Source organism: Dipodomys ordii, unplaced genomic scaffold (genome assembly GCF_000151885.1).
Source record: "Dipodomys ordii isolate 6190 unplaced genomic scaffold, Dord_2.0 Scaffold1000000727, whole genome shotgun sequence".
NCBI lineage: Eukaryota > Metazoa > Chordata > Mammalia > Rodentia > Heteromyidae > Dipodomys > Dipodomys ordii.
The window spans coordinates 187,593-327,512 of NW_012284344.1; the positions used below are offsets into that span (position 1 = coordinate 187,593).

Below are 139,920 nucleotides of genomic sequence, written 5' to 3' on the forward strand. Positions count from 1 at the left end.
TCAAGTAAATTTTAAGAACTTTTATTTTTAGTTTTTCATATCTCCTTTCTATCCCTCCATTCCTCTCATTCTAACCTTTTCTTCTCTCAATATAACTTCTTTTAATTTACATAATTATTGTGTTTCACTTTTTAAATTTAAATTTTTGTTTTTCCATTTTTTTCCTTTTTAAAAAAAATCTCTCTCCTATCATTCTGTCCAATCCATTTCCCTCTCTGAGATTAGGACTTGGTAAAACTCACTCTCTTTTTACATTTCCCCATTCCTCTAATCCTATTTTTTCACATATTCTCCCTAAAACTAATAATTTCTGGTTTGCCAAATTCTTCTTTGCTGTTCTTAGCTACTTAATTCATAGTTGTTTGATGTTGAATAGATTTTGTCTGTTGAACTAGAATGTATCTGCAGCCATGTTGACTGTGCAACTACAGGACTTTGGTTGATGCTTGCCTTAAAATAATGTTCTAGCACAAAATTGGTGTTACTTTCATACCAAATGGGCAGAACAAGCTGGAAAAACAGAAGAAAAATGGCAATTCAATGTATCTCTACACCCACTCATGACAATCAGGTGAGAACAGTGAATGAATAATCCAGAGGAAAGTTCAAAGAAAGTTTCACGAACAATACTGGTAAACATGGTCAATTAAAAGACTGAAAACCTGAAAAGGACTCAGTTTGAGCATGATAGGGAGAGAGAGGAGGGAAACCCATGATTAATACAGGAATCTCGACAGTGTGAGGAGGTTACTAAAAGATTGATACAGGAATTGTATGAACAGGTTGAGAAGAGAAAAAGTGCAATTGTGCTGGTAGCTTTAGTGTGGTCTTGTTTGTAAACATTTGGGTAAATGCCCAAAAGTGGGACTACTGGGTCATAGGGGAGCTCTATGTGGAGTCTTTTGAGGAACCTCCATACTACTTTCCAAAATGTTTGAATAAGTTTATACTCCCATCAACAATGAAGTAAGGTTCCCTTCTGTCCACATCACCTCCAGCATCTGTTGTTATTAGAATTCTTGATTTTTGCCATTCTAACAGGGGTGAGGTAGTATCTCAATGTTATTTTGATTTGCATTTCATTTATGACAAGGGAGGCTGAGCATTTCTTCATGTGTCCATTGTCCATCCTTCATTCTTCATCAGAGAAGTTTCTCTTTAAGTCATTAGCCCACTTATTCATTGGGCAGTTGTTTCTTTGAGCATTTCTTGTTGGGGGATTTGATTTTTCGAGTTCCAAGTATATTTTAGATATGAGACCCTTGTCCATTGTATGGCTAGTGAAGATCTAAACAACTGCATAGATCAACTAGATTTAACAGTCATCTACCGAATGTTCACCCAGCAGCAAAATACACATTTTTGTGAGCAGCACATGGAACATTTTACAAAATAGACCCCATTGTAGGCCACAAAGCAAACTTTTCCGAATTCAAAAACATTGAAATTATACCTTGCATTCTCTCTGACCACAAAGGAATAAAATTAGAACTCAACACCAAAACCCACCAAAGAAAGTCTGGTAACACATGGAGGCTGAACAACACACTGCTGAATCACGAGTGGGTCCAGGAAGAGATTAGAAAGGAAATTCAAATGTTCATGCTGTTCAACAAAAATGAGCTCTGAGTTCCTACATCAACAAATTGGAGAGATCTGAAATCAACAATTTAATGAGACATCTTAACCGCCTTGAAAAAGAGCAGCAAGAGAAACCCCAATCCAGTAGATGGAAAGAAATAATTAAAATTAAATCAGAATTAAATGTATTAGAATCCAAAAAATGATAGAAAGCATCAATAAAACAAAGAGTTGGTTTTTCGAAAAAATTAACAAAATTGACAGGCCCTTAGCAAATCTTATCATAAAAAGGAGAGAACACACCTAAATAAATAAACTCAGAGAGGAGAATGGAAACAACACCACGGAAACAACCAAGATTCAGAACATTTTAAGGAATACTTCTCAAAACTTTATGCTAGTAAGTTTGAGAACTTGGTAGAACTGTACCTTTTCTTAGCAAATATTGACATGCCAAAACTAAACCAAGATGCGTTAAACCATCTTAACAGGACCATATCAAGCATTGAAATAGAAACAGCAATAAGAGACCTCCCAGCTAAGAAAAGTCCAGTACCAGATGGTTTTAAAACGGAATTCTACAAGGCCTTCAGAGCAGAGCTCACACCAATAGTCCTTCAACTCTTCAATGAAATTGTAAGAGAAAGTTCACTACCAAACACATTCTATGAAGCCATCATAACCCTCATCCCCAAACCAGGCAGGGACTCATCAAAGAAAGAGAACTATAGATCCATTTATTTGATGAACATTGATGCAAAACTTCTCAACAAAATTTTGGCCAATCGACTTCAACAATTTATCCAAAAAATCATACACCATGATCAAACAGGATTCATTTCAGGGATGACAAGCTGGTTCAATATACGCAAATCAATTAATATTATTCATCACATCAACAGGAGCAAGATTAAGAACCACATGGTTATCTCAATAGATGCAGAAATAGCATTCGACAAGATCCAACACCCCTTTATGATGAAGGTTTTGGAAAAATTAGGAATCCATGGAACATTCCTCAATACAATAAAGGCTTTATATGACAAACCTAGAGCCAGAATTATACTTAATGGAGAAAAATTAAGCCATTTCTTCTTAACTCAGGAACAATACAAGGATATCCATACTCTCCACTTCTCTTCAACCTTGCATTAGAATGCCTAGCAACAGCAATAAGACATGATGCAGACATAAATGGGATCCAAGTAGGGAAAAAAGACCTCTTTGCAGATGACATGATCTTGTACTTAAAGCATCGCATAGACTCCACTCCCAAATTACTCAAGCTAATTCAAAATTTTGGCAATGTAGCAGGGTATAAAATTAACCCTCAAAAATCAATGACTTTTCTGTATGCCAACAATGAGAAAAGTGGGGCTGAAATTAGGAATGCAACTCCATTTGTAATAGCCCCACAAAAAATAAAATACCCAGCATTATTCTTAATGGGGAAAACCTCAAGCCATTTCCTCTTAACTCAGAAATCAAACAAGGATGTCCACTCTCTCCACATCTCTTCAATCTAATATTAGAATGCCTAGCTTCAGCAATAAAACAAGATGGAAACATAAAAGAGATCCCAAGAGGGAAAGAAGTAAAACTCTCCCTCTTTGCAGATGACATGATCTTGTATGTAATGAATCTCACCGATTCCATTCTCAAATTACTCGAGCTGATTCAAAACTTTGGCAAAGTAACAGTGTATAAAATTTACACTCAAAAATCAATGGCTTTTCTGTATGTTAACCATGAAAAAAGCGTGGCTGAAATCAGGAAAGAAACTCCATTCATAATAGCTCCACAAATAATAAAATACCTAGAAATTAACGTAAACAAAGAACTGAAGGATCTCTATGATGAAAACTTTACAAACTTGTAGAAGGAAATCAACATAGAACTTAGAAAGTGTAAAAACCTCCTATGCTCCTAGATTGGCAGAAGCAATATCGTGAAAATGGCAATATTTCCCAAGGCTATCTTCCAATTCAACAGGATTCCTATCAATATTCCAACCTAATTTCTCAAGGAAATAGAAAAAACAATCCAAAAATTCATACGGAACAATAAAAGACCCCGAATAGCAAAAACGATCCTGAATAGAAAGAACAGTGTTGTAAGAATATCAATAACAAATTTGAAACTCTACTACAAATCCATAGTAATCAAAACAGCTTGGTCCAGGCACAAGAAAAGACCTCAGGACCAATCGAATAGAATTGAAAACCCAAAAGTGATCCGACAGACCTATAGGCATCTAATCTTTAATGAGGGAGCCATAAAAATAGAATGGAAGAAAGCCAGCCTCTTTTGTAAATGGTGCCAGCAAAATTGGTTAATCACTTGTAGAAAATTAAAGCTAGATTCTTATATGTCACCCTTTACCAGAATCAACTCCAAATGGATCAAAGACCTCGGTATCAAAGCAAACAATGAAAACAAACATTATGGAATAGGTGGAACCCTAGGTTTCCTTGTCGCAGGCCAAAATTTTCTTAATAGAGTTCCAGAAACACAACAAAACAATGAAAGGTTGGACAAATGGGATTGCATGAAATTGCAGAGCTTCTGCTTGGAAAGGACTTAGCTAGCAAGATCAATAGAAGGCCCACAGTTTGGGAGAAGATCTTCATTAGCCATACAACGGACAAGGGTCTCATATCTAAAATATACTTATAACTCAAAATATTAAATCCTCCAACAACAAATCCTCAAAGAATCAACTGCCCAATTAAAAAGTGGACTAAAATCTTTAAGAGAGAACTTCTCTGAAGAAGAAAGAAGGATGGCCAGTAGACACATGAAGAATTGTTCACCTCCTTAGCCATAAAAGATATGCAAATCAAAAGAACATTGAGATACCACCTCACCCCAGTTAGAATGGCTATAATCAAGAACTCTAATAACAAAAGATGCTGGAGGGGATGTGGACAGAAGGGAACCTTACTGCATTGTTGGTGCGAGTGTAAACTTGTGCAACCACTTTGGAAAGCAGTAGGGAGGGTCTACAACAGACTCCACATAGAGCTTCCCCATTACCCAGCAATCCCACTTTTGGGCATTCACCCAAATGATCACAAACAAGTCCACACTAAAGCACCCAGCACAACTATGTTTATTTCAGCATTGTTTACCATAGCTAAGATGTGGAACCAACCTTGATGTTCCTCAGTAGATGAATGGAGCAAGAAAATGTGGTACACATACCACATTTCTTTTCTCTGTCAAAAAGAAGGATATTGCCCCATTTGCTAGGAAATGGAAAGTCTTGGAAAAAATTATTTTAAGTGAAGTAAGCCAGGACCAAAGAAACACTGGTTCCAAGCTTCCCCTATTTGCAATAACTAGTATTTTTCTGAGACAAGCAGAAACAGATCAGTTGTTATTAGATGAAATGAACCCCAAGATAAGGATTCAAATGTTTTTTTTTTGTTTCTTGCGGTTCCTAACATATTCATAAGATTATTTCTTTGTTACTTTGTATGTCCCTCCCTCACAATATAACACTTTTTTCTCTGTATTTGATACTGGTATACTTAGTGGAGGGGAAGGGAAAAAGCAAATTGTTTAAATAGGGATCCAGGTGGACCCATGGCAACAATGAGATGTACAAGTCTTTATGTCAAAAAAACTTTACAATTTTGGCAGTGGGTGAGGGGTGTACTGGGTTGGGGTGGATGGGAAGGGATGGTAAAGGGAAATAAAGGAGGATGCAAAAATGCTTGATCAGAAATGTACTCATTACCTTGCCCATGTAATTGTAAACCCTCTGTACGATATTTTTACCATGAAAAAGAAACTAAAAATATAAAAAGAATCTCATGAACTTTCCTCCCTGGGCTGGCTTTGAACTGCAATCCTCAGATCTCAGTCTCATGAGTAGTTAGGATAAATGTGTGAGCCACCTGCACCCAGCTTCCTCATTTATTTTATTTTTTATTTTTTATTGTGAAAATACTTTACAGAGGTGTTACAATTACATGGGCAAGATAATGAGTATATTCCTTATCAAGCATTGTAGCCTCCTCCTTTTTTTCCCCTTCTCATGCCTTCCCATCCTCTCCCCGCCCCCCACAAATTTCCCCGCCCCCCCCCGCACCAAAGTTGTAGTTTGTTTTCGACATGACGACTTGTACATCTCATTGTTGCAATGGGTCCACCTGTATCCCTATTTAAACGATTTGTTTCCTATGGTATTTCTAGCTGATTTCTCTACTCCTTGTAGTTCCTAGCAACTACAAAGTAGGGCTAGTTGTACCTTATTCATTACAGTAGTACTTGGGTATAAATGACTGCTGAATGCAGGAAGGAGATGCGTCTAATATAAAATACACTGCTGTCTTGGTATTTAAAAAACTAACAAACAGCTGAGAGTAGTTCACATCTGTAATCCTAGCAACTCAGAATGATGACATCTGATAATTATGCTGATTTCTGATTAAAGCTCTTTTGGTGTTTTTTATTATAGGTTTTATTTATTTTCCTATTTTACTGTTTCTTATGTGATTACTGAAAAACTGAATGACTTCCATGGCTTCTATTCCTGGATGACTTTGGAGGTGCTCTAGAAACTTCATCACAGGCCAGACTTGTTCTACTCAGTTGAGTAGCCAGCCACAAACCTATAAGTGACAATACTTAAAGTAAGCAAAATTACATGAAATCAAAAATTCAGACAGTCAGTTTACCTAGCCATATTTTAAATAAAAATAGAATTCAAGTTTCAGTTAATGTTAGTAAAGTTTTAATATATTAATTCTATCTGTGTCCTCTGTCACACTGCCACAGCAGAATGTAAAACATATGGGATATCATGTGGCTCCCAAGGCCTGGACATACTTACTCTGTTCCTTTACAGAAAATGTTTGTCTATGTTCCCTAGTGAACATCATTTATTATGCAGAGCTACCCTCTTTTCCATATATAGTTATTCACCCTCTTCTTTTCTCTCTCCTTCTCTCTTCTCTCATACAATCCTTTCCTTTTCTTGTGTTAAGGATCAAAAGTCATGCATGCTAAGCTGCTAAGGTGAATCCCAGCCCTGTGTATGATATTGTGTTTGATGACGGGGTAGATTTTCGGGGCTTGAATTTTGGTCCTGGACACTGTCTGTGAACTTTTGTGCTCAACACTAGTTCTCTGCCACTTGAGCCATTGCCCCACTTCTGTCTTTTTGGTGGTTAATTAGAGATAAAGTCTCATTGGCTTTCCTTCTTGGGCTGAATTAGAACCAGGATCTCATCAGCTTATGATTACAGGAATGAGACATTGGCATCTACCTTACATTTTTTAAATTTTTCAGTTAGAACCTATATCCAAATGACATATATCTTCTTTAAATGTAAAAGAGAACAAGTGTGGGAACCCTTCAGAGAAGTAAACAACTTAAAACTGTATAGATTTAAATATCTCAGTATCATCACAAAATTAATAGGTATTGCTTTTTTTTTTTTTTGGCGGTCGTGGGGCTTGAACTCTGGACCTGGGCGTTGTCCCTCAGTTCTTCCGCTCTAGGCGAGCGCTCTACCACTTGAGCTACAGTGCCACTTCCGGTTTTCTGGTGGTTTATTGGAGATAGGAGTCTCACAGTCTCTCCTGCCCGGGATGGCTTTGAACCTCGATCCTCAGATCTCAGCCTCCTGAGTTGCTAGGATTACAGGCGTGAGCCACCAGCGCCCGGCGAGTATTTCTATTACTAACATATTATAAGGTGAATTTTCAGGACTAACACTAACAAAGTATTTGGAGAAATGATATTGCTTTATTTTTAGGAATCCAAGTCATATACTTTATTCTATATCTTAGCTTGAGAAAATCTGATTCATTGTATAGAATAATTCCTATGAATTTCTGAGGTACATAAAAATAATGACAGACCTGGTTCAGTCATTGATTTTAGAGTTCTAAAACCATATTTACAAGAAACTTTGTATTTTAAGCCATACAGTATAGCGATTTTGTCTAAAGCATGCTTTATCGACACGTATCACTAGAAAAATTTTCTTAAAAAGATAGTGAATGTGGAAAATCAGTCTATACTCAAATCTTGTCAAATTAAGAATAGATTTGAATAGTGATGTACATGGCTAAGCAATAACTTGAAATAATTATCACTATCTATCTTGACAGGTATGATTAGTAGCTTCTTCGATTTCTTGTTATAATATTTATACTTAAGTAATGCTACAACAGTGTTAGAATCTTGGCAATTTTGAAATGGGCTACTTCAAGGACAGATAAGAAAAACAATCTCAAGCCAGGCGCTAGTGGCTCTTGGCTGTAATTCTAACTCCTCTGGAGGCTGAGATCTGAGGATTGCAGTTAAAAGCTATCTCAAGCAGGAAAGTTCATGAAACTCTTATCTACAATAAACCTCTAAGAAAACTGGAAGTAGTGCAATGGCTTAAGTGGTAGAGCGCTAGCCTTGAGCTGAAAAGCTCAAGTCAGACCCAGAATCCCGAGTCCCACAACCGACAAAAAAAAAAAAAGTTCCTCACTGGACAGATGGATGAGAATTGAGTACATTTTCTCGATGAAGTATATTTAGGCCGAGTTTTTCTAAATTTTGTCTTACCTCATACGTTAAGTGATTTTTTGCAATGAACTGAAGGTTCTTAAGTGACTTTTTTTCTATGAATAATTGAGTTTGTAATAAAGTAATTTTGTAAAAGATTGTCTATTTTCCACTATTCCTTTTTATCGTTTAAATCTTCCTCTTTGTTCTGCACCACCTTCCACTTCCACAGGTTTCCAGAGTGTTTCACAAGAAGACTGTACACCTTATTCTGGGGTCCACCAGTGCCTCCCATGTCATTAGGTAAGGCTATGAACCACTCTTTAACAAATATCTGGGGATTTTCTTTAACTTTAATCCTAATGAATTAAAAATAGAAGGAGTTAGAAAATTTCTAAGTCAGTGACTGCACTTGTGGTTTGCTGTGTACAAAAATTCCATGAAAGCAGTAGTAGCAAGTGTTAAATTGGAGTATCTAGGAGAAACTATTTACCTATAAGCTCCCCTAACCTCCAAAACACTGACAGAGCAAGTATTTTTCATTGTACACAGGTTTCTTTTTCAGTGTTCTTACCGTTGATTAATACATTCTGTTCCTTTTGCACTTGTAGCCAAAATCAACCTTGTCTTTGTTATTTTTTTTTGATTGTGAAAATGCCATACAGAGGTGTTGCATTTACATGGGCAAGGTAATGACTATATTTCTTATCAGACATTTTTGCCTCCTCCTTTGTTTCCCGTCCCATCACCCCCCCACCCCCGCCAAAGTTGTAAAGTTCGTTTATCGACGTAATGTCTTGTACATCTCATTGTTGCAATGGGTCCACCTGTATCCCTATTTAAACCATCCCTTCCCCTCCACAAACCTTGTCTTTGTTATTATTTTTTTCAGATATATATATATATATATATATATATATTTGTTTTTTGTTTTTATTGTGAAAATACCCTACAGAGGGGTTACAATTACATGGGCAAGATAACCAGCATCAAGCATTGTTGCCTCCTCGTTTTTTCCCTTCCCATCACTTCCCATACTCCTCCCCTCCCCCCCGATCCTCCCCTTACCCCCTACCAATGTTGATAAGTTCGTTAATCGACATAACAACTTGTACATCTCATTGTTGCAATGGGTCCACCTGTTATTCTTATCTCAAAGAAATAAGTCAAACAGAGCACCGGAGCATGGTGTTCAAATAGGTAACTGAGGTATTTTTGCTGTGTCTCCCCATGAAGAATAGTAGAAAGGCAAAAAAGCATGAATGAGAGATTGAGAGTGGAAGACTGTATTGACTTTGCCACAAGATTATTTGCATAATGAAGTCATCTGTATATGAGGGCAGATTTCTCTTTCATGATCATGTCTTAAAGATTCTACCTCTTTTTTCTTTTCTTTTTTCTTATTTTTGCTAGATATATGGCTAGAACTCAGGGCCTGGATCCTGTACCTGAGGTCTTTTGCTCAAAGCTAGTGCTCTACTACTTATATTCACAGCCCCACTTCTGAGAATGCCTGGGCACAGATGGCTCACACTTGCAGTCCATGAGACACTTATCTCCAACTAAACACAGAAAAATCTGGAAGTGGCATTGAGATTCAAGTGGTGGACCACTAACTTTGAATAAAAGCAGCTCAGAACCAAGTACCAGAAAAAAAAAGAAGAGAATACTAGTCAGATACCTTGAAGGAAAGTATAGGAATCTCTAGAAATAAATCAAGGATTTCCAATAGCAGTGATGATTAGTCTATGATCTACTATATTAGATATGATTTCTCTGTCTTAATACTGAATCTCTCTGATATCCTAGTCCCTTTTCCCAAAATAAAAAAATGAAAACAAATGGCTTTGATTTTAAACCTATAAGAGTCTCATACACCTACTGATATATTTGAATGACCAAAAAAATAATTTTGGCGGTGGGGGTGTGGTACAAGTGAGAATTCTCAATTTTTGCCTCAGGAACATTTTCTTTTCAGATTACAGATTTGATGATCGAGAAAAATGTTTAAAGTAATTGTGTTGTATCTTAGACATTATTATAGAATTAAGAATATCTCTTTTAATCTCACTCTAACTGTGTATACGATGGAAAAATAGTTTATTCCAATGTATTGGAATACTTCAGATTTTTTTTGATTCTCCTAATCTGATAGTCATACTCTGAAAACAAATCCTTAAGGTGTTGAAAACTGATAAGCTTTCTTTCTGCCATAGGACAAGGAGGAGACAGAACTTGCATCACTTTATATAGCTGTGGAGGGGAAGGGATTGTCCTACAGAATCACCTTTGAAAGCTTGGTGGTGAAACTTTTGACATAAACATTCTCATCAGGGACATCAATTCAACCAAAATGAGTTGCCATGGTCTGAAATCTCCCCTCCAGTTGCTCTGTTCCCATCTTGCAAGTTACATTCCAAACTAGAGATATCCACCATGCTAGGCAGACTGCTTAGGTTTTTTTTGAAAGTCTAAGAGTCAATGAAGGTATCTTACGGGACTTAAAAAAGAAAAATATTTTAAATTCCCATGTGCATATCCCATTAGGAAGTTGAGGTGATACCCAGAAGCTCTCAGAACTGTATTCCTGTCACTTAGATTTTCTTGTGTGTGCCAGTCCTCTTTTTGTTTGTTTTGATTTGTTTTCATATTAGGCTAGAACTACCACTTGCCATAGCTCTACTTTCATCTTTGTTGGTTATTAGTTAGAGCTTAGGGAAATCAAGTTCCTTCCTGCCCAGTCTTATTAGCCACAATTCTCAGATCTTAGCTTCTTTAGGATTATAAGAATGAGCCACTGGTGCCCAGCTATGTTACTATTATTTAAATCATGTAATCTTCTAAGGGTTCTCCCATCATTTTTTGTAAAAATATGCCTCACCAAAATAAATAGTGAAAGGACAAAATAAAAGTTATTGTGATTCTCCGAAATAAACAAAAATATATAATATTCTGTATTTAAGTGATAAAGTATAATTTTTGGAGTTGTTGTTGAAAGACTGTATATATTTAGTAGCATTTTGGAAAGAAATGAATCAATTATTCAGAGATAGACCATGAAGCAAAATATATTTTATGAGCAGTATTAATGTGTACAACAGTTTTTATGTCAGTAATATAACACACTTCATGTAGAATCGAATTACAGGTGCTAAGATCTGCTATGCATATGGTCATTGCTTAATTCTAAAATGGTCAGTTTTCCTGAGCCTTTTCAGTTTTTCCTCAGTAGCAGTCACATTGAACCATAAACTCATACAGGAGTCACCTGTAGCCATTTTACTCTTAAGAAACAATTTCTTATTTATTTTCCTAATTTGTTTATTTAAGATCCAACACTGGGACTCAAATTTAATATCTGACTGTTTTCAGCTCACTAAGTTCTACCACCTGAGCCATGCCTTCAACACTAATTTCTGATTTTAAAGATACAGAAAATATAATATTGATAAGTGTTCTCTGATTTTCTTCGCCCAGAAACCCACATATAATTATGTTTGATTTAATAGTCTCTCAATATACTTATATGCTGTCTTTTTGGTTTTGTTTTTGTATACTGGGCTTCAAATCAGTACCTTTCACTCTTACAGAAACTAGGCATTTATGGTTCATGCCTATAATATTGGCTGCCTCAGAGACTGAGGTTGACCATCAAGTTTCTAATCCAGCCCAGGCAAGAAAGTCTGTGAGACTCTTATCTCTAATTATTCCCGTAAATGAGTAGGAAAGTGGAGCTGTGAAAAATAGTAGAGCACAAGCCTTCAGCGCAAAGGTAGAATGAGAAGTAAGGTCCTGAGGTCAAGTAGCACACAAAAAGTTAATTTCCTTTCCTGTGAAGACTTAGGGTCTGTGTTGGAGGGGTGAATGATGCAGGCTCTGGCCTCAGGATTATCTGAGGCCTGTATTTGTGTATGTGCAAAGCTCTTGGCATGCAGGGCTAGAGAAGTTACATGTTCTCTCTCCCTATCTCAAAGCACATGTCACAGATTCCTGGGAGCTGACGACGTAGCTCTTCTGCTTACTTAAGCATAGACGAACATCTAGTCAAGCATTATCCTGAGTACTGGGAAGTAGTTTGAACTTGCTCTAAAATAGTTTAGATAAAAATATACAAAGATATTGTCTCATAGTTTAAGCAAAATTGTATCTGTTGAAATTCTTTGTGGGAAAGTCTTCTGACTAAATCTTGGCAAAGATAATGCTTGCTTGTCTTTAAATACCCACTAGCAATAAAGCACAGCATGCAGTGGCAATTGCTGTTTGTACTCTGCATGCCCTGTGTCCTGGTGATTTCGTGAACTTTACCCAGGGACCCCAACCCCTTATACGTTGACACTTTCCCTTCAGCACTTTAATAAGTTAAAATGATAAACATTGTATTAATTAATGGTTACCATTAATATAGCACTGATAAATTACACTTATTGGTGATATTCCTTTACTTTCCTAAAGTTACTTATATACTAATATCATCATATGAGGAAATAATTCCTGTTTAACAAGTTTTTAATGGCAGTTAAGCATCAGAAATGTATCCAAAGAGATTTGATTGGAAATAGGCATTTTCAAGTTATTCATATACATATATAATAGTTGAATAAGCTTGGCATGTACGAAGTAGGCTAAAGAAACCCACAAGAATAGGTCCACACAGACTTGGGGAATAATAAAATATTAGCAAAGAGGTGATTCTGGAAAATAAAAACTTCGGAAGAATAGAAAACAAGAAAAATGTATAGCTATTTTTAACGACCTTGAAATATATATGTTGTTAAGGTAAGTGGGTATATATATGTTTATATGTATATATATATATATATATATGTTGTTAATTAGTATGAGTAATAGGGATTAAAAAAATTTTGTGTTGTCAGAATTAAGTTATAAGATGTATAGAGAAAAACAAATTTATTGTCAAAATTGGTTGCTTTGCTTTCTAGTTCAAATTGCGTGTACAGACAGATTAGCTGGAATGCAGATGACAAAATAATGTCTCTTGGCAATGAAGATGGGCATGTTTGTTACCTTTAGAAAATAAAAAAAACTTATGAAATGGTAGCCTTTCTATACAACACCTTAAAAACATCATAAAGGCATTATTACTGTTATCATTATTGTTATTATTATTAGTATTATCATTATTATTTTCCATGGGGCTTGAACTCTAGGCCGGGATGCTGTCGCTGCACTCTTCTGTTCAAGGCAAACACTCTACCAGTTGAGGCACAGTGCCGCTTCTGGTTTTCTGATGGTTAATTGGAGATAAGAATCTCATGGACTTAACTGCTGGGGCTGGCTCTGAACCATGACCTTCAGATCTCAGTCTCTTGAGGGGCTGGGATTATAGCGCTGAGCCACCAGTGCTAGCCTAAAATTATTTTTTAAAGAAACTATAATTACACTTTTTAAAATCACAATCTGCCAATTGCTATCTATAATGTTTGTTGGGGAGACTGATGGCCTCAGGTTCCAACAATACAGTTGTTTCTGGGCTCAATCTAAAACCTGTATTTCATGCTGTGTTCAGCCACTTGCAATTCTGAGATTTGGTTTTTAGTTCTTTTAACCATTATTTTTTCTCCGTTTTTCAAATAGAACATTTGTTTAACTTTAAATTCAAGTATTCCAAAATGGTTAATGTAGAAAATAGTCGCTAGTCACCAGTGGCTCTGTTTTTTAATCCTAGCTGAAGGGGAGCCTGAAATTTGTAGATCTTGATTTAAGCCTGCAGAAAAAAATCTGAGACACACTTATCTCTGATTAAACAATCAAAATCCAGAAGAGGAAATGTGACTCAAGGGGTAGAGTAACAACATTGAGGAAAGACACTACAAATGACTGAGAGGTCTAGTTCAAACTCTATTACTCACTTGTGGCACACACACACACACACACACAAACACACACACACTCGCCCTTACAGAAACACACAAAATACATTTCTCTTATAATCTCATCCTTTAGTAGTAATCAATGCTATAAACTCAGCACCCATTTTCTCCAAATTTTTCAGGTATTAATCTAAATATATATATATGATAATACATAATTTTGCATTTCTGTGTAGTAATGTAAGAGAATAATCAGCTTCATTTGATGGAATAGCACAGGAACTGTTTTGTTCTTAACTTGTCCTCAATATTGAGGGTTCCTCCATGTGCATTCAAAAACCTAAAATCTAAGGAGACATAAAATTCTGTCTTTTTTCTGGAAGTTATGGACATGTTCTTCATCCCCTGATGTCATCAGATGTGAGCTCTAGAAGCCATTTTGCTTATTCAAAACCTTAAATGTAAGTCTGGATTTTAAACTTAAACAAGAAGAAATATAGTGATAACTATAACCCCTTTGTAAATCACCTTCACAATTAAATTTTTTAAAGATTCCAGAGCTGGAATTTCAATAAAAATCTGATGACTGTGAAAGCTAAGAGGATAAACATTGTACTTCTTGGCTATTCAATATGGATGCAGAGAACTTTTTTTTCATCTACAAAGAGATATAAATCAGTCTTTCAGTATGGTGATAACACTGTGTAATTTACACACCATTACCAGGTACAGATGCCTCAAATCACATGGATACATAAACTTTGTTTCTTTTTTTAAATATTCTCATAAAAAGAAATTCAATGATAAAACATTTTACATATTTCATTCTTTCTTTTTTCTTTTTTGTCAGTCTTGGGGCTTCAACTCAGGGCCTGGGCACTGTCCCTCAGCTTCATTAACTCGAAGCTAGCGCTCTACCACATGAGCCCCAGAACCATTTCCAGCTTTTGCTGATTATGTGGTACTGAGGAATAGAATCCAGGGCTTCATACATGTTAAGCATGCACTCTACCACTAATCCACAATCTTAGCGCTCATTCTGGGAGTGAGCTGGCCAGGATTCATGTGAACAGTTGTCTTTGTTTTTGTATTGCCTTGGTTTTAACTTTGTTTTTGTGCCATTAGAAGAGCTTAAACTTATGAACTCATGCTCTAACTTGGCTTTTTCACAGAAGGCTGGCATTCACGCTTTGGTGATTAATTGGAGATTAAGTGTCTAACGGGCTTTTCTGCCCCAAATGGTTTGAAATGTTGATCTTCAGATTTCAGTCTCCTGAGTAGCTAGGATTATGGCATGAACCACATATACTGACACAAAGCACTTGTCTTAACTTCAACTCAGAAATGTTGGTTGATTGCAGAAATTATTGTTTTTGTTTGGGGAGTTATGTTTTATTGTTGGTTCTTTTTTTTACATAACCTCTTACTCTGTTCCTTAGGCTGGCATCAAACTATAGATCTTCCTGTTTTCATAATTCTGCATGCTTTGATAACGAGCATGTACTATTAGGCCTGGCACAGAAACAAATGTTGTCTTAGCTATTTTTTTTCATTTTTTCGTTTGTCGTGGGTCTTGAATTGTGAACTTCCCCTGAGTTCTTCAGCTCAAGGAAAGCCTTTTACCAATTGACCCACAGCGCTACTTTCAGAAACATTTTTAATAATAAATTGGTAAATCAGAAACCTCAACTTTCTCAAAAATAAAAATGACATGCCAAACTATGGCTGCCATGTAGAAGTTCTAGATGTCAAAGCCAGATTGTTTTTAGCAGATTAGGAAGTAGCATCTGTGGTGGATGTGTGGCTTGGTGTTGAATTTTAATTGAGATTTGTGCACAAATCTGGGCACCATGAAGAAATGCTGAATTCTCTGAAACCTTTTGTATTGAAAGATAACACTTGTTATTGGGAGATAACAAGGATCTGAGTGGTGCACATTCATAATCCTTGATACTCAGGATGCTGAAATATGAGTATTGGGGTTCATATTCAGCCTGGGTAGGAAAATTGGAGAGACTCTTTCTTCCAGGTAACTAGTGAAAAGCTAGAAGTGAAGCTGTGTCTCAAGCCGTAGAGAACCAGCCATAAGGGAGAGTTAAGGGTCAGCAACCACGCCCTGAGTTAAAGTCCCAGTCCTAGCACCAAAAAGGTGGGGGGACAAAGCAAGGGACATGGTAATTTTCCCAGGAACTCAAAAACAAGAGAATATTATTGGGTTATTAGACCTCTAGTTGTCTTTCGATATAATAGCACACATTAGTTGTACAACAGGGAGGTTTTGACCTTTCCAGAGGAGGATACAAATGGATCACAATATCACATCCTGCATCCCCTCCTTTTCTTCCTACGCAGTTTTATCTCCATTAATCCAGTAGAAGCCAGATTTGGAGGGTGAGCACAAGTGGTAGATTGCCAGCCTCGGAAAAAATTAAAATTTATTACCCAGTCCCTGAATTGAAGCCCTAGTACAATCACTGCCCCCCCAATGGAAACATGCTATGGGAATGCCTGCCCATCTTGTAGCATATTGAAGTGTACAAGAAATAGTGATGTCTGGCACTTAGCTCCCCACAATGTGAAATAAGAAAATAAAGGGCTAGAGTTGTTTTGAATAGCATTTTATCCTCTGAGAATAACAGAGTAACTACACCTTGTCAATGGATATTCTGTCGCCTAGTATAAGATGCATGTGTGGGATAATATCTGCAAATAGCCTCTGTGCAACTCCTGAATACATCAAGGTTGAGTGCTCTGTGTAGCAAGGCCCCCATTGAATCTAGTTTGCATCTACTTAGGAATAGATAAACTATGTATGTACAAATGGCTGATGTCCAGGCAAGATCATTCCAGGCCTCCTCAAGGGTACTCAAAACATGGAGCCCCTAAAATGTGTGCTGAATACCCTTTCTCTTGTTTTAATAGGTAAGCAGAACAATGCAAGAAATGTTCACGCAGGGCCCCAGAAAGGGAGGCAGGTCTATAGAAAAACACTGCCTATCATCCAGAGGTTGATTCCTAAGTGTCATTCTTCACTGAAAAGATCCAGGGATATTTTGGGAAATGACAGGATCAGGGATAGTTTGTTAAATCAGAAAGGAAAGACATCATCAAAGAGCCAAGCAGAACTAAGGATACCGAAGCTAGCTGGAAGGGGCTGCTGCTACTGATGGATCTGGTACTATTTGGAGTTGAAAATAAGATATAGAAAAAACTTATTTCTGACTGCAGAACACTGATAGCTAACCTGAATACAGGCATAAATAGCAGGAGATAATTGGAATATAATGAAAAACAACCAGAATCCAGACTTGGTGGCTCAATCTAGTAAAACCAATTACTCAGGCGTCTGAGAACAGAGGATTGTGATTTGAAACTAACCCAGGCAGCAAAAACTGAGATATTTGTTCTCTCCTTGGTTATTGGTCTTGAACTCTGGGCCTTGGCACTGTTCCTAGACACATTTTCCCAATGTGCACTGTACCTTTGAGCCACAGCTTCACTCCAATGTTTCTAGTGGTTAATTGGAAATAAGAATCTCATGGATTTCCTCCCCATGCTGGCATTGAAGCACAATCCTCAGATCTTAGCCTCCTGGGTATCTATGGCTACAGGAGTGAGCCACCAGTACAAGGCATTGTAACAATATTGTATATGTATGTATATTACATATTATAATATGTATTAAATTTTATATTTATGTAGTATATGTTATAAGTTATTATCATATGGTATATGATATATAATATAGTGTATAGGAAATATATCATATTATGTATTATGAGAAATATATTGTGCATACTATATATGGACTATATAGTGTACACTTGTATAAAATGCATAATTATATAATATAAAATATATATGATTTATAATAGATGATATATTGTATATAAAAATAATGTATATTATATGAACTATATACAATATACTATACATAGTATACACCATATATAATACATAACATAAATTGTATAATCATATTATATAATGCCTATTATATCATATATTACTCATATGATATATTGTACAAGTTATATATTATGTAACATGTAATATATTATATGTAATACATAATGACATAATATGCACTGTTATATGATATTCAATATATAACAGTGTACATAAAATTTTATAGTATGTATATATAGTATATGCAATGTATATATAATATTGTATATTACAGTGCATATATAGTATATAGTATATACACTATAGTATATATTGTATAATGCAGTACATAATATATATTATATAATAATATATTATATATTAATATGTGTTATACATATATAGATTTTGTGTGTGTGTGTGTGTTCGTGCATGCGAGTGTGTGTGTGGGTACTCTAGTATGGTGCTTCTTTGAATGCATAGAACCAAAATTAGATAAAGGGAAAAGTCTATAGTCGAGCATGCCACATGTAAAAGTAAATATTAATAAACACAATAAAATTTTGTCTCAAAAATAAACTGAACAGATGAAGCCAGTCATAAAAATGACATATTACTTTATAATTCTTTTTACATGAAAGTCAAGAAAAGGTGAGATTAATTGTAGTGATGGTTGATCAATCATACAACCTGTGACTCAGCATGGAGTTGAATTTTACTACAGAAAGACACGAGATCTTTTAGGGGGTCAAGAAAAACCTTTATACAATGTGGTGGCTGTGGATAAGTGTGAATTCATGAGAATATTGAAATGCTATATATCTATAGCATTAAGTCATAATTTACTAACGTGATTTAAAACTAGGCAAATGATAGGAACTTTAAAAGAACAATTAAGTTATTAAAAATAGTAAATAATTCAGATAGGAGTCCATGTCTATACTGACAAGTATGTGAATATTTAATAAATATAAAATGCTGTTCTTTCTCATGATAGAATGCTAACTGATCAATATAAATTGAATGAGAGAATTTAGTGTAGATGCCCCTTGCACATAATCTAATAGATATGTTGTACATCCCAGAGCACTCAAACCTCACACAGTACATAGTGATGTCTGAAATTGAATTTATGGGAAATATGTACAAGTCCTTTTTTACAAGTCATAAGAGTTATTTGTGTGTGTATGCCTTATTTGTGTGTGTATGCCAATCCTGGGGCTTGATCTGAGGGCTTAGGCATTGACCCTGAGCTCCTTTTTCTCAAACTTAGTGCTGTACTAATGGAGCCATAGAACAACTTCGGCTATTCTTGAATAATTTTTGCAGATAAGAGTCACAGATTTCCATTCCCAGGCTGGCTTCAAAACAGGAATCCTCAGACCTCAGCCTTCCCAGTAGCTAGGATTATAAGTATGAGCCACCATTGCCAGCTTTCTCATTAAAATTATTAGAGGAGAAACATCAGTACACACTGAAACAATGAATCCAAATATTTCAGAATCTATTCAGGAATACTTTTTCAGAGGTAACCTACAACAACTTCTTTTGAGTTTTTATTAGCATATATAGAGACATTTTCATGCAGACATAAAATGTACTCAAATCACAAATATTCATTTTTTCTATCCCTTCTTAAGGCAATTTTAGTAAATTTTACTTGGTTTTATTTTTTTTGCAGGTCCTGGATCTTGAAATCAGTGTCTGGGAACTATGCCTATGCTTCTTTTGCTCAAGGCTAGCTTGCGACCAAGTAAGCCACAGCTCCACTTCCTTTTTTAGTGGTAGTGTACTGTAGGTAAGACTCTCGCGGACATTTCCTGCTCTAATTGCCTTGAAATAGGATCCTCAAATCTCAGCCTCCTACTTAACAAGAATTACACTTGTCAGCCAATTTTTCCAGCTTCATTTTTTGTCAGTCCTGAGGCTTGAGCTATGGGCCTGGGCATTGTCTCTGATCTCTTCAGCCCAAGGCCAGTGCTCTACCGCTTGAGCCACTGTGCCACTTCCAGTTTTCTGGTGGTTAAATGGAGAGAAATGTCTTATGGACTTTCCTGCCTTGACTGGCTTTGAATCATGATTCTTAGATCTCAGCATACTGAGTAGCTAAGTTTACAAGCTTTGGCCACCAAACCCTGTCTCATTGTTCATGTGCATATAAAGTACTTTGACCTATATTTAGCCTGTCTACTTGGCCTTCCCCTCTCTCTGCTACCCCCTGATAGCCATATAATAGTTTTCTTAATCAAATGGTTAAAATAAACCAATCAAAGGGAGAAATAAAAAGGTTGCTCTGACATGAGCACACTATCACTTCAAGTTAAAAATGGATAAACAGCAAATTAGGCAAAACATCTAGGAGATTCAAATTGAGGGATATTGAACAAAGTAAGTCCTCATCTTCATGTTTCAAGTCAAATTAATAGGAAAGCAGAAACTGCTGTAGGCAGTTCTAGGCAACCAGTGAGCCTGAATAGCCAGCTGAGTATGTGATACTGTAGTTTGAAGGAGATATGGATAGTAGTAATGTATTGCTTTTTAAAGTCTCTGACTTCAGTTGTTGTGCTGTGATGATGTTGAGAATGTCTTTGTTCATAAGATGTATGTTATGTCTTCAAGGGTATTGACACTGTAATGGCTTTGACTAAAACTTCATTGGGAAATCCTAGCTACTCAGAGGGTGAGATCTGAGGATCATGGTTCAATTGTCTCCATTTAACCACCAAAAAATCTACAAGAAGAGCTGTGGTTCAGGTGGTAAAGCATAACTTTGAGAGGGGAAAAAGAAAACAGAGACAGATTCAAGACCTGAGTTCAATTTAAAAAAAAAATGATTGGGGAAGAAGGCAAAAGGATGTCAAAACCAAGAGTGAAATATGTTATCAGAGTTTGGAGATTACCATCTAGGATGCCTTTAACCAAGAATGCCTCTTTTAGATGTCTTTTTCTTGTGATTTTTGTTTGTAGGCAAAAAGTATTGAATACAGAATAAAAATATGTCTCTCTGAACCTAAAACAATGTTCAAAAAGAAGGAAAAGCCTACCTTGTGAATGCCTATAAAGCGGTAGTCACTTGAGGGGATTGAAGGGAGCATAAATTAGTGCCCGCAGAGAATAGGGTGTCAGACCAGAAGAGCAAAGAAGCAGCACAGGAACCATTGTCACTCTTTGTCCTCACTTCTGTGATTATGTGCAGAATCATGTGTCCACTCACTAAGTCTATGGATTTTGTCATGGTTAGGAAACGAAGCTAAGTCTTTACTCAGTCTTCTCAATCTCCCCTGTCTGATTTCACAACTTCTTAACTTAGCTCGTGTCTTCCATGCTTTTTGGAAATCATATTAATTTTTCTTAAAGCTTTATTTCCCTAAAATAAATATTCAGCGTGTTAAAGGAGATTTGGTGGATCATTGAAATGGAAATAGTGAAGTTCTGTTAAAACAACAAAAGAGTTGGGAAGAGTAAGACCATGGGAAAAGGTGCAATAAAGATAGTGTCTACATAATCTTTTCATGGGAGTAGTCTTAGCTGTGTGACATCTTCAGCCTATCTATATGAAACCACTGTTCCTTATAAATGGCATCCTTGGGAACTACCACTCCACAAGGAACTGACAAGTGTCACTGCTTTTTTTGTTTTGCCTTTTCTTTTCTTTTTCTTCTTTTATTGTGAAAATGCCATACAGAAGAGTTACAATTACATGGGCAAGTAATGAATACATTTCTTATCAAGCATTGTTGCCTTCTCCTTCGTTTCAACTTCCCATCCTTTCCCCTCTCCCTGCCTTCCAATCTCACTCCCCCAACGGCCAAAGTTGTAAAGTTTGTTTTTTGACATAATGTTTTGTACATCTCACTGTCTTATACAAAGCACATTCCTGTCTTTTGGTCTTCTTAGAGAGGAAAAAATTATGTGTGATTTTTATTGTTTTACATTCAGTTAAGCTGGGGTATAAAAGGTCTCAGGTTTCTCACAGAAGAGGACATGACTACTTTTCCATGATTAATTCCATTTCAAGAGGAAAAACTGTGATTGGGTAAAATCGCACTCATATATTTAAACTAACTATCTGGTGCTATTGATTACTGAAATGAATGAATAAATATTTCAGACAATACAAAAAGAGAATCCTATAAATTATTTATACTTAATCTAAAAGAAAGGACGTGGGTTTTGGGGGTAGGTCCTTGGGTCGGAAGTTGGCCTTGCCTTTCCAAGAAAGTTCTGTGCCTTTTGGAATCAAACCTCTGGCCCTATGTTGAAGTGGGAAAATTGAAGTGGCAAAAAGACATGGTTTGCAGGCATCTCTGATCCTCTATTCTAAATTGTGACTTTTGGACACATAGCTTGGGTAAGTAAAGCTTTATAGATATATTTTAGCCTTATCAAAATGCTTCTGTATCACCAAATGACTTTACGGTATACTTCTCCCTTTTGATCATCAGATTACTTTTTTTGGGGGTGTGGGGTTGGGGGCTAGTCTGGGGGCTTGAAATCTGGGCCTAGGCACTATCCTTCAGTTCCTCAGCTAAAGGTTCATGTTCTACCCCTTGAGCCACAGTGCCACTTCCAGTTTTCTGGTGGTTAATTGTAGATAAGAGCTTCATGGTCTTTCCTGCCCAGGCTGGTTCTGAACTAAGGTCCTCAGATCTGAGCCTCCTGTGTAGCTTAGATTATAGGCATGAGCCAGTGCTGCCTGGCTCAGACTGCTTTTAAGTTTGTACCTTTAGAATTGTGACTCTATATCACATGTAATTAACATTCTCTATTAGAAAAGTCATTTTTGTATAATTATATTTACAATTGGCACATGGTGATCCAAATATTAAGCACCATGTCCAAGTAGTAAGTACCTGAGGAAACAAAGTTTAGTTTCTCTGATACAATGTTGGAGACACATATGGTTTAAAAATTTCCTTAATGAAATAGGTAAGAGACAATTTTCCAATGTCTGCTTGGTATGGTAAACATGATTTCTTAGGCATGGCAACACTTTTCACTTTTCAAAACACATGTATTTTATATAGTCCTTACCCCTACCCTAATTCCCTACTATGATTTATCATCCCTGTCCAATACTTCGGGATGTAGTCCTCTTTTCTATCATTCTAAATCTCATCTCTATCATTATATGTTTATCAGAATTTGTATTTTGACCTAATTTTGTGGACATAAGTCCACTTCTCCCACTTTTTACCCCCTCTGACAGATTTTATAGGTAGAAAAAGTTTTTTTTCCTTACTGAAAATATGTCTAATCAGATGCCGGTAGCTCACACCTATAATCCTAGCTACTCAGGAGACTGAGATATACGGATCACAATTCAAAACCAGCAGGAAAGTCCATGAAAGTCTCATATCCAAATAACCACCAGAAAACTGAAAGTGGCTATGTGGCTTAAGTGGTAGAGAGTTAGCCCTGAGCTGATGTGCTCATGGTCAGTCCCAGTCTGTGTTCAAGTCCCATGACCGACTGGAAAGAAAAAGAAAATATGCCTAACAGGACATTTAAAATATTGTCTGGAAGCTTTTTATTTATGGATGTATGGAGAATATTTGCTTTTTTAAATTTCCAAGGCAATATTTAATGACCAGTATTTTAGTATTGGGCATATTTACTATTTTAATTTTTTTTCAGTCAGGAGGCCTGAACTCTCAGCCTGGGCACTATCCCTGAGCTCTTTAGCTCAAAGCTAATGCTCTACCACTTGAGCCACAGCTCCACTTCTGACATTTTCTGCATATGTGGTGCTGAGGAATTGAACACAGGGCTTCATGCCTGCAAGCCAAGAACTCTACCATTGAGCTACCTTCTCAGCCCACTATTTTAATTTTTATAGGCTGGAGGGTTGTTTATTTTGTTTTGATTTTGCTCATAATTGTGTATGAAGTCAGGGTCCCATACTTACCTTGCTTACTTAGCTGGTAGTCTACCACTTTAATCATAGCTAAAGCCTTGCTGTGCTTTGTTTGTTGAAGATGAAGTTGTACACATTTCTGCCTGGGTTGGCTTTGAACCACCGTTCTCCAGATCTCAGCCTTCTAAATCACTAGGATAATAGGCCTTAGCCAGCAGTGCACATATGAATTTTGTTTTCAAAACTGTGGCATGTAAGTCAGATATGGGTAGCTCACATATATATTCCTAGCTGTTGATGAGGCTGAGATATGAAGCCAGCCCGAAGAAGGAAATTTTTTGACACTCTCATCAACATACTACTCAGAGAAGACCCGAAGGGGAGCTGTGTCTCAAGTGATAGAGTGCTAGCCTTGAGTTCAACAAGCTCAGGGACAGTACCCACTCCCTAATTTCAGACCCCAGGCCCATCCAGGGGCAGGAGAAGGGAAGAAGGATGCCACATACTAAAATGTGATTCTTACAGTAAATTGTAAACTCTTCTTCACAACCTCTCATACCTAGTCTTCCCCCTTCTCCTTTTTATAGGCCACACTACTACAGTTTTCTTGTGTCTTAAAGAGGCATAGACACATGCAATATTATGTACCTTTTCTTTTACATTTAATTAAATTTAGAACTTTAAATGACTTCTATAAATTATGAAATAGATTTACATTATTTACCTTATGAAAATTAATTGATATTTTTGAAAAGCATAGAATACAATCTTTTTGTCATGGGTCCCAGTGTATACTAAGGAACATTATTTGCTGGAAAATAATTTGGTTGCTTGTTTGTTGCATCGTTTAAACATATATTGAATTTGGTGGCTTTCACCATTTTTCTACCAAACAATTAACAAACTATAAACTATGTTTTCTCATTGGATTTTGTTTTGGTCTTTTGGGCGGTTTTGGCTTTTGGGGTGCTAATAAGTCAATACTAGGGCTTGACCTCGGCCTGAAGCTCTTGCTTAGAATTTTTTACTCAAGGATTACTTTGTACCATTTGAATAGCATTTCCACTGCTAGCTTTTTGCTAGTTCATTGAAGATGACAATCTTGAGGACTTATATTCATGGGTTGGCATCCAACTTAAATTCTCAGATCTCAGCCTCCTAAGCAGCTAAAATTACAAGAGTTAGCTGAACCCTGGCTATATTCAGCTACTGTGGAAATACAATTATTTCTGTTGGAGTCAGCAAGGGCACATTATTCTGAAGCAATTGTGTATGATTATGTATTTGAAATATATAGTGAAATACAGTTATGTAAGTGTATATATATATTTATTCGTCAATTTAAATGTGTAGAGGTGAATGAAGATGCATGTGTTGATCTTGAGGAAAGATTTCACCTAGGGCTCTTCACAGACAGGGTTAACGAGTACAGAATGCTTGAGGCTAAAATTTAGGAAAATATAAAAGCATCCCAACCATATGTTTCCCTCCCTAATGCATGCATATCCTGCAGTGTTATAATGGTTATATTAGTGTGTGTGAGCAAGTGCTGGGGCGTGGATGCTGCCCCTTAGGTATGTTACTCAAGGCTAGTACTCTGCCATTTATACCAACTTTCTGCCTTTTACTGGTTATTTGTGGAGATAGCAGTCTCATGGACTTCTTTACACAAGCTGGCTTTGAACTGGGATCCTCAGATCTCAGTCTTCTGAGTAGCTAAGTTTACAGAGCTGAGCCACCAGTGCCAAGTTTTTCATCATTACTTTTACAACATACATACTTATACACATCTCTCTCATCAAAAGCACTCACTTTTCACTCTAACTGACAATGTGTGAGGAAAGATGGTTAAGCAGATAAGTAAGAAAATGTGCTTATAGTCCCATTAAGTTCATTCTGGTAGGTTTTTACCCTTCAGGGAGGGAATACATATTTCCTCTTTCACTCTGCCTTTTTCTAGAAGTCAGTTATATGTTTCTGATACATCTTTCAAAGATATCACAAACACTAGATAATATGTTAATATATGTGAAATTATTTTGGGGGCAGGGGTCTTGTGTGTCTGGAGCTTCAGAGGAAAGGGGTTGTTAAGCTGGGCTGCAGGCACAGAGTTTATGTTTTCTGTCTGCTGGTTGCAGATAGGAAGGTTTCCTTCCTGGGAAGGTTTGAACCCATATCCTCTGATCTCAGCTTTTGCATAGCTAGGATTACCAGCCAGAGGCACCAAAGCCTACCTCAGGTTAGAAGGCTTGTTTTTCATTCTTTCCTTTTTGTTTCCTGAAAGGTCAAATAGGTGGCCTCCTTGTGTGTCATAATAAAGTGTTTTGTATTATGCCTCTTTGCTTCTGGCTTTTCTGAAATTCATGTTGTTAGTGCTTAGTGAACAAAATTGTTCTGAGGCCAGTAGCATTTTCCTTCTGAGATGTGAGGTAGTTTACTTCAATCACTTATCACTTTGGTAAAGCAAGCAGGATTTTTCTGTTAAATCCTACTTCATGAGAGAGCATTATGATTAGAAGGTATGTTCACACTTCAGTATAGTCCCTATTTTATAAATTTAGGTTACAATATTGGATGGAAGAATGATTACTGTTGGATTAGTTTGATAATTATTCTCTAGGTTTTACTCCTTAAGGATCATTAACTCAAAAAGGGATTAAAGACATTCAGACAATAGTAGAAGGTGACTACTACTAATTTGATGTATGTGGGCAGATGATCAGAATTCTCATGATTACTAAAAAGATTTCTTCCAATTTTCGGTGGTAGACTGCTATGCTATCTGTGAGGAGACGGTGATGCTGGAGCTTTGAAAAGTGGCTATGAAGCAGGATTTGTGAAGAGAGCATTTGGTAGGGATACCGTTTCCAGGGCTCATGAACTAGAATCCCCAGGCATGAGGACTCAGAGTCACATATTGTTTGTTCCCTATTCTGGAACTTGAATTGAGAGCCTGGGAACTGTCCCTGACTATTTTTTTGCTCAAGGCTAGTTCTATACTACTTGAACCACAACTCCACTTCAAGATTTTGGGTTTTGAATTATAGATCGATTCTCATGGAATTTCCTGTTTGGTCTGGCTTCAAATCTGATCCTCAGATATCAACCTCCTGAGTAGGTGGGATTCCAGGTGTGAGCCACCATAACTTGGCTAGCATCACATTTTTAAAGTGTTCTCTAGGTTTTTCTGATATGGGTGGCTACCATTTGTACACTTTGGCTGAAGTGGGTCACATCACAATTAGAATAAAATCAATTTTTTCTCCTTGTAAGCTGCAGAATACAATATCTATCTAATTTATTCCTGTCTTCCTCTCTATTCTGTTTCTTCCATATTGTACCATTTCTTTCTTGCTTCGTGAGCTTCAGAATGTTAGTGTTATTTACCTTTTTTGAAGCAAGTCAGGTCCTTTGCCTTCATTGGCATTTTACTTGCTGTTCTCACTGCCTGGAGAACCTGCTCCTCAATAATTGCAATGATGGTGGCCCTGCTCTCAGATAAAATGTCTCCTCCTCAGGGATGTCTCCTCATCCCCACTGTGAAGTTGTTCCCACCACATCACCAACCTTATGCCTCTGATTTATACAAATTATCGTAGTGATTTCTGTTTTTTCTTCTCCAGTGTGAAAGCTGCATGAAGGCAGCTGCACTCACTTCTGTCTCTCTAAAGACAACAGTAGTCCCTGGTCTTTAGATCACAGGAGCCTTGTGTGGAGTTGAGCCTGCTTCAGTTCTGATAATCTTAGAATCCAATCAGGACAGCTAATCAAGCTGTAGTCTGATAGCCAGATCACATTTCCTCTCATTCTTTTTGCCTCTCTGGTTAGCTGAGTCCACTATATGGCAAGATTAGTGCCTGACCCCTATTTACTCTCATGGCAAAGGTGGCTGTGACATCATAGAAGTTTATGGCCTGGGCTGGAAGTTTGGATTAGTGGCAGACTGCTTGCCTACCATGCATAAAACCTGAGGTTCAGTTCTTCCGTAGCACACAAACAGAAAAATCCCAAACGATCACTGTGGCTCAAGAGGTAGAGAGGTAGCCTTGAGAAAAGAAAGCATAAGGACAGTGCACACACACTGATTTCAAGTCCCAAGTCTGGCAAAATATAAGAAGTAATATATGACAATTTTTTAAAGCACCCACACCTATACCCCCACCTGAGGCACCCAAGACAGTGGGATTCCACACCCAGGAATCCTACTTACTCAGGATGCTGAAATGTGAGGATCAAGTTGAAGCCAGTACAATAGCTCAACAACCAATCACTCACTCCCTGATATGTTCAGACTCAGTGTAGGTGCTTTCATTCTTTCTCTATATCTTTTCTTCCTTCCTTCCTTCCTTCCTTCCTTCCTTCCTTCCTTCCTTCCTTTCTTTCTTTCTTTCTTTCTTTCTTTCTTTCTTTCTTTCTTTCTTTCTTTCTTTTTTCCTTTCTTTCTTTCCTTCCTCCCTCCCATCCCTCCCTCCCTCTTTCCCTTCCCTCCTTCCCTCTCTGCTTCATTCCTTTCTTCCTTCCTTCCTTCTTACTTTCTTTCTTTCTTTTCTCCTTTCTTCCTTTCTTTCGCTCTATTTCTCTCTCTTTCCCTCTCTCTCATTCTTTCTTTCATTTTGTCAGTCATGAGCCTGACTTCGGAACTCTGGGTCTGGGCACTCTGGGTCTGGGCACTGTCTCTCTGCTCTTCAGCTGAAGGATAGTACTCCACCATTTGAGCCACAGCAGCACTTCTGGCTTTTTTCTGCTTATGTGGTGCTGAGAAATCAAACTCAGGGCCTCATGCATGTACCACAATCACTCTACCCCTAAGCCACCTTCCCACCCCTCATTTTGTTTTATAAATTAAGAAAATTAAAAACATGTTTTCATTGATTTCTCATTCAAATTATTGAAACATACTATATGTTATTTAAGCTGTTTTAAAAATGTTTTTCTTGTAAAAATACCGTACAGAAGGGTTACAGTTACATGAGTAAGGATTCCTAACGAGCATTGTCACCTCCTCCTTTCTTTTTTCCCCTACCATCCCTTCCCTCCCCACCTCACCAAATTCTCCCACCCACCATCTACCAATGTTGTAAAGTTAGATTTCAACATACTGTCTTGTACATCCCATTGTTACAAAAGGTTAAACTGTATCCTTATATAAGCATTAAGTTATTTCCTTTCCCCTCCTCAAATAAAAAATATGCATACAAGATGCAGGTCACCAGAAACAAATACAGTGAAAACAGGTGTAATACTGTGTTGGAAGAACATACCAAAGAAACAAAAAAATGAATAGAACATTATAAATACATTAAAAACAATAGCAAGAAAAAAAATTAGTGTTCCTGTCTTGGAGTTCATTTCGCTTATCGTCATCTTATAAGGTCATATGTACTTAGCTTTTGATCTTTTCTGCTTGCCTTAAACATATATTATTTATTGCTAAAAAGGGAGGCCTGGTGTACTTCACTTAATATATTTTTTTATTTTTTAATTTAGTTTTATTGTGAAAATACTGTACAGAGGGGTTACAATTACGTGGGCAAGATAATGAGTCCATATCTTGTCAACCATTGTAGCCTCCTCCTTTGTTTCCCCTTCCCATCCCTTCCCAGCCTCCCCCCATCACTCCCCACAATCCTCCCCCCCACACCAAAGTTGTAAAGTTCATTTTCGACATGACAACGTGTACTTCTCATTGTTGCAACGGGTCCACCAGTATCCTTATTTAAACGACTTGTTTTTCCCCTTCCCTTCCACAAATTATACCGACATCAAATACAGTGAAAGCAGGGGTTATACTGTGGGGGAGTGACATACAAAGCAACAAAGAAATAATCTTATAAATGCATTAGAAACAAATGCATGAAAGAAAAAAAACATTTAAATACATATATTAGGCTTCATTTTTCCTAACATCACCTTATCTGATCATTCCTGCTTGATGCAGACATATACTAGGTATTGCAAATAAGGGAAATCATGGGACCAATGTTTCTTTTGGCTTGGCTTACTTCTCTTAATATAATTTTTTCCAAGTCCTTCCATTTCCTAACAAATGGGACAATGTCATTCTTTCTGATTGAGGCATAGAATTCCATTGTGTATATATACCACATTTTCTTGATCCATTCATCTACTGAGGGGCATCTGGGTTGGTTCAATTTCTTAGCTATAGGAAATAATGCTGCAATAAACATAGTTGTGCTGGTAGCTTTAGCGTTGTCTTATTTGTAAACATTTGGGTAAATGCCCAAAAGTGGGATTGCTGGGTCATAGGGGAACTCTAGGTGGAGTCTTTTGAGAACCTCCATACTAGTTTCCAAAGTGGTTGTACAAATTTATACTCCCACCAACAATGGAGTAGGTTTTCCTTCTGTCCACATCCCCTCAAGTATCTGTTATTAAAGTTCTTGATTTTTCTCATTCTAACTGGGGTGAGGTGGTATCTTAATGTTGTTTTGATTTGCATTTCTTTAATGGCTAGGGAGGTTGAGCATTTCTTCATGTGTCTATTGGCCATCCTCCTTTCTTCTTCAGAGAAGTTTCTCTTTAAGTCTTTAGCCCACTTATTTATTGGGCAGTTGTTTCTTTGAGGATTTGTTGTTGGGGGATTTAATTTTTTGAGGTCCAAGTATATTTTAGATATGAGACCGTTGTCCATTGCATGGCTAGTGAAGATATTCTCCCAATTCCTGGGCTTTCTATTGATCTTGCTAGCTATGTCCTTTGCCATGCAGAAGCTCTGAAACTTCATGCAATCCCATTTGTCTAAACTTTCTTTGATTTTTATGTTTCTGGGTCTTTATTAAGAAAATTTTGGCCTGTGCCAAGAAGACCTAGAGTTTGTCCTATTCCATCCTGCAAGGATTTCAGAGTGTCTGCTTTGACAGCGAGGTCTTTGGTCCATTTGGAATTGATTCTGGTGCAGGGTGAACTATATGGATCTAGCTTTAGTTTTCTACAAGTAGTTCACCATTTTGCCAGCACAACTTACTGAAAAGGCTGTCTTTTTCCATTCTATTTTTCTTAGCTACCTTATCGAAAATTAGTTGGTGATAGGTCTGTAGGTTCATTTCTTGGATTTCAATTCTATTCCATTGGTCCTGAGGTCTGTTCTTGTGCCAGTACCAAGCTGTTTTGATTACTATGGCTTCATAGCAGTGTTTGAAAATTGGTATTGATATTACTCCAGCAGTGTTTTTTCTGTTGAGGGTCGTTTTTGCTATTCAGGGTCTTTTATTGTTCCATATGAATGTTTGGATTGCCTCTTCTATTTCCTTGATGAATGAGGTTGGAATTTTGATAGGTATCACATTGAATTTGTAGATAGCCTTGGGAATATTACCATATTCACGGTGTTGATCTTTCCATTCCAGGAGCATGGGAGATTTTGCCACTCTGTTTTGATTTCCTTCATCGAGTTTTTAAAGTTATCATCATAGAGGTCCTTCATTCCTTTGGTTACGTTAATTCCTAGTCATTTTATTTTTTGTGGGGCTACCACGAATGGAGTTGCTTTCCTAAATTCAGCCACACTTTTCTCATTGTTGGCATATAGAATAACCATTGATTTCTGGGGCTTAATTTTCTACCCTGCTACTTTGCTAAACATTTGAATCACCTAGAGAAATTTGGGAGTGGTGTCCATGTGATTCTTTAAATACAAGATCATGTCATCTGCTAAAAGGCAGAGTTTTACTTCTTCTTTCCATATTTGGGTCCTCTTTATGTTTGCATCTTGTCTTATTGCTCTAGGTAGGCATTCTAATACTAGATTGAAGAGACGTGGAGAGAATGGACATCCTTGTCTTGTTCCTGAGTTAAGAGGAAATGGCTTTAGTTTTTCACCATTACTATAATTCTGGCTGTAGGTTTGTCATATACAGACTTTATTGTATTGAGGAATATTCCAAGGATTCCTAATTTTTCCAGAACCTTCATCACAAAGGGGTTTTGGATCTTTTCAAATGCTTTTTCTGCATCCATTGAGATAATCATGTGTTCCTTATCATTTCTCCTATTGATGTGATGAATTATATTAATTGATTTGCATATATTGAATTAGCTTTGCATCCCTGAAATGAAACCTGTTTTATCGTGGTGTATGATTTTTTGGATGAATTGTTGAAATAGACTGGCCAAAATTTTGTTGAGAAGTTTAGCATCAATGTTCATCAAAGCAATGGGTCTATTGTTCTCTTTCTTTGATGAGTCCTTTCCTGGTTTTGGGATGAGGGTTAGGATGGCTTCATTGAATGTGTTCGGTAGTGAAATTTCTTTTTCAATTTTATTGAAGATTTGGAGGAACATTGGTGTGTTGGTGCTTTGAAGGTCTTGTAGAATTCTGCTGTAAAGCCATCTGGTCCTCAACTTTTCTTAGATGGGAGGTCTTTTATTGCTGTTTCTATTTTCAGCTTGATATGGGCCTGTTAAGATGGTTGGACTCATCTTGGTTTAGTTTTGGCAGGTCAATATTTGCTAGGAATTGGTCCATTTCTGCCAAGTTCTCAAACTTATTAGCATAAAGTTTTGAGGAGTATTCCCTTATAATGTTCTGAACCTTGGTTGTTTCCGTGGTGATGTTTCCATTTTCATCTCTGAGTTTATTTATTTGGGTGTGTTCTCTTCTTTTTCTGATAAGATTTGCTAATGGTCTGTCAATTTTGTTAATTTTTTCGAAGAACCTACTCTTTGTTTTTTTTATTCTTTCCATAGTTTTTTGGATTCTAATTCATTTAATTCTGATTTAATTTTAATTATTTCTTTCCGTCTATTGCATTGAGGTTTATCTTGCTGCTCTTCTTCAAGGAGGTTCAGATGTCTCATTATATTGTTGGTTTCAGTTCTCTCCAATTTGTTAATGTAGGAAGTCAGAGCTATAAACTTGCCCCTGAGTACTGCCTTTGCTGTGTCCCAGAGGAGCTGGTAATTTGTGTGCTCATTTTTGTTGAATATAATGAACAGTTTAATTTCCCTTCTAATCCCTTCCATGACCAACTTGTGACTCAGCAGGGCGTTGTTCAGCCTCCATGTGTTATACGACTTTCTTTCGTGGTTTTTTTTTGTTGTTGAGTTCTGATTTTATTCACTTGTGGTCTGAGAGTATGCAAGGTATAACTTCAATGTTTCTGAATTTGGGCAAGTTTGCTTTGTGGCCTAAAACGTGGTCTACTTTAGAAAATTTTCCATGTGCTGCTGAGAAACACGTGTTTTCTGATGCTGCTGGTTGAAATATTTGATAGATGTCTGTTAAATCTAGTTGAACTATGTAGTTGTTTAGATCTGCGGTTTCTCTCTTGAGTTTTTTGCCAAGTTTATCTGTCTAGTGGGGAAAATGGTGTGCTAATATCCCATACAATTAGTCTCTGGATCTATGTGGGATTTGAGGGAAAGTAGTGTTTCTTGGATAAATTTGAGTTCTCCGTTGTTTGGCGAATAGATATTTAGAATTTTAATATCCTCCTGAAGGAGAGATCCCTTTATTAGTATGTAGCGACCTTCTTTATCTCTTCTCACGAATTTGAATTTGAAGTCTATTTTATCTGATATTAGAATTGCAACTCCCGCCTGTTTATGGGGACCGTTTGCTTGGTACATTTTTTTCCACCCTTTCACAATGAAAATGTGTGTGTTTTTATGGGCAAAATGTGACTCCTGAAGGCAGCAGATAGAAGGATGTTGCTTTTTAATCCAACTAGACAGTCTATGTCACTTAATTGGAGAGTTAAGTCCATTAATTTTGAGAAATAGGACTGAGAGGTATTTGGGAGTTCCTGCCATTTAATCCACCTTCTTTGGGGCTGAGCCACTGCCTTCTTCTTATAGTCCTTGGATTCTCAGTTTGGGTGAGGTTCTTGGCCTCTGTTGTGGTCTTGTTTGTTTTCTATGTGCAGCACATCTTCAAGAATTTTTGTAGGGCTGGTTTGGTGCAAATATATTGTTTAAATTTTTCTTTGTTATGGAAGGTTTGTATTTTATTTTCAGTTAGGAAGGAGAGTTTAGCTGGGTACAGTATTCTTGGTTGATAGTTGTTTGTCTTTAGGGCATGGCATACATCATTCCAGGCTCTTCTTGCTTTGATTGTCTATGCTGAGCAATCTGAGGTGATTCTAATTGGTTTTTCCTTATAGGTGATTGATCTTTACTCCCTGACAGCTTTAACGATCTTTTCTTTGGTCTGAATTGATCCTGTGTGGATTATAATGTGACGGTGGGATGTCCTATTCTGGTCTGGTCTATTTGGAGTTCTCAAAGCCTCTTGTATCTGAATAGGCCTATCTTTTTGCATGATTGGGAAGTTCTCTGCTCGGATCCTGTTAAATCAATTTCCTAACCATTAACTTCTGTTTCTAGGTGCTCCTCTACACACATTATCCTTTGATTAGGCCTTCTGATGGTGTCTTCCAAGTTTTGAATAGATCTATCATATTTCTTGGACTTATCTTGGATGGTTGTATGTTCTTTCTGTAATATCTAGGCTGTCTTCAATACCGAGATTTGATCTTCTGCATGGTCTAACCTGCTGTCAAGAGTTTCGACTTTCTTTTTTATTTCTTTTCCTTCTAATTGGTCAGCTTTCATGGCTTCAAATTCTTTGTTGCAGCTTTGTTTCACATCTTGAATGTACTTCTTTACTTCCTTAATTTGGTTTTCAGTGTTTATTCTCAAATCACTTAGTTGATTGGTTATGGTCTCCCCGACCTCATTCAGCTCTTTGTTAATGGATTCCAACAATGCCTTTAGTGATCTTTGTGCATTCTCAATCTGCTCTCTCAATTCCTGTATTACTCTTTGCTTAGCTTCTCACGTTCACGCCATTCCTGTAGTTCTCTTTAAGTGTTCTCAGCCGGCTCACGCCATTCCTCTCTTTCTCTTTGAGTGTTCTCAACCTGATCAAGCAATTCCTGTATTAGTTTTTGAGTAGCTTCCTCACACTCATGATATTCCATTCCTGTATTAGTTTTTGAGTAGCTTCCTCACACTCATGATATTCCTGTATTAACCTTTGGTTTAACCTTTGGTTTGCCTCCTTTCTCTCCTTATCACAGCCATATAGAGTCCTTTGTTCATTTACCATGTTTACCAGCAGTGTTTGTAGAACTATTTGGGAACTCTAAATCTGGATTGCATTATCTGTTCTGTCCCCTGATTATTATGAGTGGGAGTTAAGATACCCAGAGTTGTCTTTTTTCTTGTGTTTTTCAGGCTTACTCTGCCCATTTTCCATGAAAGTAACACCAGTTTGGTGCTAGAACACTATCTTAAGACAAGCATCACCCAAAATTCGTAGTTGCACTGTCCAAATGCTGTAGATACAATCTAGTTCAACAGATATATCTCTTCAACATCAAACAACTATATATTAATGCGTGATGAACCACAAAGAAGAATTTGGCAATCCAGAAATTATTAGGTTTAGGGAGATATGTGGGTAAAAATAGGAATCGAGGGATGTGGGAAGGCACAGGGAGAATTAACTAAATCAAAATCTCAAAGCGGGAATAGGTTGGATAGTATGAAAATAGAGAGAGATAAAAAAAGAAGAAAGAGAAAGAGAAAAAAGAGAACGAAAAAATAGAAAAGCAAAATTTAAAAATTAAAAAGTGCAATGCTTAAAAATTATGCAAACATAAAAACGAAATATTCAGAGAAGAATGAGGATATAATTAGAGAAGTGGAGGGATATAAAGGAGACATGAAAAACTTAAAAATAAAAATAATTAAAATATTATATAGGTATAAAGAGTTAGTACTGCTATTAAAGAATGTAAGTCTAAGAGGTTTTGAATTGATTAATATATTTCTTGATTAATTGTGTACTCTGTGGGGGATAAGGTCTAATAATCGACTACAGGTAATCTGAGGATGTGCAGAACAGCAATTAGTCACACAAAGAAGAATGAAAGAGACGATAAGGTGAAAAGAATGAGGAAGAAAAAGGATTAAAAGTTCAGTAGAGCTAAACAAAAAACAAAAAATAATTTTTTTTAAAAAGAAAAAAAAAGAAAGAAAACACGCACACACACATATACCCCTAAAATAAAAATTATAAGAGGGAGAAAAAATAGTTACTAGAAAACAATTTTTAAGGTAAGAATTAAAAGAAGTTTTAGAAAAAAAATTTATGAAAGGTAAAAAAAAAATTCTTTGATTTTTTGGGTAGGGTTAGGAAAGTCCTGTATTTCCCTTGTGTCCATAACCAGCCTCTTGTTGGAGTCTCTGGTCTTCTTGTGGTGTTTGATTTTCCTGTGGCTTGGTTGGTTTCTTAAGTCAGTTTGTTTGAGAAGGCACAAAAATGCTCTGCTTTACCCAGGATTTTGTGATCCTTCTCCCAGTCTAATTCAGTGGGAGGGAAATCTGTTTTGAGTATCACAAGAGGGAGATGGCTGTTTCCTCTACTTTGGAGATGCTGTGATGAGGCTAGGTTCTGGGTACAGTGGAGGCCTTTCAGCAAAAAGTAGATTTTCCCTGAGGGGTTAGCTCCTGAGACACTCACAGAGCCCAGGATTTATGTTAACTGAATTCAATTGATTGTAGAGGCTGCTAAAGGGATGGACAGCCTATCTCTCTGTTTCTTATTGAAGAAAGCCACTCCTGGGCCTGGCAGCCTGAGCCGGGTGACTTTTCCCTGGGTTGAGCTAAGTCTGGCACGTCAGCTTAGGTTCTTGTGAGCTCCTAAATGACTCTAGTTTTCTTCCAAGGCCTGAGTTGGAGCTAGCAGCTCAGCCAGGCCCTTGTCAGTTTCAAAGATGGAGATCTTCGGTAGTGGGGGATGAGAGGTGGCTTCCCTCCTCTGCTCTCTGAGAAGGAGTGAGGACGTCAGGCTTCTACTCACGCCGAGTCTTGGTTCCTGGGTTGTCTCTGGTCTGCTAACTGCAGGCTGAAGATGTCTGCTTCTTGTCGGTTCTTGCTGGTGTTGAATAGAATCTGCTCACCTGCCGCATCTGGCTCTTTCATCCCGGACTCTCTGTGTTGCAGATATGGTGGCTACGGCTGCAGACGCTGCAGCCACAGCCACAACCGCGACTGCTGGCAAGTGCTCAGATCTGTCTCCTTGCTAGGATTTTCCCTCTCTGGCCTAACTCTCTGTACTGTGATGGCACACTTGTGATTCTCTGACTTAGGACTTTTCACTGGAACACTAAAACTGCTTTCTATGCCAGAGCTTGTTTAACCTCCAGTTTCTCTTCTGCCATCTTCCTGGAACTCCAAGAATTTTTCTTATAGCTAGACTTTCTCTGCTTTTTCATCCCTGCAGCCTTCCTTGATATTCTCACAAGCAGCAGAACAATAACTACTGCTGAGGGAATGAAAACAAGAATAGAAAGAAGGGCCGCAGATTACAGCATGGTACCAAAACCCCTTTCTGTGATTGTTAGTTCCGTCAGGGGGATGTCATGGTGCACATCTGGGAGATTCTTCACAGCACAGCTGAATGTCCTATTGTCCTGATGGTTAGGGTTGCTTATGCTTATGGATGCATGCCCTTTGTATACATTTCCAGCCCAGGAGATCTGATCCCGAAAAGTGCCTGCTGTGGTTGGGTACTGGAAAGACTGATAGTGAAAATCAGATTTTGTGCGACTGCTGCTAGGAGGACAGAACTTACATTCTATGGTCAGTTTGTCAGTGACATGTGAAGATGACTTGAAGGTACATCTCAACTTGACATTTTCTCCAACATAACCTCATATGTCAGAAGCTGCACTAATCCTGCAAGAGTAGGATGCCTATCAGGGCAGAGAAGGTGCAGCCCTAGCCTCAAGCGGCTCTGATCAGCGGCATCCCGGCTGCTCCTCAGGTACCTGCCTAATTCTTTCTGATGGAGGCATAGAATTCCATTGTGTATATTTTCTTGATCCATTCATATACTGAGGGGCATCTGGTTGGTTCCATACCTTAGCTTTGGTAAATAATGCTGCAATAAACATGGTTGTGCTGGTAGTTTTAATATACTGCTTTCCAAAGTGGTTGAACAAGTTTACACTCCCCCCAACAATGCAGGACGTTCCCTTTGACCACATCCCCCAAGCATCAGTTATTATTAAATTTGTTGATTATAGCCATTCAAACTGGGGTGAGGTGGAATCTCAACGTTGTCTTGATTTTCATTTCTTATATGGCTAACAAATTTGAGCATTTCTTCATGTGTCTATTGGCCATTCCTATTTCCTCTTCAGACCTTTCTCTTTAAGTCTTTAGCCCACTTATTTATCAGCAGTTGTTTCTTTGAGGATTTGTTTTTGGTGGATTTAATTTTTTGAGGTCTAATTATATGTTAGATATGAGATCTTTGTCCATTGTAAGCCTAGTGAAGATCTTCTCCAAATCCTTGGGCTTTCTCTTGATCTTGATAGCTATGTCCTTGGTCGTGCAGAAGGTCTGCAGTTTCATGCAATCTCATTTGTCCAAACTTTCTTTGATTTTATGTGTTTCTGGGTCTTTATTAAGAAACTTTTGGCAAGTGCCATGAGCCCTGGAGTTTCTCCTTTTCCTTCCTGTAATGTTTTCAGGATATCTGCTTTGGCTCTGAGGTCTTTGATCCCTTTGGAGTTGATTCTTGTGCAGTGTGCTTTATAAGGGTCTAGTTTTAATTTTCTACAGGTGTGAAACAGTATATGTTTTATAAGTCTTTGTCCATCTCTGTAGAGCCCTCCACAAGTTTATATGTATTTGTAGCTTGGGAAAGGAAATAAGAGTTAAATCAGGAAAGTTGGAGGCTATGGTTTATAGGGCTCATTTGAGACCCTTTTGGAAGGAATGTTAACTTTTTCCATCTGATGTACTACAGATGGCAGTCTTGGTACAGGAATTGAGTAGACTGCTATTGGATAGGAAACTTGTACTGATTCCTCCTGACTTTCCCCTGAAGACAAGGAGGGTGAAGTAGCCATGGGCATGAATCTGTGTGGGGTTTGCAATAAATATCTATTGACTGTGTATTTCTTATTTCTGTTGCCACAGGCAAATGAATGAAAGGATTTTTCCTTTCGTACTTTAGCTGTAACTAGATATTTTTCATTTTCTAAATCTTATTTTATTGTGAAGATTCTATAGAGAGGCTACAGTTACATGAATAAGGCAATGAGTACATTTCTGGTCAAGCATTGTTACCCCTTCCCTTGTTTTTTTCTACTATCCCTTCCCTTCCCTTCCACCTTTCCCCACCCAAAGTTGTAAAGTTCATTTCTAACATACTGTCCTATGGATATCATTGTTGCAACGGGTCGTCCTGTGTCCTTGTTTCAGCATTTTGTTATTTTGGTTCCCCTCCCTAAATTAGAAAAATGTATATACAACGTGCACGGTAACAAAGTCAAGTCAAAGTCAAAAGGGGATATATTGTAAGAATATACATAATATATTTAAAACAACAACAACAAATGAGCCCCAAAATATAGTAACTTGTTTATATACGACATTTAGTCTAAAACACCTTAGACATCTTATGTTTGCACTATTTCTTTTTTTTCTGCCAGTCCTGTGGTTTGAATTTGTGCACTCTACTGCTTAAGCCTCATAGTGCCACTTTGAGCTTTTTCTGAGTAGTATATCTTATATAGAGTGTGATAACTTTTCAGCCTGGGCAGGTTTCAAATAATGATCCTTAGATCTCAGCCTCTTGAATATCTAGGAGTACAAGCATGAGCCACCAGCACCTTGCTTGAATAATCCCACAGTTTTAACTACAGGTGTTTTCATATCCCCTACCAACTATGCTTCCTGATCCTTTTTTAAAGTTATCTCTAAATAGCTTATGGAGGATTTTGAGCATTGCTTAATCATTTTTTCACTTTCATTAGTATATACTAGTTGCACACTCAGAGGTTTGATGGAGCTACTTCCACACACACATATGATGTACTTGCTCATATTCACTCTGCCTTCCCAGTGTCCAGCCCATTAATTCAAGGCCCAGAACTACTGTACACATGCAAACATTCACTGACACTCTCAAACACACACATACACACACACACACACACACACACACACAGACAGCAGAACAATTAGCAAAGCATATAATGTGGACCAGGAACTGCAAGGAAACATGGGAAGGTAGATTGTCTTTTCCCAGTTTCTCTGCCTTCCTCCATTCTCTGCTTTTCCTTAGAACAATTCAAGCCTTACACAACTCACATCTGTCTGTTGTGAACAACCTGAGCCTGGATTCCAGTTTGCCATTCATAGGAAGCTGCCGTTGCTTGGATAGCTGGTCCTCAGAGTAAGCAGAGACTCTCAGGTCATGTTTTATTTTTCCATGTGTAGTGTGAATGCAGGCCCTGAGACCGTAAGCAGCATCTTGAAGTGTATTGACATCTGTGTTGAGCTACAAAACTCACCACAGAAAACAGCAAAGGAAGTGGGATGCAAAGTACAAATCCTGAACCAATGGGCCAATAGGTGACTGAGAGTCAATTTCCACATTACTGGAGTAAATACAAGGGCAAGTCCATTTGAAGAGGGGTCTCCAACCATTTCATAGGCCCACATGACATGTCTGGCAGAAAGCCACTTGTGTGTGTATGTGTGTGTGTGTGTGTGTGTGTGTGTGTGTGTGCCTGAAGGCTGGTCTGGGGCTCAGGCTCAGGCTGGGTGCTGCCTATGCGTTTTTTGCTCCAGCCTAGTGTTCTACCACCTCAGCCACAGCTCCACTTCTGGCTTTTTTGGTAGTTGATTGGAGATGAGAATCTGATGGACTTTCCTACCCAGGCAGGCTTCAACTGTGACCTTCAGATCCCAACCTCCTGAGAAGCTAGTATTAAAGTAGGGAGGCACTGGCACCTGTCAAGAAGCCTATTTTTTGGGGGGGCAGTTATCCGGTCGTGAGGCCTGAACTCTAGGCATGGGTGCTGTCCCTCAGCTCTTCAGCTCAAGGCTAGCACTATACCACTTGAACCACAGCGCCACTTTTGGCATTTTTTCTGCTTATGTGGTGCTGAGGAATCAAACCCAGGGCCTCAAGCATGCATGGCAAGTGCTCTACCACTGAGCCACCTACCCAACCCAAGGAAGCCTCCTAAATAACAGATCTATTCATAGGGAGACAGGAATTGCCTCAGTCCAAGAGATGGTGTTGAGTTTTCATGTATTAAAAGAATAATTACACTCAATAGCAAAGTATGAAGTAATATTGAAGGAAAGAAGGCAGCAAACTTTCATAAATCTGGGGTTGTGAAAGCCCATCTAACATAAAACTTTCATATAGGAATAAGAATAACATCTATGTGGCAACATTGAGGCTCACCCATGAGGTCACATGTACTGTTTGAAGCCCTGTTCTCACATATGTTTCCAGAAATCTGGGATTCTGCTCTGTAGAAGATGTTTCCCAGTCACACTGGTAATTCTCTTAGTTCTGTTTTTCACTTTTCATCCTTCATTCTTAGTATTATCCAAGTATCTTTTCCAATGCTGCTCCAGAAGATGCTTTCAATGTCACTGTAAGGATTCATTTAATAAGAGAAATATGTTTGAAGAACTTTAATACTTATATCAATAATATCATTACTAATAAAGATTAATATTTAAGAACTACTATAAGATCAATAAAACATGATTTGTAGCAGCTATGTGGCTTTGATATTAAAGCTGATAGCAGATATGTATTCCTAGACCATTATGGATCTGTAGTTTTTGCAATCTTACAATAAAAAAGTTCTTAAGAAAGAAAATGTCTTGATAATATAAGCAACCAAATAGTTGTTGAATAAGACATATATAATGAGGACTTCTGTTGAGCTGGTACAAACTGGTTCTTGCATCACCTCTCTGTTTTGAGAGACAGTCAGCGTTAAGTAGGGACACATGCTTCCAGATGACTAGATGACTGATCTGCCTGGCATTCACTGCATAAGTCCTATAACCAGTATAGGACAACCTTCAGAACAGTCTCCTTGTCTTTCAGATTCAAGCTCATTAGCAGCCTGATATCTGAGGATCACGGTTCAAAAGCACCCTGGGCAGCAAAGTCTGCAAGATTCTTATCTCCAGCTAACCACAAAAAAGCCACAGTGAGAGGTATAAACTGAGAAAAAGTAAAGGGGTGTAATTGTCCCACAAAAATGGATTCTTTACCTGACAACTGTTTAACTGACTTAACTGTTATCCCTCTGAACATCATCTTCCTAATAATATTTTTTAAGAAAAGGAAAGATGAGGCTGGGAAGGTGGCTCAGTGGTAGAGTGCGTGCCTTGCATGCATAAGGCCCTGGATTCAATTGCTCTATACCACTTAAGCAGAAACAATGCTGGAAATCACTCTGTGGCTCAAGTGGTTGAGACTAGCCTTCAGCTGAAGAGATGAGGGACAGCGCTCAAGCCTAGAATTCAGGCCCATAACTGGAGAAAAGGAACAAAGAAAAAGAAATAAAAAGGAAGAGAGTTGCTGCCAGGCTCTGTGGCCAATCTGCTAATCCTCGCTATTCATGAGGTTGAGGATCAGTGATTGAAGCCAACTTGGGCAGGAAAGCCTGTACGAATTCTATTTCCAATTATGTCCAAAAAACTAGAAGTAGAATTGTTGTTCCAGTGATGAAGTAGTAGCCTTGAGGTGAAAAAATAAACTTCAGGGATAGTGTCCATTTCCTGAGTGCAAGCCCCAGAACGGCACAGAAGAAAAGAAGAAAAGACATTATGAACTTGGTTTATCTGTAACTGTGATGCCTTTATTACAGACGATTATGGACTGAAACTCTGAACACGGCATACTAGGTCTGGCATTTTTGTGCACAAACTGTGTGCATAACCATCTTAACTCCTTTGCTATTCTATAGTTGCAGGTTTAATTATTTTCTCACCATGGAAGAGGCTTCAGTATTTACTTTCTCTAGAGTATCTGCTTCCTTGTCCTCTGCTCTTTACTCACTGACAGCAGTATTTTACCTGAGAACACAAGGAGGAGAATTGGCAAGACCTTGAAAGAATGGAAGTTGCTAGAAGTGGGTGAGACGCTTGAGATAATGCCCAGGACCAGGTCAGAATTTTTTTGAGACGACTTTCCATGGTGTGTCAATCTTTATCAATTTGCTGAGGGTACTTGGACATGAAGAGGAGGCCTCAATGCCTACTGGTGTCATTCAGACTACACAGATATAAGCCAGCTAATCATGCTCTCACTTTCCCAACATGGAGTTTTGGTCCCTGCGTGTCAAGGGAACTCAGGATCAAACATGGACAGCTATCCACACAACATCCAGTTGTGACCTCTACAATGTTACAGCATTGAAAGCAGTTCAGCATGAATCACATGGAGCTTGTCAATATTATTGAAGGGATGGGAAAGTGGTTCTATGTTGTATGGACCAAAGCAGAAAGATCACCATACAAGTTTCCTTTCAGAGACCCCACTTCTGTTCAATGGCCAAGAGAACATACATGAAACCCTCCAGAATGAGGAGGTATGTATACCCCAATGTTTCTAACCTGGACCCTTCACTGCATGATTTCCCAGAGCTTATGGAAAAAATGAAACTAAATCTCTCGAAGATCTGCAACTGAAGTCCCTCAGAGACCATTGCCTACATCTGTGAGGAGAGCATAGGAGTTAAAATGGCCTGTCAGAGAGGGGAATACCCACAGAGTGTCTTCGTGACATCTCAGGCATCCAGGATTCAGATAATTTGGGAGAGGTTATGAAAGCCTCTTTGGTGTGGATGGTGAAACATTGAAGTAGTTGGCACAGAGGATGGGAAAGCAAGTTGAAGAGTACATGGGTCCCATCAAGTCCCAAGATGGGCAGATCTACTATCAAGAGAGCTGGACATTGTGATGGATATGTTACATAACTGCTTTTGCTCATGGACAAGTCTTAGACACATGTTATACTAGAGCTACCCTGCTGTCTACTACCACAAATGCATGGAAGAGAGATAGAAAATTGATACAGTTGCTGACATCATCAAGATCATCCTCAGGAAGAACTTGATAGACATTATCATTTGATTGTGTGTCTGGGTGATGGATGGGGGGATGTTTATGTGTGGAAACTAGGGCTTAAACTTTGGGCCTGGACACTGCCCCTGAGCTTCTTTGGCTCAAGACTTGCACTATAGCTCTTAATCCATAGCTCCACTTCCAACTTTTGTGATATTTTATTGGAGAATCACAAGTACTTACTTACAAGATAAACTTTAATTTTGAGGTGATATGATTTTAAAGATGACATACTATACTATTATGCAAATGTAACAAATAAAAATGGGAGTCAAAAAGACACTCTAAGGACTATATAGGAGGTTTTATGAAAGCCGTGAAGTTATATCTAAAAAAGTGTTATTAGAGACTTAGACAACAGTGTTAAATTTCTTGTACCGGATAAAAGAATGCAGTCAGTTCTTTCTGTTTAAATGTTTAATATTATTTTTTCTCTTTTTACTGTGTTTGTAATGCATGCTATTAATATTAATATGTGTATTGGACTCAAGCTGAGCTGTTGAATCTAGAAAAGTTTTGAGAGGTTGAACATCACCTCAATAGTACTCTGAAAGATGACAGCTCGCCATGGAAGGGTTAAAGCACAGCTCCGGAGAGGGTTAAACTATTGCCCTTTCCATAGTACTTTAAAGGCCTTGAAACCTGGGAGATAAAAGAGAAGTCTCCTTTCTCAAAACAATAAGGGAACCAGTGTTACTCACTGTGGTGGCTCTGATTGTAATATTGATGCTTCAATTTTGCATGTATCCATGGTAACCTTCCCAGTGTGAATTCAAATAAATATGATTGCTTGTGTGACCTGGAGCCCAGGTGCCATTGAGCCTTGGTACTCTGGGTCCTCATTGATTTTGTTCTTTTTGTCTACACTTTTCTGTGTATTTTCTAATATTCTTCAGCTTGGTATCCAATTGCACTGCCTTGGGTTAAAATTAACATCAAATAAGAATATTCTTGAACTGTAAAAGATAAAAAGCTTACAAACTTTCTTATCCCAAGTGGATTCAAACCACAATCCTCAGAACTAAGCCTTCTGAGTAGCTAGGATTACAGGCATGGGCCCCTGGCAACCAGCATGCATAAGAACACTTGATGTCAGTGAGATCTTTCTTGGGGAATGTCTGCACATCTCAGTCCTCCTCAGCTCTCTTCCTTCCTGTTGCTCAAGCAGAGTCCAAAACTTTCACTCCTTTGTGTTCAAAATCCTTGAGGTTATTGAACTGACTTGCCCACCATGTACCTCCTTTCCGTAAATCAATAAAAGGTTTTACTCCTTACCATCGATTAATTTTATTAACTAAATTAACTGGGATCTACACAGAGGTGACATGTCCTTTTCTGGATTGCATCCTGTACACCTACGTTTTACTTTATCTAATAAAGTTAACATTACTTAACTTGTTTGATGCTTCTTACTTTTCCCATATTTACTCCTTCTCACCTCTCTTTCCCTTGCACAGAGGGAAGAAACATTTGGAATGGTGAAGAGTGTGTTTTTAGTCATTCTTTGAAAAGCTTTACCAATGGATCCTGATTTCCAATCCTGTGTAACTGGCCTATAAACTCTTGTTCTTTAATCTCTCCTCAGCTTACACAAATGACTAATTTTATCTAAAAAAGGCTATAGGAGATGAGTTTAGGAATTCGTTTCTGGTTATCAGTCAGGAATCCTTATTACCTGGTCACGGTGCATAAGTTGTTTCTGTTTCGTTTTTATTTGAATAGAACAAGCAGTGTGTACAATTACTAGCCGAAATAGACTTACAAGTATTTTTTTTAATTCAGGGATAGCAGGCTCTCCTATTTGAACCACAGATCAACTTCTGCCCCACTTTCTTTTCTTTTGGTGGTAAATAGGACAGTGTCCCACAAGAAGCCAAGGGAACTACACAGTATCCTTAAATCTGAGGACTGCAGTTCGCAGTCAGCCTGGACAGGAAAATCTATGAGCGTCTTATCTCCAACTAATCAGCAAAAAGTCAGAAGTGCAGCTGTGGCTGAAGTGGTACAGCAGCAACCTTGAGCATACAAAAAAGCTAAGTGAAAAACAGATGTAGCACCAAGAAAACCACAAAATATTTTTTTAAAAAGTGGAAGAGAGCACAAAGAGTCTATTAAAATGATAAAATGACCAAGAAACTGGTGGATCACACGTGTAATTCTACCTACTCAAAACACTGAAATTGAAGATCACCATTCCAAGCCAGCCAGGACAGGAAAGACCATTGTGTGTGTATGTGTGTGTGTGTGTGTGTGTGTGTGCATGAGTGTGCATGTGCCTTTCTGGGATATGAACTACAAGTATTTTTTTACCATTTCTGATCTTTTGGAGGTTAATTTGAGATAACAGTCTCCTGACGTTGAATCACAATCAGCACAATTCAGGACCCTATGTTAATCTCTATACTTACTTTCAGCTAACCACCAAAGCCAAAAACTGAACCAAAGTGCAACTGTTTTAGAGCATGCTATCCTTCAGCAAGATTGGTGAGGCCCTCAAAATAAGCCAGAGAACCAACAAATAAACAAGTGAATGTATGTGAAGAAGAAAAGAGTCAATGAGTTTTTAAAATATAGACATATACCTTTAATCCAATCTGAAATCTAAAGATCACAGTTGGAAGCCAGCCTGGGCAGGAAAGCCCAACTAACTTGAGTGTGCTAGGCATGGGCTAGAACCTGAGGGTTTTTGCTCAAGTTTAAAACTACTACTTACCGTCTCATGTGGATAATTGGAGATGAGACTGATGGCTTTCAAAGCCCAGACTGGATTTAAACTGTAATCCTTACATTTTAGGATACTGTGTAGTGCTATTGGTTTCCATGGGACTCTTATTGCCTATTAACCACCAAAAAAAAGATTGAAGTTAAGCTAAGGCTCAAGTAGTAGAGCCTGCTAGCTTTGAAATGAAAAACAAAATATCCAAAACAAAACAATCCTCAGAGAGAGTAACTAGGCCTTGAATTCAAGCCTCCGCCCCCACCCCCCAAAAAAAACCCCTCAGGAGTAGAGTTTTTGTTCTTGCTAGCTTTGAGCAAAAAAAATGACTCAAATGGTTTTTCTTTCTTGCTATTTTTCTTAACATATTTATATGATGATTTCTTCGTTGCTTTGCATGACCCTTCCCCATGGTATAACCCTGTTTCACTGTATGTGATGTTGTTATAATTTGTGGAGGGGAAGGGAAAAATTGTTTAAATAGGGATACAGGTGTACCCATTGCAACAATGAGATGTACAAGATGTTATGTCAAAAAAGAACTTTACAACTGTTGCCTGGGGCGGGGGGTGTGCGGGAATGGGAAAAGATGGGAAGGGGAAACAGAGGAGGCAACAATGCTTGATAAGAAATGTACTCATTACCTTGCTCAAGTAATTGTAACCCCTCTGTACAGTATTTTCACAATTAAAAAAAGCCAAAACTCTCATGGACAGTGAAGTCAGTGAAGTAGTGTGGCCTAAATGTAGAGCTTGTTAGTTTTGATCTAAAAAACAAGCCAGGTGCCTCTGGCTCATGTCTGTAATCCTCACTACTCAGGAAGCTTAGATCTGAGGATTACAATTGGAAGCCAGTCTAGGTTGAAACGTCCCCTGGTGACTGTTTTGTCCAACTAAGTAGAAGTAGTACTGTGGCTGAAAGTGGTAGTGTGCCTGCTTTGTCACTGAAAGCCGGTGCGTAGACACTGAGTTCAAGCCCTACAACTGAAAAAATCATTCAATAAATAAATTAATTAATTACTGAGTGTAAATGAGTATGCCCTAATAATAAAAGACATGAACTTTCAAAAAGGGGGAAGAGACAATCAAATAAATGAAAAGGTGCAAAAAGGAGTATATTGAAGCTTTATAAATAAAAATTGTAATCCTACCTGTTCAGAATGCTGATATCTGAGGATTGTGGTTCAAAGCCAGCCTGGGCAGGAGACATTTTACTGTGTTCAGTACTGAGGCTTGAACTTGCTATGCTTTGCTCATGGCTACAGGTCTACCTCTTCCTATGTGTAGGTGCTTATTAGATATAATTGTCTCATTGACTTTGTTGCCCAAGACTGGCTTTGAGCCATGATTCTCAAATTTCAGTCCTGTCTCTAATGCTCTTGGCTTGCTTTGATATTCTAATCTCCTATTAATCACAAAAGATGCAGAAGTTGAGCTATGGCTCAAGTAGTGAAACCAACTACCATTAAGGTAAAGGTAAATAAAACCTCAGGGAGAGTCATCATGACTTAATTTCAAGACTTAACAACCACCACTCAATTAAACAAAAAACAAACAAAAAAGAACCTCAGTCACAGTTACCTGAGTTTGAGCCCTAGAAGAGCTACAAAAAAGAGAAACAGCCTGTAGTTTACTGTGGCCAAAGTTGTAAAGCATGGTAGTTTCAAGAGGAAAGGAAAAACTGAGCATGAGAGCTAGTGCTTAAGAACAAATGACAAAAAAAGAAATAATAAATAACTGAAAAGGTGAAAGAAGAGGTAATTAAAGATTTCTAAATGTTGACTCACACTTATAATCCTGAAGGCTAAGGGCGTTGAAATCTGTAGATCATTGTTCAAAGCCATCTTGGGCAGGAAAGTCCATGAAATTTGCTTTACTGTGTTCAGTTGAGGGACTAAAAGTTGAAGTGTTTTGCTCATGGCTACAGGTCAAGTATCTTCTGCCTATTAGTGTTTGACTGGAGATAAGAGTCTCATGCACTTTCTTTCCAAGGCTGACTTTGAACTATAATCCTCCAATTTCAAGACTCTCTTTACTGTCCTGGACTACCCATGGGACACTTGCCTCATATTAACCACTTAAAAAAGGCAAAAGTTGAGCTGTGGCTAAAGTAGAATAGCCTTCAATTAAATAAGTAAATCAATAAAACCTCAGAAAGAGATAGGAGGGATGAGAGCGAAAGGCAGAACATCTTACAATAAGAAAAGGAAAGAAATGTAAATATCACCTGGAAGAAATAATTGTATTGTCAAAGCTTATAGAATTGTAGTGTCAAAGCTTACAGAATTCACAAAATTTAGACCATGATAATGACAATTTACCTTGTGAAGATTAAAATATATTTGTGACTTCAACTAAATATTACTTATCCACAATACTCTGCAATAAGAGAAATTTATGTAATCCCCTAGTCACAATAATAATATAAACCTCAGAAAGAGTCACTAGGAATTAATTTCAACCCCCAAATCAACAACCTTTCCCAACAAGGGCCACAAACAAAAGTATACTATGAGCAGGAGCTGAGTTTTCACGCTCTGAGCAAAAGAAAAATGAAGCAAAAAGTAGACAATGGTAGACCTATAGCCCAATAATAAAGCAAGCTATTTTTTAATTTTACTTTTTATATTTTGTGAACATACTGTACAGAGGGGTTACAATTACATGGGCAAGATAATGAGTACATTTCTTACCAAGCATTTCAGCCTCCTCCTTTGTTTACTCTTCACATCCCTTCCCAGCCTCCCCCCTGCCCTCCCACCGAATACTCCCCCCCCAGCACCAAAGTTGTAAAGTTCGTTTTCGACATGACAACTTGTACTTCTCATTGTTGCAACAGGTCCACCTGTATCCTTAAACGACTTGTTTTCCCCATCTCCTCCACAAATTATACCGACATCAAATATAGTGAAAGCAGGGGTTATACTGTGGGGGAGGGACATACAAAGCAACAAAGAAATAATCTTATAAATGCATTAGAAATAAATGAAAGAAAAAAATCATTAAAATACATATCTAAGGGTTCATTTTCCTCACATTACTTTATCTGTGGATAGAAGAAAACGTTACTGCATTGTTGGTGGGAGTGTAAACTTGTTCAACCAATTTGGAAAGCAGTATGGAGTTTCCTCAAAAGACTTCACATAGAGCTACCCTATGACCCAGCAATCCCACTTTTGGGAATTTACCAAATGTTTACAAACAAGACTACACTAAAGCTACCAGCACAAGTATGTTTACTGCAGCATTATTTACTGTAGCTAAGATATGAAACCAACCCAGATGACCATCAGTAGATGAATGGATCAAGAATATGTAGTATATATACACAATGGAATTCTGTGCCTCCATCAGAAAGAATGACATTGCCCCATTTGTTAGGAAATGGAAATACTTGGAAAAAATTATATTAAGTGAAGTAACCCAGGCCCAAAGAAACATAGGTCCCATGGTTTCCCTTATTTGCAATATCTAGTATATGTATGAGTCAAGCCAAAAAGGTCAGATAATGTGATGTGAGGAAAATGAACCCTTAGATATGTATTTTAATGCTTTTTTCTTTCATTCATTTGTTTCTAATGCATTTATAAGATTATCTCTTTGTTTCTTTGTATGTCCCTCCCCCACAGTATAACCCCTGTTTTCATTATATTTGATGTCAGTATAATTTGTGGAGGAGATGGGGAAAAACAAGTCGTTTAAGGATACAGGTGGACCTGTTGCAACAATGAGAAGTACAAGTTGTCATGTGGAAAACGAGCTTTACAACGTTGGTGCAGGAGGGGGGGAGGCTTGGGGGGAAGGCTGGGAAGGGATGTGAAGGGTAAACAAAGGAGGAGGCTGAAAAACCTGATAAGAAATGTACGCATTATCCTGCCCATGTAATTGTAACCCCTCTGTACAGTTCACAAAAAAATAAAATAAAATAAAATATTTTAAAAAAGATACAGCTTTGGCGATATCATCTCCATATAAGGCCACCTTCTTGTCATAGAATCCAAACAGAATATGGCATCATATAAGATGGAATATTCAAAAGAATCTAGAGGCCTTTTATCCAGCCAGATCGCAGAGATTAACAAAACTAAAATACCACCAATTTCTGTGCTTTTTTAATTTAGAAAATGTAATCATTTTTCACAAATATATTAGTGTCGACAGGACATGGGTTTCTATAGTTACTTTAAAATGCATTGTTCGGACAGTTAACGTCCTAGGCCATAATACACTTCTCTTTCCATCTCAGTTTTAGGAAATACTAAAGGATGAGCACAGCATTGACTGCACTGGAAACTACTATGGAAACAGCAGCTTACAGCTGCAGAGTATCGAGGTATATTACATTGAGGCACCTGGTGATGGTCTCCCATCTGGCTTCCCATACCATGGCAGACTAATTCCCCGAGGAAAACTAATGACAAGGAAGGAGTTGGTGCCTTTCTAAGGGCAGTATTGTAGGTTGAATTTGGGTCCTTCATCTTGTAAGTCAAGTGCTGTATCCACGGGAGCCACACAACCAGATATCTTAATTTTTGAGTATACTCTTGGGAATTTCCCCAGGACACCTTATATGTGAATTCCCCCTACCTCCACTTGCTGACGAGCTACAACTGGATTTTGTTTTGTCGGTCATGAGGCTTGAACTTTGAACGTAGGCACTGTCCACCAACTCTTCAGCTCAAGACAAGTGGCACTACCAATTAATCCACAGTGCCACTTCCAGTTTTCTGGTGGTTTATTGGAGATAAGAGCCTTGCTGGTTTTCATGCCCTGCCTGACTTTGAACCATCATCCTCCATCTCAGCTTCCTGAGTAGCTAGGATTATAGGCATGACCCCATTTTACGTCATTAAAAAAGAGACTGCCTAAATATGTATTCTAAAACAATTGATAAAATATAATTTAAATACAATCCAAGATAAGGACTCAAATGTTTTTCTTTCTAACATATTTATAAGAAGATTTCTCTGTTGCTTTGTATGTATCTCCCTCATGGTATAACCCTGTTTTCATTGGATGTGATGTTGGTATAATTTGTGGACGGGAAGGGAAAAATCAAACTGTTTAAAAAGGTATACAGGTGGACCCATTCCAACAATGAGATGTTCAAGACGTTATGTAGAAAACGAACTTTACAGCTTTGGCATTTGGGGGGAAGGAATGGGAAAGGGTGGAAGGGGAACAAAGGAGAAGGCAACAATGCTCAATAAGAAATGTACTCATTACCTTGTTCATGTAATTTTAACCCCTCTGTATGGTATTTTCAAAATAAAAAATTGTAAAAAAACAAATACAATCCAATGCCGTTTTATTGTGTGCTAGTCATCCTTCTAAGCTCAAGATGTTGGCACTGACCATGAACTTCTTTTGCTAAAGGCTAATGTTCTACCACTTAAGTCACATCTCCACTACCAACTATTTTGGCTAATTTCTTGGAGATGAGAGTCTCCCAGACTTTCCTCCCTCAGCTGGCTTCAATTTGCGATCCTAAATTCTCAGACCTTTGAGTCGCTAGAATTACATGCTTCAGCAACCAGAGTCCAGTTACATTGCCCTCTTTAAAATACAGATTGCATTTCTAAAAAAATATTTTTAATTCAAAATTTAAAATTTTTTTGGGGGTCCGGATCTGGGGCCTGAACTCTGGGCCTGGATGCTGTCACTGAGCTCTTCAGCTCAAGGCTATTGTTCTACCACTTGGACCACAGCACCACTTGTGGCTTTTTACTTTTTGCTTATGTGCTGCTGAGGAATCGAACGCAAGGCCTCATGCATGCAAGGCAAGCGTTCTACCACTCAGCCACCTTCCCACCCCCAATTTTAAAATTTTAAAGAGGGATGTTCAGTCACTAATATGCATGAGAATATTCCAAATTACAAAGCATAAATAAATTGTCTCACCCTGAAATCTATAACACTTCTGGTCTTGAGCATTTTGAATATAAATACTTAGCTAACAATAAATTCTTTTTAAGGTTTTAAAGTAAGAAAGCATTCTTCTGATGTAGAAAAACTAATGTGTAAACATTGTTTTAAATGATTAATATTATCTTTCCTAATACAGACAACCTAACTGAAGTCTACAGATTCGATTTTGAGTTGTTGTAGCAGTCAATGTAAAGTTCATTTAATTTTATATTAAGAGTTTCCATTCTACATTAGTGTATAAAAACAGAATCATGGGAAATTGGCTTTCCTGTGTAATAAACCAATGAACAAGTTCAAACAAAAGGATAAACCTATTTAATTTATTTGATTTATGGATCTACATTTTGGGATGTTCTCACGTTGATATTTTTGTGACTATTGTTTAAGTAACGTCTAAGATTCAATCTTTTAGTTCCTTGGTAGAACGTGGTTGTGGGGATTGTGTCACTCCTATGAACAATATTTTAGGTTGTGTCTTTATTAGATCCTGTATATCCAGCAAAATGGCCAGTTTTCTTTATGTGAATGTTTAGAAAAGGGGGCATTTTCAAACTGGTATTTTATCATTTTAACTGATGTCCATTTGGCCAACTCAGGTTAAATGGCTAATTGCAAGTAATTGCCCAAGTTTCCTCTGAGTATTTGAATACAGGGATATGTGCTATTTAAAAACCATTATTGTAACATTATAAGACAAGAAATATATATTGTGTATATTTTCCCCAGGAAAGACTTATACTTGAATTCCCCCTACATCTACTTGCTGAATAGCCACACTTGGGTCTTTTATTTTTGTCGGACATGGGGCTTGAACTCTGGGGCTAGGCATTGTCCCTCAACTCTTCAGCTCAAGGCAAGCAGCTCTACCACTTGAGCCACAGTGCCATTTCTGGTTTTCTGTTAGTTTATTGGAGATAAGAGTCTCATGGTCTTTTCCTGCCCAGGCTGGCTTAGAACAGCGATCCTCTGATCTCAGGCTCCAGAGTAGCTAGGATTACATTCATGAGCCACTGTTGCCTGGCACCCGTCTCATTTTCTTGAGAAAGCTAATTGGGTAAGGGAAAGGATAGTGGGATAACAACAAAGGGAGGGGTAACAATTTTTGAGAAGTAATGTAATTTCTTTACTCATGTAACTGTAACTCCTATATGCAGCACATTTACATTAAAATAAAATTAACAAAAAAAACCAAAAGGTTCTTGCTTATAGGCGCTGGTGACTCACGCCTGTAATGCTAGCTACTCAGGAGGCTGAGATCTGAGGATCAGAGTTCAAAGCCAGCCTGGACAGGAAAGTCCCTGAGATTCTTATCTCCAATAAATCACTCAAAAAAACTGTAAGTGGGGCTGTGGCTCAAGCGATAAAGTGCTAGTCTTGAGCTGAAGAGCTAAGGGACAGTGCCTAGGCCCAGAGTTCAGCCCCATGACCAACAAAAAAAAGTGGTTCTCATCTTTCTTTTGCCCTGTTAGGCTCAAACCCTGATGCTCATCTTTGCCTCCTGAGTAGCTGAGAATTTGGCCACCATGCTCAAACAAAGGAATGAATATTCATGGAAATACACAACTGCAAATGGTAAAGTTGCTGAAACCTTTTGTATGTTGATTCATGCTCAAGATTTCTTTTGTTTTTCCATGTCCCAAATGCTGTAATTTCTGTAATAAATGCTGAGAGGCACTTAGAATCATAAGCTCTTCCCCTAAGATCCTTGTCAAATATAGGTATGTCAACTCTTGTTCCCACAGGCAACAAATAAGTTCCTAGGGACATCATGGTGGACCTAGAGCCTGGAACCTTAGTCTCTGCCCAGAGCTTCAGGGCAGACAACTTCATATTTGGCATGTCATAATGGTCCATGGGTCCTAACATCAAGGCACCCCAGTTCCCATTGCTGGACAGAGCATTTATCCATCTAGATATCATCCACACATAACCCACCTATTCCAGTCTATGGGAGTCATGCCCCTGGCCACCCAAACAGCTCAGATCAGTGCCACTCTGCAAGCCCTCCATGACAGAGCAGCCTCTGAAGGGAAAGAACAGCCAGCAGAGATAACCTCCAGCAAGGTTTCAGGGCATCTGATCATTTCAAAGGCCTGACAATAACAGGGAACCACTTCAGAACACCAGAAATGAAAACACAGCAACGTGTGAGCAAGGTGCAGACAAGTGCTTTCAGCTTAGCTTCCCTCTGACCTCATTGTGATCCTGTCCCTCCTGTGAAAGTAAGTACATTTCCAGTATTGAGGCAGGGTTTGTTTTTCATTTCTAGAAGTACTTAGTTGGGTTAAAATGTATCTTCCTCTACATTGTCTTTACTTACTTTACAACCTGTGTGATTTTTAGAGTCCCAGAAACATTGAAAACATTTCCTTTATTTCACCAAATTGTATCTAAAAGGATAGCAGTGTTTGCTCAGAAGAGTCCTGGATGAGATGGAGTTCACTGAGGACGAGAGAAATATAAATGACCTAGTGTCTGAGTACCAGCAGTGACAAGATTCCACAGTTGGTGAAGAGGGGGAATTTGAAGAAGACTTGGTGGAGGAAGAGGTTTAAGCCTTCCCATTGCTAGCAGTGCAACGGGAGTGCCAGAGTTTGTCTACTACTTCTCAATTGAATGGTACTAACCTGAGCACTTGTTATCCTGTAGTGCGGTCCTTGCTGGATATCATCAGGCCTACCCTTGTCTGTCATGAACTCACTTACAGTGAATGTCAACAAGTGGCTTTATTTTTTTGGGGGGAGTCCAGTCGTGGGGCCTGAACTCTGGGCTTGGGCGCTGTCCCTCAGCTTTTCAGCTCAAGGTTAGCACTTTACCACTTGAGCCACAGCACCACTTCCAGCTTTTTTTTCTGCTTATGTGGTGCTGAGGATCAAACCCAGGGCCTCATGCATGCAAGGCAAGTGCTCTACCACTGAGCCACCTTCCCAGCCCAACATGTGGATTTCTTTTAAATAGGATTGTTAAAAAAAACATTTATATAAATAGTAATTGAAGTGGACCCTGAGATGGGGCTGAAGTTGGTATGATTCCATATTGAGCTAGGTCTTTGTTTTAGGGATTTTAGACTTGGTTGGCTTACTTCATGGAATGAAGAAAATCCATCTGGTCCCCCTCCCTTTAACAACCTAACCTACCATTGATCAGTTAAAGACTAACCCATAAAACAGGTTGTAATCTGGCTCCAACTGGTGACACCACTTGCTTACCATAAACACTGCCTTTTGCACATGCTTACGTTAAACGCTGCCTATTGGCCACCTGTGTGTGGTCTGGTATGACTGTACAATCCTTTGTTTGTGTTATGATCCCAATGGTCAACTGAGGGTGACCAGGCTTAACCTCATAGGTTTTTGCCTTTAAAAACCAAAGAATGGAGCCACTAGGGGTCGCAGTATCAGCTCCCGATCCTGTGCTGTGGCCCTTACTGGTCACAGTAGGAACTTCCTCAATAGAGTTGCATCTTTGTTAACAAGATTGTGGTGGTGGGCTCTGTCACTGCGGACGACTAGGTGGGTTTGCCTGCCTGAGTAGGGGTCTTACTACTACATTTAATGGGGGATCATCCAGGATAGAGTTCTTAGCTGCTCCAACCTGAGGGGGATTGAAGTCCCAGGCATGGAAGACAGTGTGTGGGCACTCAGCTGATGGAGAGAATTTCTGAGAAAATCCTCAATGTAAGCGCAGTCGACCTAGATAACGAAGTCTCCAGAATGAGGTCAAAAGTCGAATGAGACTGGAAGTAACAGAGTCCCCTCCAGCCAAGGAGGTCCAGGGACTCCTGGACTCCTCAATTCCACCAGTCTTAGCAGTCCTAGTTGGATGAGGGCTTGCTTGTGGAGAAAATAGGTTGAGAGAAAAAGTAACTTTTGATTTTGGGATCCCTCCTCATTCTGTGTATAACCGTTTATGTCTGTGTCTCATTGTGCTTTTCCTTTTGATTGCCATGTTTGTAATTGGATTTACTTTATTGGAAAAATATGGGACAAAGTGAGTCCACTCCTGGGACATCCCTAGACCTTGTCCTACTTTATTTTAAGTATTTCAAAAAACAAACAAACAAACAAAAATCCCTGCTAGTTCTACTTTTGTAACTTGCTTCTTTGTCAACTATGAAACTGACTCTGGTCACTGCAAGTGGCTCCAGTTAGATCTCAGCCTCAGGCCTTGGCCGAGGGTGTGTGAGCATGGGGACAACCTGCCAATCTGAGGGGACTTCTTTCTCTTGACCCAAGATGACAGGGAATTCTCCTCCGTCTTACAAGGCCCCTGGGTCAATGTTTGCAGGAATCTAAAAGAAATATCCTCCAGAGGTGAGTAGACGGGGTTCGAGTCCCTTGGTGAGTGAATGGTGGTGAGATATTGCTGCATTCACTGAGATCTGATTTTGTCTTTGTGGCCACTTATCTGTCTTGTTTACTTTGGTGTGTTTTCTGTTCTATGTTTTCTGAGGTAGAGAAGTTCTGGGTGAGAGTTACAGGCTCACTCAGCAGACTCTGGATTCAGCTTCCTGAGTGGGAGCACCACAGAGTTCTGGTAAGGATGAGATGGGGCCAATTAGTCCCCAACTCAGCCTTTGGTTCTTCTCTTGTCCTGTTTTAGAATTGGTACTAGTTTTAAATGTGGATCCTTGGTTTTTGTGTTTGTGTTTGTGTTATTTATTTGAACATCTCTGGGAGAATAAAAGTTCCAGCCTCCAGCTCGGCTTAATCAGACTTGCTTTATCCCCCTCTGTGAGGCATGGATATTTGATGGACTAGCTTGGTCTCCATCAAGCCTCAGACTGAATTTTCTCCCTATGGAGGCTGCCTGAGAGGAGGGTGTAAACTACTGTGAGCCTGGTTGAGAAACATTCAGCTGGTCCTGTTTAGTTTCAGGTGACCCCCCCCGCCTTCCTCCAACTAAAGTTATTCAAAAGATTATTTGGTGAGATGCCTTAGGAAACATTCAAGCCCTGGGAAAATGAAGCTCAACAAAGGTGTTAAAAAAAGGAAAATCTTGTCTTAAATACTTGTTATCTGAAGATTTTAGAAATTTTACGTACAAATGATGTGAATTTTTGTGCACTTTAAGATCAGTGTGAGTATGTTTTTTATGAGTGTGAACATGTTCAAGATAAGAATTGTCAGCATATCATAACAATTGGGTATGTTTAACTTTAAAATTCAAAAGGTTATGAGGTTTGGATATTACCAAATATTTTGAAGAATCTTCAAAAAAGCTTAAAATGCTTTTTAAGAATTAACTTGAAAATAAAAAATCTGGTATTTTGAAATCTAATATTATAAAATGCACAAAGCTGTTTACACTGTAATCAAGTTATCTGGCTTAACAAAAATGTATTGGCTGTTTGAGATTTAGTTCCCTTGGTTAAAATTTGGGGATAAATATTGGAAATACAAATATAAAGGTTAGTTTAACACTGTCAAAGATGTTACCTGTACTGTCTGTTTAAAACTGTGTATTTCATTCAAGAACCAAGAGAAAAGAAAGGGGAAAACTTAGAAGCCAACAGAAGACCTATCTTTAGGGGTGAGGCAGAAATGCAGTTCAGCTGGTCATACATGTTGGGACAGGTTCGGGGGGGAGTCCACAAATGGTGAGAGGGGACCTGGAAGGAGTCCATGCATTGGGAAAGATGGCAAACTGGCACAAACACAGTTCATCGAACCCTAAAGATTCAGATTGGGTGTGTACCCATTCCATAGGAGGGGTCAAGTGGCCCATCTTTGTTCTATCCCTTTTCCTGTAGCTAGACACTGGAAACATGATGGTAAAAATTAGTGTTGTGATGATCTGATTAGTATTCCTTAAACTGCTCTTTGGATGTTTTAAAATTAAGTTTAAAGAGGTGTTAAAAAGAGGATTAAAATTTTATTTGTATAATGTGAATTGCTTTCAATAATCTTCTACAATTAGGATATGTTTTTAAAAGTCATAAAGGTGTTAAGTCTAGCTTCTTGCTACAGTCATGGTGATTGTAATTCTTGCATTAGGGAAAATGTATCATTTGTGTTTAAAAGTTTTATTGTATATCTGTTTTAAAACAAGCAGCCAAGAGACAATGAGTGACACTTGGCCTCAAGATTTCAAGGGATCTTTTGCGAAATGCAAATGAAAACTAAAGTATAAAGTATTAAAAGAGATTGATAAGAGGCTTAAAAAAGTAGGAATTGATTTTTGGATATAAAGTTTAAAAGTAAAATCATTCTGAACATTTGCCCCAAAGTGCACAAAGGAAAAATTAGGATTACCAAAATAATTTTGCTATTCCAGTTTGCTCTTATGTTTGTTTGTTTGTTTAACAGTTTCCAGCAAGCCCAGCGAAAAGCAAAGAGGATTTTACAAGTTTGTCAGTTGTAACTCTGGCTCTTAATAAGTTCCAGGTAAGAGCATGCTTAAAAGTACTTCTATGTTGACAACCTTGAGGCTTTTAATTGGAGTAAAGTGGTCTTTTAGTTTAAAAAGGGATACAGGTGGACCCATTGCAACAATGAGATGTACAAATCATTATGTCGACAAGGGGGGTGGGGCAGATGGGTAGGAGATGGGAAGGGGAAACAAAGGAGGCAACAATGCTTGATAAGAAATGTACTCATTTTCTTGCTCATGTAATTGTAACTCCTCTGTACGGTATTTTCACAATAACATATATATGTATATATACATATATATGTATATATACATATATAATATATATACATATATATGTATATATATACATATACATACATACATACATATATATATATATATATATATATATGTATATAAGTCCCTATGAGACTGTCACCTCTAATCAACTAACACAGTGCTGAAATTGCAAGCAGAGTGGCTTTGGGACTCAAAGTGGCAGACTGCTAGCCTTGAGCTGGAGAGCTGAAGGACAGCAATCAGGACCCATGTTCAAGTCCAGCAACCAGCTAAGGGAAATGCAAATGAGGGATTTATCTCAGTGTGGAGAAGACACTATTGGGACAAAATCAATGGAAGAGCATCCAGAGGCAGTAAGCCACTGTTTGGATGGCAGAAATAATGTCAGATCCTAGAGTCATTTGTGCATGGCCCTTCACAAATTGGTCAGAGCCAGGAGTTCATGAGAAGATAGTTTATAAGCATTCCTAATGTCCATGACTCTACCTTGTAAGGGACATTAACTTGTCAATCCTCTGTGATAGTAGTAAAGAGCTAAAGTTATTCATTGTGAGGGATAATTTAATTCCCAAGTCCTGGATGTGCTAAAAGCCCTAATTGGCATTAACTGAGCTGACACCAGCTTCATGAAATTCATCTGTCCAAAAAAATGGGGGGATTATAAAACTGAGTGTGTTTCTATTGACATCTCTCTAAAGGACTGCACAGATAACTTAGGCATTGTAGGATCATGAGAGATCACATTCGTAAGTCATCCAGAAAGATGCTTTTGCAAACCAGAGTGTTAAAAAAGCTACACTGCTGTAGCTGGAGAAATGGTCTGTGCAGTTTTCAAAAGTTAAAATATTGTTCTTAATGACATCTCACCCTAGTAGCCTCTTTGTAAAATAAGCTAAGCTTATAAGTTCCTGGCAAGGTAGGATCAACGCCCCTCAAGTCAGCTTGCAGAACTTACCGAAGATGGACCTTCGCCCATAAACCCCCTTTTAAGATCAAGAGTCCAGAGTCCATTTTGGAAAAATGAGGCAAAATATATAAAATAATTATTATTATTACTTTTTAGAAAAAGGTATAAAGAATAGTGTCAACAGGTGTGCAAGGGTGGAGACTGCATCTGTCAGAGATGATTACATCTAAGCCTTCTGTGTCTGTTTACCAAAATATCTGATTAGTAAAAAGTTTGTCATTTTGGTAAATTATCCTATGCTATTGTCTAAACAGTATTAAAAACCAACGGGGCCACAGCCTGCCAAGCCTATGTAATGTATCCTTAACCAGTCTTTGTAGGAATTTGCAACCCAGCACGAGTGTGACAGTCCTTTGGAGCCACTGAAAAAACCCTGCTGCTGCTACAGCCTGACAGTCACCTGGAGAAAATCTACATAGTTACCCTGACCACCTCCACTGTGGAAGACGTAGACTGAACTCCTGTCTTATTTCATCACCTGAGACTGCATTCCAGTTGAAAGCTGCTAAAACTAAGATCTTGTGGGACATTCTAACCTGGACTACCCTGAGTAGCAGTGAACAGCTAAGTACCTGTACCCTCTTGAGTTCAAGCAGTTAATCTGATAGCATCTAATAGATTACAAAACCCACCATTTCTAAAAAGAAGTTGATTATATGTGTATGTAGAGGAGCTCAGTATGACCCCTGCTGTTAGGCTCAGATGAAGTGTTGCTCAAGCAAGGCAAGAGGCTTCTCAACATACAGACAACACTTGTCACCATCTAAGCAGTAATAGCTGAACCCCATTAGAACGCCATCCCTCTTATTGTTCTCCTCCCTGATATTTTCAAAACTTTCCATAAATGTGTACAGACTTGCAGCATCCAGTGCTGTGGAAGGAAGGGTTGTTTCTGTTAAGCATGCTGCTGCCTTCTAAAATTACAGAATCTGAAGGAACAGTGGAGAAGCATGGATCCCACTGCAAAAGAACTCTAACAAAATTAAAGCTTCTTTCTAACAATGAAATTTTGGGACATTGCAGTTTCCTATAGGCAGACTTACTGACTTACACACAGGAGGACGAATGTGCATGTTCTGTGCAAAAGTTCTATCTGTTTTTGCCACCACTATGTCCTCCTCCACAATGTGGTGGCTCAGATTGGACTTCATACTTGGAAGTTCTTTCAAAGTTAGAGTTCAGGCAGCCAGTGACTTTTCTAGTTCCTGCATTTAAACATAAGAAAGATGATTTAAAGGAAACCTTAAATCAAGCTGCTGCTGTTCTCACACATATAAGCAATTCCTTTGATTAGACTCAAGTCAAGGAAAGGCACCTTAGGAATGAGAAACAGCCCTGGCCTCTTGAAGACCTACCTTGGTGGTCAGCATGAAACCAAGTTGCTCTGAAAGGAACATTTATTCCTGCTCCCCTTTTCATTGCTTCAGTTATCTCCTTAATGTTTAAGTAACTCACTCTGATATAAAATATAGGTCACCACTTCAATTTAGAGGACAGTGAAGTTAATATTTACTTGAAATTTATTTAATAATGTTATATATATATATATATTTAAAAGTTGATAAATAGGTAACATCTCCTTTTAATAAAACTAAAATGAAAAATGTATTGAAGTAGTCATCAATTACAATTTCTCTTCAACAGTCATTATTTTTAGGCTAACTTTCTAAATGAAAGAGTGTAAGACTTTTTACAAATATAATTAGTGCAGATACATCAGCCAAAGTTCCATCTGGGTTTGATACTTTTCTTTGTGGTGGCTATTACGAAAAGTAGGAAGCTATCCATAGTGATACCTGGGATTATTTAGTGATACCTGGGATTATTTTGTGCTCTATTTATTTTAATTTTTTGTGCTGATCCTGGGACTTGCACTCATTGCGTGAGATCAAGGCTATGACTTTAAAACTTGGGCCACAGTTCTACATCCAACCTTTTGCTTGTTAGTTGCAAATAAGACTCAGACATTCTGTCATTGGGCCCAACATTAAACCGAGGTAATTTGTCTCACCCTCCAAAGTATCAAGGATTATAAACATGAGCCACTGTTAGTCATATTATGTGTTTTTTAAAGAATCTGTGAATAATAATAATAGAAAACTATTACTATTATTAAAGGCTCAAACCTGTACTCCCAGCTATTTCAGACCTAAGATATATAGGATCATGGTTTAAAGTTTGACTGGTCAGACAAATCAGAGTGTTATTTTTTAACCCGTTGGCCCCAGGGTTTAAATTCAGGCCTAGGCACTGTATATCAGTTGTTTTTCATTAAGGCTAGTGCTCTACCCCTAGAGCCACAGTGACACTTGCAGCTTTTCCTGAATAGTTTATTAGAGGGAAGAGGTAAGGAGACTGCATAGTCTGGCTTTGAACTGCCATCCAAAAACTAATCCTTCAAAATAGCAAAATAGTGATGCTTACCTTCAATTAAGCAGCAAAAACCCCCCTGAAGATATGGCTCATATCTTCAGTGCTGTAATGTCAACCTTGCTTGGAAAAAGTTATAGAAATTCAAGACTTAGTGTTGGTACATTTGTACACAGAAGCATGAACATACATACATACATAAAAAGGTCCTATACATAATTCTATGGGATGAAAAAAGAGGTAAAAATGCTGGGAAGATGGCTCAAAAATATTAATTTAAATTAGGACAAAAATAAATAATTTCAATTGTTAAAAAAAATACTACCACAGCCGGGTGGCAGTGGCTCATACATGTAATCCTAGCTACCCAGGAGGCTGAGATCTGAGGATTTCAGTTCAACTCCAGGCTGGGAAGGAAAAGCCCATGAGACTCTTATCTCCAAGCAACCATGCAGAAAACAGACGTGGCACTGTAACTAAATGGTGGAGCACTAGCCTTGACATGAAGAGCTGAGGGATAGCACCCAGGCCCAGAGTTCAAGCCTCCTGACCAAGAAAAACAAACAAACCAAAAATCTGCCATAGCTAATTGCGACTTAGGTGGTAGAGTGCTTCCTTCCCATATAGAGGTATGAGTTTAATCCCTAGTGTTGTTCATACCAAAACGACCCAAGAAAAGCACACTAAGAACTATATAACAAAAAATACAGCTTACATTGTAAAGAAAATTAAAACTTAGAAAAATAATTGAATAGAGCTAAAAGGAGAACCATGGCTCAATTGTTAGCAGCAATACACAGCATCAAGTAGGTATTAATTTCCATCAAAACAATCTAGACATTGAACTCAATACTATGATAAGTCTACACAGCAATTTGTATAGATTGGAGGCACCATCAATTAGGAAAAATAAGCCTTGAGGAATGGCAGACAGGAACTCAAAAAGAAACAAGACATTTAGAAACATGCAAGCATATCTTCTTTGCTTCTAAATACACCCTGAGAAACAACAGGCTGCATTCCTCATTTTAAGGATAAACATCTGTTGTGTGGCAAAATGTATTTTTTCCTGGAAGACATATACTAAAGAGTGAGTCGCCAAATAAATAATCAAAAATTCAAAAGTTTAACACCAAGAGTGAAAAAGACAAAGATAAACAATTACCTGCATGACTTTATGACAGACTTTGCTTTATCAGAGAAACTCCCCTGATGTCAAACAGCTCTATGCTTCTCTCTGTGACAGCACAAACATACTGAGTGTGCTTCTATCTGTCTGCTGCTGTTTGTTTGCTTGCTTACTCAATAAAGCTATGCCAACTTTTCTTGCCATGGTGACTTCTCTGGAAATTCTTATTCCCTAACCAAAGTCAAGGACCTTAAGTAAAGAGAACCTAATTCTGGAGGGAAACTTTTAAAAGCCTCACCTAGACCCAGTGACTGTTGCTTCAAATACTTAAGAGCTGGGTGGGAGTGTAGCTCAGTGCTAGAGCACTTGCCATCCACGCAGAAGACCTGGGTTTTGTCTCCAACAATAGAGGAAGGGGGGATTGTGAAAGATCAAAGACCCAAAGAATGAGGAAGAACAAGTGTGGACACATCACACCTGAAATGAAAATTTGTCACACTGAAACACAGTAATCAAGACAGTCTGATATTAAAGCTGAAGAAACACACTAAGTAAATAGTAGAGAAAAAAGAACCAAACCAACCTGGGAACTTCAGATCAGATACTAGATTATGCAATAAACAGCCACTAGGATAGCTAGCTATCTATATGAATAAATACAAAGTACACCATCACTTAAATCCTTTTCAAACAATTCCTAAAACAAATAACGACCGAAAGGTAGAAAACAACTCATGGAATTTTAAAGAATAACAAGTGAGTGTTTTAAGAATGGAAAATTATTTCCCAAAGGAAATATAAATAGGAAAATATCAACAAATTTGTGTATATTACAACTTAATATCTATTATTCAGTAAGTGAGGGCAAGAGATAAAAAGCCAAGTTCTCTTAAGATCGAAGACATACCTCACAACACCTGTACTAAAATTAGGTTCCTACAGTTCAGGAAAGAAGAAGAACCACTTACGTGGATCAATGGAATAGAATTAAACCTCAGAAATGAACACACAGATCTATAGCCACCTAATCTTCGATAAGGGAGATAAAAAATAGAATGAAAGAAAGACTGCATCTTCACTAAATGGCAAAATTGGTTAATCACCTGTAGAAAACTAAAGCTATATCTGAATATATCACCCTGCAACATAATCACCTCCAAATGAATCAAAGGCCTCAGAATCCGAGCAGACAAACAAAAACATTAAAGTAGGGAATAGGAGAAACACTAATTCTTCTTGACACAGGTCAAAATTTTCTTAAAGAGACCCTGAAACACAACAAATCAAAGAAAGGTCGCACAAATGGGATTGCATGAAGCTGTACAGACTCTAAATGGCAAATCACATATAGCTACCAAGATCAATAGGAAGCCCACGTATTGGGAGATCTTCACTAGCCATACAACCGAGAAGAGCCTCATATCTAAAATATACTTGGAGCTCAAAAAATTAAATTGCCCAACAACAAATAGTCAAAGAAACAACTGCCCAATAAATAAGTGGGCTAAAGACTTAAAGAGAAACTTCTCTAAGGAGGAAGTAACAATGGCCAATAGACACATGAAAAAATACTCAACCTCTCTAGACATAAAGAAATGAAAACAACATTAAGATTCCACCTCACCACAGTTTGAATGGCTATAATGAAGAACTCTGACGGAGGCATAGAATTGCATTGTTTATATATACCACATTTTCTTGATCCATTCATCTACTGAGGGGCATCTGGTTTGGTTGCATATCTTAGCTATGGTAAATAATGTTGCAATAAACATACTTGTGCTGGTAGCTTTAGTATGGTCTTATTTGTGATCATTCAGGTAAATGCCCAAAAGTAGGATTGCTGGGTAACAGGGGAGCTCTAGGTGCAGTTTTTTTCAGGAACTTCCATACTACTTTCCAAACTGATTGAATATGTGTACACTCCCACCAACAATTGCCCCATATTTTTAGTGAACATACTTTATTCTCCTCTTGTATTTGCTCTATACCTTGTTTTAAAAAGTTATGAAGTTCACAGCTTTATACCAAAATGTAAGAAGACTAGGCTTATTTGTTTATAAACATTTTTGCAGTCAGGTGTCATCTGAATTGTTCCTTCGAATCCATACTCAATACTGAAGAAAAAAATCAAAAACCAAGGGTACTGGAGTAGAGTGGTGCTGTGGCTCAAGTGGTAGAGTGCTAGCCTTTAGCTCAAGAGCTCAGGGACATTGCCCAGGCCCAGAGTTCAGGCTCTATGACTGACAAAAAAATAAAAAAAAGAAATCAAGTTCATCAGTATTTTGAGGCTGGGAAGTGCCTCAGTGGTATAGCGCTTGCTGTGCATGCCAGAGTCCCTGTGTTCGATTCCTCAGCACCACATAATCAAAAAGAAAAAAGCCGGAAGTCGTACTGTGGCTCAAGTGGTAGAGCTCTAGTCTTGAGCTGAACACCTGAGGGACAGCGCCCAGGCCCAGAGTTCAGGCTCCATGACCGGACCCCCCCCAAAAAAAAGGGTGGATGGACCCGACTGAGCAAGTGTGGAAGTGCTTTGGGCTCCTCCAAATTCCATGTGAGAGTGGATGTGTGCCCCTCCTCTAAACCAAAAACCCCTGCTTCCCACAGAGTAGCTGACTTCACCTACTGCCCTAAATGTGTGGTCCTGCTGAGCCGCATGGTGACTAGGTTTTCCCAGATTTGCTCTGAATTCAAGGTTGTAATGAAGCTGAACTGGAATCAAAATGAGGTCGAAAGAGGAAAGGCTGTTGAAGACATTTCTCCTATTAAGAGAAATACTGCCTCATTTTTTAGGGAATGGGAAGACTTGGAAAAAATTATATTAAGTGAAGTAAGCCAGGTCCAAAGAAAGATAGGTCCCATGGATTGCCTTACTTACAATAAATAGAATATGTCTGAGACAAGCCGAAGCGGTCCGACAAGTTGACGTTAGTCTAAATGAATCCCAAGATAAGGACTCAAATGTTTTTTTTTTTACTATTGTTTCTAACATATTTAAATGATGATTTCTTTGTTGCTTTGTATTTCCCTCCCCCATGGTATAAACCCTGTTTTCCCTGTAGTTGATGTTGGTATAATTTGTGGAGGGGAAGGGTAAAAAAATTGTTTAAATAGGGATACAGGTGGGTCCATTGCAACAATGAGATGTACAAGATGTTATGTCGAAAAACGAACTTTACAACTTTGGGGGGCCAGGGAGGGAGATGGGAAGAAAGGGTTAGTGAGGTGAAACAAAGGAGGAGGCAACAATGCTTGATATGAAATGTACTCATTACCTTTCTCTTGTCATTGTTACCCCTCTGTACGGAATTTTCACAATATAAAAAACTTATTTAATACAAAAAAGAACTCTAACAACAAATGCTGGTGGGGATGTGCCCAGAAGGGAGCCCTACTGCATTTTGGGTGGGAGTGTAAACTTGTTCAACCACTTTGGAAAGTAACATGGAGGCTCCTCAAAAAACTCCACATAGCGCTCCTCTATGACCCAGCAATCCCATTTTTGGGCATTTACCCAAACGATCACATACAAAGCCATACTAAGGTTACCAGCACAACGATATTTATCACAGCATTTTTAACATATGTAAGATATAGAAGCAGCCCAGGTGCTCCTCAGTAGAAGAATGGATCATGAAAATGTGGTATATACATACAATGGAATTATATGCCTCCATCAGGAAGAATGACATAGCCCAATTTGTTAGGAAAGGGCAAGATTTGTTAAAAAAATTATGTTAAGTGAAGTAAGTGAGGCCCACAGAAACATAGTTCCCATGGTTTACAATAATTAGTATATGTCTAGGACAAGTAGAAAACGTCAGAAGCTATGTTCTTATGATCGGATAAGATGAAAGTAAGCGAAATGCACCCCAAGATTGGGACAGATGTTTTTTTTCCTCTTAATGCTATTTTTTTCTAACATACCTATATGGTACCATGTGATTTTTTTTGTTGCTTTGTATGTCCCTCCGCCACGGTCTATCCCATTTCACTGTATTTGATGTTGGTATAATTTGGGGAAGGGAAGGGAAAAAATCAAAACGTTTAATAAGGGATACAACTTGACCCATTGTAATAATGAGATGTACAAAACATTGTTGAAAAATAAACTTTACAATTTAGGCAGGGGTTAGGGATGTATAGTTGTGGAAATGGGAGGGAAGGGATGGTAGGGGAAAAACAAAGGAGGAGGCAACAATGCTTGATGAGAAATGTACTCATGTACATTTCTTTCTTGATAAGAAATGTACTCATGTACATTTCTTTCTTGATAAGAAATGTACTCATTACCTTGTTCATGTCATTGTTACTCTTCTGTATGGTGTTTTCATAATATACAAAACTTATTAATATAAAAAGGAACTCTAATAACAGATGCTGCAAGGGATGTGCCCTCATGTAATTGTAAACCCTTTCTCATGTAATTGTCAACAATCTCTACAGAATTAAAAAAAGTAAAGTAAAAGAGTTCATCATGCTCTGTAGCAGGTGGATCACTGGTTTGGAAGGAGAGAATCTTTGCAGGCTCTAAGCCCATAACCCAGGGCAATGCAGTCTATAGCCTGGAAGGGAAGCCTGAAATACTCTGTGTATGGCCTTTCTTCCCTTGGAACCACAATTTAACAGGAAGAGGCAAATGTGTGTACCTCAAGCTTGGGTATGCACAGTTACAATCACATACAACCCCCCCCCGGGGATTATTTCCCAGAAACCAGGAAGAAGGCCCACTTGCTGCAAAATTGGTGTATCTGGGATGAGAGTAACTGGGACTACTGGTAGGAACCAGCAAGATGGCAGTCCACAAATTGAAGAACAGGTAACTGGGCTCCACCTCAGGGCAGTCTGCAAGACCTGGCCTTACTTCTCCTAGGTCTAATGTAGCACCTGCCTGGCCACTCTGGCACAACCTGCATACATTCCAGTAAACACATGCATTCATGCATAAAATCCCTTACCAGCAATTTGTTCCCTCAATGGTAGAGTGTAAGGGCACCCACTTATGTCAGAAGGGACAGGAGTGTTGGTTGGGGAGGACAGTAGCATCCACAGTTCCAGTACTATAACCTTGGGATACACAGACCATGATGGAGAAAGCAAGTTGTGGAGGGGAGAAACTCCAAGATCTGGCCACACTTCTCTTGGTCCTGTTGAGCACCTCTAGTTCAATCTGGCATCATGTCTGTGTGTTCGTATGAATATATACACAGGGGCACAACCCTTCTCCCAAGATCAGTTTCTAAGTAGGGCTGATGTGGTCCACTTACCTCGAAACCAGGGCATGTGGGATGGCACCATCACTTGGAAACAGACCAGAAAGATGGAAGCGTACCAGGTGAGGATGAAGAGGTCCATAGGCAGAACCTCCTTGTTGCAGTTGAAGCTGTAGTGGGTTGTTGATTGTGGCAGCATCCCCAGCTCTTGTCCCATAATCCCCAGACAAACAGGCCACAGCCAAGAGAGGAGGTGGAACAGATGTTATAGAAGCCTCAGAAGAGGGGGTGGAACCAAATTTTCTCACAACAGGGCTGTTCTGAAATTTCTCCCACAGGGGTCAGGGGAGAAATTACAAAACAAGGAATGAAGGAGAGGGGCTCATGTACCTTATGGGGTCCTCTGAAGATAGCTCCCACAGCTAGGCCCACTTTGAGCAGGAAGGTCATATGGTGAAGCTGAAGATCCATCAGGCTCCCCTAGTATCTGTGCCAAGCATAACACCAGTTGAGAGAGGGAGGCAAGGGCTGCAACTCCAACCCCATAAATGCCAGTGAACATGGGGAAAACAAGGAACCCGAAACTCTACAAGTCATAGCTGGGAAGGGATGCTGAGAAAACTCTGAGCCAGGACCTTCCTTCTCTGCGGCCACCACAACTGGATTCAGACCAGTCTGTCACCATTTCTGTGTGTTGTATGTGGACACATGTATGTTCCTTCACCTGAACATATTTTCCCACAGGAGGGGCTGAGCCAGGAGATGGACAGAGAGGTGGGTGGGTGGGGCACTAGGGTCAAGAGGTGAGTGGGGATAAGGGTGGGCAGGGAGAGGGGGACCAGCTGGGAGGAGTTAGGCCCCACTTACATTGATTCAGGACTGCTCAGGGATGGCTCCTGCCGATGGCCCCAAAACTGACCAGGAAAGTAGAGGTCCCACATAGTCATGATAAAGAGGAACCAACATTAGCTCCAGTACCAACAGATGTAGGGGAACTGAGCATCCAAATGTGCTACAAGGTCAAAGGTGTAATGGTGGACAGGGAAGACTCTGATTCCCTGCTTTCCTTCTCCAACGACTGTGTTGCCTTGGTTCAGTCCAATAGCATCGTCTACTTACGTGCATGCCACACACATCCCTTCACACAGGAAGGGGTGGGAGGCGGAATGGTGGGAATGGGTGGCAGGGGATGTAAGGGATGGGGATGGAGTGGGGGAAGCAAAGGGTAAGGCAGGCACTTGGGTGGGGAAGCATGATTTGGGGTGGACAGGGGAAACAATTGGTTTTGGGAAGGTGAAGGACGGTGTGGGGTTGCTGATGGGAAGGGGGATAATGAGGAAGGGGACCCCAGTGGAGAACCTAGCAATAGAAAGTGGAGAAGAAGAGGGATTCAGCTCACTTAACACTTAAGAGCCCTGTCCTAGGGATGGCTCCTGCTGGGTGGCAGAGGAGAGAATGGAGAAGAGGACAATGGAGAAGAGGACAATGGAAGGGGGCGAGAGGAGGGGGACGCACTACATTGAATCTGGGTCTTTGGTGGTGGCTCCAGCAGTTAACTGCACAGTGTCCTTGAAAGTGGAGGTTGGCTGGCTGGTGATGCCTAAGAGGCACTGGGGGGACCATGTCTCTGCAACAGATGCAGCACCAGTTAGGAGAGGCAACAGCTTTCTCAGCTCCAATGCCTCCAGAAGTTGCTTCATAACAATCGGTGACTACTGAGGGCATGATCAAGAGGGGATGGGGGTGACTTCTAAGTCCCAATCTTCCTTCTATGGAGGAGGTTCATTCCTTCACCCACAAATCTTCCTACACAGAGAAGAGTGGGGCCGGGTTGAGGATGAGGTTCACACCATCGGTGGTGGAGAGGAGGAGATTGGGTGGAGTTGGGCCCCGTTACCTTGAACCTGGGTCTTCTATGGTTGTCTTTGGCAGAAGGGTCCCAACACCCCTAACCCAACTAAGGTTTGTGGGGCACTGGAGGGCCAAAGAACTGTGCAGGGGTGGCCCATGTGTTGAGGGGACAGGGGTGGGGGTGCCGAGTGGTGGTCGAAGTGGGATTCTGGCAGGGATATTGGGACCCAGGAAGAAGGGATGGGCCACTTCAGTTGAAACCGGGCTGAGATTGGAGGCTTCCATAGAGGAGCAGAGAAGAAAATGCAATAGAGAGGGGTTTAGGGAGGGGAGCTCTCTCTCACCTCAAATCAGGGTCATCATGGGATGGTGCCCACAGCTAGGCCCACACTGAATAGGAAGATGGAGGTCCACACAATGAAGCCAAATATCCCTCATGAAGGCACAGAACTGGTTGAGGAGATGGATGTGAGGTCTGTATCTCCAGCCCCACACCACCAGTGAACTCAGGTAAATCAGAGAACCCTGGGGCTGTCCAGGCTTAGCCAGGCTTAGCTAGGAATGGAGGAGGATCAGAGTCTGACCTGGGCCTTCCTTCTCTGTGGCAGCCATAGCTCATGTTTGGAACATTCTGGCACCTGGCATTATGTAGTAAGTGCTGGACATCCCCTTTCCCATGCCTGTGTTCACACGGAAGGGGAGGGCAAGGCAGTGAAGGCTGTGAGATGGGTGGGTCAGGAGAATGAATGAAGCACTGAGGGGTGTCTGACATCAAGAAGGGGATTGATCCAAAATAGGGGATAGAGCACATAGCAGGGTGGTAGGCTGGGAAAATATGGGAAGGTAATGGGCAAGGTACGTATCAGAGTGGAGGAGTGAGTAGGGAAGCAAGAAAAGTGGTTGGGTCCACTTAACAGAAACAGTGATGTCCAGTAGAGTTCTCTCCTTGTGCTGTGTGCTGTGCTCATCTGTGAGGGGTAAGTCCAGCCTACTAGAGTCCCTATGCCCCAAAATATAGACTAAAGGAATGAAACTCCATCTAACTATTCACCTGGCAGGGGCAAAACTCTCTGGCACCCTGGGAAAAGGTTTGTAGTGAAGACCAACTGATAGAATAGCCCATATCTGGGGTAACAGATTCATATTACCTATACCCATGAGACATAGTTAATGTATAAAATGCACTTCTTTCTTTTTTTTTTCTTTTCCTTTCTGTTTTTTCTCTTCCTTTTTTTACGTCTATGTTGTTCCACAACTGGGGCTTGAACACAGCTTCTAGGGCGTACAAAAATTCATTGCCCAAGGGTCTATTATTCTTCACCTCCTAGACCTCCATCTTCCTGGTCATTGTCAGCCCAGGTGCGGGTACCCTGGTCAGACGTCCTTACCAGCCTTCCTTCTCCCCATTTTCCCTCCCTCATCTCTCAATACACTGTAGTCAATCACAGTCTTTATGGTTTGGTTTCTTCAGTTTTGATTGCTTGAGGTTTGACTGGTCCAGATATAACACACTTGTTAGCTATGGCAGGTGCCAGGGGAGGCCTTTCTTCTTCTTCTTTTCCTAACACATCCCAGGAGAGTTGTCTGTGTTTCAGGAGTTTAAATTGAATTACTTTCCACTTTCTGGACTTTGCCTCCTGATTTTGTATCTTCTTTTGTATTAATGAGGATTGAACCCAGGACATTTCATTAGCAGTGAAGAACTCTCAATGAACTATAAACCAGCACCAGAACATCTTTTTTAAATTCTCCTTACATCTGAGTGTAAGATGGAAAGAAAATGGTATATTCCACTGTATTGGAATGTTTCAATTTTTTAGGTTTTGAGTAATCTAGTTAGACACAGTCATAGTCTAGAAACAGAAATGTTAGTAGAAACTGATATAGAAATAGAAATGTTGGTAGAAACTGGTTAAGAAAGGCTTTTCCTCACTATATAGCTGTTGACCGATACAACATATCCTTGGAAACTTAATGATGATGCCTTCAACATCTACTCATCAGGAACATAAGTTCATCTCAAGTGAGTTTGCTGTGGTCTGAACCTCCCCTCAGGTTCCTCCTTTTCTATCTTGCATGCTACATTCCATACTAGCAATATCACCATGCTCACTCTGACTGTTTAGATTTGTTGAAAGGTTGTGAGTTAATGTATATGTCATCCTAGACATCTTAACATTGAGTAACATGAGGAACTTCACCACAAAAGAGATCAATTCAGTTGCATTGATGATTTAAGATAAATTTTCATATCTTGACCACCTTTTTTAGTTTTTAGGCCAAACACTTTATTTAACTTGAACCAAAATGATCTTATAATAGGGTTTCCAAATCCAAACACGAAGTTCCTTTGCTTAAGGCAGAATGAAGTATGCCAGCCAATATATTCCCAGAATTTTTACCTGTGTTTTGACCATGCAAAAAATTTAATTTTGGTCATGAGGATTGAACTCTGGGCCTAGGCACTGTCCCTCAGTGATTCAGCCCAAGACTGGTGTTCACTTGAGCCACAGCTCCACTTCCAACTTTCAGGTGATAAGAGTCTCACGGACTTTTCAGCATGGGCTGTCTTTGTACCACAATCTCATATCTCCGCCTCATGATTAGCTTGGATTACAGGTGTGAGCCACCCACGCTTGGCAATCATGTAAAAGTTTTAACCATAATTGAAAATGCTTATGTATTTTTTGCAAAAATGTATTTCTTAAAAATAAATATATTTATAAAAATACATTTTTAAATTCTCATGCACATTTCCCATTAGGCAGTTCAGATGATATTAATCTGAATTGTTGTCAGATTAATTTGTGTATATGTGTGATGGTGTTTGAGTTTGAAGTTTGGCCCTGGGTGCTGTCCTCTGTCCTAACCACCCTTTTGATTTTGCTTGCTCAAGGTTAGCTCCCTCCCACTTGAGCCACAGCTTCCAGCTTTTTGTTTTTCAGTTGGAGATAAGAGTCTCTTTTTTTCCTGTCTGTGATTGTTTTCAACCATGATTCTCAGATCTCAGCCTCCAGAGTAATCCACTTACATTTAAATCAAGTGATCTACTGAGTGTTTCCCTGTCCTCTTTTGTGAAAGTACACCCCCCTCAGCATCAAAGATAGAAGAACAATCTAAAAGTTGTTATGATATTACAAATCCAAAGAAGATACTTGATATATTTATTATAAATGCTAAGATAAAAAATTTGGGGATGATGAAAGACAGAGTCTTTTTAGTGTCATTTTTGAAAAGTGAAGAAAATATTCAGAGCATTCCTAGATAAAGGGAATAAAGTAGACCGGTTTTCATGGAGTATTAATGATAAGAACAGTCGTTTTTGGTGTAATTATTGTAACTACTTGAAACAGTTTCAAAGTACAGATACTCAGGTATATTTTCGGTGTAGTAATCATTTTGGAACTCAACCAAAAACAAATCCTCAAAGAAACAACTGCCAATGAATAAGAGGGCGAAAGACTTAAAGAGAAACTTCTCTGATGAAGAAAGAAGGATGGACAATAGACACATGAAGAAATGTTCAACATCCCTTGCCATAAAAGAAATGCAAATCAAAACAACATTGAGATATCACCTCACTCAAGTTAGAACGGCAAAAATCAAGAACTCTAACAACAACAGATGCTGGTGGGGATGTGGACAGAAAGGAACCTTACTTCATTGTTGGTGGGAATGTAAACTTGTTCAACCACTTTGGAAAGCAGTATAGAGGTTCCTCAAAAGACTTCACATAGAACTCCCCTATGACCCAGCAATCCCACTTTTGGGCATTTACCCAAATGTTGACAAACAAGACCACACGAAAGCTACCAGCACAACTATGTTTATTGCAGCATTATTTACCATAGCTAAGATATGGAACCAACCCAGATGCCCCTCAGTAGATGAATGGATCAAGCAAATGTGGTGTATATACACAATGGAATTCTATGCCTCCATCAGAAAGAATGACATTGCCCCATTTGTTAGGAAATGAATTCTAAAATTCTTTGTTTTCCTCAGCATTTTCAGTTTGTCCTAAACAGCTATCTCATTTGAAAATACACCTTGGTACCAGGGGTCTTCTGTAGTTATTTTACATTTCAGGAAAGTAATTTTAATTTTAAAAAAATCTGAGAAGCTAATAATGATAATAATTTTCTGATGTCCTTCACATTCCTCCAAATTTAATTATATTGGTTTAATAGGCTATTAGTATATTTATTGGTTATTAAGTTTGATTGTGATTTTGGTTTTTGTACTGGTATTGGGGCTTGAAATCATTGGGTTGGCCTGTCACTAATCCAGCATTGATGGCTCATTCCTGTAATGATGGCTACTCAGGAGGCTGAGATCTGTGGATCAAGGTTCAAAGCCAGACTGGGCAGGAAAAATCATGATGCTCTTGTCTTCAATTCATGACTAAAAAGCCAAAAGTGGAGTATGGCTCAAGTGGTAGAGCACCAAGCTTGAGCAAAGAGCTAAAGTGCAGTTATGTGTAGTTCCTGCCAAGGGTTTTGCTCTCTTTGAAGGGTGAGTTCCTTTTCTTTCCAGGTATACCTGAACATTTCACAGCTGTAAAATGTCATTGCAAACTTGCTTCTTCTCTTCTCACCATTAGTGAGTTTGTTGGTAGCCTGCATTGTTCTAAGGAAAATGGAATATTCTAGAAATTTCCATGGGATGTTTATTGACATAGGTCAGAGTTTATAGTTCTTTGGGATATGATATCTCTATGGAAGTCCAAAGATATCTTTAAGTACTTTGTCCAAATGAGACAGGAATTGAAAACACTTTACATTTTTTAGTTTTAATCAGTCTCATATTGATTTGGGATATAGGAATTTTAAATGCTGCATTCAACTAATTTCATTTGTAGGAAAAGTGACAGAAAGGAATGTAGCTGACGATATAGCATATGTTTTCCCTTTGATTAGTTAAGAAGTTTAATTTAAACTAAGATACAAATCCAATTTCTGTAATTAATTAGACTAAATTAGTAGGAAATTTACTTTGTTTGCAGTAACAATTACAATATGATATATAGAAAATTGTGTGGCCAACACATTTGTGTAGTTGTGTAGTTAGATATTTTTATGGTGGTGTTATAGAATTTTAATACATTACTTCAACACAAGGAAAAAGTTTGAGAGATGTTGGAGCTTTACACAGAGTAGAGAAAATACCAAGTGGGCTTCAACAAATGTTTTCATTTTTCTATTCATTTTCGTGGTTTTATTTTTGTGTGTGTGTGTATGTGCTGGTATTTGAGTGTCAACTTAGGGTCTTGTGCTTTTGCTTATCTTTTCCCTTAAGGTTGGTGCCCAACTACTTAAGCCATACCACCATTTCCAGGTTTTTGTTAGTTATTGGCAATATGAATATCAGAGACGTTGCTGCTTGATATCCCTTTAAATCTGGATCCTCAGATATCAGTCACCTATGTAGCTGGGATTATAGGTGTGAGGCACCAGCATTCTGAGAGATGCATTTATTTTGTCATGTTATGTGGCAAATTACCACAAATTTATTTGTTCATCCATTGAATACCAAATATTGTAGGTTAGAAGTTTGGGCTGGTAGTTTGGGTGTGGTTTGTCTATAGCAGCTGCTCTGTTTCTAGCAGAGGGCCAACAGGCTAGTCTCTCATGGAATATGGCGATTTCTTACAAGCTTAAGGGATGCCTGGTTGGATGTAGGTCCTGTGGTTGTGAGACTGTGGTTTCTGCTTTCTGGTCACCTATCATACAGTCACTGTTGTCAGCTACTAGACGTCCCCATACTTTCTTTTTTTTGGGGGGGTCCAGTCGTGGGGCCTGAACTCTGGGCCTGGGCGCTGTCCTTCAGCTCTTTAGCTCAAGGCTAGCGCTCTACCACTTGAGCTACAGTGCCAGTTATGGCTTTTTTCTTTTTACTTATGTGGTGCAGAGGAATCGAACCCAGGGCCTTGAGCATGCAAAGCAAGTGCTCTACCACTGAGCCACCTTCCCAGCCCCCCCATACTTTCTTGACAAACATATTCTCCTTACTGCTTGATTCATTCTGTTGGCGTCATTGACTTCTAGAAAGGCCTTAATTTGCACTCACTCTTTGGAAATAACTTATACCCAACTCTTGTGGGAACCAATTACGTTTGTAGAATCTCTTTAATTTTGTTTTCTACCAGAGCATATTGTGGGATGAGATCCTGGCCAGACTGGAAGATAAAAGACTTCTCAAGGGTCTGAGTTGTTGCGTATCACCTGATACATATGAAAAGCTATTTATTAGCTGGGCACTGGGGCTATTTGGAGGATGAGATCTGAGGCTGTCGGCTCAAAGCCATCCCGGGCAGGAAAGTCCAAGAGACTATTATGTCCAATAAACTCAGAAAACTGGAAGTGGCACTGTGGGGCTCAAGTGTTAGAGGACTCGCCTTCAGCTGAAGAGGTGAAGGACAGTGCCCAAGGTCCAGAGTTCAAGCCCACGGCTGAAAAAAATGTGGAAAAGGGTTTTTATTATTCTATCCTCAATTTCAGATACTAGTAATGTTGAGTTATTGTTTGACTTTGGCCAATGAAGTGTGAAATTTAAGATCATTCCTTAGGTTGAGTGGAAAATAATTTGGCAGTTATAGGGAATGAAAAATACGAGTTAAACAGGATATATTCAAGAGCAGTGGCAGTAGGTTCAGTGATGGGACAGAGGTAAACATGTTAGACATATTTTATACAGAACATGTGGCTGTGAATGTGGGTTAGTGTTAGAGTTCTTGCTTAGCATGAATGAAGCCCTGGGTTCAATTAATCAGTATCACATAAACAGAAAAAGCCAGAAGTAGCGCTGTGCGTAGGGTGCTAGCCTTGTGCAAAGAAGCAGCTCAGTAACAGTGCCCAGGACCTGAGTTCATTCCCCAAGACTGCCAAAAAATAAAAAAGAACATGTTAATAATGCATTTGGGAGGAATCCAGAAGCAAATTCCACGCTGAATTTTTCCTCTATTTCAAAATTAAGACATCATTCCAGAGAGAAAAATGGGGCATAAAACTGGTCCAGAAAGAACATATCTTATGAAGAAATGCAAGAGTTTTTTACTGCAATTCTCCTGTAGAGATTATCCATTAGATATAATGGTGACTTTTTATAGCACAATAGCTCATTGTAATAGCACAAGTGCTAGCTGGAGATTTTGTACGGGTACTGGTTCTGAGCCTTAATAAGACTCTAGTTGCTATTCCTATATTTGTGCTCAAGAATACTACTATATTACTTAAGCCAGAGCTCTATTTTTGACTTTTTTGGTGATTAATTGGAGAAAAGAGTGTCATGTACTTTTCCTGGCTCACCTGGCTTAACAATGTTATCCCCAAATCTCAGCATTCTGAAGAGCTAAGAATATAGTTGAGAACCACTTGCACGAAAAGAAGCATTTCTTTTTTAATAATACAGATTCTTTAGGAATACTCACCCTCAGTGATAAGTAAATCACAAAGAACAGTTCAAAGAACAGTTCCTGTGAATATGCACACACACACACACACACACACACACACACACACACATAAACAAAACCACATAAGCATCTCAGGAGTCTGTATCTCTTTCCCCAAAAGAATTGCATATTCTAAGGGGCAAACTGTGGTGTCACAGGCCTGTAAATCCAGATATTGGGATATAGAAGTATAGGAGGATTGGGTACTGAGGGTGGCTTGATTGGAGTTAGCACAAGACCCTATATGAAAAGCAAACTAAAAAATAAAAAGGGTTGGGAGCATGCAGGCTCAACTGGTACCATATCTGCCTAGTAAGTGTAAGGCCCTCAGTTTAATCCTCAGTTCCATGAAAACATAAAAAGAATAGCATCTAAGTTCATTTGGTCATTTAACAAAATAATTGAAGCTGTATACTTCATAAGGAATAAAAGGTCTATTTCATTCGCATTAGCAGTGGCTGGAAAGTCTAAATCACATGATAGCACATGGGATAAGTTCCCCTAGGTGCATCATATCACAGAGCATCTCCGCATCATGGCATGTGCTAGAATGACAAGGAGTAAGGGGCATAGGTTGATTTCAAAAACTTAACAGTGACACTGTTAGTCCCTTCAGAATTGATGAGATGGCATTAATCCATTTATGACTGAAACTTCTCTTAAAAGTTCCACCTCCTTATATTGCTACATTGAGAAGTTAAGCTTCAGTGTGAATTTTGATGGTGACAGACCATCACCATGCTTCTGACAGAAGCAAGTGAGACCATTGGAAGCTGAGGACATTCATACAACTAGGCACCTGGGACAATTACTTCTATCTCATTGATTCTGATATTTGCTGTATTTGGGGCCATCTCACAGCCAGGATGCAACAAGTACATGTCTGTTCCATGCGCCAGCTTCAGTTATGCTGACTGTGATATAAACTGCTAGACAATACGGAGAACAAGGATGGAGATGGGCACAAAAATAGAGGTTTGACATTCTTCATGATAATTAACATTAATAGATTTATGTAAGTAAGTCATTAGAAAGCTCTATGTCATTACAAAATACTTACATAGAGCCATTTAATAACTACTATATTACCTGGAATGATTCCTTGTAGAGCAGCCTGTTTACACAAAATACACACACCCCTCTGAACACAAAAGATGGAAAAGAAAACAAGTACTGGCCTAAAAAATTAATTGTCAACCTCAGAGTCAAACGGATACCTTAAAAACATTACTGGAAGAAATAGGAGAAACCCTAGGTCTCCTTGGCACAGGTCGAAATGTTCTTAATAGAGACCCAGAAACACAACTTCAAAGAATGCTTGCGATTGCATGAAAGTTCAGAGCTTCTGCATGGCATAAGACATAGCTAGCAAAATCAATAGAAATCCTATGGATTAGGAGAAGGTCTTCTCTAGCCATACAACAGACAAGGGTTTCATATCTAAAATATGCTTGGAACTCAAAAAATGAAATCCCCCAACAACAAATCAGAACTACCTGATAAAAGTGAAACTTCTCTGAAGAGTAAATAACAATGGCCAATAGACACATGAAGAAATGTTCATGAAGAAATGTTCAACTTCTCCAGCCCTAAAAGAAATGCAAATCAATACAACATTGAGATTCAAACTTACACCAACAGATGCTGGAGGGGATATGGCCAAAAGGAAACCAAAGGAAACCCTACTGCATTGTTGGTGGGAGTGTAAAACTTGTTCAGCCACATTTGAAAGCAGTATGGAGGTTCCTCAAAAGTCTCTACATAGAGTTCCCCTATGATCCAGCAATCCCACTTTCGGGCATTTACACAAATGATCATACTAAAGTTACCAGCACAAGTATGTTTATTGCAGCATAATTTAACATAGCTAAGATATGGAACCAATCCAGATGCCCCTCAGTAGATGAATGGATCAAGAAAATATGATATATATGCACATATATACATATATGAATTCTATGTCTTCATCAGAAAGAATGATATCTTCCAATTTCTTAGGAAATGGAAAGACTTGGAAAAAATATGTCAAGTCAAGTAAGTCATGCCCAAAGAAACAGGTCCCATGGTATAGCTTATTTACAATAACTAGTACATGACTAGGACAAGCAGAAAAATTCCAAATCTATGTACATGTGATCAGATACGATGAAGTTAAGTGAAATGAACCCCAAGATAGGGACACAAGTGGTTTTTCCTTTCTTGCTATTTTTTCTAATGTATTTATAAGGTACCATGTGATTTTTGTTGCGTTGTAGGTTCCTCCCGCAGAGTAAAACCCCTGTATTCACTGTATTTGATTCTGGTGCCTTGCATCTTGTATATACACTTCTCTAATTTGGGATGTTAAGGGAAAACAGAAAATGCTTAAATAGATATACAGGTTGACCCATTGTAAAAATGCGATGTACAAGACACTACGTTAAAAACGAACTTTTCAACTTCAGAGGTAGGTGGAGTAGTTGTGGAGGTGGGAGGGAAGGGATGGTGGAGAAAAACAAAGGAGGAGGCAACAATGCTTGGTAGGAAATGTACTCGTTATCTTGTACATTTAACTGTAACCCCTCTATACAGTATTTTTACAATAAAAGAAGTACAAAAATTAATTTAGTGTATGGTTATGGGTTAGTATTAGGACTTGAACTTATGGGCCTTCCACTTACTTTCACACTTCCAACTGATATCTATATCTGTCTTTAATTTTTTATTAATCTTTTTTCAAGGAAAAATCGAATAACAGTGTCACCTAATTATTGTATAAAATCAATTTTGGAAATTTTACACTGTTAAGTGATATTTGTTACATTCTACTCTCTTCAAGTTTCTAGTATTTCTTGTAAGTTAAAGACAGGCACTCTGCTGCATTCATTAGGAAATCTTTTGCCTGGTTCTGGTCTATAATACCAGCTCCTAAGGAGGCTCAGATGAGGAGAATGTTGGCTTGAAGCAAAAGCAGAGAATTCCATGAAACTGCATCTCCAAAATTATACATATTTATTCACATATAATTATATGTAATATATTTAATATGTAATATATTTGTGAGATATATACATATATACATACTATATATCTGCAGGAGATGGGCACACTGACAAAATAGAAGGCAATTATTTAATTTCAGTGCTGTCATTCTGCTTTGGCATTTTTTTAAATAAAAAATAGATGACCATGATTTCTTTTAATGTCCTGTCCAATATCATTTTGTTAATACCAGGCAGGCTGTACCTCATGTCACACATGAGTGCAAGAATAATAGGGATTAGTGCATTACATATTGACTCATCAGGACATAAGAAACATTCCTCAACTTGGTTGAGCCAATCTCCATTTTTTTCTATACTGTGCCTCTGCTTTGGGTCTGCAGTTTACAGTTTCAATATGATATTTTGTTTCTTTGGGTACAGGTGAATGGAGAAATATATGTGACGTCCAAGACAATTACCTGTATCTGGCTAAAATTCATATATTCAAATGGAAAATTTGCTATCCTCATAGAATATAAATGAGACTCTCAAGCACCAGATGTCCACTTTGTACCCACTGTAATTTTCATGCAGAAATATTTTATAGGGACAAAATTAATATACGGAATATGTCCTTCTGGGGAAATCCTTATGCTTATACCAAAATCATTGACCTTCACATTGCCTTTGTCATCCAACACGATGTTGTTGGGTTTAATGTCTCAGTGTTCATTTCTATATTCGTTAAAGTAATGCACAGTCCTCAAAATCTGTCTGAACAATCATCTGACTTCATTCTTGAATAAGTGGTAAGATTTTCACATTTATGTTAGAAGGTCTCTGGATTTCCAGTTCCACTGCAAGGTATAGGTGCTCATCCTTCTCCCTCACCTGGTATGACCTGATCATGTGTGGGTGATAGAAAATCTTAATAATGTCCATCTCATTTAAAATATTTTTGTGGGTCCTGGAGCTTGATATCTGGGCCTGGGCACTGTAACTGAGCTCTTCAGCTTAAGGCTAGCACTCTACCACTTGAGCTACAGCATCACTTCTGGCTTTTGCTGTTTATGTGGTGCTGAGGAAATGAACTCAGGCCTCATGCATGCAAGGCAAACATCTAACACTGAGCCACCTTCACAGCCTCTCCATCTCATTTTTAATCTGAAAATTGTTGAACTCTCCCTTCAGGATTACTTTTACTATCATCTCAGTGTCTATGAGGTGGTGCTAGGCCAACTTTACATATCCATAGCTACCATAGTCAATGATCTCCTCCTTCACACTGTATTGTTCAGGGAAAATCTCCTCCTGCCATAGCCAATTATCTCCTCCATACTGTCTTGTTCAGTGAAAATCTCCTTCTCTGAAGAGCTTGAGGATAATTCACTATGTTCTTCTATCTTTCTGCTAAGATGGCAAGGAGTAAATCTACCTAAACTTAGCTAAGAAAATAAAAACCCCAGAGCAATAAACAAAAGTAAATAGCCAAACTCAAAGAAAACATAGCCCCCCTCCAAAAAAAACACTCAAAATTGTCAACGTAGCACTGAATATAGTAGGTCACCAGGAACTCCCAGCACTGTCATGGACTGCAGAGACTACTCACAATGGCTGCAATGGACCAATCACAGTTTGGCATGAACCCACTGGATTTTTGGTCTTGAGCCTGGAGGACTGCAGCCAAGATTCCCACAGGGACGTGAGGTGCACAGAGTGATGCCACTGCTGCTGCCATGACAGTGTTGCTGGAATTTCAAGTGCCTCAGAAAGTGTATTCTTTTCATGGTGGCTTCCAGGTCCTAGCATTTGCTCTTAAAGATTTTATCCTTGAGTAGTATCCATGTCCTCATGTCTGCTCCTGCTAGAACTCTGGCCATGTGCAGGAGTCAAACATACACCAGTCAGTGGCTTACATTCACTATTTGTGCAGGTCTTGGAACTTGCTCCAACAATCTAAAAACAAAATTGATTCCCATGTATTTCTAGGTGCATGGGGCACATGACAAAGTATCCAATTGGAAACTTTCACTAAAGTGGATACAGATTTTTTTAACTTGACAATAAATGGAAAATTCAAACTAGTTAAGGCACAGCAGGTGTCCCTATTTGTTGAATTATAACTCTCTTGCACAACTGCTTAAAATAAGCTTAAAATCTTTATTTGTTATGGAGTTTTTATTGTTGGCACCGTAAAATAAATCATTTCTGGTCTTTAAAAAGTTGTATTATCCGTATGCACTTTGGTGTCTTCTAAATGGAATCCTAGACGAGTCCAAGAGCTTTAGAGTAGAACTAAAACAATATCATATTCAACAATAGCATGTGGTTGAAAGAAGGCAGGTAGTATCAGCCTACCTTAAAGTGACTATTGCCAGGATGAATCCTCTGTAGAAACTATTTTTTCTTTTCAATATTTACTGATAAAACACATCAGTGTATTAATGGCAATGCATTACTACTTTAATACAAATTAGGCATGTTCTCTATTCAACTCAGTGAATTTTGAAAACTATTTAATTATGTAAGGCTGTCCCCTTATAAAGTCAATAGGTTGGCAATTTTGTCATTTCCATTAAAATGCGAAGAAACTAAGACCAAGAAAGTTTTATACTTAGGTGGGTCATGGAAGTGGCTGTTTTCTCACTTGGAATTTAAATCCAGTAAGGTACTTCATAGCATCCATAATCGAAAAAGCTGCTCTAACTCTTGGCTCTTAAAGACCTCATCAATTTACTCAAGATATTCAATGTATTTTTCTTTGAATCTAGGATGACTGATGTCAAAAGATTAGTGGTATCACTTCAGAATCATCTGATACTGTAGCAAAATGCCCTATTCCATACACTTCCATGAAACAGGTTATTAACATCTACAGGAGTGAGATAAAAGAAAGCATCGTCATTTTTCATGTTAGTTTCTTATCAGAATCCTTGAAATCCATAAGATTGTGTGTTGATATGTTCAAAATCAAGAACAAGGGCTGCAGTAGGGAATTTGTGGTAGAATCCCTGCGCAGAAAACCATGAGTCTTCCCTTAGAGAAAGAGGTATAGCTGTGCATTTCAATTCCATTGTGATTCTGTAACAAAATTCCTTTAGACCAGCTCCCAATAGCTTAGAGCAAGTTATTTGTACTGAAAGGAAATTCTGAGGGACCAGATCTAGAACCCAGAAAATTCAATTTACTGAGAGGTCAACTTCACCAAGGCTTTAATGTGCTCCCTTGTTGTTGCATACTCACATGGTGGACAGGCTAGAAACTTATTTAAAAGAAAAAAATACAGCTGACAGACTTCTTCCCACAATCCAGATGAAGTTTAATTTTTTTCTTCTGTCATGTCTCTCCTCCTCTTTTTTTTTAGCGGACTGGCATTGAACACTTGAACCCCCAAAGACTGAATGTTTGTTTTCCAAGTATATACCACCAAAACCATATGTTGTTAGTTCTTTTTTGGAAGTAAACCACGTACTTGGCCCAAACCATATGCATTATTGTTCTTCGTGTATAATTTTTTTAAATTTTTGTTCTGTTATGCATTTTGAACCTGACTTAACAATGATCCTTCACAGATAATAGGCAAATACTCTACCACTGAGTTACAAATTCCCTGCATAGATCTTTTTATTTTTAAATGTTTTCTTATTGGTAAAATACTGTACAGAGGGGTTACAGTGTCATGAGCAAGGTAATGAGTACATTTCTTATCAAACATTGTTGCCTCCTCCTTTGTTTTTTTCCTACCATCCCTTCCCTTACATCTCCACAACTACACTCCCCCCACCACCTAAACTGTAAAACTTGTTTGAGATGTACAAGATTTTTTATTTCTTTATTGGTTTACTTCATGTTAAACTAACATACTGAAAACATGTAAATATGTAAACCTGTAAACATGTTTGTATATTTATGTAGACTACCATGCCACCTTCCTCACAAACTACAGTGTTTTCCTTACATTGCAATCTCCTCCTCCTCCTCCTTCTTCTTCTTCTTCTTTCTTCTTTTCAGATAAAATATCAACTGTTTTGTCAAATTCCATCATTGATAACAAACTTCTCTCTTGATTGCATCAGAAATAACTCCGCTATTTTTTAAAGAATATTGTAGTTGGAGAGTTCTGGGAAGGTGGCAGAGAAGTTGTAGGCTAAACAAGCTTTCACATAGAAAGCAATTTTAGTGTTCCAGTGAACAGTCCTAGGCCAGAGAATCACACCAAGTGTGCCATCACAGGACAGAGAGTTAGGCCAGAGAGGGAAAATCCAAGCAAGGAGACAGATCTGAGCACTTGCCAACTGCCACCACTATGGTGGCAGTGGCAGAGGCTGCTGCGGCTGCCATAGCCACCATACCTGCAACACAGAGAGTCTGGGACTTAGGCACCAGAATTGGCTGGCGAGCAGATTCTACTCAACATCAGCAAGAACTGACAAGGAGCAGACATCTTCTTCCTGCAGTTCGCAGACCAGAGACAACCCAGGAACCACGACTCGGCGTGAGTAGAAACCTGACATCCTCAATCCTTCTCAGGATGCAGAGGAAAGAAGCCACCCCACCTCCCACACTACCAGAGATCTCCTTCTTTGAGACTGACAAAGGCCTGGCTGAGCAGCTAGCTCCAACTCAGGCCTTGGAAGAAAACAAGAGTCATTTAGCAGGTCACAGAACCTTACCCTGACCTGCCAGGCTCAGCTCAACCCAGGGAAAAGTCACCCAGCTCAGGCCGACAGCCCCAGGAGTGGGTTTCTTCACTGGGTAAACAGAGCCAGAGGCTTCCCCCGCCTACAGCAGCCTTGACAATCAATTGAAATTCAGAAAACATAAATCCTGAGAATGGCTCCAGGAGGGTCTCTGTGAGTGTGTCAGAAGCTAGCCCCTCAGAGAAAAACTACTTTTTGCTGAAAGGTCTCAACTCTACCCAGAACCTAGCCTCATCACAGCATCTCCAAACTAGAGGAAACAGCCATCTCCCTCTTTTTTGATACTCAAACCAGATCTTCTTCCCATTGAACTAGCTTGGGAGGAGGATCACAAAATCCTGGGCAAAGCAGAGCATTTTTCTGCCTGATCAAACTAACCGACTTAAGAAACCAACTAAGCCACAGGAAAATCAAACACCACAAGCATACCAGATACTCCTACTAGAGACTGGTTACGGACACAAGGGAGATACAGGATCTCCCCCACCAAAATAATCAAAGAATTTTTTGAACCTTTTATAAAAATGTTTTTTTTCTAAAACTTTTCTTAAATTTTTAATTTTTAACTTTAAAAATTGTTTTCTATTAATTTTTTCTTCCTCTTATAATTTTTATTTTAGGGGTATAAGTGTGTGCTCTTTTTTCTTTTTTTCTTTTTTTGTTCTTTTTCTTTTTTTAAACTTTTTTGTTTAGTTCTAGTTATCTTTTGATCCACTTTTTTTCTTTCCTTCTCATTCTTTTCACCTTTTCTTCTCTTTTGTTCTTCTTTGCATAACTTAATTGCTATTCTGCTAATCCTCATATATACCCATATTCGATTATTAGAACTTGTCCCTCATTATTTACTTACCTAATCCAGAATTTATTACTCAATTCAAAACCTTTTAGACTTAAATTCTTTAATAGCAGTACTACTTCTTTATATCTATATATTTTAAGCATTTTTATTTTTAAGTGTTTCGTGTCTCCTTTCTATTCCTATTACCTTATCCTATCCAAATACTTCTATGAATAATACATTGTTAAATTTGTATAATTTTTAAGTTCTTAAGTGTTTAACTTTTTAATTTTTAAGATTTGTCTTTCTATTTTTTCGTCTCTTTTTTATCTTTCTCTTTTTTCTCTCCTTCTGCTATCGTTCTATCAAACCTTTTTCCCACTTTCAGATTATGACTTAGTTAAGTTAACTCACTCTCTGCCTTTCTACATCCTACTATTCCTATTTTTATCCACATCTCTCCCTAAACCTAATAATTTCTGGTTTGCTAAATTCTCCTTTGCTGTTCATATCCCATTAATATATAGTTGTTTGATGTTGAAAAATATATCTGTTCAACTAGAGTTTATCAGCAGACTTTTGACTGTACAACTACAGACTTTAGTTGATGCTTACCTGAAGATTGTGTTCTAGCACAAATCTGGTGTTACTTTCATCCCAAATGGGCAGAGTAAGCCGAAAAACACAAGAAAAATGGCAAGTCCAGGTATCTCAACTCCCACTCATGATAATTAGGGGATAGAACAAATAATGAATAACCCATAGGAGAAGTCCCAAAAGCTCTACAAACACTACTGGTAAACAGGGTAAATGAAAAGTTTGAAAACCTGCAAAGGACTCTCTATGAGCTTTATAGGGAGAGAGAGGAGGCAAACCATAGGTCAATAGAGGAATATCATGAGTGTGAGGAAGCTATTCGAAGATTGATACAAGAATTGTGTGAGCAGCTCGACAATACTCAAAGAGAAAAAAAGGTATTGCGTGAGCATGTTGAGGACACTCAAATAGAGCTACAGGAATCACGTGAACGTGAGGAAACTAAACAAAGAGTAATACAGGAATTGACAGAGTGGGATGAGAATACAGAAAAATCACTAAAGACATTCATGGAATCCATAAACAGAGAGCTGAAAGAAATCAGGGAGATCAGAATGGGAATGCTGAACAGAACCCAAAAGTAGGACTGGGAGTCCAAGGAAACCATAACCATTAATTAAGTGATTTGAGAATAAACACCGAACACCAAATTAAGGAAGTAAAGAAGCTCATATGAGATCTAAAACAAAGCTCCAACAAAGAATCTGAAGTCATCAAAGACAACCAATTAGAAGAAAAATGAATAAAAACAAAGTAGGAAGTCTTGATAGTAGGTTACACCATGCAGAAGATCAAATCTCAGGAATTGAAGACAGCCTAGATATTATAGAGAAAAAACATACAACCATCCAAGACAAATCCAAGAAATATGATAGATATATTCAACACTTGGCAGACACCATCAGAAGGCCTAATCTGAGGATAATGCGTGGAGAGGAGCACCTAGAAACAGAAGTTAATCGTGTAGGAAATTGTTTAAGAGGATCCTAGCAAAGAAATTCCCAAACATGAAAATATAGGCCTATTCAGATACAAGAAGCTTTTAGAACTCCAAATAGTCCAGACCAGAACAGGACATCCCTCCATCACATTATAATCCGTAGAGGATCAATTCAGACCAAGGAAAAGATCCTTAAAGCTGTCAAGGAGAAAAGATCAATCACTTATAAAGGGAAACCAATTAGAATCTCCTCAGATTTCTTATCCGAGAAAATTAATGCCAGAAGAACCTGGAATGATGTATGCCATGCCCTAAAGTCAAACATTTATCAACCAAGAATACTGTACCCAGCTAAACTCTCCTTCATAACCGAAGCTCCATAGCAAAGTTCCATAGCAAAGAAAAGTTGAAACAATGTATCTCCACCAAACCAACCCTCGAAAGATTCATAGAAAACCAACAAGACCACAATAAAGGCCAAGCAACTACACCCAAACTACACCCAAACTGAGAATCCAAGAACCATAGGAAGAACCTAGTTACCGCAGCCCCAAAGAAGGTGAATAAAATGGCTGCAACTCCCAAATACCTCTCAATCCTATCTCTTACCATTAACGGCCTTACCTATGCAATTGAAGGACATAAACTGTCTACTTGGATTAAAAAGCAACCTCCTTCTATCTGCTGCTTTCAGGAGTCACAACTTGCCCATAAAGACACACACATTTTCAATGTGAAAGGCTGGAACAAAATCTACCAACAAATGGCCCCCATAAACCGGTGGCAGTTGCAGTCCTAATGTCAGGTAAAATACACTTCAAATTAAAATTAGTAAGAAGAGATAAAGAAGGTCGCTACATACTAATTAAGAGATCTCTCCTTCAGGAGAATGTTACAATTCTAAATATCTATTCGCCAAACAATGGAGCACCTAAATTAATCCAAGATACACTACTTCCCTCAATTCTCACACAGATCCAAAGACATTAATTTTTGGGGATTTTAACACACCACTTTCCCCACTAGATAGATCAACTCAGCAAAACCTGAACAGAGAAACCACAGATCTAAACAACTGCATAGATCAACAAGATTTAACAGACATCTACTGATTATTTCACAGAACATTATCAGAATACACATTTTTCTCAACAGCACATTGAACATTTTTCAAAATAGACTACATTTTAGACGAAAAAGGAAACTTCCCCAAATTCAAAATTATTGAACTTTTACCTTATACACTCTCAGACCACAAGGAAATAAAAATAGAACTCAACACCAAAAGCCAACAAAGTCCTATAACACATGGTGGATGAACAACACAATGTTAAATCACGAGTGGGTCATGGAAGAGATTAGAATGGAAATTCAAATCTTCAGGATAGTCAACAAAAATGAACATACAAACTACCAGCTCCTCTGGGACACAGCAAAGGCAGCACTCAGGGGAGATCTGAAACCAACAATTGAATCAGGCATCTGAGCCTCATTGAAAAAGAGCAGCAAAATAAAACCCAAACCAGTAGACAGAAAGATATAATTAAAAGTTATTCAGAATTAAATGAATTAGAATTTTTTAAAAAAGAGAAATAATCAATAAAACAAAGGGTTGGTTCTTCGAAAACATCAACAAAATTGGCAGATCCTAGCAAATCTTATCAGAAAAAGAAGAGAACACTCCCAAGTAAATAAACTCAGAGATGAGAATGGAAACATCATCACAGAAACAACCAAGATTCAGAACATTATAAGGGAATACTTTTCAAAACTTTATGCTAATAAGTTTGAGAACTTGGCAGAAATGGACAATTTTCTAGCAAATATCGACATTCTAAAACTAAACCAAGATGAGTTAAACCATCTTAACAGGCCCATATCAAGTATTGAAATAGAAACAGCAATTAGAGACCTCCGATCTAATGAAATCCCAAGACCAGATGGATATACAGTGGAATTCTACAAAGCATTAAAAGCGGAGCTCACACCAATGCTCCGTCAACTCATCAATGAAATTGAAAGAGAAAGTTCTCAACCGAACTCATTCTATGAAGCCATCAGAAAACTCATCCCAAAACCAGGCAGGGACTCATCAAAGAAAGAGAACTATAGACCAATTTCTTTGATGAACATTAATGCAAATCTTCTTAAGAAAATTTTGACCAAACAACTTCAACAATTCCTCCAAAAAATCCTACACCATGATCAAACAGGATTCATTTCAGGGTGCAAAGCTGGTTCAACATACACATCATCAGGAGCAAGGGTAAGAACCACATGATTATCTCAGTAGATGCAGAAAAAGCATTTGACAAGATCCAACGCCCTTTTATGATAGAGGTTCTGGAAAATTTAGGAATCCATGGAACATTCCTCAATTAAATAAAGGCTGTATATAACAAACCTACAGCCAGCATTGTACTTAATCGTGAAAAATTAAAGCCATTTCCTCTTAACTCAGAAATGAGACAAAGATGTCCATTCTCTCCACTGCACTTCAATCTAGTATTAGAATAACTACCTACAACAAAAAGACAAGATGCAAACATAAAGGAGATCTAAATAGGGTAAGAAGAAATAAAACTGTCCATCTTTGCAGATTACATAATCTTGTATTTAAGGAATCCCACAGACTCCACTCCCAAATTACTCAAGCTGATTCAAAACTTTGGCAAAGTAGCAAGGCATAAAATTAACCCTCAAAAATCAATGGCTTTTCTGTATGCTAACAATGAGAAAAGTAGGAAATAAACCCATAAAAAATAAAATAAAATAAAAATAAAATAAAAAATAAAATACCTAGGAATTAATTTAACCAAAGAAGTGAAGAAACTCTATGATGGAAACTTTAAAAACTTGATGATGGAAATCAAAACAGAACTTAGAAAGTGCAAAAACTCCCATGATCCTGGATTGGATTGGAAAGATCAACATCGTGAAAATGGCAACACTTTCCAAAGCTATCTGCAAATTCAATGGGATACTTATCAATATTCCATCCTCATTCTTCAAGGAAATAGAAAAGGCAATCCAAAAATTCATATGGAACAGAATAGCTAAAATGATCCTTAACAGAAAGAACAGTGCTGGAGGAATATCAGTACCAAATTTCAAACTCTACTACAAAGCCATAGTAATCAAAACAGCTTGGTACTGGCACAAGAACAGACTTCAGGACCAATGGAATAGAATTGAAAACCTAGAAATGAACCCACAGACCTATCGCCAACTAATTTTCAATAAGGAAGCTAAAAAAATTAGAATGGAAGAAAGACTGCCTTTTCAATAAGTTGTGCTGGCAAAATTGTTTAACTACTTGCAGCAAACTAAAGCTAGATCCTTCCATAACACCCTTCTCTAGACTCAACTCCAATGGATGAAAGAAATCAGAGTCAAAGCAGACACCCTGAAAACATTAAAGGATGGAATAGGAGAAACCCTGGGATTCTTTGGTACAGGCAGAACTTTTCTTAATAGAGAGCCAGAAACACAAGAAATCAAAGAAAGATTGGACAAATGGGATTGCATGAAGTTGCAGAGCTTCTTCATGGCAAAGGACATAGCTAGCAAGATTAATAGACAGCCCACGGATTGGGGGAAGATCCTCACTAGCCTTACAACAGACAAGGGTCTCATATCTAAAATATACCTGGAACTCAAAAAAGTAAATCCCCCCAAAACAAATCTTCAAAAAAAACTGCCCAAGGAATAAGTGGGCTAAAGACTTAAAGAGAAACTTCTCTGAAGAGGAAAGAAGTATGGCCAATAGACACATGATGAAATGCTCAAACTCCCTTGCCATAAAAGAAATGCAAATCAAAACAGCATTGAGATACCACCTCACCCCAGTTAGAATGGCTACAATCAAGAACTCTAATAACAACAGATGCTGGAGGGGATGTGGAAAGGAAGGAAACTTACTGCATTGTTTGTGGAAGTGTAAACATGTTCAACCACTTTTTAAAGCAGTATGGAGGTTCCTCAAAAGACTCCACATAGAGCTCCCCTATGACCCAGCAATCCCACTTTTGGGCATTTACGACTGTGTTTATTGCAGCCTTATTTACTATAGCTAGGATATGGAATCAACCCTGATGCCCCTCAGTAGATGAATGGATCAAGAAAATGATGCCCCTCAGTAGATGAATGGATCAAGAAAATGTGGTATATGTGCACAATAGAATTCTATGCCTAGTCTTGGAAAAAAATTATATTAAGAGAAGTAAGTCAGGCCCAAAGAAACGTAGGTCCCATGGTTTCCCTTATTGCAATAATTAGTATATGTCTGAATCAAGCAGAAAAGATCGGATAGGTTGATGTTATGGAAATGAACCTTAAGATATATATTCAAATTGTTTTTTTTCTTTCAGGTGATTGTTTCTAACACATTTATAGGATTATTTCTTTGTTGCTTTGTATGTCCCTTCCCCATATTATAACCCATGCTTTCCCTGTACTTGAGGTTGCTATAATTTGTGGAGGGGAAAGGAAAAAAAAACAAATTTTTATATAGGGATACAGTTGGATCCATTGCAACAATGAGATGTACAAATTGTTATGTAGAAATATGACCTTTACTATGTTGGTGGGGGGGTAGGAGGATTATGAGAGGAGGGCGGAGGAAAGATCAGAAGGGATGGGAAGGGGAAACAAAGGAAGAGGCTACAATTCTTGTAAAGAAATGTACTCATTATCTGTCCCATGTAATTCTAACCCATATGTACATTATTTTCACAATAAAAAATATAAAAATGAATATCGTATTTGCTTGATTGATGTTCTACATAAGCTAAAGCTATTTTCCTTGTTTCAGAGTTTTCAGTAATATTCAAAATATTAATAAATGCTTCTGTGCCAGCATCTATTGAGATCATATTGGATTTCTTCTTTACTCAGTGTGATAAATGCATTAGATTTTCTAAATTGTTACTATGTAAGTGTGGTTGCAGGTTTGTGGTAGATTAACTTGATTACCATGTGTGAATCCTGTGTTAAATCTTCAGGAATACACACACAAAGGAAAAATAGAAAAAAATAAATAAACTGTCCTTCATTTCTGATACATAATCTTTTTTGTTTAGGATTTTTCCTTTCCCTTCATAAGTAAAATTACTATAAATACATACTCATTTTGTCGTGGGGCTTGTGAAATTAATTAGGAAGTATTTCTACCTTTTTAAAATTTTCTGGAGCAGTCAAATAGATTCATTGTGTAAAGGAAGGAAGGAAAGATAGGAAAGAAAGAAAGAAAAAAAAAAAGGAAGGAAGGAAAGATAGGAAAGAAAGAAAGAAAAAAGAAAGAAGAAAAAAAGAAAGAAAGGAAGGAAGGAAGGAAGGAAGGAAGGAAGGAAAGATGCAAAGAAAGATAGGAAAGAAATATACGAAAGGAAGAAAGAAAGAAAGAAAGAAAGAAAAAAAGAAAGAAAGAAAAAAAGAAAGAAAGAAAGACTCCTAACCAAACTGAAAAACACCATTCAAATAAAAAGGCTTGGGGCATTACTCAAGTAGTAAAGGACTTTTTCCAGGTATGACACCTAACAATAGGGGAAAAAAACGTATTTTCTTTAACAAAATTGCCCAGGACACATTTGGTTAGTTGTTTTTTCCCTTTTATTTTTTCTTTCCTTTACTTCAGAGACAGTTTTTCTATAATCTATATAACAACTTTCAGTCTTCCCAATTCAGCTCCTAAGAGTTGAGATTACAAGCATATGTTTTCACACCTTGCCTTGTTGGCATTTTTTTACAATGAATTTGTTGGCATAAATATAGTATACAGAAAATTTTAAATGTAAACAATTTGTATAGCCCTTCATTTCCCTACTGTTAATGGAATGTAACAGTAATATATTTGTAAAATAAAAAAGCAACATTGGTCTATTCCTATTAATTAAATTGCAACCTTTACTTCATTTTGCTAATTTTTATCTATTTTCCTTTCCTTTTCCAGTATCTACTACTGTTGCTTTTTCCTCTACCTTTCCCTTTCTTCATGTTATCTACTCTGCTGTTCCATCAATGAGGAAAATTAAAATTAGGTTAAATACCACCATTTGCCAGGCACCAGTAACTCATGATTGTAATCATAGGTATTCAGGAAGCTGCGATCTGAGGATCACAGTTCAAAGCCAGCCTGGTCAAGAAACTGGGAAACTCGTGAAAAAGCCAGCATTTAAAAAATAACTGAATAGCTAGAATGTGGCTTAGTGGTAATGTGCTTGCCTAGAATGCATGAAGGCCTGAGATTGGTTCCTCAGTGCCAATTAAACAGAAAAAGCTGGAAGTGGCGCTATGGCTTAAGTGGTAGAGTGATCACTCGCCTTATGCAAAAGACCCTCAGGGACCCTGACCATGCCCTGAGCTGAAGCCCCAAAACTAACAGGACTGACAAAACTAACAAAAATGTAGTTCCCCTATTGTTTTGTATGTAGTGTTCCAACTCCATGGTGCACATTATCCTTACAACAAAATCAATACAACACCACAATTTACAGTGCTCAGCATCCCCATGTTGTCATTAGCCATCGTATTGTACACCAGATGTACAGAGTTAAGGAAGAAATATAAAGAAAGTCACAAGGAAAACCTATCTTGAGACTATACAAGAACAATACAGGTTCTAGACTATGCTTTGACTAGATGTGTGGCTTAAAGAATCAGAAAAATGTTAGATTTTGGTGTAATCCTTTAGAAAATCTAACAGAATAATAAAATGTATATGAGGAAACTGGCACTTGAAAGGTGGGAGGAGGTGAATGAAGTCACAATTTTCAACTCATATCCAATGAAACTAGGAAAATTGAGGAGAAAGTGTCGAGCTTCGGGGATGAGGGAGGTGATGAAAAAAGTGTCACAGATTAGGATTCATTATACTTACAATTAAAATGTAATTAAAAATAATTATGCCTGAGACTACCACCAATGATTTCCATATTCACACTTCTGAGTAGCCATCCCCTTTCTAAACAACGATGAACCAACTCATCTTACTTAGAAAGGTTACCACTATGCTGTCTCTGTGAACCAAGGAATTGTAGGCAGATCAAATTAATAGTGTCCACATATGCCAAGCCATCAATATAAGGCCAGAAACCATGAAATAATTACAAGAAGTGGCAGCGGAAACACCATGGCTCCTAGAACACAGGTCCAAAGTTTGTAACTAAAAATCCAGAATCACAAGAAATCAAAGAAAGACTGGATAAATGGATTGCATGAAACTTAAAAGTTTCTTCCTGGCAAAGAACATACCAAGCTACATACAAAGCCCACAGAATGGGTGAAGAATTCATCAGACAAGGCCTATTTTTAATAGGAAAAATCTGAATACAGCACAAAATATTACCTCCAATAAACCCACAAATAACATCACAATTGATAAATAAGGTACTGACCTAAAGACTTCTCAGAATAAGAATGGCCAATCGACACATAAAGAAATGTTGAACATCTCTGAACATAAAGGAAATGTAAACCATTCAACACTGTAATTTCACCTCACTGCAGTAAGGAAGGCAGTGATTAGCAAATAATGCTGTCATGGATGTGGCCAAAAGGGAGCTATATCACTGTTGGTGAAAATGTAAATTGTTCAATCAGTCTGGAGACTGAGATGTGAGTATTGTGGTGTGAAGTCAACTTTTGCAGAAAAGTCCATGTGTTTTTCATCTCCAATTAGCCACTAGAAAGGACATAAGTAGAGCTGTGATGCAAATGAGTAAATTGGTAGATTTCATTTCAACATTTCATGGACATTATCCACATTCTGCTTTGAAGCTCCAGTATTGGCTGTGTGTGTGTGTGTGTGTGTGTGTGTGTGTGTGTGTGTGTGAGTGTGTGTGTGTGTGTTTGTCATCAAATGTTTAGGTGTATTTAAAGTATTAAGAAACAAGGTTTAAATGTCCTGTGATTTTTTGTGTGTATTTCTGTGTTTGTATGTATGTGTCTATCTGGTGTAGTTGTGGGTGTGGGTGTGCGCATCTCTATGTGCATTTACTTTTTATTATGCTTGTTCTCCACCTGTTGTAACACAATTGTCAGGCTTGAATGGTGGACAATGCTGTTTAATGTTGTGACAATTTTCCAAGCATTTTTTCAACAAATGATTATTTGAATTGTTTACTGAAGGACAGAGAGGGAAGAGAACGAGAGGGGGAGAAAGATGGGAGTTCTAAATCTAAGACTGAAACAGCCATATTCCAGAACAAGACTACAGAACTAGGTATAAATTAGATCCAGTGTTATGCCGTAAGTCAGCTAGCTGTAAGAAAGCCCCTATTTGGCCATAGGTGTGGATTGTAGAAAAAAAGACAATTCAGTAAAAACATATTCAAATAGTCTGTGACACAAGTTCTGGACATCACTTACTCTTGGGCTGCTGCTGCGCAGGCCTAATATTTGATCTGAAGTGAAACGTGGAATTACAAAAGTTAAAACTCAAAGTCTATTAAACCCTGTGTAACTCCTTATTCCAGATACCTGATACTGTGGCTTAGTGGGAATGGCAGAGGGCAGATTTCCAGCTATTGCAGACTTTTTCCTTAGTGAACAATGAGTCATGTGGTTCCAGCACAGAATTGGCTCAGGTCTGTGAACATGAGTGTCGAAGTTTGAATCTCCATATTGTGAATGAAAATTTTGCCTCTTACTAAGATAGCAGTTTGAGGAACCATTGCTAGCTGTGGGCAAATCTATTTTAATAGCCTGTCTTTGTGTATATTTGATTTAGATATAGGGATACATAACTAGTAGCAGTGATCACTCCAGGGTAGAACAAGAGAGCAACAGTAGAGGGACAGAGATCATACTCAAGACATCTGTCATTTTATATTGCTTGTATTGACATGTTCTTCATGTATTTTAGTAAATCATGAAAAAAATTAACATTACATATAGATTTTTAAATTGCCTCTTTGCTTCTGACAAAAATTAAAAATGAATTTAAATGGAAATGCAGTATGGTAAGAACAGGAAAAAGGAATGGAGCAATGATCACGGGCATCTCCTGAAGTCTAATCTGGAGCTTTATTTACCAACATTTGGGGAATAAAATAACACTATGTAACAAAACTGGCCTGCCTACTTTTTCTCAGCAACAAGGCAGTCCTGTCAGCTTTTCTTAGCAACATGACAGCCCTGTCTGTCTTTCCTAATTTATGCCAGAGCCAAAGGGCTCAGTAGACCATGACTAAAGGAGGAAGTTAGAGCTGTCTTTGTAAGATGAAAAAGAACAAGCCATGGATACATCTGGAAACCTAGAAATCCTCTGGAGCTTTAAACTCTTAGGCCTTTCAGGCACTAGTCTTCCACAGAAACTAAACATTCAGAGAGAAAGGTAAGATTTTCTCTCAGGTATGTAGATTGCCTTACTCAAAGAACACAGACCTAACAATGAGACAATCCTCCCTGCCAACAACAGCCCTTCAGAATGAGGCTCAGGGAAAAAAAACATACTAAACTTTTCTACCTGCCAGAAAATAGCCCACACCCTGAGGGTACCATGACAGCAGGGATGGAGGCCTCAGCTTTGTGGCAAACCAGGGATGAAGCTCAGAGGACCACATCTAATCTCATAATGTATTCAGACCTCCTGAAATCCAACATGTTCCAGAGGTGTCTGCAGCCCTTCAAACTGATCAAGCTGTGATGCTCAGCTCTAAATCCCAAACTCTGCACACAGTATTAGCCCTATCTAGTGACATACCAGCCAAGTAAGACTCTCTGATAAATTTCCTAAAACCATTGGACTCCATGCCAGCATCCAGTCATTTGTCTTCTGGTGACAAAGCCTCTGAGTCATTCAAGACAGAAGCAGCTGTGACTTCAACTCCACCTGCTATAGAAAGTTCAGCAAACCTTAATCTTTTGCTCCCTCAGCGATTGCTTTAATTTTGGGATAACCTCGTCAACACTGTCTCCTAATATCACTCATTCCTAGCGGTGAACCGCCAGACCCAACCAAACAGTCAAACAAACTGGAGGTATTCTATTTGGGCAGGAGAGAACAGCCTTTCCATGAGCCTATTCCTAGGGTCTCCCCTTCCTCCAGATGCCTTGAAGGGGCATGTGCTCCCTCCTACAGCAGGTCTGCCACTCTGCCCAAACCCGCACTGACCACAATGGCCTCTTGCCAGCTGGACATTGCATGTCCAAGTTGGATTTCTGTTGTCTCCAAGTTCTGTGGTTGAGGAGATACTAGGCAGGTTCCTGTGCCATCAGTGCGCCAGGTTGAAGACTCTGCCATGCCAACGAGCAAGGTTACACCTACAAGAACGCCAAGTGTGCAGTTGGACAATCCTGGTGTCTGCTTGGGCTCTGGCTTCCTGGATTTGCAGTGTTACATAACCTTCAGATTTCCCATGCAAGAGACAGCATTTAATTGCTCATAAACAGCACCAAATGATCCTGGTCCATCTATTGCAGTCTTTAGCAGTTTCTCCCAAACAGCATGGGACTCTCTGGTGCAACCAGTTTTAGAGGGATATTTCTGGGTAGCAAGCAAGTCTAGCTTTTCTTCTGGAAGCCAGCAGACTACTAATATAGGCTCATCATCTGCCACCTGCCAACCTGGACAACCCTGCCCCTCCCAGCTCCATTGCCTTCTCTGTGTTTAGGGTCCTCCTGAGCTCAGCTTCTCCTACTGGACCTGCCAATTCATTCTGAAAAGAGCCCAGAGAAAACCGTGGCATCAGTTGTTCCCCAGAAGTCAGGCCACAGTTAGGCTTCTGCAGCTGCCAGCCTTGCTCCAAGCATAGCCACCAACAGGATAACACCTTGAAGCTCCACCACAGACCTCTGATGGGTTAAAAAAGAGGCTGTGCTTGTGCCGCCCACAGTCACCAGTTATCAGACTTGGCACAGGGGCATCTGCTTAAGCCACCCCAGTAGGTGCAGGGGCTCTGACATCAAGACAGAGGCAGGCAGATGCACCCATGCAGGCTGACTTTGGAGCAGCTCCTCTTCCAGGCGCAGGCCTGGTGGCCATTGAAGCAGAACATGACATTGCAAAAGATGACAGCACACACTAGAAGATAAGCAATGCCCCGTGCTCAGAAACCTGACAGGAAATCAGAGCGAGCGAGAGAGTGAGAGATAGAGGGGGGGGTTGTGGCTAGCTCTGCTTACTCTAACTCTGATGGAGTAGCTAGGATCAATCTAAACTTCCTACTATAAACAATCACAAAACTGGAAGCTATGTGAAAATAAATATATGTATATAAATGTATATATGATATATATGTAGGCATATATGTATATTCCATATACAATGTGAATATGTAATGTATGTATAAAGTATAGTGTATATATGTATAATGTACAGAGAGAAAAAAGAAATACAGAGTATTTGAAGGAATAATAACCAATACCTTCCCAATTTTGATTGAAAGCATGAACCCTTCTATGCAGGAATCTACCAGCTCAAAAAAGTCAATCAACATAATTATACACGTCCACACTGACACATTCTAATTAAACAAAGACAGAAAACCCCCCAAAGCCCAGAGACACAACTTATCACACACAAGTGATCGTCAATGATATCATGATAAATTGCTCATGAAAAACTAGATTAACTATTAGACAGCAAGGGTAACAAATATAAAGTGCTAAAAAGGACATAACTAAAATGTACCTTTCTAACAAATATACTTTGGCCAAATGTAAAAGATGAGCTAAATACCTACAAATGGGTCAGGCCTATAATCTTAACTACTCAGGAAGGTGAATTGTGAGGATGGTGGCTCAAAGCCAGCCTGGGACTTATCCCATCAAGAGGAAGTTGTAGGACACAGCTGTCATTGAGAAAGAGGGAGGCCATGTGTGATGTCATTGCTGGAACAAGACATAGGATAAGGTGGCCATCAAGAATGGAGGCTAAGCCGGGCGCTGGTGGCTCATGCCTATAATCCTAGCTAGTCAGGAGGCTGAGCTCTGAGGATCTCGGTTCAAAGCCAGCCTGGGCAGGAGAGACCGTGAGACTCCTATCTCTAATAAACCACCAGAAAACCGGAAGTGGCGCTGTAGCTCAAGTGGTAGAGCACTCGCCTTGAGCTGAAGAGCTGACGGACAGTGCCCAGAGTTCAAGCCCCACAACCGACAAAAAAAAAAAAAAGAATGGAGGCTATTAGCTAGTGTCTCTAGAGAAGCAATTTATAAGATGTAAGATGCATTAGTCCTCTAGAAAATGAGAAGATTTTTACCACTGTCCTAGTGGTTTCAGAAATGCCATGCTAATGACCAGAGCAACCTCAAGCCCACCTGGAGTCCTTAGCAACAGTTTTTGAGGCTTAAGAGTTAAAGTGTGAAGGCTGGCAGGCTATGATTGGTCTACTTTTTTTCTGACCTCACACTCTGTTTGATCCATTTCCTCCATGATATCACTATGCCTGGCTGTGATTGTTCCATTGTATGAGGTCATGCAAATTATATAGGAAACCACTGTGCTCCAACCTATGTCAGTTAACAGATCTGGGAGCTCTTCCTTGATGACCGCTGGACTGACTCAAAACTAAATGAATTGTTGTTTGCGGGGACTGATTGTCGTTTGGATTTTGGTATTTCTTTTAACTTTTTCAGGGTTTTCCATAATTTTCTTTAGGTTATTTTAGGTAGACTTGCTACCTGCCATCATAGCAGAAGGATGGAAGAATACAAAGAATCATCCTCAAGCTCCTTCAATTAGGAGATCATCAAACAATACCTGATGAAAGAGATCATCGACAAAGTTACCTTTGGACAAATGAAGCTTGCCCATCCCCACGTCACAGACAAGGATGTGGCATTGAAAATACTCTGGAAGTGAGAGTGCTCATCATCGGATAAAGAATGAGGTGGACATTTTTAAGATCCACCTCCTGGGGTGGATCTTAAAATCCTGCCACCTATATGATGATGAAGCCAGGAGGCTCTTCACACAAAATGTAAGTGCTGTTCACACCAAAATAGTATCACACACCTAGACCTTAAGTCCAACAACATCCTTTTGGACACCAAATGCAATATCAAGGTCAGTGGATTTGGTGTAAGCATGTGGCTCACCCTTGGGCAGTTGGTAATGAATGTATGTGCAGCTGTGCTATTCCATTCCCCTGAAATGTTCCTGAAAGAAAGAAATGATGGCCGGTTTCAGGTGGCTTATATCTATAATCCTAGCTAATCGGGAGACTGAGATCTGAGGATCACGGTTCAAAGCCCTCCCAGGCTGGTTCTACCGTCTGCACAGACTCATAATGACACCAAAAACTAATTTGAGGAGGGGATGGCAGAGGATAGAGGTGGCTAGCAAAATAACTACCACTATTCTCAAAACAAGCTGCTGAATGTGTGCCCAGGAACAGAGCAGTTCCAGACAAAGGGGAGGAGAGCCCTAATATATATCAAAGATAACTGCACTTGAAAGCCAGAAAGCTATTGATGGGATAGGAGAGATTTCCAAGGGATATACTAAAAAAAGAGTTGTAAGTGGTATCCAAGAATGGAGTTCAAAATACTGTTTGCTCACAAACACCCTCAGTCCAGCCCAGAAGACAGGTGTACCAACTGCCTTAGGTTGCCTCAAGAGGGATTCCAGCCAAGCAGCACCTAGTACTCCACTGAACAACTGGCATTGTAGTTATTAAAGCATGCAATTTTTGTGCATTGTATCAGTTCCTTGCACATTCCAAACTCCTTGAATTACAATTGAACTACACCCTTGTCTTTTAAAACGTAGTTTGATTAATTTTATTCCATGTTATTCTTTAAGATGCAGTTTCATTATGTAGCCAAGACTGATCTTAACTTCACAATTCTGCTGCCTAGTCTCTCAAGTGTTTGTATTACAGGTGTGTAACTCCATATCATCCATCATACTATTATCTGCACCTTTCCTTATATTTTAATACTTTATTTTATCCCTTGGCAGTATTGGGGTTTTGATTCAGAAGCTGGTGCTTGGCAAGCAAGTGCTCTACCCCTTGACCCCTGCCCACTATCCTTGCTCTTCATTTTACTTGAGATGAGGTCTTATTGTATTATGTTACTTCGGTCATTATAAGACTGTGATTGTAAGATATTTTTCTGCTGGGAAGCTGACATCAACCTTAGCTAGTTCAAACCATTTTTTGTCTTTTTATATTTTTTGTAAATATATTTTTTCTTATTATAAAGATGGTACACAGAATGGTTAGAGTTATATGTCATTTTGAAATTCAAAACGCTATTTTAAAAGAGTGACCATGCATATAATAACTAAAATTTATCTCTAGAAAAAAATGACTATCAGTATAAATGTTTTTGGAGGCTAGATCAGGTGCATCTGGTATTGTTCTCACTTCAGCTCTAGACACTGCTACATACTTCCAGACCTCCATGAACTAAATAAAACCAAGTAAAAAGTAAAAAGAAAATGATCCTTTAGGGCACAGCTGTGCAAGATTTGAAATACTTTTGTACATTTTATTGACCATTTGTACATTTGTGTGTTGATGAAAAGTGATATAGCAATTATGGTAGAATTTGACACATTCTTCTAACATGGCATAGCATTACTACATGACCCAACAATGAGCAATGAAATTGCTCATTTCATACCCAAAAAAACTAATAGCTCATATGCCAATGATAACTTCAGCAATGTTCACAATAGTCAGGGATTGGAAACACCTGAAGTGTCTATCAGGTGAATAGGTTTATAAAATATGAGTTATGCATAAATTATGACTCATCCAAAAAAGGCTGCAATTAATATATGTCTGTCATAGATGGACACAAAAATAATCTATTTATGTGAGATATATTGACTAAACCATTTCATAAGAGAAAATGGAAGATTAAAAGTTTCTGGTACAGGTCATTTGGGGTGATTATTACTCAATGATTGTGTGGATTCCATAAATATTGAAAAGAAAGTTCACAAACAGAGGTAATGTTTACAAAGTAGTATGCATATAATTAATGTAACTGAATTTTATACCTGCCTAGCAAGCATGAGTCACTGCTTTCAACCCCTGCATATCAAAAACAAAAACCAAAAAACCCTAAATCTTCTGTCTGTTACCAACCTTGAGAGGTAGGTGCTCTTCTATTGTTATGATTGTATTCCTCAGAAGATCTCTGGTGGATCTCTAATGGTATTCATGCTTTCACACATAATCCATCATTTGAATATTGATGTTGAGTTTTAAAGGATAATTTGTGTATTAAAATGAGGGCAATTCATGCAGTTATAACTCAAGATGCTAAAGTAGGAAGATCCCTATTCAGTCAAAAGTGCATAGAGAGATCATTTCTATATCCCATTACTACATGCTGAAAATGGAGGGACAATTATTTGTTAACAATTACAAGTGAGAGATATGAGTGAGAGATCACATTGCATTTTGGTCATTTCAGTTTGTATTTAATATTTACATGAATTTATAAAATTTTCCTTTTACCTTTACTCTCACTATGCCATTTTGAAACTGTGTAGTTTGTTTTGGTTTGCTGCATTTAAAAGAAATATAGTTTTCCTATGTATCATACTAAACATTTTTTCTGTATTACAATTTATTATTTATTTTTGAAATTTTTTGTGTTTCTTTTTTTCTCCAACTAGGGACTGGCCACTGTCTCAGAGATTTTGCTCAGTTCTACCAATTGAGCCACATCTCAACTTCCGGCTTCTTTCTTTTTTGAATAGTCTCATGCAAATCCCAGCACAACTAGGAGACTGAAGTATGTGGATCTTGGTTTGAAGCCAGTCTGAGCAGCAAAGTCTGAGGGTCCTTTATTTTTTTGCCATTGGTTGTGAGGCCTGGACCCTGCGCCTAGGGGCTCTCCCTCAGCATTCCAGTTTAAGATTAGCGCTGTATAATTTTAGCTGCAACACCTTACCCGGCTTTTTCTGTTTCTATGCTTCTGAGGAAGCAAACCCAGGGCCTCATGTATCAAGGCAAAGACTCTACCACTGAGCCAACTTCCGAGCGAGATTCCTATCTCCAATTAATCACCAAAATGCTGGGGGTAGTAGAACTGTAGCCTGGGTAAAACAGGGCAAGTTCAAGCCCTAGTACTGATAATTACACACACAAGTCTCATGCACTTTCTTGCTATGGCTGGCTTTGAACTGCGGCCCTTAGATTTTAGCCTCCTGTGTAACTAGGTTTATAGGTATGAACAACCAGCCTATGACTTATTTTAATATATTTAATCAGGTCTTGTCTTCAATCTCAATGCTTTTTATTGTGGTCAGTAGACTCGATCTCTGAGACTTATTGCTATTTATTACCTATTTTTAAGGAGGGTAGGGGTTGAATTCTGGGCCTGACTGCTGTCTTTGAGCTTTTCAGCTTAAGGCGAAAGCTCTACCACTTCAGCCACTGCGCCACTTCAAGTTTTCTGATGGTTAAATGGAGATAAGTCTCATAAACTCTCCTTCCCAGGATGGCTTTAAACCATGATCTTCATATATCAGCCTCCTGAGTACTAAGATTACAGGCTAGAGCCACCAGCGCCCATCTATTTCTGAGCATTTTGAATCAAGAATGATGTTTTACAACTTCAATCACAGCTCAACTTTTACCTTTTTCTGGCTTATTGGACCTATGATTCTAATGTACTTTGCTGGGTAGTCTAGCTTCAAACCATGGTCCTCAGATTTCAGCTTCCTTAGGTGCTCCGATTATACAGATGAACCACAAACCTATTGCTCATTTAAAAATGTTAATATTTTTTTCCACTTTTTCTTTTTAAAAATTTCCGTGTTCTTTATTTTTGTATATTTGCTAGTCCTGGGGCTACAAATCCAGGCCTGGAGACAATGCCAGAGCTTTTCCTCAAGAATAGTGGCTTACAACATGAGCCAAATTATAGCTTTTGGCTATACTTGCTTTGTCTTGGTGCTTGAACTAAGGCCCTGGATGCTCTCCTAGAAAGTGATTGCCCAGTTTGCCACTTGAGTCACAGCTCAACTCCAGGTTTTTTTTTAATACTTGGTAGTTAATAGGAGATAAGAGTCTTATGTCAAGCCCAGCATGAATAAGTTGTCTGAAATCTGAGGATCATGGTTCAAAGCCAACCAGGACAGGAAAGCCCATGAGACTCTTAGCTCCAATTAATCAATGGAAAGTTGGGAGTGGTGGAGCTCTATCCTAAACAAAACATCACAAGTTCAAGCCATAGTATAGCACACAGATGAACTCACAGAGAAAGCCTCATGGACTTTCTTCTATGGGCTGGCTTTGAAACATGATCCTCAGATTTCAGCCTCTATTCACCCTCTCTCCTTAGAAAATTTTATTGGCCCTGTGGCTTGACCTCTGACTCTGGGACCTATAACTTACTTTTTACACTCAAGGCTAGTGTTATCACCACCTCAGCCACAGCTCAAGGTTTTTGTACCAAAATTCAGGGCTCATTTTGAAATTTTAATTGGATTTTCTCACATCTTTTTTCTTCTTTTTCCTAGTCCTGGGGCTTGAACTCAGGGCATGGGCACTGTCCTGAACTTACTTTACTCAAGTAGAGAACTCTACTACATGAGCCACAGTGCCAGCCCGTGGAAGCTTAGGTGCATGGTAGGGTGTGACCTTAGTGATTGATTCCTCTTCCTCCCCTGCCATTCCACCCACACTTTTTTGCTTTAAAAAGGGCTGCTCTGTGTTAATAAACGAGATTCTTCCTGCTTGACTTACCTCCCCGCTGCATCTGATTGTCTCCCAGGCTGAGGGAGGCTGGGGAACTGGCAAGCAGCACACGAACCTTTCCTCAGACCTCATCCTTCTCTTGAGGGACTAACAAAGACTCAACAAATCCAACATCATTTCTGTTCAGAGAAGCTATGGTCTCAGTAAGGAGAAGCCTTATAATTTGTCTTGTTTTCCCTATATAAGATCACATATTAGTGTACATTTTGAAGTACAAGAAAGGGAAGGATGGGTTGAAGATTCCTTTTCCTCTTGTGCCCTCTTATTTGATCTAGGACAAGCTTTCTTTACAAATGTTTTGATTGATATTATAAAGGTGATGTACACAGGTGTTACAGATGTGTAAGTTAGGATAAGTTCTGAAAGATTAAACGTTAAAGTATAGACATGATACCTTTTTGACTCCCAGTAGCTGTCAACAGTCAAGCACTGGGATAGAGCTGCAGCCAGGCAACCACTCATGCTCATCTGCTGGGGGATATTTCAACCCTCAATACCGATTATGTTCCTGATATATAGTGGAGCCCAGGGCACATACAAGACTATCTGCTAGTAGCAGATGGTGTGTACCCAGTCCCAGAGATAGACAAGTGCTTGAGGGGCAAGGGCACAAGTTCCTTCCATGGCCTAGAGTCACATCACCTCCCTGTGTTAGGATCAAGATTAAGGAATGAATATTTTGTTGTCCCTTTCCGATTTACATTTCCTTCTGGACTACTCTGGTACTGGTGGCATTCTCTAATGGAAATAATTTTGACCATGGAGGCACGGTCAGAGGTGACAAAAGAGTTTTTATTAAAATGCTAGTGTTCTGCAGGTGGCTAATTTCAAAAACCTGCAGCCAGCAAATACACAACACAGGAAACAGACCAGAGATGAAACAATGGACAGAAACAATATAACAAACCAATTCATCTCCAATGGATTGCTGAATGAATTCAGTTGCCATGTTGACCAGAGAACAGCCAGGAGAACAGGAGACAGGACATGAACATGGAGACATGTCACATGGTGTAATGGCACCTGAGCTGGTCCACACATGAATCGGGTCAGTACATGGGGAGTGTCAAGGATCCCAGGCACTGAAATGACAGGCTTAAAAACCTACCAGCCAAATGTCCACCCAGAATTTAAAATTCTGCTATTACCAGTTTACTGTCTTACTAGAAACTTTTATACATTCTGTGTATTTTTCTTGTTCATTAATGTTTGTATCTTTTGAACTAAAAGACTTCAGTAGTTTTGTAGGATATGTATGGTGGAGGTATATTCTCTTAATTGCACCACTTTGGAAATATTTTTGTGCATTTGTCCTTTATCATTCACTTGTGAAAAATATCTTTGCAAGGTACAATAATCTTGGTGGATAAAATGCATTTTTTCAGTACTGTAAGGACTTCCTAAGGACTTCTACCATGCCCTGTTGGTATGTATGTATTATATTTGAGTCAACTGTTAGAGGAACAGGGGCACACCTAAGTGTTATGGGTTCCCTTTCTCTCCTAATCTAGAGAATCTTCCATACAAAACTCACTTTTGACAGCTTCATGATACAATAGCTTGCTATAGATGTGTAGATGTCATTGGCAAAAATTTGATTAGCATTTTATGTTTTTGTATCTTGGTATATATTTTTATCCTTGTGTACATAGAATTTTAAATACACTCATTACTTATTAGAACAAGCATTTTAACTTGTTGGCATCCTCAACAATTTACTGAATCCACAAAACACTAATATTGACTATTATATATACTCTTGTCAACTTTTGACAAAACTTCTTTCACATGTCCTTATCCTTGCTTTCAGTTTAGTAATCCATATTTACATGTTTGATTAGACTTCCTTCAAGGTAACTATTTTCTTCTGTTTAGAAGGTATCACTAACCTAACTGCCATAAATTGAGAAATTTTAAATGTACATATATATTTATATACATATAAATATACATACACTATATGTTGAAAAAGTTCATATTCTCATTTGAATTTTGATGTTCCCGCTATTGTTTCTTTCTTTGAACAATTCATCTTTACTTCCTTATAAATATTTCCTTAAAATGTGCACACATACATACATAAGAATGAATGCACAAACATGACAGAATAGAAACAAGTGTACTTTAATTCTTTTTAGTCCTCTGTTTTCTTTTCTAACCACTATCTCAATCTAAAAGTATTGTGAAGATAATAGTTATTACTGCCTTTTATCATAGTGGCCTTGGAACTGGGATTCAATGTAGAGTTTGCTCACAATTCTTTCCTCATCCACCAGGTTGGATGTTCCTCTGTTAAGAATGAGTTCCTTAGAGTTGAATGTATCCCTTTGTTTGTGTTACATGAATGAAAATACAGTTCCCTCACATATTTGAACTCTTGTTCTGGTTGATATTTCAGGAAGTGTTGTTCACTATTTTGGGTGTGTGAGCAGAGCTTGCTATAGAATCATATCTAAATGACACTTTGCTCCTGAAAGATGTTCTTAAATTGAAAATTTCTTAGCCTGACCTCCCATACAACCACATAACCTAAACTGATTGACTCAAACCCAAGCTTTAATTTTATTTATTTTTTTCATTCCCTGGCTTGAACACAGGACTGGGGTGTTGTACTTGAGCCTCTTTGTACTCAAAACTAGCATTCTACTACTTGAAACAAGGCATCTCTTCTAGCTTTGAGTGGCTAATTGGAGGTTAATATCCCACGGGGACTTTCTTACTTGTACTGGCTTGAACCATGATAGTTAGATCTCAGACTTCTGAGTAGCTAGGATCACAAGTGTGAGACACTGGTGCCCAGCAAAACAAAAGTTTTTTCACACACATGGAAATTGTTACTCTGAGATAAAGACAACTGAATACTTGATGTATCATGAAAGTCTATTCCATATTTAAGGGAGAGGTTTGTGCTGTGGTGCATGTGGAAGTGGAGATAAAGCAAGCTCTCTCATGGCTTAAGTAAGTTTCTGAATCTCATTCATAACAAATTCCCTTCATGTCCTTTCCTATTCCTATTTACAAATGTAAGTACAATATTTGCCTTCCATCCTGATTAGGGGTAATGTTTTAACATAGTCATTGGCAGAGAAGTAAGCATTCAGTCCATCAAAAGCTTAAGTTTTTAAAAACTCCTCTTAAATTTCTATGCTTATTATGCGGGTTTATTTTCAAGAACTACAATGTGTTTTGGGCTTGGCTTTTACTACTGAGATTCTTTTAAGCATGATCTTTTACATAACTTGACTCTGGGATTTGATATATGTGAAGTTCAATATGGAAGTTGGACCACATTTAAAGATCCCTTCATTTGCCTGTTTAGGAAGTACAATATCCCAGACTACTCTTGTACGAAAGACTAAGTCTATAGCATTTACAGATTCATCAGGATTAAAATGTTCCTAGACTGGGACACTACTGGACTTCTACAAGATTCCATAGGTGAAAGTAGGACAAGTGAGGAGATACATTAAAATGTCTAACTTGGTGCCCTTTCAGGTATTAGAAAAGAATGAAAGGAGGCTGAGAAAACGCCATCACAATTGAGATGCAGCCTGCACCAGCAGCAGTTAAGCTGCAAAAGTTTGCCTTAGAACAATTTATCAGACCTGAGCCTTGGCTCCTGTCCCCCAGTTTGCCTGACAGCTAACCATACATGGGTGCACGCTGCCTCAGCTTGACCACCTCCACAGCCCTTGCAGGCTGGACGCTGGCCTACAGCCAAGATTACAAAGAAAGGTAGCTGAACAGACGTTTCATGGAATGATTCTTTTTTCTGCAATAGTTAGATTTATCTATGTGTACATAACTGAACAGTTTAGGTGGACTCTATAACTATAAACTATGTAGTTATGGCCCGATTTGCTTTTCTCTGTTTGCTGACACTTCCTTCATGGCCCATCTATCGATGGCATCCCCTCAAGGCTCAGGAACAGAAGACAAGAAAACTGGGATAGAAAAATTAAGAGGTATGCTAAAATAATTGATTGGGGTTTTCATGAGAACACATACTTTTGTTTTCTCTGAGGTGATCTAAATTTATGCTCATAAACATAGTTGCATGTAGATATAGTTTTCTTTATATTTCAAAGGCAGTTAGAAATAACTCAGTTGTGTTTGACTAATACATATTTTAAACCAACTCATCATTATCTTGTTATCTTGTTATGAAATGGAAAACTAAAACACAAGTATACAATGTTTCTTCCAGGTATAAATAATAAATGCCTCATAAATAACAGCAGAAGAAAGAAAAAATATGAAAGGGAAAGGTTGTATTCAGGAACATATCAAATTTTGTGATATCAAAGAGTGCATTCCTCCAAGCTCTGGTGGCTCACTCCTGTAATCCTAGCTACTCAGGATGCTGAGACCTGAGGATCACAGTTAAGTGCCAGCCCGGGGAAGACAAACCATGAGACCCTTAGCTCCAATAAATCACAAGAAAAACAAAAATGGCACTGTGGCTCAAGCAGTAGACTGCTAGCCTGGAGCGAAAAAGCACAGGGAAAGCCCAGTTCAAGCCCCACAACTGACAAAAAAAAAGTATGCATTCAAAGATAATGGGATATCTATAATCTAATTAGCTTGGAAAAGGGAAAGGAAAAGTTACTGCAGATTTCAGGTTTATTTGGAATTTTAAGCCTTATCAATAATTTTCTTTAAGAACTGGGAAGTTGAAAATGACTTTAGAATATGAAAATATGTTAAGCTGGGTGGTTCACATGTGTGAATCCTAGCTACTCAGCAAAATCCTAGCTACTCAGCAAAATTATCTATAATTAATAATGAAAATGCAGGAAATCATTTGTATTTCAAGTAGTAAATGCGAGCCTTGAAGGAAAATGTGAAACTGAACTAGCACACACAAACACACACACACACACACACACACACACACACATGCATGCTTATGTGCAAGGTATGTTGAATGAAATAAGTCAGTCTCAGAAAGAGAAATGGGGTGTGTGTCCCCAAAAGAAAAAAGCAAAACAGACACATCCATTGTCATGTATATCTGATCAATCTGCCTAAAGTAGAGTACACATAGAAGTAAAATTTTATGGTGTAACCTCTTTCACCAACTAACAGAATCAAATATGAACAGTACAAAGATGAATCATATATTGTCTCAGTGGGGTAGGTGTTAAAGGAGAATTGAAAAGAGGCAAAGGAATAGGGAGTAGATGGTTGAGAAAATACAATGTTAATATTCAATGTACATATGTGAAAATGGAACTAGGAATGAAAGGGGATGGGTGGGGTTTTTATAGATTGGAGGAGTTGATGGAAACTGTAACAAAGTCCAAGAAGCATTGTCCAAACCAATTGATACATTGTACGACTGTTTAAGAAATTTATCCATGGGGCCTATAATCCTAATTACTCAGGAGGTTAAGAACTGAGGATTGTGGTTTGAAGGCAGTCATGCCAGAAAAGTTCATGAGACTCTTATCTCCAACAAACTACTGAGAATAGGCTAGAAAAGGTGCTGTGGCTCAAGTTTTACAGGACTAACCTTCATCACAGGGAGGTTCTGGAACAGCACTCAGATCTTGAATTAAAGTGAAGGACAGGCACAGAAAAATGAAAAAAATAAAAAAACAAAAAAATCTTAATTTTTATATTTTTGAAAATTACGAGAAAAATCTATGTTCCACCTACTTCAAGTAGTTATATAATATACATTATGACAGCAATTATGATGGATAGAAATTTTCTCATTTATGTAGCATCCAATGTTCATTCCCTTTAGCCTACTTTGGAACTTTTGATTATGCCCTGAACAACAATAATAAGTTTCCTGTTCTCTATCAGATTGCTTGAGAGGACACACAAATAGCTATCATTATTGCTTCACTTCAGCTGATTGGGACTGTTAATAATACAAGATGAGAATAGTTTGAGGAATCTTCATGAATCTTCATGAATTGAAAGAAGAGATGACTAAGCAATGAATTTGTGTAGCCTTTAACTCCCAAACAATGACATTTCATATATTTTCAAAATCATGGAGCGTTATATCCAGATTAATACATCGTCAGCAAACATCCTCATCATATATGGGGATAATGAATCCCTGTTGGAATTAACAGTGTGTTTTGAGCAATTTTTAATAAAAGGCAAAGTGTGCATTGTGAACTCACATTGGGATTTAATGATGAGAAGGAAGTATTTCATGCTAGATTGATTTCATATACCTCATTTTTTTGCACGATCACCCAGATATTTCTGGATTCAGAGATTTTTTTAAGACAGTTATTCCTTCCAAATACCCAGAAAATTTTTTCTTTGCTGAGATACAGTTTCTCTTTTTTGATTGTTCAGATTCTAATTCTGACTAATGTTTGAGCAATGTCTTCCTGATAACTCCTTGGACTGGTTACCTAGTATATTTTTGACATGACTATGTGTGGACATCGTTATAATATATACAATGCTGTTCATGCTGTGGCGTAGGTTCTCCATGAGATGATTTTTTATCGACCAGTACAAACAATGGGAAACAGAAAAGGGAGAGTTCCTTTCCCTGCAAAGGTAAGGCCTTCTTTTTTGGATGGTACACATTGACAGGAAAGTCACTTCCTAGAGAGGTTTCTTAGTGTGTAAAAAAAAAACTTAAGGTATTTTTCCAAAACCTAACAAATTATAATTATTTAAATTTCTGTGAGGTACTCTAGATATGGGCTCACGTGTGTAAGCAAAAACAGAACACTTACAAGGACAAAATGTATTCGACCTTTCTATAATTCCTTTTAGTTACAAATAAGCTCAACATGCCCACAGGTTAGGTTTTGAAAAGTAAAAATTCACGCGTTTCCTATGAGTTTCATAACTATAAACCAAGCACAACCTGCTAAAACTAATTATCCTTTTCAAAGTGATCTAGATTTGTTCTATTATATGTATTAAAATTTTTACAAATCTCACACTGTAGACTTTAGTTATTGTAGAAAAGTACAGCTGTGAATGGTCTCATTCATGATTCTTTACATGGAATTAGCTTTTCTTGAAGAGAACCTTTTTTACTTCTTTGCTGAGTGGCCAGGAATCAAAAGTTTAATTGAATTATTCTCCCTAGAATTTCTTCTTTTTTATTAATATGTTTTTTAATTGTGAAAATACCATACAGAGGGGTTACAATTACATGAGCAAGGAAATGAATACATTTCTTATTAAGTATTGTTGACTCCTGCTTAATTTCCCCTTACTATCCCTGCCCCCCACATTCCCCCACCTCCCCGCCAAAGTTGTAAAGGTTTTTTTTCCCACATAACATCTTGTACATCTCATTGTTGCAATGGGTCCACCTGTATCCCTATCTAAATAATTTGTTTTTTCCCTTCCCATCCACAAACTATACCAACATCAAATACAGTAAAAACAGGGGTTGTACAGTGAGGCGGGACATAAAAAGCAACAAAGAAATCATCTTATAAATACGTTAGAAATAATACGTTAGAAAGACTTGGAAAAAATTAAGTGAATTAAGCCAGGCTCAAAGAAACATAAGTTCCATGGTTTCCCTTATTTACAATAACTAGTATATGTCTGAGAAAAGCTGAAACAGTCAGACAAGTTGATGTTAGGCAAAATGCACCCCAAGATAAGGACTCCCTAGAATTTCTTACATAACAATTCATTAACGGTCTCTGCTATTTTCAAATTATGAATCTGAAATTAAACACAATCAGGTTTTCTGTTTTAACTCTGGGATGTACTTCAACATAAGATGGTGTAACTCTTTTAGCTACACCCTTTCTGATGAACATACAATTTTAACAATCCTGCTGGAGATCAAGTGATTTTGCATGAGAGAAGTAAGTTAGAGGCAGAGTGTGACATTGTGAACCTTTGCAATTTTCCCGGTCTTCAACTTGAGGTGAAAGTAGGAAAGTTTTCTCTGTATACACTACGTGGTCATTAAATGTCTTTATCTGAAGATATGATATAGTGGGCCATTGGAACTAGAAAATGTGTTGGATCTGACTCTAATGATGCAAAATTCACCCTTAGAAGATATACTTGGTTGGTTTCTAGTAAATTACTCCTGTAATATAAGCAATTTAGATCGCTGAGATAGTAATATAATTTAAAATCATTCCTAGCAGGGAAGCCTGTGAGATTCTTATCGCCAATTAATCAGCAGAATCATGTAAATGGAGCTGTGGATCAAGTTGTTCAGTGTACTCTTAAAAAGCAAAAGTCAATTACAAAGCCCAGTTCAAGTATTAGTTTTGGCACACACACACACACACACACACACACACACACACATAAATACAAACACACAAAACCTTTATATCCTATGTGCTTAGAAACAACCCAGTATTGTACATTTAAGTATTTTTAACTTAAGAAAATGTATTCATTGACCCCTGATAGGGGTAGACACTGGTGGCTCATGTCAGTTTAAAGCCCAAATGGACAGAAAGTTCTGTGAAACTCTTATCTCTATTAACTACCCCAAAGCTCAAGTGGGATTGGAACTCAAGCAAAAAAAAAGCTCAAGGAGAGTGTCCAGACACTGATTTTAAGCCCGAGGATCACCAACCAACACCCTCCAATAAAAAGTTAGTTTGTTTCTGAATGTTTGTTTAGAATGTTATCATAAAATATAAACTGCATTTTCCCTAGCAGATTTCTATGCTATAACAAAGCATCAGAGGATCACTTGGTGTGTATTAAATATTTAATTTGCTGGCTTCTGTATAAGTTCCATTCACTGCTATTTAGGCATATTTGGTGAGAAGAATCAGTGAAGAACACTGTATGACAATATTCTCACAGAATGGCCACTGCATATATACGAAGAAAATGAGATTGGACTGAGGCTTCATGTAATTGTCTATAAACAGAGACATGTGATTTATCCTACACTCTACTTTTAAAGCTTCAAATAGAATTCTTCCTTGGTCCTCATCATGTCTCTGATGAGTAGGATACTGTGAATAATGACATGAATTCAGAGAAACTGCATAGGGCTGGCGACTAGGATTTGTTTTCTCAGCATTAATCTCTACCATTTAAAAGTCTCTCACTTGTCAATAGTTCATGGGTCTGTTTAGAGATCAAGGTTGTTATATGATGTGGAATCTATAACAACATTGATTTAATTGTCTAGATTTATGCTTATAGAAATACTATACTTATGGGAATGTGACTCAGTGGTAGAGTGCTTGCTTTGCATGCATGAGGACCTGGGTTCACTCCTCAGTACCACATAAACAAAAAAATTAAAATACATTTGTAAAAATAAATACTATGCTTAATAATGCTATTCTTTGAAACATTGGAATTTTTAGGTAAAACCCTGAATATTACCTGGCACACTCCAGATTATTCTAAGCTTCCTCATTCTGTCTGCAGTGCAAGTTTTGATCCTGTATTTGGGTAATCTCATCAGGAGGGAAAGGCTGCCTGTTGAGTTGATTGTACTCCATGCTGAGAGAATAGGATGGCTAGTCTGACAGGGAATTCTATGATTTAGAAATACATTCTCTCTCCCCTAAAATCCCTGCTCCTTTCAATGCAAAAGATATGTATTAGAATTGTAGCATCAGTATTTCTTTCCTCACTTATTAATTTAATTGTAACTATAGATGATACTGCTCAATGAAAAAAACTCACAGAGTTTGAATTACTTGTAGGGTTATTTTTTCTACTCTGTTTTCTGTATGTTTATTCAACTACTCAGTAATGTAAGTACCTTTGATTTTATTAAATTCAAGTCCTTTTTATGGACAAGGTCTCCATCTTCTTCAAAATTACCATTAGAATTTAAAGAAAACAGGCATCTTTCACATGTCAGTTTCCTAGTGTTTAGAAATATTCTTGAACAGAGCAAGTTCTTTGTGTTGGTTTTAGCATAAGGAGCCGTCAAAATTGTTGTGTATAACATGACTTTAGAGCCTCAGAGCGTGAGTTGATTCTCTGTCCCAATGCATTACAGTTGATTAGGAGTGACAAATTCAACAACTGAAAGCATGGGCTACATAACTAATTAATATTGAACAGAAGCATACCGGGAATTTCAAATTTTACCTGCATAATTTTGGATGAATGGTTTGAATAATACACATAACGCTTAGAATTATTATGGCAGTGCTTTGCGTTTAGAAAAATTTTGTCAGGATATTACAAATGGCAAGACTTATGTGTGATAGTCACTGCAAGTAAAAATGTTACAATCCAACTGACAAAAGGAAAATGTAGAAATGAGTGTGGGAACAAGATGAAGACATAGAAATAATACTGAGCATGTCAAGTAATACTTAGTAGTATATGCTTTTATGCAAGTAAGCATTGACATGTTAGAATTATCTTTATTAAGGGATTTCATAATATCATTTTAAGTACTGAAATGGGAATAATGTTTCTGACTTCCTAATCAGATATAGAATAGTGTGTGAAGTACCCAGATGACCAGTATGCCAACATAGTGAGAAAACAGTACCTTCTAAGAGCTACAAGTTTCCTGGTTTGTGGAGAGCCCTTCAGGATGGGCTTAGCCTGCATGGCTCTTTGTTTACATAAACTCACAGCAGTTGTTCTTGGAGTCTTTGTGAAACATCAGAACAACCTCTCTCTGCTACATCCGACTCATCTCCCTCATCTTCTTTTTCTCTGTCCTTTGTTCTTTATTGGTCATTGCAACACAATCACCTACATTCTATCACAAATCATATTTGGAGTTGCATTCACAGTAGCTGTTTCTGTTGTCTTAGCCAAAACTGTAACTGGTGTTCTGGCCTTCAAGATCAGTTACCTAATGAGAAGGATGAGATGGCTGCTGGTATCATGGCTCCTAATGGCATCATTCACATATGCATTCTGATCCAGGTGATGACTTTATGTGTACTCTAACTAGGGAATTCTCCCTTCATTGGCACAGACACACATTCAGCATAGGGCCACATCATCTTCTTGTGTAACAAGGGCTCCCTTATTGCTTTCTATTCTGTCTTGGGATAACTGGTTTCCTGGCCCTGGCCAGCTTCACTGTGGCTTTCCTGGCCAGGAACCTTCCTGGCACATTCAGTGAAGCCACGTCCCTGACCATCAGCATGCTGGTCTTCTGCAGTCTCTGGATCACTTTCCTGCATGTCTACCAAAATGCCAAGGAGAAAGTTATGGTGGCTACAGAGGTCTTCTCCATTTTGGTTTCCAGTGCAAGACTCTTAGGCTACATCTTTGCCCTCAAGTGCTACATCATCTTGTTAAGGGTAGATAGAAATTTTCTGGCTGGCTTTCTGGGGCAAAGGACAAACAGGGTGGAATATTTCCTCCATAATTAATAATTAATTTACCCTAGAAGGTCTAGGATAAATCTACATTCCTTTTTTCATCTGATATTAGTTTATACATTTGGAATCACCTCAATGTGTGACTCTTCATCTTTTCTCTAGTGATGGTCAATTACAAGTTTAGCCAAAGCCATCTAAATTTGAAATTTATTACATATAAATTTTAGTTCTTTCTAGTTACTCTGCAATTATTCCAGCTTACCCACTAGTGTATTTTGTATGTTGACTTGTGTTCTAATTTTGCTTTCTTAATCATTCGCCTAAAATTTCTTTTTTTGTGCCAGTCTTTAGGGCTTTAACTTTAAGCCTGTTATTATCCCTGAATCTTTTATGCTAAATTTAACACTTTATCTCTTGATCCACAGCTTGACTTTTGGCTATGTGGTGGTTAGCTGCAGGTAAGATTCTCATGGATTTTTGTGCTAATATTGGCCTCAAAATCTGACCCACAGTTCACACCTTCCTGTATAGCTAGGATTATGGATACTTTTGTATACTCATTTATTTAGTCATGCTTGTAGATCACTATGCTTCTTAACCATCAAATATATTTCATTAATATTTTCTACTTAACAACGTTCCATATTTTCATACGCTTATTAGTGTGTTTTCTATAATAGTTGTGGAGATCTATTCATATATCTACTTTTTGCCACATCCGTAAGTTTGTTTTGTTGGATCAGTCTCTACCCATCCTCTCTGTTTCCTTTCCTCTCTCTTTTTTTAGTTAATAACCTTTTTTTATTTTGAAAATACCGAAAATACCGTACAGAGGGGTTACAATTACATGAGCAAGGTAATGAGTACATTTCTTATCAAGCATTGTTGCCTCCTCCTTACCTCCCCTCTCAGCTCTTCCTCGACCCCCACTCCCGCCAACGTTGTAAAGTTCGTTTTTGACATAATGTCTTGTACATCTCATTGTTGCAGTGGGTCCACCTGTATCCCTATTTAAACTATTTGATTTTTCCCTTTCCCTCCCCAAATTATACCAACATCAAATACAGTGAAAACAGTGGTTATTCCGTGGGGGAGGGAAATGCAAAGCAACAAAAAAGGGAGGGACATGCAAAGCAACAAAAAAAATCTTATAAATATGTTAGAAACAATAGCAAGAAAGAAAAACAATTTGAGTCCTTAGCTTGGGTTCATTTCGCCTAACATCAACTCTTTCCTCTACTTTCTCTAAATTGCTTTAGAATTTCAAGAATGGATTTATATCATAAAAATACACTTTAAATGTGTATCATGATGCATTGGATGTGTGGAGTTCTATTTCAGGAAAATATAGATTTACAATTGTTTGCTTAGCCATAGTTGTACATATTTTAAACATATTCTTGTTTAATACCTTTAAAATATTATACATACAAAATTATATATGTATACTTTGTATGATACCAATAGATTCTACATCTCTTGATATTAAGTAAATATTCACTTAAGTAAATTATGTTCACTTAAGTAAATTAAGTAAATATTCAATGTCCAATATTTTAATTGTATAAGAAATGCATTATTCATTATTAAATGGTCTGAATTATCAGATTCTCTTCTAGACTTGACTATTTAAAACACATGGTCACCTAATGGCAGGTCTTCCTTCCATCTTCTATTGCTCATTTTGCATTTCTTCTGACAGTTTTATGTCTAATATGTGAGTGATTGTGGACTAACAATGGACTTCTATTGCTTTACATTTTTTGTCTGTGGTGGGGCTTGAACTCTGGGCCTGGGTACTCTCCATGAGCTTTTCAGATCATGGTTAGCATTCTAGTACTTGAGCCACAGTGCCACTTTGGTTTTCTGATGGTTTATTGGAGATTAGATTTTCAGGAACTTTCCTGTGCATGATGGCTTTGAACTGCAATGCTCAGATCTTAGCCTCCTGAGTAGCCAGTTTTGGCAGCAGCACCTGGCTGTTTTGAATTGGAATTGGCAATTGAATTGAAAATATAACTATGTATTGAATTGGAAATATAACTATGTATTGGCAAAAATCTTTGTATTTCTTTTCCTTTTAAATGGAATACTACTTAGCAAATATTTCTATATCATTAGTAATTGTATAAAAATGGTTAAAATACTTCAGTTTCTATTGAAGTTCATGTTTGTCTTCTCTGGATTTTAATAATTGCATCAATAGATTGGATTACTGTTGCTATGTAAAACACTGATTACTCATTCAGTGGCAAGCAATTAACTCTCATCAAAAAATGAGTTCCCCACATGAGTTCCACTATGCAAAATTCAGAGTACATTTTCTCCATCTGGAAAAGAGCAGATTATCAAATCTGTGTTAGAAAAAAGAGACTAGAGATGATGATTAAGACATCCTGTCCATATTATGCAAATATTATAGTCAATTGTAGAGAGAGAAGACATTGGTGTTGACATTGGTGATAGCAAGGCAATGAAAGATGATATTCAAATGCTTCCTACCTACTTAAATGAGGGGTAATGGGATGAACAGGGCATTCAAATTGGTAGCAAGTATTCCAGGGAAGTACATTTTAAATATACACATAATATTTTATGTATGTATAGTGAGTATTCACTAATGGAGCAGAGGTTTGGGTGGTATGAGTGTTCCTGAGAGCTCCACAGAATGATGTCTTCAGGAATTTGATCTGTTTAACTTTAGGTTAGGCAGAAAAAGAGTGTATGCTGTTACTATCATAGTAAAATGGTGTCACCTACTTTGACTATTCAGTTCCTCCAGGAAAGATACAGAAATCCATCCTCTCATACACACACACACACACATGAATAGGACCACACATGTGTACACACTCAGATACACATAAATGTAAAGGAACTAATCAAATGTAAAATGTAAAAACTAATCATTATTTAAAGGCAAATGCTATATATATACAATTCATGCAATATATATACAATTCATGCTGATAATAGAACTAGAATTTTTCATGCACACTAGTGGCTCACATGTAATCCTAGCTGTTCAAGAAGCTGAGATCTAAGCATCTGGCAGGATATCCATGAGACACTTACCTACAATAGACAAATAGAAAATCAGAAGTGGAGCTGTTTCTGAAAGTGGTAGAGTGCTAGCCTTGACAAAAAATAGCACAGGACAGTGTATATGTCCTGACTTAAAGACTCCCCACAGAGAAGCTTTGTGTTTCTTCAGCTTAAATCTTTTAAAATAATCATAGATAAATCTAATGTGTCTTGAACTGCTGAATGCAGTGAGAAAACAAATTTGAAAATACCCAGAAGGTTTGGCAGTATATTTATTAGACACTAAAAACAACAAGATATATACCAAAGGATAGTGGTGCTGGACATTTGCCCTGGCTTTGAGCTGCACAACTTCTGATATTGTTGCTTATAGATCATTACTTGCTTTTTATTAGTTGATGATAAAGAAAAACTCGGTTAGGACCACTGAATAACTACAACTCTGTTAGCCAAGGTGAGTTATCACATTGGTTACTTCTCATCCATTACTTTAGATTATGACATCAATTCAAATATCTCCTATCAGATCTGTATCAACTATCACATACTCCAGGAATTTTAAGCCAGGCACACAGTTGTTAAGAGAACTTGTACCTCTGTACAAAATCTGCTGTTCAAATGAAGACTACAACATATAAATATGTTTCATACAGGATGGTTGGTGGAAATGAATGGTACCCTTATGGATTAGCCATTTATTCTTCAAGCAAAGCCATCACTGAAGTCTACTTTTAAGTTGTGTTACCCAAATTTGAAGAAAAATATAACAGAAGTTCTATTGACAAAATAAAAATACCAAGAAGCCATGAAAAATTGAATTAATGCCACAGCAGCTAATTCATGAGGACTGAAAGTAAAAAGTGACACAGGATGGAACATCTTTCCTGGCATAAATCATTAATGCCTTAAAATGGAAGAACACCTCTGGCCACCAGTATATCATGGCTACTACTTATTAGGTCGAGATCTGAGGATCATAGCTCAGAGTTAGCTATTCTGCCCTCCAGTTAACCCCCGCCAACCCCACACACAACAGAGCCAGAAGTGCTGTTGTAGAAGTGCTGTTGTGGCTCAAGTGTTAAAACACTAGACTTGAGCACAAAAGCTTAAGGACAGCGCCCAGGCCCTAAACTCAAGGCCTGCACACACACACACACACATACACACACACACACATACAAACTAGTAAAAGTGAAAAAGTGAAGCCCACTCCCACAATAAGCAGGAAGGGGCCCTTAGTCTTCCCCTTGAGTTCATGTAATAAGCCTTGTTTCCCATTAGGTAGGTATTTTTTCTGATTTTCTTTTGCTTAATAAAAGTGACACATATGCATGATTTTCTTGCATGATTTTCTGCTTGAAAAGATACAACACTCTTTAAAACAGGAAACAAGTAGCCAAGAAAAAGTTCTTTACCCAACATACTTAATAGTGTATCCTTACTTCTACTTGAGGACTTTGGCTCATTCTACTGGTGTTTCTTAATCAAGCTGTTTTGTGTAACACCTGAAAAATCTAGTTTCACCTCTTCTGCCTCAGTCCTTCTCCTTTAGTTGAAGAAAAAAGATAGAGTGGATTTTCTCTTCTTTCTCCAATGTGATAACCTGCCCCTCTAAAAGTATAACTGTAACACTGTCTTCTCAGATGCATGAGGTGAAAGGCTTTGTAAAATGCAAAGAACTATGGGAAGAAATTTGTTATACTGCACTGATAGGTACCATCTTGAAAATACATTGCACTTCCTTATCTCCCACATTTTAGTTATGGTCATTTTTCAGAAAGACTTTTCTAAGAATATTGCTTTTAGAGGTACTAATACCTTGGAATGTAAGAAAGAGTTGCATAACATTTGTACTAGAAAAAAAACAGTTTATTGACCAAGATCACTTCATTTGCTTGACTTTCTAATATATACTCTTTCAATTGTATATTCTTAAAGGATGCAACACAGAGACATAAACAACCCTAATTTTAAATAAAAAGCTGTACCATGTACTCACACTGATATATAGAGAAAATTCCTTGACTTCTGACAATGTTGAGAAGACAGTAAAGAGTCCAGATTGAAACTGTAGAGTTTTGCCTATATTCTGCTATAAAACAAACAGATTTCCCAAATGCCTAACCAACCCAGAAATTTCTAAAACAAAAGATTACTACATTGGAAAAAAGTGAATCTGATATCTAAACTTTTGCCACTCTGTTATCCAAAACTATTCTTAAATGAAAATGATGAAATAAAATATGAAAATGCAATGTAAAATAAATAACATAAATATTAATAATAAAAAGGGAAGTAATTTGTTAATGGAACTGAAACTATTTTTGACAAATTTCAGACACAACAGTGATTAGATAACTCTTTTTCTCAACTGTAGCAAGTGTAATGAAATGGATTATATGAACCATAGCCAGCAAATAATCCTTAAAGCCAAGGGGAAAGTATGTAAGTATTTACATATCAACAAATAATTAGAGATCAACAAAAGGACCACAGAGAAATTATGTCTGTATAATATCAATTAATGAAGTCGTTACTATAGTTGCTTAATGGGGCACTAGTGAAAGAGGCAATAAAAACACTTAATTCAGATTGAAAAACAACAATATAAAGTTCTTTCACATAAAAATGGTGGAATTAAACAATTAGAGAAAAACATAAAATGATTAGACTATATTTCCAGATGTCACATTATTAGAATGGTTAAAGGGAATTATCTAGAGAATAGGACAAAACGTGTTAAGAACTCTGATTACATAAATATGCAGTGTTAAGAATAATTACACAAATTTGGAACAAAAATTCAACTTTCTATGTTCAAATTTGGTCTAACAGAAAATGATTTTGACATTATGCGTTTATCAACAATGTAGTTAAGAGTTTATAGATAATGGTACTCTAAAGTGAGTGATTTCAATAGTTTATATTATGGATACCTTGAATTGGGAAGATGCTAAGATATGTGCACTGCTAATGAATAGTATAGTGTAATTGGAAGACTATATAGATGAGTTTAAATATATTTCAGTAAATGAGAAATCACAAAAATGCAGAAAAATATACTTGATTTCCTAAGGAGGCAGAGAAAACCTATAAAGCACCAAATTAAATGAGTAGACAAAAAGCTTAAGAAGTTTAATTGCAAGGACCACACAAATAGAAAACTTACAGATATGCATACTTTTATCAGTAGATAAATGATCAGTTTCAATAGCAATTATCAAATGCAATAATTAAAACACAGCCACAGTGAATTGGATGACAAGGACAAACTTTTGTGGCTATACAAGAAAGTACATTTTGTTAAAAAGGTACAAGATTTGGAAAAAAATAATTTCTACAACTCTTAGACTCTTAGCTATTCATGAATAGCTCAGGGTCACAATTAAAATACAAATAGGACAAATATGTTCATGAGACTTTCTAGGATTCTTTAGCTAGGGTTGTGACTAAATAGAACAATGGCTTTGACAAAAAGCAGCTCATTTATGGAGCCCAGGCCTTGAGTTCAAGTCCAGGAATAGCACAAAATGAAAAACAAAGGTATAGAGGAAGGGAGGGAGGAAGAAAAAAGAAGGAAGAAAGGAAACAAGGAAGGAAGGAAGAAAGCAGGGAAGGTGGGAAAGATAGATTATTTCCAGATTTCTATGTGGATGTTCAAAATTTGGGCTGGCTGCTATTCTTGGATGCTTTGCAGGCTCGGGAAAGTGGGCCATCTGTGGGAATGACTTGCAGAATTAAGGTAAAAAGGTGGGGAAACTATTGAGTTGTTTGCCAACCATTTCAATGAGGAGCAGGGCTGGGGGAATCAGGCCTATGATCCCATCTCCTTCGAGTTTCTTCAGAAGGTGCCATGGGTGCTGGGTGTGGCTCAGTAATCCCAGGAGAAGCTGCTGTGTGATTGATAGGTATGTTTTGGAGAGTGGGGTCAGGTTAAATTCATGCCAAGGGACCAGAAATCAGTAGCAGAGTCTTGGAGCCTGCAGTCAGTGCCTGTCCCTGATGGGATCAGAGAGGTCTGCACACAAGGTCCATGTCTGGTACACCAAGATGAGCATCAGGACCGCATCCATGCTCTAGCATCTAACCTTGCAAAGCCTACTGAGCAACCACTCCTCTGTCATCTCAGCCCTGGAGAATCTGTCAGTGCTATTATTTCCTACTCTTTATGGAGGTCTGTGCCCAGGGCCACACAGAGGTGCTGAAGGCCATGGTGTAGGCCTGTCCTTTCCCCTTCCTTCCCTTGAGGGATCTGGCAGAGTCACCAAACCTGGAGACCTACAAAGGGCTTGATCTACTGTCTTCAATGGGTTCGATCTCCTACTTGTCAAGAAGGAGCACCCCATTGGGTGGAAACAGCAAGTGCTCTTTGTGGCAATTGCAACTTGAGATCAGGATTTAGAATTATTATTCCATGGCACGAATATCTTCTCTGGAAGTCCTGACTGAAAGGTCAACAGAGAGTCACCTTTCAGCTGGGACTTAAGAGCAGCCTTTGATCCTCTCCATTGACCTGACTTTGGAAGATGGCACCCAGGATGAATTCCAAACCTATCTCCTCTATGAGGCCAGGAAGTGGAAAGAAGGAGTCCAGCTGTGCTTGACCAAGCTTCAGATAATGTCTGGTTCCTCTACAAAATACAGAAGGCTCTGCATGTGGTGGGCCATGACTCCATCACGGAACTTGTGGTGAACAATTTCTGGTGTCCAGAAACCATGAGAAAATTTTCTCCTTCCTGGGGTCAGACAAAAAACCTTTGCCTATTCTTCTCCAAGATAAGTGGCGACTTCTACACTTCCAGCTTCAGGAATTTCTCATATATCTGCAAATACATGGTGCATCTGGGGCAGCCTCAGCATGTCCAGGAGTTTCTTGTGCAGGATAACTTTGTCCTGTATGGATGGCTACCCTCCATTCTTAAGAATACGACGACTTTGAACACCTTTACTTTGAGTTCATGTCCACTGAAGGAAGCCAATGTGAGGTCCTTGTGCAAGTGTCCCTGTGCCAGGCAGCTCAAGCAACTGTACCCGAGGAGTTTGTGCATGGGCAGTTTCAATCCTGAGTCCCTGCAAGCCCTGCTGGAGCAAGTGACCGGCACCATGGAGATCCTGGCCTTACAGCACTGTGACATCACTGAACCCCAGCTCTTGACAATCCTGTCCTCCCTGAGCCAGTGCTCCCAGCTGCATTTCCTCAGCTTCTATGGAAATTGCATTTCCACAGCCACCCTAAACAACGTACTGTACCACACAGCCAGGCTGGGCCATTTAAGCGAGGGCCCTACCTTACCCCACTGGAGAGCTACTGCCCTCAACATTGGGGCCTAGGGAACCTTGACCCCTACAGATTTGCCCAGGTTCAGGCTCTGTTGGCACAGGTCTTGAGAGAGAGGAGGCCAAGCCAGAAGGTCCAGATCTGTACCAATTTCTGTCATCAATGGCCAAAGGGCCAATTATATAGCCTGGAGCCCCATGGCTGTTGGCAGTTCACCCACGAGGGGCTTCCAAACATTCCTGCTCTGCTTATGTAGTCACATGCCTCTTCTGGAATCTCTTGTTGGCATCACAGAGGAACCCCAAGACACAAGTTTATTTTCCATGGAGCACACCCTGCATTCTTCAGTGTGGGTGGAAGAGACTGGATGTCTTCTCCTGAACTTCGTAGCTATCAAACCCCTGGAATTTGTCAGCCCAGTAGGCATCTACGTGTCCTGTGTACACATCATTAGGAAGCTGGAGTGGTCTCTGCCTGGTAAGAACTCGAACATGATCCTGTTCCTAAATGTTTTAAGCAAACCTACAAGTGCTGGGGCAATCCCTCAATATCTGTCATTTACTGTATCACTCCCTTAATAAAACAAAAATAAAGGAAAAACATGAACAAAATGGTGTAATTTCTCAGCACCAATGAATGAAACTATTTTTGGTGCCAAGAATCCTAGCTACGCTACTAGTCTGAGATGTGAGCATCACAGTTAATAGCTAGCCTGGGCAGGAAAGTGTCTGAGATTCTCATTTCTAGTGAATCACCAAAAAAAGCTGAAGTGGAGCTGTGTTTTAAGTAGTGGCAAGCTGGTATTGCGCATTAATGCTCAAGGACAACTCCCAGGAAGTCAGTTCAAGACCCAGAATTGGTACAACCCAACTACCATCAAATATCCCCATGATCAAGATATGGATCCAATTTTGGAGCAAATGGACTGGGTGGGGAAATTCAATATCAAATACCATACGACATCCATGAAAACAAGAGAACTTTTTTCCAAAGTGTTTTGTGATGAACGTCCTAGTTACTCAGCTAGTCTAGGATCTGAGGATCACAATTGAAATCCAGGCTGGGATTTTTGATATTCAATCACCAGATACACTCTTAGTTGTCTGATAGCTTAAATGTTAGAGTGCTTGCCTTGTACATAAAAGCTCATGGGCACAATAATGGAATATAAAGTGTATGAGCCTACAAACATGTTTGTGAGATTTAGTATCAGTATCCCACAATGCTGTAAAACGTTTGAAATTTATGTATTCACTTAATCTGTATAAATAAAAAACAGCTAAAGGGTATCACTACAGACCCTGAATTAAAGGCCCAATGTTGACACAAAAACAAAAGCAAAAAAAAATACCAGGATCACACTCAAATATAAATAGATGCAATCTTAGAGAAATTTGTAAGTAATTTTCAAAGTCAAATGTTATAAGACATTCCATGTAACAAAAGTATTTCTGCTTCATAGCACATTTTTGGATGATAATTTTCAGTATGTAAATGTGGTTTGTGGTTGATCAGACATGTCTTAAAACTTCAGGCTCACTTCAATTTGTTTTTCTATAAGGAGTATTAACTCTGTGTCCACCCAGGCATGCCAAAAATAAAGAATGAAAATATATGACCTTTGGTATCCTTCCAGGAAGAACTATAAAGTATGTGACATCACCTTCGCATGATGGTAACCGAGTTTCATTGTGTTTTTGTGCTTCAAATCAAAATAAAGTAATCAAAGCGTGGGGATATCTTCCTATGGAGCTGTGAAGGAACTGAGACCACCCACACTTTGACCCATCATTGAATACCCATTATATATACATAAAGTATTATATGTGTATATTTAATATGTACTACTCTGGGATATTTGCTATCAGTTATGAGTGACCTGCTTATCTCATGACTCCTTATTGAAGTGGGTATTTATCCTTTGAATGTCATGTTCTTTTTTTGTTGTTTTTTTGGGGGGTCCGGTCGTGAGGCCTGATCTCTTGGCCTGGTTGCTGTCCCTCAGCTGTTCAGCTCAAGGATAGCGCATTACCACTTGAGCCACTGCGCCTCTTCAGGCTTTTTCTCTTATGTGGTGCTGGGGAATCGAACCCAGGGCCTCATGCATGCAAGGCAATCATTCTACCACTGAGCCACCTTTCCAGCCCCTGAATGTCATATTTTTATTATTACTAATGTCAATACCAGAACTTCATCTCTACATTTGGCCATACTATTTGCATAACATTGACAGTTTGTGTAAAGATTCATCTCTTCTCTGTTTTTTTACTCAGATTTATAACTTTTTTCCTTCCTGATGGCCTAAATGCACTTAGTTCTGCATAATGTATAGTTGGAGACCTCATGTGTTGCGACAAATGTTAATGTGCAATCAGTGTTTAATTCATCAATAATAATCCAATTGTACTGAAAAATTATTAAAATAAAGAAGAAAGATAAAATGTGAACTTTCTGAAAACTCATGTATTTTGACCATCTCTTGATAAAATACTAATAATTTAGAAATATGTGCAAAGTAGTATGCCTTATGAAAGGAAAATAAAGAGTAATGTGGATTTTTGCCAATACTTCCAATTTAAAACTAAAGTCCATTGTTAGTATGTAATCATTCTCTTAGTAGAAATTAAATATCATCGGATTCATTAATTGCATGTTGAAGGAAAACATTTATAGTACTCAGATATACTAAAAAATAGATTTTCACATAAAGGAATACAAACGTCAGAAGAAAGAAAGGTCCAATAAACCAAAGGACAGGACAAAAAGGTATGCCATTATGTGACCATTTGTCAGAAATAGTCATGTCTTTCTTTAAACATAGTATAAAACCCAATAGTTCAATCTGTTTTGAATAATGCATTTCTTATAAAATTAAAATAATAGAAATGTAACAATTAATTGTTATCACATCAATTGGAAACATAAAAAGAAAAATTATTTATAGACAGGTAAAATGTATATAATTTTAAGTCAGATGCCAGTGGCTCACGCATATAATCCTAGCTACTCAGGAGACTGAGATCTGAGGATCACTTTCAAAGCCAGCCCAGGCAGGAAAGTCTGTGACTCTTATCTCCAATAAACCACTAGAAAACCGGAAGTGGTGCTCTGGCTTAAGTGATAGAGTGCTTCCCTTGAGCTGAAGAGTGCAGGGACAGCATTCAGGCCCAGAGTTCAAGCCCAACAGACCGACAAAAAAGCATATAATTTTGTATATATAATATTTTTAAGGCTATAAAAAAGAATTACTTGAAAAATACATCTAGCCATGGGTAAACAACCTACTATGAATCTTTACTTTTTAGCTATTACTTCATAAAGCCAATACATTATGATATACAATTGAAGTGTACTTTTGTAGCATATGAAATCCATTTTTGAAATTCTGAAACAACACAGAGAAAGCAGAGACAGAAGAGGAAGAATAAAAGGAATAGAAGGAAAAGTGGGAATGAAATTGGAGATGGGGAAGATAGATCTGACAAAATAGATTGAAGAATATGGAAAAAGGCAGATGTGTGAATGGAAATATATAACAATGAAGCAAAATACATTCAACTGAGTATATGAAATCATGCACTATTAAAATGCATAATATGAATGAATTCTGACTAAGAATAATAGTGATATATAGGCAGGCAGAAACTATATTTCAAAACTATATTCAGAAACTATATTTCAAAAACTAGGAAAAATATGTATAAACTAAGCTGCATAGGAAGTTTTGATCTGGTGATCATGGTTAAAAGCTAAATTGGGCAGGAAATCAAAAAGAATATTAATTCCAGTTAACTATCACAGAGCAAAAAGTGGAGGTCAATTGGGGAAACATTGTCCTTATGCAATAAATACATAAATACATAAATAAATAAATGGACTGTAGCAGGCTTTAAGTTAGCAACAAAAAAGAAACTTAGAAGAAACTTAGGCAAATGCTTAAGAAAGTATAATTTGAAAACTAGAAGCAATGAAAATACACTAGTGGAGATGATTAGAATGATATTCAAATTTACCTGGCGTTGGTTACAACTTCTGACTCAACCATTACTAGAAAAATGAGTGGCAATCACTTATTCATTTAATTCATTACAACAATATAAACCAATATCTGATGGAAAAAAGAGTGTAGACCATCTGAACATCCAAGTTCAGACAAATCTGAACATTTGATCTTAAGAGGACTTATTTTTCATAATATGTGTTTTGTCCCAGAAGCCATGCAGAAAATTTCCATGCAGAAAATTTCTATCTGGCCTTAACAAGATGATGTAGCAGTTGGGGGCAAAGATGCCGCCCAGCAACTCTTACTGGAATTCAAGATGGAGAAAACCTCTGTAGGTAGACAGGCAGGAATGTGAGCCACATACTGCAGAATACCAGCATGCTGAAGGTTAAGAAGTTGGCTTCATTGAAGGTCCCAGGCCAGAAAAACCATAATGAAGCTGGCCAGGGCCAGGGAGCCCAGTTATCCCAAGAAACAGTAAAAAGTGGTGAGGGAACCCTTGTTATACAGGATGAGCACATGGCCACATTTAGAGTGTACATCTGTGTAAATGTAGGAAGATGAAGTCCCCAGTCAGAATACACAGAGAGGTACCTAGATCAGAGTACAGATAAGAATGGTGACGTTTGGAACCCCTGATAGCAGCAACCAACTCATGTTTCTCCCTAGAGAAATGACATTGAAGGCCAGATCCACAGATACAGTTTTGGCCAAGACAGCAGGAATGCAGGTGATTGTGTTGGAACAGCCATTAAAGAGCAAGGGCAAGTGCGAACACAAGATAAGGGAGATGAGCAGGATGTACCTGAGAGCCTGGTTACTAGATTTTTTTTAATTGTGAAAATACTGTACAGAGGGGTTGCAATTACATGGGCAAGATAATGAAAGATTGCTAGCTTTGACAGTGGAGGTGTTCTGATGTTCACAAAGACTCCAAGGACAATTCCCTGTGAGTATACATAAACAAATGGCCATGCAGGCCAAGGCCATTTCCAAGAGCTCTCCATAAGCCAGGAAACTTTCATCTCTTGCAAGGCACCGGTTACTCTTTGCATTGGCATACTGGTGATCAGGACACTTTACACACTGCCCTGTATCTAGTGAGGAAGTTAAATAACCATCAGTCACTTTTCACTACTTAAAAAGAATATTGGGTATCCTTACATAAGGATAATACTAACATGTCAACACTTATTAGCAATAAAAGAAAATATTATCAATTATTCCTTGATATGTTCAGTATTATTTCTATTTCTTCTTCATGTTCCACACTCTTTCCTACATTTTAGTTTTTCAGTTTGAATCTTTTTTTTTTACATACCGAGACTATCACCCATAATATTTATTTCCACTTGTAAAAGCCTATGAAAACATTTTTGCACATACTGGAGCATGTGGCTAATGATATCTGAAGAGTATGGTTCAAAACCATCCCAGGCAGGAAAGTCCATGCAATGCTTTTTTTTTTGTGGGGGGAGGCAGTCATGGGGGTTGTACTCTGGGCCTGGGTGCTGTCCCTCAGCTCTTCAGCTCAAGGTTAGTGCTCTACCACTTGAGCCACAGCACCACTTCTGGCTTTTTTATTTTTGCTTTTGTGGTGCTGAGGAATAGAACCCAGGGCCTCATGCATGCAAGGTAAGCACTCTACCATTGGGCCACCTTCCCAGCCCATGAGACTCTTATTTCCAGTTAACCACCAGAAAACCAGAAGTGGTGTTTTAGTTCAAGTTGTAGAGTGTTTGCCATTAGCTGAAGCTTAGAGACAGCAGCCAGGCTCAGAGTTCAAGCCCCTTGACAGACCAAAATAAAAAGAATGTTTCTGCATGTTAAATGCTGCCATAGTAATTCTCAGTCTTTTGTGTACTACTCAAACCACTAATCCAAAATTCTGGACAGAAATGTTTGGAATTCTTTGAATGGCTCTATGCAATATAAATAAGAACCCCTTACCTATTCCTTGCAGTCATTATATTTGTCCATCCGACTCATCAATAAAGAGGTGGAGAACAGAAGCCCTACAATCATCCTCTGCAAAACACTGTTGCCTGCTTCTTCGACCAAACCCAACACAGAGTGCACAATCTGTTGAAAGATCATTTCTTGGCACTTGGAAATAAAGGTGTACAAGATGTCTGTTTTCTTTGCACCCTAAAGTGAACTTGAAGAAGATGGAGACCATGTACTTAAAAAGGCTTTGCACTTCATATGATAGACATTAAACATACATTGCTAAGGAGTGGAACAATCATGTGTAAAATAAGTAGAAAAATTAATCTTAAAAGTAATTCAGAGCCTGTATTTTTTATTTCAAGGAGCACTGTCATCCAGTGTCACAATTAATTTACAAGGTGAAAGAAGCAAGTCTTTGAGTAGGCAATTATTATACACAACATTTGTGTTTCAGGGATTGGGTAACACAAGGGAATAATCATAAATTTGTCCCTAAGTCATGCACTTACCTATCCCATTAGCTATCTCATTTTCTGAGCAAAGGATACAATCAAAGCAACAGATAACCTTTCCTTCCTGAGGGTATTTCCTGAATCCAGGACATAGCTCACTGTAGACAGAGTGAGGAGGCTGAGAACAATATGTGTCAGTAAATGTATAGAATTCTACATAACACTAAAAAAGTCCATTGATTTAAAAAATACGATTATTAAGGATATTATTTGTATGAACATAAATCTAATAATGCAGTTATAGGTTCCACATCATATATCAAAAGGGTTATGTAGTATATACTTAGTCTCTATCTAGCCTGAACTAATGAGAAGTGTGTGACCTTTAAAAGAGAGGATAATGATGAGAAAGTAGGTCCTGGTTGACAGCCTTCTGTAATTTCCTTGAATTCATAACATCCTATGTAGTCTCCTTCTCATCTGTGACATGTTGAGGAACAAGGAGAAAGAATCCTCTTGATGCTTTAAAAGTATGCTATAACATAAAGCACAGGCCTCATCTTTATAGGTTTATATGAAGCCCAGGCCCTTCCAATCTTTTTTTCATCTATCCAGTGCCATGCATTGAAAATCTGCTCACACAAGCTCCTTCACTGATTCCTCTCACCACAGATGACTAAGTAGCAGGCCAACAAACCATTGAATGGACTGTCCACAGAAGGGAGCAAAATAACTCTTTAAAAGAATTAAATGTTTCCTCTGATACTTTCTCACAGCATAGAAACCAGGTAAGCAAAATACAATTTACATTTTATGATAACATTCCAAATAAACACTGAACAACTCACTTTTAACTTTTTAATTTTGGGTGCTTAACCTAGAGATAAAAATCTGTATCTGGGCATTGTCCTTGAGGCTGTTTTGGTCAAGGTTACCACTCTACCACTGGAGCCATAGCTCCACTTGATGTTCTCGGTAGTTAATCAAGATAAGAGTCTCACAAAATTTTCTTCCCATTTTAGCTTTAAACTGATAGGTAATCTTAGATCTGGGAGGATAGGATTACAGTCATGAGTCACCAGTGCTCAGCCCCATTAATTTATTCTGTTTCTTTTCTATCCAAGAGTCAATCAATAAAATTTCTTAAGTTTGAAATACTTAAATGTTAGTAAGCATAGAGAGTATAAAGTCTGTATGTTTTTGTCTGTGTGTGAGTGTATATGTGTGAGCCAGAACTATTGTTGAATTCAGTGCCTGGGCTTTGTATCTAAGCTTTGCTGCTGAAGGTTAGCACTGTATCACTTGATCCACTGCTCCACTTCCAGTTTTTTGGGTGTTTAAATAAAGATAACAATCTAACAAGTTTTTCTGCTAAGACTGATTTGAAACCATGATAGTAAAATCTCTGACTTCTAAACATCTAGTATTACAGGAGTGACTTTTCTGGCCCCAGCTAGGAATACATTTTAAGGGTGAAATCTGCTTATTTATATGAAATTACAATTAGATCCAACCCAACTTTGTAGTTCCTATTGCCCACTCTACCATATTTTATTATTTAAACACTTGATGAACATGTAGTTTATGTGATGAAAAATTGCCTACTTCCACTTGAGGTCAGACCTTCTGGAAAATTCCAAATGTTTACAATGTCATACTCTTCTTCTAATTTCCTTTTCTCAATCAAATCTCTTGTCCTCAAATAGGATTGTGAAATTGTATTTTATTCACAAAATGGGTACACCTAAAAAAAGATACATCATCTTATGATGAAGTATATCACAGACTTAAAACAAAAAATCTGAAATGAGAAAAGCTCCTGATTAAAATTTCAGATTCAGCATTCCAAATGAGCAGAAAAACCTAATGAAGAAAAAAAAATTCTATGGGACAAAAAATCATCAAAATAATCTTTGGGCATCCTGGTCACTCAGCAAAGGAATAAAAGGCTTTGTTTCAAGAGAAACCAGTTCCATACAAATATTCATAAATGATACAATTCCCAATTTCCTAACTACAGTTTCACATAACTAAGTTTGTAAAAATCTATAGTTTGAGAATGGTAAAATTTTAATGCATAAAGTTGAATGAATTTAATTTACTTATAAAAATATGGATAATTCTGTTTAGCAGATTATCTTTACTATTATTAAGAAACACATCGGGAAAAGGTGAATTTTTAATTTTCAGAACATTAGCTATGAGCATGTTGAGGTTATTTGAAACTAAAAAACTTATAGAAAAATGGAATATATTTTGCCCTTGTTACTAACCTGCTTTAAATTAACAGCACAAGCACACATGTGTAAGAGACCTCAATTACAAACTGTTATACAGTAAGTGACCTGTCTAGGAAATGACGTTCCTCACTGTTTGTACCATCCAAAACTTTAACTCCTTACCTGTGCAGGTGAAGGCTCTGAACCTTTTCTTTTTTCCATTGTTTATAATTCTGCTTGATGAAGAAGCATGTCATGGAGAGCCTGGGCCACAGAATATACAGCAAAAGAAGAGTATGTACACACATAAAGGAAATTAGAGGCAAAAATGGGAAAATCAAGAGAAATACAATCAAGCTTTAGAACGTTAGAAGGGAATAATTTGTAAACATTTATCATGACAAATTGGAGAATCTGGAAGAATGGTGAAATTTCCAGAGAATATTGATATATTCCAACAAACAAAATAGATTGGAACCAACACAATAGACCCATAACAAGTAATGAAATTGAACTGGCAATAAAAGACCGCCCATCCAAGTAATGGCCAGGACCTGATGAATATACAGCTGAATTCTATAAAGCCTTCAAAGAGAACTCACTCCATTATATCTTAAAATTATTCAATGAAACAGAAAGGGAAAGATCACTACTAAACTTATTTGAAACCAGCAAAACGCTCATCCAAAAATACACTCATCATGAAAGAGTTCTGTAGACCCATTTTTTGGATGAACATCAATGCAAAAATTCTCAATAAAAGTCCAGCCAATCTAATTTAACAACTATCCAAAGAAGTTGTATTCTATGATCAAATCAGATTCAACATATCAACAGAAACAAGAACAACAACTACAAAATCATATTAACAAAGTATTTGACAAGATTCAACTCCTCTTTATGACAAATACTCTGAAGAAGCTAAGAATCCATGGACCATTCCGAAATATAATCAATGCAACATATAACAAAATTATAGACCTCATTGTATTTTATTTAAAATTAAAAACAATTCCTCTAAAATTAACAACAATGCAAAAATGCCCACTCTCTCCGTTCCTCTTCAATAGGGTAGTGGAATTCCTAGCAAGATCAAAAAAGAGAGAGAAACTAGAAAGGGGACACAAGTAGGGAAAGGAGAAGTAAAGCTATCCTTCTTTGCAGATGACATGATCCTGTATTTAAAGATGGCTATAAATTCCTACCACAAATTATTTGAACTGATGAAGAGCTTTGGAAGAGTAGCAGGATCTAAATCAACCCACAAAAATGAATACTTTTGTGTTGTATGAGCAATGTGAAACTCAAGACTGAAATCAGGAATTCAACTCCATTTAGTATAGCCCCAAAAGAATTTAAGATACCTAGGAATTAAAATAACAAAAGATGTACACAATATTTAAAGAAAAATTTAAAAATATGAAAATCTACAGCAACTATAAGGTAATGGAATAACCTTCCATGGTCCTGATTGGGAAGGATTATCATCCTGAAAATGGTAGTAGTGCCTCAAGCTATCTACAAATTCAATGCAATACTCAGTAAAATCTTAAAAACATTCTTCAATGATATAGAAGAAGCAATCTGAAAATTCTTGTGGAATAGTCAAAGACCAGAACAGCAAAAACAGTCCTCAGCATGAAGACTGCTACTAGAAAAATATCAATACCCAACTTCAAACTCTGTGATAAAGTCATAGTAATAAACAGTTTGATAATAGTACAAGAATAGGGCAGAAAGCAGGGAAACAGCGGCTCATGCTTGTAATCCTAGCCAAAGAGGAGGCTGAGATCTGAGGATCATGGTTCAAATCCAACCCAGTCAGGAAAGTCTGTGAGACTCTTATCTCCAGTAAACCACTAGAATACTGGAAGTGCCACTGTGGCTCAAGGGGTAGAGTGTGCGCCTTGAGCTGAACAGCACAGGAACACCACCCAGGCAAAGAGTTCAAGCCCCACAACTGCCAAAAAAAAGATAGAGGTAAGGACCAATGGAATAGAAGACCATGAAATGAACCCACATACTTATAGCCACCTAATATATCATGAGATAAAAATCATAGGATAGAAGGAAGACAAACTCTTCAAAAGTTGTGGAGAGAGAATTGGGTAAACATGTGCTGAAAACATCAAAGGGATTAGAACAGAAATTATAGAGCCTTATGTATCACCCTTCACCTAAATCAGTTACACAAGAAACTAAGACCTCAGTGTAAGACCTGATACCCTGAAGAGGTGGGGAAACACCAAAGATCATTGACACAATTCAAAATGTCTGAAGTCAATATTCAGAATCACAACAAATCAAAGAAAGTCTGGATACATGGGATTGCCTCAAAATGAAGAGTTTCTGCAATGCAAATGGCATACTTAGCAAGATAAATTGAAAGCCCACAGATTGGGGGAAGATCTTTATTAAGTATGCATAATAAAAGGCCTCATATATAAAATATACTCAGTGGTCAAAAAATTCAACCTCTCCAAAATCAAGTCCTCAAAGAAACAGTAACCCAATTAATAAATGAGTTAAAGACTTAAAGAGAGATATCTCTGCAGAATAAGTAGAATGGTCAATTTATCCATGAAGAGAGAGATATTTGACATTTCTGTATATGAAAGAAATATAAATCAAAACAAGATTGAGATTCCACCTCACCCCAGTTAGAATGCCCAATATAAAGAAAACTAACAATACCAGATCTTGCCAAGGATATGGCCAAAAAGGAATGCTTACTAAACTTTTGATGTGAATGTAAGGTTTTCAACCACTCATAAAAGAAGTATGGACATTCCTCAAAAGAGTAAACATAGAGCTTCCCTATGACCCAGCAATTACATTCCTATTCATTCATCCAATAGAACACAAACAAGACCACAGTGAAGACATCAGCCCAATGATGTTCATTGCCACATTGTTTACCATAGCCACGGTATGGAATCAACCTGGATGGCCCTCAGTGGATGGATTAAGAATGTGTGGTTTACATAGCCAATGGCATTGTATGCTCCCAACTGAAAAATGATATTGCTAGTTTCATAAGGAAATGGAAAGACTTTGTCATTGGTCTTGATTTCTGATTTTATATAAGTTTATCTGCTTTGGTAAGGATAAGGGAGAACACAGAAATGGTAGAACAAAGGTGAACAAATGCAGCAGTGATACTTGACACTAGGCGGAAACTGAAATATAGAACTTGTGTGGAAGGGGCTTAGGAGGGAAAATCTAAGAGAAAGGACTGAGGTTGCACTATTCCAAAAGAAAGTACTCATGCGACATATAACTCTAATCCATCTGTATCTCACCTTTAAAATAGCAACAAAAACTCGAAAAAAGTGGAATAAAGCATTACATGCAAGTAAAATACAAAAAACTATGCGCAAGCATGTATAACATCATATCAAACAGACTTTAATGAAAGGATCAAAAAATGACAAGATTTTAATGTCGTGATAAAGGAATTAAATCAACAAAGTGAAATAATAACTGTAAGTGTTTATTTTCACACTACCTAAGCAATTAACTATACTAGCTGACTTTGAAATAGTCCTTAATACAATAATAGGTGAAGATTTTATGGAGAGATTTGCCATTCAGAATCAACAAGCTGGCATTAGAATTGAATTTCACCCTTGATCATGTGTGCCTTACATATGCCAAAGGACATTTTAACCAACTTCTATTGAATAAAGCATTGTTCATCAATGTAATGAATTTTCTCCAGGAGAGATGATGGGGTAGGATCAAATACCAGCCTTGTTTTAACATTTTACAAGTATCTTGAGCAGACATGTAGATTATACTGTAGTAATGCTAGAAATTAACAAGGAATGTGGGCACATAATATGAAAATCAAATGAATTATATTTTAACCATTATTACTTAAATAATAATTGCATTAACATTATCCAGTGAAAAAATTGCTTCATGATAAAGTCAATTGTTTTTCAGGGCACATTTCAGGAAATAATCTGGTACTAGGAACAAATGAAAATGCAAAGAACATCAGCAACACATAGATATAGAAAAATGAGGACTTAAAGGAACTAACAAACTTTGCTTAAACTAAGAGAAGGAATAATGAACTAAATAACTTGCACTGCATATCAATGAACAAGAGAAACTCAAGAATAGTAGAAGGAATGAAAGAAACGATGTCAGGAGCAAAAGCACAGTAGCAATCAGCAATGAATCAAAAGGAGCTTTTACAAAACAGAAGGGTTATAAGACTGAAATAATAACCCTAAAGCAGCAATCAACAGAATGACATATTAATCCATATCTCCATGATTCTGCATGAGCTGAATCAGTATGGTGAAAACAGCCATATTACTAAAAACCATCTACAAGTTCAGTTCAATTTCCATCAAAATTCCTATCCCTTCCTAGACAGAAATAGAACAGGCAGACTACATTTTCTGAAAAAGGAAATCCTTTATTCAGAATGATGTTAAGACATAAGAACAGTACTGAAAAATCACTGTCTTCTCTTATGCTATGGGGCCAAATAACAAAAAACCACATAAATCAATGAAAAATAAGACAGAAATATTTGTAACAGCTACAGATATCTGATTTTTGGAGAATTGACAAAAAACACATGGCCTACAGATGGCACCCAAAGTAAGGCATGGAGACGTTAAATTGGTTATCCATGTGTCAAACATTGAAACTAAAGCCTATCCTTGAATATACATTTTTTTCAAATGAAAGTTGATTAGTTATCGAAAAGATACTGGAACATTGAAAGTAGCAGTGAAAATGAGGGTCAACATAAAATAACGATAACCTTAATAGATCTCACACCTGTCATAAAATAATAGAAAGATTTAAGTGTGGGGATGAGAAGGTGGCTCAGTGTTAGAGCGCTTGCTTGCATGCATGAGGCCCTGGGTTCGATTCCTAAGCACCACATAAGCAGCAAGAAAAGACCAGAAGTGGCTCTGTGGCTCAAGTGGTAGAGCACTAGCCTTGACTTGAAGAGCTGAGGGACAGTGCCCAGGCCCAGAGTTCAGGCCCCACGACCGGACCAATAAAAAAAAAGAAAAAGAAAGATTTAATTTTGAACTCAACTAGGTGGTAGAATATTTTTCTTATTTACAATGCCCTAAATTCTACCCAAGAATGGAAATTTATAGCAGCTTTGTTTGCATCAAATTGAAATGGTTCAGCACACTGAAAGAAACAGTGGGACAGCCAAATGTATGTTTGAAACTCATTAACTCATTTTAGCAATCAATACAATAAAAACAAAAACTACAATGAGTTATGAATCAAGCCACAAAAAATTTTTCAGTGTTACTGTAACTGAATATTGGATGTGGGCGATGAGTAAATGGCAAACCTCAAGATAAACTTTAGGGCAAGAGACATTTAAGTTAAATGAGAGCATAGCAGTGTGGGCAGAAGAAATGTATTTTTAAATGATGATATCATGCATATCAAAGCTCAGGGATGAGGTCTGAGATGCATGCTAGAATCACAGTATTGAAATAATATATATGAAGTAGCTTCATATATATTAACTAATTTGCTAATTGTTTAAATGCCTCCAAGGTACAGTTTTACCTCTGTAATTCAGGGAGGGGAAGGGAAAAAACAAAATGCTTAAATAAGGATACAGGTTGACCCACTATAATAATGACATGTACAAAACACTATGTTGAAAATGAATTTACAACTTTGGTGGGGGGGTAGTTGTGGAGGTAGGAGGGAAGGGATGGTAGGGAAAAACAAAGGAGGAGGCAACAATGCTCAATAGGAAATGTACTCATTACCTTGTCACCCCTCTGTACAGTATTCTTACAATAAAAAAGTACAAAAAATTAAAAATAACATGCAATGATGGGCACCAATGGCTCATGTCTGTAATGCTAGCCATTCGGGAGGCTGAGATCTGAGGATAACAGTTCGAAGCCAGCAGAGGCAACAAAGTCCATGAAACCCTCATCTCCAATTTAACCACCAAAAAGCTGAAAGAGCTGTGTCTCAAGTAGTAAAGCCTTACCTTGAGCAAAAAAACTCAGGGACAGCACCTGAGTTCAATCTCCAGGACTGGTATGCACACGCACACAAACACACACACACACACGAGCACACATACACACACACACACACACACACACACACACACACACACACCATGCAAACACGGTAGTAGCTCATATACCTGTAATATTTTTTAATTTGTTTCATTTTTCTGCTAATTGTTATTA

At 38.1% G+C, this 139,920-nt stretch overlaps 1 protein-coding gene across 1 annotated transcript; it reads right to left on the reverse strand.

Annotated features, from left to right (window-relative positions):
- Window positions 1–8,264: 8,264 nt before the first annotated feature.
- On the reverse strand, window positions 8,265–98,095 carry LOC106002767. Its single transcript, XM_013037570.1, is given in 7 exon segments — window positions 8,265–8,451; window positions 36,595–36,661; window positions 36,867–37,372; window positions 68,625–68,890; window positions 82,447–82,585; window positions 85,130–85,189; window positions 97,932–98,095. Coding segments are annotated over 7 exon segments (1,389 nt in total).
- Between the last annotated feature and the right edge of the window lie 41,825 nt (window positions 98,096–139,920).